The sequence below is a fragment of the Acomys russatus genome, chromosome 24 (genome assembly GCF_903995435.1).
Source record: "Acomys russatus chromosome 24, mAcoRus1.1, whole genome shotgun sequence".
Lineage (NCBI taxonomy): Eukaryota > Metazoa > Chordata > Mammalia > Rodentia > Muridae > Acomys > Acomys russatus.
In genome coordinates, this window is record NC_067160.1 from 24,154,415 (window position 1) to 24,298,593 (window position 144,179).

A 144,179-nucleotide genomic window follows, 5' to 3' on the forward strand; every position below is an offset into this window, starting at 1 on the left:
GAACCATGTGAATTTTCATTATAAATCACCCAAATTTTAAAAATACTTATTTATTTTCCAAATATACCAATTGTAAAGAAAAAGTTATATTACTCATTATTCACACTTATAGGAAGGAATATAGCAAAGGTAATTTCAAACTAATTCATATGCTTGTAATTGAAAAATGGTTACATTATAGTGTCCCTGTGTCTCTGTCTCTGCCTCTCTCTCTGTCTCTCTCTCTCCCTCTCTGTCTCTCTCTCTCTCTCTCTCTCTCTCTCTCTCTCTCTCTCTCTCTCTCTCTCTCTCTCTCTCTCTCTCTGTCACACACACACACACACACACACACACACTCCATTAATCAGGGTGTAGGTCTAATTTGTGAAGGCTTCAATACACTCAAAGTTTATAACAGTATCAACTACTTACAACTTTCAATAACAGAAAATGAAAATAACACTAACTAAACTGAATCTCTTTTTGCAACCGAGGCTAGCTTCCAACTTACACTACAAATTTCTCATCCACTCAAGAACTCAAATTACAGTTGTACACTAGCCACACACTTGGCTTTAATGTGGGTTTTCTATCACTTTCCAGTAGAGAATAATTTTTTGGTTCCTCTAAGTGAGGCTAGGAGCCAAAGCTACAGCATTTAGAGCAAACAAGCTTTTCTTTTGTTATAACCTCATCTCTTCTCCAACAATATACTTAGAATGTATTTGATAACAAAGAGCTATAGCTGTAAAACAGAAGGAAAGATTTCAGAAAGTTGAAATCAGTCCAATTGATATTTGTCATAGAGATTATCAATAATGCAATAAAATAAAGAGATAGGTAAGAGCATTTGAAGTTTCTTAATAAAATAACATCACCTCACTGGACCTCAGGATAATAGCCTGTTTTCAGAACATCAAATGTTAATCCTAATTGATTTTGGAAGTACAACTGATGTAAAGCATATCCCAATGATTTGCCTGCTACTGCCATTTCCAGTACATTGCAGGCATAAACATTAGCAAACTTTTCCCTTATAAAACTGGACTTTCTTTTTGTACAAAATGGAAATGAACTATGGAAAATGGACTTGGGTCACTCTACACCATTATAGCTGTTTGACCTTGCAAAGGTAAATAAGCCCAGTATTATTACTTGAAGCATGGAAGTAGCTATTATTGTATCATATTTTCAGCCAGAATAATAATCTAAGGCCTTTAAGTCACTGATTCCCAAATTGAGGTCAACCATAATTTCTCAGTAGTGGATTTTCTTTTCAATTTACACTAAGTAGGATATATGTATCTGTTTGAAACTTGTGAAGGCTTCAATACATTCATAGCTTATAATAGTATCAACTAGATACAAAGTTGAGTTTTTCAATAACAGGAAGTGAAAATCATCTTAATTAAACTGACTCATCTGATTCGCTTGTAGAAGAGAAAATCAAAATAAGCTGGCTCTAGTTCCATTTCTCTGTAATGCTGTATGTTTTCTCTTGTAAGTGTGCACTTTAGTTACACTCTTATTTGCTTTATGAGTATAAGGTGGCTGCCAGCAGCAAGAAGAAAATATCCTTGTTATTATCCAGTAAGAAATAGATTAGCTTTTGTCACTTCCTTTTATAAATGGTTCTTACCACCTGGCATAGAAAATTCTACATCCAACTGACATGAATCAATCCCTGTCAGTAGAGATGGAATTCCTATAGCTTTTTGGACAAAAGAAGAAGTGAGTTAGTTAGCCAAGTTTTTTCTACCATGAGCCAGATAAGAACCAGTGTCTGCCACAACTATCCAACTTTGTCTTGAACTACATTAAAACCATCTAATGTTTACTGAAGTTTGAGTTTCACACAACTTTTACATTGTAAAAGCCTTTGTTTCCATTTTCAGTCATGTGAAATGTCCCAAATCACAGAACAAAAGGCCTACAAGACTGGGCAATATGCCACACTTAAAACAAGGAGTGTAGTTTGCTCTGACACTTTCTGTTCACAATGGAAAGAAAAGAAATAAAAATTTGAGAGTTGCCAAAATATATGTGCAGAGTATTTGGAAGTTATCCACTGTGATTAAAAGTCCCATTCAATTCTGAAAGTGCATGACATTACAAGATTAAATGTAAATTTATGTTTTAGTTCTTTGGAGATCAGTAATTACAACATGTCTGAATTAAAACAAAATAAAGAAACTGAATATTACATTACTTTAAAAACTTGCTGTGACAGAAACTTGTATATAAATTATAAATTTGCATACAATGGTAGATGTCATAAGGAAGTTATTAAGGCATTAATATAACACAGTTTTAAGGTAGATCCAGAAATAAGATATGATGACCCTGTGTTCAGTATGGTAAGCAGAACCAAAATTGATCATATAAAAATCCTGCATGTTATAAAATTAGTGCTAAAATTATATTGAACCACAGCCACTTGAGCACTACAAGATCCTCTCATTTCCACCTTTATATTTACAGAGAGACAAGACATTTTTTCAAGTAGATACATAGGAGAAAGTAAAAAAAAAAAGTTAAAAAAATACTTGTTTGTTCATTAGCCACATTAGTGAACTAAGATGTCTAATGTTCTTGCTTGAGAACATGGCATACTAGAATGAGACTTCAGCACCAAAGGCAGAATATGGTTTTGTCATAACCTCCACTGTTCTCTTCACCACACCAGTACTTATCAGCACTAACTAAAGAGGCAGGAAGGAATAATGAACCATAATGGCTTTGGGCCCAAAATCAAGTCCTCACATCTCAGCAGGAAATGGTGCCTAATATAGTGAGCCTGGCAAGATCTTGTTAAGAAAAGAAGCAAGAAGGAAAAAGATAGATAAAGCACATTGGTCTAACTTAAAGCACTCCACAAAACCTACCACTGCTCATGTAAAAAGACTTGAAAACTGAAGAATCACTTTTTTTCATCCTAATTCGGTAATTGCTTTAGTATAATCAACTCATCAGATTACCAAGAGTCCTAAGAAACCATGACTTTTTACAAACCATATATAAAATCAGCTTTCTTCAAATTTATACAAATAGTCTGAAAACTCATTACCTCAACTTTCAAAGAGAAAGAGGAAGGAGTGGGGAAAGACGAAGTGATAAATTCTACTTGGCTGCCAGCACTATCAGCATTGGAGATATTCACTTCAATAATGAAATTTGTAGAGTCATAATATTAACCTGGTTTTATGGCTTTGTTTTGTTTTGACAGGGCTGCAATATATATACCTGGCTGGCCTGGAATTTACTATGTAGGCCAGGGTGGCCTCAAACTCACAGAGCCCTGACTGCCTGTGCTAGGATTAAAGATATGTGCCTTCACACTTGGCATGAACCTGATTTTCAGTTTGCATTTGGTGGAGCCAACTATTACTTTATACTCCAGTGGAAAAGGTTAAGTAACAAAAATTGTTTAAGTGAGCTCTGAGCTATGATTGATCATTTGTCCATAATACTAACTTTAGCTTGGTTTTAATTTCTTTCTAACTTTCATTGACAGAATCAGGGTAAAGTATTCACACTTCAAAGAGAATATTTCCATTTTTAATCTTTATAATGCCAAGTTTTAAAGAGATTAGCACAGACCATAAATTGTCTACAATGTATATGAGTATAGTAGAAAACCTTTTCAACATAATTAATCTCTATATCAGAATAAATCATGGTAAGAAATTATATCTAGAGATTTTTGGATTTGAAAAGGTTAAGTGATATTTTGAAGGATAGAGTTTGGATTTATTGAGTTCCCTGAAACACAGGGAAATGGATATGTTTTAAATTAACTTCATCCAAAAGAAAATCCCACTTTAATTATACCAGAAATTCTTGACAGATCTGCCAGATACAAATGGGATTTTCTGCTACTAAATCTAACAAAATCTCTTTAAGGAATTATGTGAGTCTGTTAAGAACATATCAAAAATCTAATGTGAAAAAAAAAAAACCCAAAACACTGATGTAAAATATTTCACCACTCAAAAACAATATCTAAGTCTTGTTCCCCTACAAAGAAATGTCTAGAAAGCACTAATTCTACAGACTTTATACATTCCTGGAGTAACAGGATCTGGAGTCCTTAAGAACAAACAAATACAGCTTTTGGAAAATAGATACTAGCTATCGTTACATATACCTAGATTGTAACTTCCCAAAATAGAGAAATAATTAATGATAAGAAAAAAGTACTAGTTTTTAAATCATTATGATTATCAACAAAACCAACTTTATGATTACAGGTTAATTCAAAGAAACTATTTCTATATCTGCAAATATCACCTTAAAGACATTACTTCTATTCATCATTTTTTAAAAGGGGAAAAATAACTTCCATCCCACATTTAAAGATTGCTATACAATAAAATGTAATGATGGATAAGAACAAACTGCAAAGTTTAAAATACCTAAATATGTAAAGCATATCCACTTATTAAATACAATAAAGATAAATTATCATAACATTAATAAATATAAAAAGAAAATTAGATATAGGAAGAAAATATTTTACTGAAGGTTGACATAAATATCTTTTATTTTTAAGTCAAGTTGTCATTATGATTATTTGTTGTTGTTGTTTGTGACAGGGTTTCTCTGTGTAGCCTTGACTATACTGAACTTGCTCTGTAGACCAGGCTAGCCTCGAACTCACAGTGATGTGTTTGCCTCCGCCTCCCAAGTGCTGAGATTATAAAGGTGTGCGCCACCACCACCAGGCTGTCATTATGATTCTTTTATTCATGATTGAAAAGGAAATGAGCCAAAAGTAGTCAACACAATTATGTATAAAACCTGTATTTTTCTGTATGCTGTTACCTTTAGACTACTGTCATGTCCTAAATGGTACTTTACAAAGTGCTCTACACCGAAAGTCAAACATTTAAGTTGGGCTACTTCAGAATCAGACAGAAAAGCATAAAGGAGACTAAAAAAGCTATTTGGGGTATCGGGGTCTACTGAACTACTTTCATCGCAAGAATAGACTTAGAGAATGCAATTGTAGAAAACTTAATTGAACACAGCTCATCTTAACTTAGTCTTCTTTGCTGAACAAAAGAAAAGCAGCAAGGACAGAAAAATAGGCAATTAAGTCTATGAAATGAAAGTTAAATTACTGGAGATTTTCTGGTCACAGTAATTTCTTAAGAAAAAGATTAAAAATCACATACTTTAAGAAAATGAAGTGAAATTCTGAATGGTAAGTTCTGTGGTCATTGTTGCAAGCCTGGGGAACTTGACAAATACATTACACATATCAAGTAAAAACACTTATTCTGATTATTCAACATTAAAGGTAATTCAGAGAAACAGACTCCTTAGGGAAACATCTTTAATGTCCGTTTCTTTGTGTGTGGATCTAAACATGCTAACGAAAATAATAAATATTCAAGGAGGTTTGGCTATTTTCTTGCTACCTATCATTATTTAAAGTGAGATGAGGTTTATCTCATATTCAATTAATTTTATTTCTAATCAAGGTATAGAGGAAAATTATTTTATCATCCCCTACACAGATCATGAAGACTTATTTTTCATTGTTCACACATATATGACATGGTCAGGAAACAAACAATAAAAATCAGCTGAACTCATCAGAATTAAGTAGACTAAGGTAACAAAAGACTCACCTGCAATTTCTTCTAAAGTATTGGCGTGCATGTCCAGTAGCACAGTCCCATTCAGAACACAGCTTCTCAACTCAAACAAGCTGTGTAATGAAAGTGTAGCCACATAGGGCTTACTCCACCTTTCTCCTCCATCTTCCACATCTTCTTCAAACTTCAACCACCTGTACAAATAAAGATCCTTGTGACCATATTAAATACTGTGATGCTGCAGAATCAATCCTTATCATAAAAATAAAAGCCATAAAAAGAAAGGTCTCCAAATTGATGGTTGTTTCCATAGGTTTGTGGAGATCAGAAAAGGTAGTACAATTTACTGTTGCTTGCTCTTTAATTCTATTACACGAACATTTTCATTGCAATAAATTATTAAAAACAAAGAGAGATTCAGTTTTGTTACTTTAAATAGCTCTGCAAAATGTGTTTTATAAAAATGTCAGTGGTCAATATTGTAGGACTAACAAAAAGGCATTATCTTTATGGAAAAATATTCATAATTTAAAAATAAAGTGAAAGAATACTCGTTATTTTTTGTAGTTGGAACTCTTATAAATTTCAGTATTTTAGAATGATAATTTCTCCAATAAATTTATAGGAGGCTTATGCAATTTGGCACTTATTATGTAGAAAAAATTTTGCTATGATTGCCTGGAAGGAAGCTCCTCAGGACAGTCAGTGGTAAGACTTGGGCACACAAAATTTGGGCTTAGATGTTGTATCATGGGCATTTCTGCCAAGAATGGAACAAGAACTTTGACTCTAAGTGGAAAACCACTGCCACCTTAGTGTGATGAAATATTCAGAAACATTTGGGATTGCTTGTAATTAAAACAAATAGCAAAGATAAGGGAAGTCAATGTTTTTCCCACTACGGCATCAACTACTCAGTGCTTCAGGGACTTGCTCTCTAATCTTAACAGATGACCTGTTTAATTCCACGCCCTCTGATGAACTCTAACCTAAACTACCTTTCCTCATCCATTTCCCTTGTTCGTGCCTGCATCCTTATCACTTTTGGCCATACTTCCTCTTTCTAACTGAAAACACACAAAAATTCCATCTGAAATTATATTGCTGTTTTTGTAATAAGATGACTCAACTATGATGGGCGAAAACAGAAACTAGACCGAGAACCAAATGTGTCAGTAGATAGTAACCAAGGGTTTGTTAGAATGTGCAGACCAGAAAGAAGTGTCAAGACAGCCACGGATCTGCCCTGATGCTCTAGGAACAAAGTACTATTCAGGGTATCAAAAGTAAACGACTAGCAAAGAGCTGCACCTTCCAAACTTTTACACACAGCTGGAAAAGCTATGCTTATAGAGAACCCACAAAGGATGAAAGGCCTCATGTTGACAATGTCTCTTCAAAGAACACTTGTCAACATATTTTTCTATTTCCTTGTTTGATTGTTTGTTTATTCTATAATGTTGTTCTTTCATTTGAGAATGTGGAACAATGCAACTGGAATGTTTTTAGAATTGGCTGCTTTTCACTTGAGATTCATCAAAGTTGTTGCATGTTCAATAGTTTATTCCATTTTTTCTGTTGAGTAATAGTTTTTTTGTGCGTGGACAAAATAAATATAACAGAGTTTGTTTAGAGAAATTTTTTCCATAATGTTTTCTTTTTATAAAAAACTGCTATGAACATTCATGTAGAAATTAATATGTAAACATAAGTTTTCATTTCTGTGTAACAAATGCCTAAGAATGCAATTGCTGTGTCTAATAGTAAATATGTGCTTAATTGTATAGGAAATTGCCACAGTGTTTTCCAGGGTGTTTCTCTAGCATTTTACACTCACAGGTGCAAAGTAAGAGAAGTCTAGTTGCTCTGTATATTAGCATTTTGCCAGTGTTTTATCTTAACTGTTTTAGTAGTTATATAGTGACATGTCATAGAAATTTTAATTTTTCTTTCCCTAAATGTTAATAGTGTTGAATAATTTATAATCCACTTGCCACATGTGTATGTGTACATATGTGTGGGTGTCTTTTATCTTCTCCCATAACACTCTCAGATATCATGATTGTATCAAACCGTCCATGTATGAAACAGAATCTGGTGTGTTCTGAGACCTCTTAATTTCTATATTTTAATTTAATCACTAAATATTACACACATATATATATTTGCACATATATGCCACACACATTCTTTGTAAAAATCTGTTGTGACTTCTATACATGTTCCAAATTAATTTATTTTCATGATATTGAGCATTAATAGTTCCTTTTTTCATGTAAGGAACTGTAAAAATACAGTTAGCCACACATGTTGGTCTATTTCCTGGATCTTGATTATGATCCATGGATCAGCGTATGTGTATGAAATGAAATTTTGAATACAATGCACATGCTATATTGTTTCATTTATAATAAATACTTCAAATTGAGGTCTTTCTTTTAGAAGAGAATGGAATCTTGGAAGTTCTAAGCAGCTTAGCAGCTAAAAATGACCAAATATGTTACATGCATGGATGGTTTGATGTAACCATAGGTTTTATGAACATTATGGGAGAAGACAGAAGGTACTTTCCATAAAAGAAGACTACAAGTTACAAATATCAAGTTACTAAAAATACCACACATTTCCAGATCCAGTGCTTTATGCCAACTGTAGGATGATGCCAAAGGCATTAAGAAACATTTAAGTGAATGTTTTAAGGAGACTATACTAAAAATAATATATATCGTAAGTATATTTCTATTTTCAGTGTTTTTGTCCAATACCATCATTTAAATATACAGATAAAGAGGTCTTAGGACATCCTAGATCATATTTCAGAACTTGTAGCCATTATGTATACAGTAAGTTACAAAATGTCTCGTTATACAAAAATGACCTAATGGCCTGTAATTTGCTTCAGTTTTCCAATAAACTCTGTTGACATTTGTGTGCATAGTAAACCTGAGCAAATAAGAGTCTCAGATCATGAAGCCATTTTGATAAATGATACAACAAATAAAATATATAATTTGTAGGCCACGTACATGGCATTTTCTATATGTGGTGGGGGAGTTACACCCTGAGCATCTTGTCTTCATTTCATCAGTGTGAATCTGCTCTGATCCATGATTAGCACACTGAATTCTCTCTCTGCTAAACAGCATTAAATAGCTGTTTCATGGGGTCTTTGAAGATTAAGTTGATGAAAATGTGCGCTACTTGCATTAAAAGATACAAAGCAGATTCTTTTGGTATTTAACAAGTGGTATTTCATCAAGAAATTAACTTTGTATGTATTACTTACCACTAACTCAGCTTAACCTAAAAACTCAGTCTTGAGGAAGTTTTATTCTTTGATTTTATCAAATAGAAAGGAGCTCTACAGCTCCAAAATTATGGCTTTGGAGGGAGCAAGATGTCTCCAGATAATGCTTTCACTTTTAAGAGAGTTGAGGTGGGGTTAGTATATATCATCTGTAAAGCAATTTCTATTGAGGAAGGAAGAAACTATGAAAACCCAGTGTTTAATGACACCAACTATTCTTTTAATACTTTCTTTGGTTTTTGAGATTATAATATAATGTTTTATTTCTCCATTTCCCTTTCTTCCTTCAAACATTTCCATATATGAACCCTTTGCTTTCTTTAAAATTCATGGCCTCTTTTTTCTTCAGTAGCTGTTGTTGCATACACTTGTGTATGTGATGTATATACATATATATTCCAGAATACTGGAATACAATCTGCTCAGTCTGTATAATGGTAGTTGCATGTATGTTTTCAGGGCTGTCCCAATCCATAGGATGTTTGCACTTCACATTCCACTGAAAAATCTACGTGATGTGACTATTTACTAATCTTAAATATCAAATGACAGTGCCTCCGTGTCACCAGGAAAATTGTTTTCATGTACTAGCCCTTTTCTGTGGTACCTTTAAATACCAAAGCCTTACCTAGCAGTAGTCCTTACTCAGCCCCTCCTGAGGTCTTTGGTAGAAATCATTTTTAAATGGCGAGCACAATGAATGAAGCATGCTGCCTCCTTAATTACATAGCTGTGGTAGCTTTGCTAACTTTCTAGTAATGTTACTACATGTTATTTTTAAGTGGGGCATTGTCATTTTCATTAACCTCTTCATATTTGTTTTTAGGGTTTTAACAAAGTGGCTATTTTCCACAAACATTTATTAAGTAGTTAAGATTCAAAGCTAACTTCTAAATTTAAAACTTGGCGTAACTTTTGCTTGTCAAAAATAATAGTCATAATTTATTTGAGTGTGGTAATGTGGCAAGTGAATTGTGAAGATAAAATATCATTTTTATTTTTCCTATTAAAGTATAAAGCAACTAATTTCACATAAATACTAACCAAAAGAAAAAAGGGTTTCAAGGCATATGCCAAATATTTAATAGAATTAAATTGCATTTGAAAAATCAGGTGGATTCATAAATTAACTCAAATTATTTTTAGACGATCAAAGGTAGCAAAACAGTCACTTCTGTCACTCTAAAACTTACTAAATTTTATATCTCCAATAAATAAATTCTGTTTTCTTTGAAGTATTGCATCTCAGCCAAATTCACCTTTCTCTTAAGTGTCTATTTTGATTGTTCATCAGATGTCTCCATGGACATCAAACAGCTGTGCTATGCTTAAGACTCTAAAAGTACAGCTATAAACCTGGGTCCTATCTAGCATTGGTAGAGGATGTTAATAATTAACTAGATCATCTTCTTTAATCTTTATAAATGAACAGCAACATACTCTGGTCCTTTGGGATGAGCACATTATTTAAGTCACTTTACTAGAGTGTGATGAAATGTTACTTGCTGTACTCTGGAAGGATAAAAGATGCTCCTAATATACTTTTCTATGGTTTTTCTGTTATTTCTCGGCTTTCTAAGACACAGAAAATTATATGCAGATTTCTGAATCAATGAAATGGATCACTTAATGATCTAGAAAGTGGAAAAAAAATTCCCAACAATTCTAGAACAAGGAGGCACTCAGGAGAAAAAAAAATAAATTAAAATTTCAATTGTCATATCTATTATGAAGATTGAAAGTAAATAAAAGTTAAAGGACAATAACCCTATGAGTAGGGTAAGGGCATGCATATATTGGCAGTAACCAACAGCTTTCTAATTGGTTTAAAAATCATGCTCGACAAGGGAAAAAACATGGCAAGTACTGGAAACTTAGCCAAATACTCAGTACTAGTGAAGCCATAGACCTTGGAGGAGAACCTACAACCACTATTTACTAACTAGCACAGTCCCTAAAAACAATCTAAACATTTGTCCTTATAACCATAGATCAATGTAGTCTTCACACCTCATCAAGGAAACTTCTCTTTGAAACAGATGGAAGTCATTACAGAAAACCACAACCACTCAAAATGCAGAGTGGTGGAGTTCAGTCCCAATGAATCTATCAACAAAACTCTGGTACACCTTAGGCTCAGGGAACATTGAGGAAGAGGAGGGAGAAAGATCATAAGAGACAGAGAATCAGGGAGTTTTCTGTGACACTATATACCTAGTGACATCAGAAGCTAAACCCATACAGCCTCATTAACATGACTAGCCAAATGTGAACTGAACACTGACACCATCAATAGGCATGCCAAAGTAGAAGGGGAAGTCCACGAAGCCTCAACCCTACACAAAGAACTTCAGGCAACGAAGGGATTTTGAGAGAGGGAGAAATAACAGCCTTTTCCAAGTAAAATATAGCAAGTGGTTATCCACTAACACATGGCATCCCTAAAAACATACATGCATAAAGCATATGTAACATTATATAGACTAAGCACGTTGTATTTGTGAATATAGGTGTATTATACACACATATAATAACTTAATGAAAAAAAAATAAGACCCTGAATTTGAATGAGAGTAAGGAGTGGTATATGGAGGGGTTTAGAGCAGTGGTCTTAACTGTTGCATCTGACCCCTTTGGAGTCGCACATTAGATATTTACATTAAAATTAATAACAGTATCAAAGTTATAGTTACAAAGTAGCAACAAGTAATTTCATGGTCCAAGTCACCACAACATGAGGAACTGTGGAAGGTTGAGAATCACTGGTGTAGAAGGTGGAAAGGGAAGGAAGAAATGTTATATTATAATCTCAATAATTACAAAACAAATGTCAAAAGGAGTACTTCTTGGCAACAAATTAAAGGAATTTACTTTAGCTAATTCCCTGTCCAGTTATCTCATCTACCATTCTTTTTTGCTGTCAATCAGGAATATCTGTTTCCTGTAACCAGTAGAGAACTGATGTTTCTACCGTTAAACGTGGATGTGTCCACTTTTATTCTATTGTCAACATTTTAAATATTAAAAAGAAAGAGTTACACCACAGTCTAATGGAGATGATCTTCTATTGCTTTTCTGATGCCAAATAAAGATGAGCACAGGCATCATGTATTTTGAAACTTTGTTTTTGGGGTTCTGTTTCTGTTTTCAGGGGTGGGGGTATTTTTGATTTTGTATCAACTTGTTTTATTTTTAAATATTGTTTGGCTTTGTTTTAGGACTATTTTCATTACGCAGTGCTAGTTTGCCTGAAACTCACTGTGTACACCTAGCTGGCCTCAAGCTCACAGAGATCAATCTATTTCTGGCTGGAACTAAGGGTGTATGCCACCAAGCCCAGCTCACCTTATTGTTTTTGATGCAGGTGGAAAATAGTGAAGTTTGTTCATTTATGAGTAAGTTTTCATTAAAGGCAGCAACAACAGAATAGCACACTATCACTTTAAATTACTCAAAGAAAAAATAGTAAAATAAAGTTAACATAATGAATAAAAAGAATAATAGTTCATAGGAAAAAATAAAATTTATACAATCTAACTAATAAAAATTAAAATAATACTATATTTTGTATATGAAATAGAGAAAAATGGCATGAGTATGGATCAGTGATGTGGGATAAGTAAGCATACATGTACCCTTGATTGCTTACATTTCTCAGGCTTACAATAGTAATTTTGTAATGGATAATGCAGGAAAAAAAAATGCCCTCTTTCTTTGGTTCATAAAATTCTGTTAAAAATTTACCCTACATAAATAACTACAATGTAATGCTAAAATATTTGTATCAATAATTGTTATAACAATTTTATTGGGGAAAGAGATAGTTATGAACATCTATCCAGTCTGGGTAATTAATTTCATGCATTTAATTTAATGCCATAATTTTAAAGATGGTATAAAATTAAATGGCTAATGTATGGCTAACACAGGAAAATTATCAGTATATTAAATGAAAAGCAATGTAAGCAAATAATATAAATTGTAAAGGGGAAATCATGTATATTAAATTTTGTCTGGAAGACTCATAAGGAACTCTTAATAGTGATACCCCTTGAAGAAAATTATATATTAAGATAGAAAATGATATTGTCTAGTATTTCATATGTTTTAATTTTCAAATATTAGAAGGTTTTGGGTTTTGGTTGCTTGTTTATTTGCTTGTAATATTAATGGGAATTGCCTAGAAAATAATTTAATCCTTGTAATTACTTCAGTGTAGCCAGGTATGGTGGCACACGTCTTTAATCTCAGCACTTAGGAAGCAGAGCAGGTCAATCTCTGAGTTTGAGGCCAGGCTGGTCTACAAAGGGGTTCCAGGACAGCCAGACCTACTCAGAGAAACATTGTCTCAAAAAAATAAATTACTTCAATGTTTTTAAATAAAATTATATACAAAGACTACTCAAAAATATGCAGTAAGCATTAACTGGGCTAGGATTGCTCATTCTGTTCATGATCAATCATTCACCAATAGCATGCTTGAGCAAAACATAAGCTCTACTGAGTCCTGCAGCACATCCTCTCCCTCTTCAGGCATACCAACTCCTCTGCTTTTATGCTTGGCCAGCTCCCAACTCAACCATCAAGAGTCAGCTCAGGAAGGATGCAGCTCAACTATATGGAAAAATCTATTTTTAACTTGAAAATAAATCATTATTTTTCTCCTTGAGATTATAATATAATTATATCACCTCCCTTCCCTTCTGTCTTAATTACTGTTCTTTTGGTGTTGGGGTTGCCTAGATGCTGAGCCCATCCATGATCATCACAGTACACCGCCTGCAACAAGGCCACACCTTTTAATCCTTCTCACACATTTCCACTAACTGGGAACTGAACATTCACTTCCAGGAGCCTATGGAGGCATGATTCTCATTCAAACTACCAGGCTTCTCCTCCCTTCAGAGCTTCCCAAATTTCCCTCCTGGTTCTCTTTCAAAACCGTGGCATCTTTTTTCATTCATTCTTTTTAAATTATAAGTAACATACAAGCTGACCAGTGTTTATTTTATTGTATTTATGTATATAGGAATATAATGCGGTGTGTGTGTGTGTGTGTGTGTGTGTGTGTGTGTGTGTGTGTGTGTGTGTGTGTTCGTGTCTTTGAGACTCATCCACACTTATTGACATAGTGACTAAACTAGCTTACACTAACCCTGAGTGGGGATTTCCCTTTTACTCCCCATTCATTGTCATCAGCATTTTTGCCACTTGTTTCCTTAATCTCAGCCATTTTGACTAGGATAAGATGAGATCTTAAAATGGTTTTAATTTATAGGCGTATATAAGCAAGACGAAACGGTTTCAGTAGTGTGTGTGTGTGTGTGTGTGTGTGTGTGTGTGTGTGTAGAGGGTATGATGCTGAGAGGGCAGGACACAGGAGGAGTTGGAATGGAAATGGAGAGGGGTGAAAATTATGTAAATACAATACTCATGAATGAAAACCTCAAAATATATCAAATTAAAAGTTAAAAAAAAATATGAGTCAGCTTAGGAATCATCTGTCCCATGTAGTTACTCTGACCCATTCTCTCTTATCGCTGTGGTAAAATGTTCTTGCTATCAAGATGTGGTCCTCTCTTGGGGGTTGGTGGTGGTGGGGGGGGCTGCACAAACCATTTTACCAACCAAGGACAATGCATGCAGAGAGCCTAGACACCTTGTTCAGAGATAGCCGATGGACAGCTCATTCTCCAAGGCTGTGAGCAAGGGTGGGCACCGCCTCTGATGTGAAGGCTGGTGCCCCTGATTTGATTGCTTCCCACTGGTAAGGAGGCCAGGCAGGCGGGCACACGGAGAAAGGGGATGAAGGCTATCCAGATGAGAACTGATAGGCTGCAGTCAGATGGTGGGGAGGAGCCCCGCCTCACCCCACTAAAATCCGGATATAATATAAATAAATTATGATAAATTTTTTTAAAAGAATGTGGTCCTCAAATAATAAGTTTTTGACATGGTATCAAATGGAAGCTTAATAAAGAAATAATCATAGCATATTTTGTGGAAAAAAAAAAAAAAACCAACCCTAAGTCTCTACTCAGTCAAGATTGGCTAAATAAAGTTCAGTTATACAGCAATTAGGTAACTTAAAAGATGCATACATTTATGTTGCTGATACAAAAATGCAGAACTTAACACTCTATGCCTAATGTATACAAACTACATTTTTAGATAGTCCTCAGGCAAGTCATATTCATATAAAAATATGAAAAGCGGTAGACTAAGGACGAGTTTTCCCTTTTACCATGTACACCTTAGTCACAGCATTCATTAAACAGCATTAACAATTATGTGGTTTTGTCTCAACTAGACATTTTCAAAAGCAAGATCTAGTGCTTTTACTGCTGCTGTCCTAGATACAATTAATTGATGCTTCATAAATGACTACTAAATAAATGAATAAACGTAAGTGAGCAAAAATTAGTGAAAGATATAAAATTTAATTCACTGAGTTTATAGTAATTCATAAATTTATGGCATAACCAAAATATTAATTATGAATGATAGAAAAAGTATTTTAAGAAAGCATTTTTAAAAATATTCAATTTAATGAATTCTTATCCTAGAAAAACAACCTAAAATATGTTTTATTCCTTATCAAATACTACATGAAATTGAGAACTATAACTAAATCCTCTTTTCATGTTTATTCTTATTTTTAAAAAAGCTCACAGTGAAATTATCACATGACAACACCAATTTGGGTATAAGTCAGCAGCTGAAAAGATAGAAACCAATGACTTCTGATTTCCATTGTTTAGTTAATGGTACACAGATCATGCTACTGTTTATCTTTGAGACTGCAGCTGGAGCCAGCTCTGCATCACTGCTTAATTGCTGCCTTCAGATTTCATTCTGACCCATATCCCATTATAGGATCGGCCCAGGCCAGATGAGCAAATTCAGAAAGCTGTAAAGACCCTGATGTTTGCAGAATTGTTGCCCTGGGACTTTATTCTTCTAATGACCTAAATAAAAAATAAAAAAATAAAAAAAACAACAACAACAAAAACAAAACAAAACAAAACAAAACAAAAAGCCTTTCACTCCTCAACCCGAATCTTTACCTAGCTGTTTCTCGCCACTCGGCATCTTCCCCTTCGCGCCAGCAGATTTCATCCAGTTCTGTGAAAAGGTCATGAGGAATGTGCTCCTCGTCGTCATCCTCAGTTCCAAGAATAAACTGTACCCGCTGTGATGGGGTATCTATGAAAAAAAAATCATACAGAAGGATATTTGTTTTTCAAAGCTACACACTTTAAATACCCCAGTCAATACCTTCGACACAATGCCAGTCTCACACTCCTTGTTTTCCTCACATGAACATTCAACTAATTCTAACATAATACTGTCAAATATAATTTATAAACACAAATATACAAGGGCATATACATAAAATTGCCTATATATCACAGATGACATGATTCCTCTACAAAGATAATGAAACCAAAAAAAAAAGAGAAGAACTAGAGACACATATAGCAAGGTCACAGAGTGTAAGTTTATACTCAGATCATTCTTATACAGGAGTGTATATCATTTCACAATAAAAAATGCAATGAACTCAAAGTATGGAATATTTAGGCATAATTTTATGCAAACAAATAGAAGGCCTGTATTCTGTAGACTATAAAAACTTAACAAAATGAATGATACAAACTAAATATGTGCTAAAGGTACTTTTCCAAAGTCTTGGAACCTATGGGAAAAATTAGAATGTAAGGAGGAAGAAAGCAAGGTAGAATTGATAGACATGCATATAGAAGTCTTCATATGGGATTAATGGATCATTACAGGAAACTACATCAACACACATAGCCAGTTCTTGAATTGCTTGAATTAGGAAAGACTATTAAAGAAGAAATGAAAGAGCAATCACAGTATAGCACATGAAGCTGTAGGATATGGTAGATGGGATTAGTACAGAGGAAGCAAAGAAACTGAGTAAAATATCTAACTTTATCCATCCCTCCTAGAAAAACAGGCTGCATTACTTGCAGCAAACCAAGAGGCACCATTCTTTGATAGACTGGCTCATACAAGCCATTAAGGACATTTGGTTATCTCCTGAAATCCCCAAGAACAGGCACCATAGGATAAAGACAAGCATTACTGCAGACTAGGCATTGGGGAGACAGTGTTGCTATCCAGTTCGAGAGGAAAGGCACATATTATTGAAGATAACAGGTATGCAAGAGGCAATGTTTGATGTCCAGTTCAAAGGCAAAGACAGGCATTACTGAGAAAACTGGGTATGCAGAGGCTGTGTTTGAATCACTGGGCCACATAAGACTGAATTCACAGGAGAGTTAAGAAAAAGGTTAATTCATTAGAGACCTTGGAACTAATATGGGACTTCAGTGGTTTTGCTGAGACCTGTAGAGAGACATGATCTTTATGCAGTAGGAGAGGCTTTGGCAGACCAGCATTACAAAAGAAAACAAAAACAAAAACAAAACAAAAAACAACAACAACAACAAAACCTGGCACAGAGAGCGGATTTATAAGGTGATAAAGCACACAGCTTATGTTAACAAAAGAAAAGAACAGACAAAAGAGACTATCCAGCCTATTAGGAAGAAAATGTGACAAGATCCTTGCCCAGTAGGAGTTCTCAGGCAAAAAACTAAAAGAGAGCCAAAACATCCCATTAGTGAATTTCTGGAAGGCTTTAAATTCTGGGTAAAAGTTCATGGAAGAAAAGATTGAGAGGTGAAGAACTATCCCCTAGCTTATGCAGTGTGAGCTGTACTGAGGATGAAATGTTCATTGATAGTTCAGACCCTGTCATAGCCATGAGGCAGATTCCAGCAGCAGCCCTGGTAGGCTAAAGCCAGTTCTTGGCCCCAGCAAGGTAAGAAGGACAAACCAGCCCTCCCAAAACTGCATGGGAAAATGCACAGTGCCTAAGGAGAATGACCCACCCCATAATGAGGCTATATGGCTCACGGGAAATGTCAGTGCATGTACCTGTTGTAATGCTCTTTTGCCTAACTATATAACAATATAGGACCTCTCAAACATTCTTTAATTAGACCTGTCTTACTTGTATTAGATGACAGTGGTATTCAGAGATCTTGCCCACCCTTGTTGAAAAGTTGCCACTCTATAATACTAACCCTTAAGGGTCTTACATAATTGTAAAAGCATCTGGAAGAGCAGTAAAAACTATAGTGAAAGAATTTATACAAAGACATCTTGAATGATTGAAAAAGGCATTAACTACTTTTGGATGGAATCCCTATACCTCCTTAACAGGGGCAGAAAAGGGACTGGAGGCATTTAATTAGTGAAGTTATAATGGATGTGTAGTGGTTTAAATGAGAAATGCCTCCCATAGGCTCCTGTATTTGAGAACTTGGTCCCTTGTTAGCAGCAGTATTTAGGGAGGTTATAGAACCTTTAGGAGGTGGAGTTTTAATGGAAGACGGACTTCACTGTTGGTGGGCTTTGACTCTTTTCAGTCCTGCCCACTTGTAGATTGCACTCTGAGCTTTTTTTTTTTTTCATTTTTAAATTATAATTTATTCGTATTACATCCCAGTTGATATCTACTTGCTGCTATCTTCCTGTTCCCACTCTCCTGCCCTCCTCTGCACTGTTCCTCCTCCCTCAGCTTCTGACCACAGCCTATCAGGTCTCATTTGTATAGCCTGCATCCCCTTCCTCTGTATTCTCGAAGGGCCTCAGATCACAGGTACCAGAGTTGGTGTCAGGCTCTCTGAGCCTTTTATTTGCTCTCAAAGATGTGAATGCTCAGCCTCCTGGTCTGACCATCTGCTACCATTCTGCTCATACCATTATGAACTCACCCGTGAACCTTTAAGTCAAAATACAATTTTCTCTCACAAGTCACCCTTGGCCATGTGCTCTGCCACAGCAAAAAATAACTCCAGGATGATAATTCAAAATTGAAGAATGCAGACAAAAGACATTTCAACACTAGGGGAGTGATCAGGGGAAAGGAAGCTTTTAAGAGCAGAAATGGAAATTTTAAAAAAATTAGATGGGCAATAAATAGAAGATGTTGAACAAATGCATTATGAGTGCCTTCCTCTTTCTAGGTGCCACTCTAAATCGTAAATTGGGTAAACATAAGAGAGAAAATCTCTGCCCTCATATACTTTACATCTAATAGGAAGAGTACTATAATGGAGTAAAGCAGAAGGGAATTTAAGAACAAGAAGTCAGAAATGCCAGATGCTTGAATGATCAATGGTTAGAGAAAGAATATATATCGCTTCCAGCTGTAAGACTGGAGCCCAAAGGAGTGGATATGATAATAACTGATCAAATAAGCTCTCTCTACTTGGAATATAACTTGAATTTCAAAAGGTGGCTACCTATAAAAAGCCAATCTAGATAGTTATACTATTTGAATTGAAACTAGAAAATTATTAGTAAACTTGTAACTGGATTATTACTGATGCTACTCATTTCCTCATTATTTAATGTGTTAATTAGACAAGTTCTTACAAAGATTGGTTCTAGCTCTCAATGAAAATATTCTTGTTTGTATACCTGATGGTCATCCTCTATTTTGGGCCCTTTCTGAAGAGTTGTCAAAAATATATTGATGTATCTCAGTATTATAGACACTCACTTCGTCTTTATCTTTGCTATACATAATAGAAATCATGCAGATAATCCATCCTATAATATAATGAAATGATAATAAGATTGGTAATTATACATCAAATTCATGTCTTCAGGCTTCTTCAGTCTCAACAATATTTTTATTTTGGTTGAACTTTAACATTTTTTCATATCATTGGAGTGTAACACAACTGAACTAGAATAATTACTTACTATTAATGTTAAGTCCTAATTATGGGTGAATTTTCAACTAAACCACCAAAGACTGATATTTTACTCCAGAGAGAGTGTAAGACAATATGAAGAATTTACAAACTATGTCTCTGAAAACTCAGTTAAATGCTTAACACTTTACCTTCATACATACCAAAACAAAGGTGATACCAAAAGGAGGCAGAACACATGTATTCCACCATATTTCTCCAGGTAGACCTATAATATGAGTCTCAAACTCCATGTCCCTAGACAAAGAAGAGCAAGGATGGCTGTCTCTTCCTAACAGCCAGTTGACTGGAGCTTCAAGAGCACCAGGGAACCTCAAACTCTCCCTAAGAAGCCTGAAAAATCATAAGGTCTACCAGGCAGCTGATGGCTGAGACCACTGCTTTGAATCGTTGAACTCCCAGAGTTTATCAAGGCAAAGTACACGTGTAGGTGTTTCACAGATTGGCAAAATAAGGCAGAGGCAGGAGAGTTGGACAAGAAGCACATGAAATGTGTGTCTTTCTTAAATCTCATATAACAGACTGATGAAAAGAGTAAGGAAAGCATCGAGAGAAAATCTGCTCCTGGAACTGAGTGACTTGAAAATAAAGAAGAATGCATGAATCAGTGGGAAAAATTCTGGTTGACAGATTCTCTGGAAAGAATGTATTTTGTTTTTGTTTTTGTTTTTTTTTTGCCTTTTGCTAAACCTAGAAAATGTAACAACAGCAGTTCAGAAAGAACCTTCCTGTGTCTTCATTCCAATGGGCTGGACCCATTTCCGATGCTACAGATCTGCAGGAATCAAAAACTGGCTGGAAGCTGATAGGGTATTTGACATAAGGGAAAGAGTGTTCAAGGGAGGGAAATTATAAAGCAACTTCCCTTTATTCAACTTCAACAGGCTCCAAGCTACTCCAGGTCTAACTATAGAAAGGGGACAACTTCATAGGTAACCCAAGTTCAGTATTTTCTGATTCTGTTACATGAGACGAGACTTTCGGGTGCCTACTTCAGTCGCCTAAGCATTAGAAGTATAGATGTTACCATCACATTTGGCTCAAGGTTCCCTTGTATTCATGAAATATTAGCCTTTAAACTCTTTATAGTTCAATGAATATAGTAGTTGGTGATATTAATTCTATAAAAAGAAAAAACCGACACAATTTATTTTAATGGATTATTTTCTGTGGGTCACATATTTTCATTTCCTATCACTTATATGTATCACAATACAGTCAATAAAGGACTGATGTTAACTAGTATTGAACAAGGTAGATCACAAGAAAACTACCAAAAGATTCACCTCTGTTTATAAGTGTTCATTATTCTCTACAAGATTTAGCAATATGTCTGTATAATTTTACATATCCACATGTAATAAAATAGAAAAGGAAACTACATTTATACTATATATTAATTTTGGACATTGGACATGTATTTTCTTTGTAGATGCTAATGATAATGCTTAGTATTACTAGCAAATATTTTAAGCTATCTGTCAACTATATTACATGTAAAGATGAGTAATAATTGAGTCAATAGCTAAATCTCACGATTTACTACTTCTTCAAAGGAACATGCTAACTTAGTGAATAAAACATGGTTTCTGAAAATCAGACTCATAAATTCCTTTTTAAAAAATATACTTAAAGGTGTGCCATATGTATTTCTTAACTACTTCATGTGAGGTGAGAATCTTCTGCTCTTTCCTGAAAAGAATACCATCTCAGAGATAGTCACCTTTATGTCTTCCAACCTGATCTTATCAAATAATTTCCAGTTGGATTGCTACCTCTTCCTGTTTTAGAACAAACAATATATTCAGTACCTATAAATATAACATAAATTGTAATTCTGTGGTTATGCTAAGAAATTAGTTCAATAATTTATTTGTATATGTGCAGGGCAGGCAGCACAGCTTTTTTTTTTTTTTTTTTTTTTTTTTTTTTTTTTTTGGTCATATAAAGAAGCCAATTCAATCTTCCAGTTGCTTGTCAAGCACCATACCTTGCAACAGGCATGCCTTAACACTGCCATGTTCCTAATAGTTTTAAAACATTTTTCTTTCAGTATTTCTAATTATTTCAGCTTACTGTTTATCTACAATTTGAGTAGATGAATACTATGCATGTATGTGCCCCCTGAAAATTCAGTTGCTATCTACATGAGACTTGACCTTGAGGATTTAGTGTTTCCTTTATAAACCATCAAGATGGTTCACTATACACCTCCAAAGTACAAGTCACAAGGTAAGCAAGAAATAAAAGCCTCACACTTATGAATGCAGAGGACTTGAGAATGTGAAATAAAATATCAGTTGTGCAAACAACTTCCTTAATATATAATAATAACCAACACATAGAAAATAACTATTTACTAAATGAGTATAATTTATTTAATGAAAGAGACCATTTACTTGGGTTCGAAATAACATGACTTCTTGTCTCTGCTTTTAATTTTGAAAACAAAAATTATTTTCTGGGTATTGTGCTCTATCCATCAAGGTCTTTTTGTGACCATCCAGCAATATTTTAACATCTTTAAAAAGGATTGTGATTATGCTCCATCAGAAAAGTACCAGTTCAAAATGTGCTGTCTAATGCCTGTTGTTATCTGCTAAAACTAGATATTTTAAAGTAGTGTGACTATAAAAATTGTTTTAGTTAATATAAATATTTGTCTTAAGATGTTTGGTATTTTATTGACTTTTGGTAGCTTCTGAAATCCCAGGCTACTGTAATATAAACTGCAGCCAAGAATATAGCATAAACAAGATATAAAATATAGCATAAACAAGATTAATAATCTGTGTTTATATTTACTAAAACATGCAGTGGAAGTAAAAATGAGAGCACAGAGAAATTTTCCTAAAGAGTAACATTTTATCCTCTGAGTAGTCTTTCACTGAATCAGGAAACACACCATAGATCTAAGGTCTACCCATTAGCCCCTTCATTCCTGTCTCTCCAAAGTCTAGCCTTGCTAGTCAGAGGGTAAATATGTACCCCACTTTGGGGAATGTATTTAGTATTATCTGTTAAGGTTAAAAATATACATACTCTATAGTGCATCAATAACCAATCTGATTCATGGGCACAAAAGGTCCAAATGTGCACTGCGAGGCATCAATAAAAGTATTCATAGGAACTTCACTCATAGTTGCTCCTACACTCTAAATTTCTATCAATAGTAAATCACATAATATATAGAAGTACATTTGTATATATTACATAATAATGAAAATTAATACAACAAAGCTATATCCAAACACATCAGTGATTTCAACAAAATGAATATTGAACGCAGGTCTACTAAAGGATCTCCTTTATGTGAATTCAAAAACAGGAAAAATACTGCATTTAAGAAGACAGGCTATCAGACCTTCCTAGAGAATCAAGAATAGTGAACTGGAAAAAGAAGAAGGGATTTTTGAAGTCAGTTGGTCATTACTTCACCTTCCCATCTACACCTAGAAAAGTCTCCTATCTAATTCCAAGATTGTCCTAATATATATGGTATCTTTCTGTATCAGATTTCAAATAACTGGTTAATGGAATATATATTTTCATATTTATTTCTACTGCTTATACACTAACCTGCTGCTTATAGATTAACCCGTAGTAACTGGCATAATTCTCTTAACCTTTCTTGTAATGTTCTTTGAGAGCTGAACGGGAAAAATATTTTTTTCTGAATTTCTCTCAATGTCATCCATATTTTCACTAACTATAAGTTCATGCCTCAAACTAGTCATTCTAAAATACCCATTAATATTCCCACTTAAAAATAAAGTTTTAAATGATACAAAGTGATAAGGAATGGTACTAAAAATAAGATATAAAACTTAACAGTTTCCACTTGTTACAGCAAAGAAGATTAAATATTTATGATCACATTTTTTATGAAAACTACTGTATTTATTGATTACAGTATCAAAAGTAAGGAAAAAGAGAAATTGGCAGTCAGTAAACTGCCTGTTGAGCAAGCATGGAAATCTGAATCAAGATCCCTAACAGCTACATAAAAGCCAGGCCTGGCAGCACATGTCTGTAAACCCAGCTCTATAGAAAAGGGGAGTATCCCTGGTGGTTGCTAGCCAGCCAGTCTACTAAGTAAACGAATTCCAAGTTCTCTAAGAGGTCCTGTTTAAATAAACAAATAAATAAATGTGACAGCAACTGAGGAAGATATCTGATGTCGAGTTCTGATTCCTACATGGACACACACACACACACGTACCCATATGCACACAAACACCATCATACACACATCTAAAAATAAAAAAATTAAAGTGATGTAACATCATTTGTTGTTATGAAAGATCTTATATACCCAAATGCCTTTGCTGCCACCACTACACAACCAAAACCTCGGAACTCACCGAGAAATCACATTCCAACTAACTATTCACTCTGGTGAACTGAAACCAGTCATCATTTGTCTGTGACATAGTGTAATAAATTTAGCTATATAAGGAGGCCTTTCCTTTTAAAAAACAGTCAGGTCTGTAAAACCCCAAGTCAGATAACAAGTAGCATCATGTCTGGTGGAATGGAGCACATAGTGAAGTGAGAGAATTCTCAGGAGTACCGAACTTGATAACTTCTCAAAGGCGTTGTTAAACTGACAGCTGACCTAGAAATTTTAGCTCAAATTACTCCATGTTCCACTGACCCATATACCACCACAACATACAATGTGAAACATCATGTTTCCAGCATATGGACTTCACGCCCTCTTGGAATTCTTCTCTATTTATTACACTCATCTTTGGAAAGTAAACTCTGAACAAATTTGAGGCACTTGCAGTAATGTCTTATATTCTTTGTACTCCTTCCAAGTAAGAAAAAAACATTTAAGTCATCAGAATATTTCTTTGAAGCTTTCCTTCCACACTGAAGTAACTACATATCCTAACTATACAGAATATCAAATCTCTGATGACTGTGATGCTGTTTAGAAAATAGTATCAGTCCCAACATGTGACTGAGTGTTTGATTTCACCATTTGTGGAATAAGACTAAAAGCAAACAATTGATTCTACTAAAGAAACAAAAGAAAGTGACGGTGCAAGAGGTTCCATTGCTTAGAGACTGCCCATGAACTGGTGTTGTCCCCAGTGAGGCATTTCTTAAATTTAAGTGTTAGTAAAGATACACAAAGAATTTGAGAGGAAGGAAGTATGTGGCATCAAAAACAGTGGCTGGTGCATTGAGGGAATAACTTGTTAAAAAACACAGCGAACGATGCTTACCAAAAGAAGGTGACTCTCGTCCATCCTCCAGTCCCGAATCTCTCTCTCTGTCTCTTTTTCTATGCTTATGACCACGATGCCTGTGACGACGATGGCTTTTTCTTCCACCCAGGGGCACATGAACTCCAATAAATAATGTTCGATGACCTTCATTACAGAACAAATACACAAAAGCTCTCAATTATTCTAGAACACACACATAAAAATGATGATTTACATGTTAATGAAATCTCAGTTTAATTGAGCCCAGTAAATTGTTTTTGAGTGTTTATGATGCATAAAGATTAAGGCGTGGCATGGTATTTTAGCATAGTTGTTTTAAAAAGATACTTACCTAAATGTAGCACAGATATAAACCCAAACATTAATAAGATTAGTTATTTTGCTTTATTTTGGCAACTATCCTTATTATTAACTCTCTTAATAATTTCCCTGTTATCATACAAAATATTATAATTACAATTATACTCTACATTAGAAATATTATCTGCTTTCTCACCACACTTAATTGTTTCATTTTGCCAACTCTCTACTGTTTATAATAAAAAGATTACAACGAAGTCTCTACTAATGACAAGGTTGTGTGTGTGTGTGTGTGTGTGTTTTAGTCATTTTCTTCATGATTTGCTTCATTTATATTATTTCATTTGTTGATTCCTCTTTTATTTACTCATGAAAGGTTGGGAATTCATTGTTTATCTTTGCACGCACGCACACACACACACACACACACACACACACACACACACGCACGCAGTCTATAGGCTTTAAGACGTACACTTTGGTGTCAGAATTCTCTCTTCATCTGCCAACCTACATATTGTCTTACCTACCAGACATATTCACCTAAAGGACCATCTTAGAGGCATCCCATCTTCAGCAAGTTTGTAAAACTCGTACTATTGTTTTGCTTCAAGTATGAATTATATGTCATGTATATTAGTGAATATACCATCTATTCATTCATCTCATGCTGTCTTTGGTATCCCATCTGGTACTGTCTTCATTTGGACTCTCATCATTTTTCATCAAGATTATCAGTGCATCTATTCCACCCTCTGTATTTTACATTTAGGTGTAGGGTCCATGTTGAGGTAATTTTTATAGGAAGTTTAAGGTCTTGTTCTAAATTGCAGTCTAAATAAACATTGTGTCTCTATTCTAACATAAATATCCTATATATCTAGAATTTACTTTACATATCAAATTAATCCATTGGATTTTTACGTATATGTTTATGTACAAAGAAAAACTTGCACATAAATATCTATAGTAACTTCATCTACAGCTATACGTGTCACTTATTAGGAATAAAGATATTTATTCTCTAAGGAAATAAAATATAAGCAATCAAGAGGATGTTTGTATAAGCAAGTTAAGTAAAGCCTTTTAAAAGGAGATTGTGTGACTTCATTAAGAAAATATTAATATTTTAGCCCTAAAAACGTTCACAAATGCCAAAGAGTCTATATACCATAATACAAATATGTGGGGTGATTTGTCTACTACCAAACTTTATATATTAAATATTCAACATTGATTGTGAATTTAGGAATCTAGAGCATTCATGGAGGCAACTAAAAGTTAAATAATATTATAGAGTAACCAGATCTAATTAGTATTCTGAAAAGAAGGGTCATTAAGGACTCTCTCAATTGATTTCTAAACACAGAGTCACAAAGAAGTTATGTGAGAATATAGCAAGAAACCACTGTCTTTAAGCCAAAGCAAGAGGCCTCAGAACCAACCTACCCCTGCCATAGACTCCCTTACCTCTAGAACTGTAAGAACTTAAATTCTGTTGTTTGAGCCAGCCTATCTCATCTTGTAATGGCACTGCTAGCTCACTAACACAGAGCGGAAACCCTAACTAAAACTCTTATGGAGACATTTCATTAAATTGTGAGTTTTTTTAGATAACCAATGCCAGCCTTATTTAGGCTGACAGTGTTTCCCTTAAGGGAATAAATGAATTATAAAATCTTAGTGGCTATGATTATACTAAAATTGTTTTTAATTAAAAAAACAAAATATTTTTGAGGCAGAATAAAAATTTCCTCCAAGTATTAGAAGGATTAGAACCAAGACTGGCATTCTTCTACCCTTGAAAGAAAATCTGATATAATGTTTATACATTAGTAAGGAAGATTAACAGCATAAATCTGAAGTAATTATCGAGAAATCCTCTTAAAAATGTCAAGCTAAAAATAGTTCCTATATTTGTGTGTGTGTGCGCATGTGTGTGTGTGTGCGCACGCGCGTGTGTGTGTGTGTGTGTGTGTGTGTGTGTGTGTGTGTGTGCGTACGTGTGCTGAATGAATCCATGTGGACAAGTGGAAAACAGTAACTGTTCCAAGTAATTTATTTCAAAATGCTAACATACACAGCTTATACTAGTCATGAAGCCTATAGACAAGAATTAAAACGAATTCTCCTGTGTCTGCATCTCATCTTGTTTATCACTTTACTCATGACACATTACAGAGCAGTAATTGAAGGCCTGCTCTCTGAGATGAGCCAAGTGTTTCCTGATATTCAGACCTTGCCAGTGCCATACGTTCACATAAGTTTGTTTGTTCGGTTGCTGCTCTGACGGGCAAGCATAGAGCAAGTGTAACTACGTGGACATCTCTGTAATAATTGCTTTTGATTCAAAAATCTAATGTTGTATTCTTGAACTAAGTAAAGAGTATAAATATTTAAAATTAACTGATATATCCAGATTTTCTACAAGGGCACATCTCACCTTGGCTGGCCAAGATGGCATATTTGTAGTATTTACAAACATACAGTGTCTGCTGCAGAGTAGACACGAATACGTGTTAGTTTGAGTTGCTCCTCACACTGCTAACCTTCAAGGGCTTAATGGAAAAAGGGTGACTTCTGTATTAACCATGGCTTAAAAAACAAAGGAATCACCTTATATCCCAATGTGCTCTATGGTACTATATCCAGCAGCGCATTTTTCATCTGCTGTTTCATTTAAGAAGAAAAAGAGTTCAAGGAACTAATGATGGTCTTATTCTGTGATAAACTGGAAATTATTGATCCTGATCTAAATTACCTTTCAAGTTTATATAGAAACTTCTATTTTTATTAATAAAAGCCATTTTTGTTACTGAAAATAATACTTTAAGACAGACACAAGTCAGAGAGACAAGATGGCGTTGCACAGGATGAACCATGTCTAGAGAGCAGAGGAGCAGAGGAGGGAACCAGACTGAGGGGAACAAACCAGGAGCACCTAGCTCCCGGCTCAATTCAGCTGGACAACTCCAGGTTTGGAAGGCACAAACTTTGAACACCCTGTGCGCCTCCAAATACAGGAGAGAGCACGGACCCCCTGGGGTACAGAGGGTCTGTGGTGGCAGTGGTGGCAGCCATGGCACAACAAAACAAGTGAGCGAATGGGCTACTATCCAAAACACAGTCTTGGAGACTTCTCAGCCTGAACAATTGGGAAGGTTCAGAAGAAGCCTCTCCCCTCCTCCAAGGCGGCAGCACTTCCCCTGGGTTTGGGAGTAAAAAACCCTGAACACCTTGCACCCCTTCCAAATATTGGAGGAAATGCAGACTCTCTGGGGAACAGAGGTTCAGAGGCTCAACAATACCCTGAGTAAACCAGCTACTGATCAAAACCACATTCTTGGGGACTTCTCAGACTAAACAAGTCAGGAGCATAAGAAGAAGCCTCCACCCCCACCCAATCCCTAATGTGGCTGGACTTCCCCTGGAGTTGGGAACCACAAGCTCCAAGCACACTGCATTCTTTTGAGTACTGGAGCTGTATAGGCCCCCTGCAGAACAAAGGATCAACACAGTGGATACAACAACACAGCATCTGGCATCCAAGCCACTGTTCTACTCTGTGGCTGATTCCTCTGAGGAGAACAAGAAGGCAAAGGAACCCTATAAAATCACAGATCTTAGGTGGCAGAGCTCAGGTGAATCTAGATCCAGGAGCACAGTGTCTTCCAATCCAGTATGTGAAGCAGCTACCTTCCCAGAGTACTCACTCCCATGACTGCCAGCTTAGAAATCCCATGGCCTCTCAGCAGATGCCTAAAGGAAAAGGATAGGTTCACTTGAGCCATAATGTCTGTTACTTCTGTTATTTCTCTGCTCTGTTTCTGTCTGGATGTCCTGTCCATTGGTGAGAGTTGGTCTCTCCCTATTAATGTGTGGGGTTCAATGTGTGATTTAAGCTTTAGGAATAGTGGATACCCTTGCATTTGGGCATAGATGTTCAGAATTGAGATATAATTTGAATTTTTGCTTGGATGAGTATGAAGTATCCTTGATCATCTCTTTTGATTAATTTTGTTGAGAGTCTATTTTATTAGATATTAAAATGGCTTACCCCATTTTTTAATTGGATTAATTGGTTTGGTGGTGTTTAATTTCTTAAATTCTTTATATATTTTAGGTTCTAGCCCTTTGTTGGATGTAGGGTTGGTAAAGATCTTTTCACAATCGGTAGGCTATTGCTTTGTTTTGTTGAGAGTGTCTTTTGCCTCACAGAAGATGTTCTGTTTCATGAGGTCCCACTTATAAATTGTTGATCTTAGAGCTTGTGCTATTGGTGTTCTGTTCAGGAAGTTGTCTCCCAGGCCAATGAGTTCTAGGCTCTTTTCCACTTTTTCTTCTAACAGATTTAGTGTGTCTTATTTTATTTTGAGGTCTTTAATCCACCTGGACTTTAGTTTTGTACAAGGTGAGAAATATGGATCTATTTGTATTTTTCACAAGTTGACAACCAGTTAGACCAGCACCATTTGTTGAAAATGCTGCCTTTTTCCCAATGTATGGTTTAGGCTTCTTTGTCAAAAATCAAATGACCATAGATTTGTGGATTTATTTCTGGGTCTTCAGTTCAATTCTATTGGTCAACTGCCCTATTTCTATGCCAGCACCATGCTGTTATTATTACTGTTGCTCTACAGTACAACCTGAGATCAGGAATGAAGATTTCTTTGGAAGATCTTTTATTGTACAGGATTGTTTTATACTGTTTTTTTCCACATGAAGTTGAGAATTGATCTTTTTAGGTCTGTAAAATATTGTGTTGGTATTTTATAGGGATCACATTGGTAGGATGGCCATTTTTACTATGTTGATTCTACCAATCCATGAGCATGGGAGGTCTTTTCATTTTCTGATATCTGCTTCAATTCCTTCTGCAGAGACTTGAAGTTTTTTTCCATATAAATCTTTTACTTGCTTGGTTGGAGTTACATCAAGATACTTTATATTATTTGTGGCTATTATGAAGGGTGTGGTTTCCTAATTTCTCTAATTTCTTTCTCAGACTGTTTGCCATTACTATACAGGAGGGGGCTACTTACTTTTTCAAGTTAATTTTGTGTCCTGTCACTTTGCTGAAGTTGTTTATCAGCTATAGGAGTTCTTGGTAGAATTTTGCAGGTCATTGATGTATACTATCATATCATCTGCAAATAATGAAACTTTAATTTCTTCCTTTTTTATGGTATTCCCTTGATCTCCTTTAACTGTCTTATTGCTCTAGCTAGGACTTCAAGTACTATATTGAAGAGCATTGTCATGCCACTAATTTCAGAACATTTCACCCAAAACAAAAGAATTTACCTTCTTCACAGCACCTCATAGTCACAAAGCAAGTCATAACATATAGAAGAAAATGGAAATAGGACTTCCTTAAGACCCAGCTATTCCACTCCTTGGAATATACCCAGAAGATGCTCCAGCATACAACAAGAACATTTGCTCAACCATGTTCATAGCCGCCTTATTCATAATAGCCAGAACATGGAAACAGCCTAAGTGTCCCTCAGTAGAAGAATGGATAAAGAACCGTGGTACATTTGCACTATGGAATACTACTCAGCCATTAAAAAAAAGAAATTTCCAAAATTTGTGGACAAATGGATTGAACTAGAAATGATCACAATGAGTGAATTAACCCAGAAGCAGAACGACTCAAATGGTATATACTCACTTATAACTGGACACTAGCCCAAGGGGCGTGTACTACAAAAGTCTTCACCTACCAGAAAAGTGGGATAGGTTTGAGGACATCCTATTCAGACTCTAGGTGAGAGAAGTATGGGAGAATGGGGAAATAGAAGGATCCACAGGGTCCTAGAAACCTATAAGAAGAACATTATGACAGGTGGATCTGGGCCCAGTGGTTCTACTCAAACTATGGCACCAACCAAGGATAATACGTGCAGTAACTTCAAACCCCTACTCACATCTAGCCAATGGACAGGACATTCTCCACAATGGAGTGGAGAGTAGGGACTGACTTTCACATGAACTCTGCTGCCCCATATTTGACCATGTCCCCTTGATTGGGAGGCCCAGTGGCACTCAGAGGAAGGATAGCAGGCTACCAAGAAGAGACTTGATACCCTATGATCATACACAGGGGGAAGAGGTCCCCCTCAGTCACAGTCATAGGGTAGGGGATTGGGGTGAAAGTGGGAGGGAGAGAGGAATGGGAGGGTAGAAGGTATGGGATCACAACTGAGATGTAATCTGAATGAATTAATAAAAAATTTATCTAAAAAAAAGATCTCATCAGACCACCATTGACTAAAGCTGGACTTTAACAACAGGAAGAAGAGAAAGCCTAACAACTCATGGAAACTGAACAACTTTCTACTGAATGATCATTGGGTCAAGGAGGAAATAAAGAAATTATATAAAAATGAATTCACAAAATGCCCAAATTTATGGAACACAGGAAAAGCAGTGTTAAGAGGAAACTTTAAAGCACTAAGTGCTGTCATAAAGAACTTAGTAAGATCTCATGCTAGTGAGTTAACAGCACATCTGAATGCTCTAAAACAAAAAGGAGCAAACACATCCAAGAGGATTAGACACAGGAAATATTCAAATTTAGGACTGAAATCAATAAAATAGAAACAAAGAGAACCATACAAAGAATTAACAAAACCAAGAATTAGTTCTTTGAGAAAATCAACAAGATAGACAAACCCTTAGCCAAACTAATTAAAAGGAAGAGATAAAATATCCAAATTAGCAAAAATAAGAAATGAAAAGGGGGACATAACAATAGACATTGAGGAAATCCAAAGAATCATTAGGTCTTACTTTAAAAGCCTGGACTTCACAAAATCGGGAAATCTAAAAGAAATGGACAATTTTCTCAATACATACTACTTAGCAAAGTTAATTCAAGCCAGATAAAAAGTTTTTAATAAATCTACAAGCCCTAAGGAAATAAAAGTAGTCATTAAAAGTCTCCCCTCCCCCTCCCCAAAAAAGCCAAGGGCCAGATGGTTTAGTACAGAATTCTACTAAAATGTCAAAGAAAGCTAATAGGAATCAAATTATTCCACAAAATAGACATAGAAGGAGCAATGCCAAATTCACTTCATGAAGCCACCATCACCCTGATATCTTAAACACACAATTACTCAACCAAGAAAAAGAACTTCAGACTAATTTTCCTCATGAGCATTGATGCAAAAATACTAAAAAACAAACTGTATCTAAGAACATATCAAACACATCATCTACCATGAGGCTTTATCCCAGAGATGAAGAGACGGTTCAACATACAAAGACTTGTCAAAGTAAATTACCACATGAACTGAAAGAAAAAAATGCATGATCATCTCATTAGATGCTGGAAAATTTTTTGGCAAAATGCAACACCCCTTCATAATAAAAGCGTTGTAGAGATTAGGGATAAAAGGCACATACCTAAACATAATAAAGGCAATATACAGTAGGAATAACATAGTAAAAAATGGGTATCTTACCAAAAGCAATCTACAGATTCAATGTAATTCCCATCAAAATACCAACACAAATCTTTTCAGACCTGGAAACAGCAATATTCAACTTCATATGGAAAATTAAAAAAAAAAAACAGAATAGCTAAATAATCATGTATGATAAAAGAACTCCTGATCTCAACAGTATTACAGAGCAATAGTAATAAAAACTGTATGGTATTGGTTTAAGAAATGGACTGAAGACCCAAAAGTAAATCTACACACCTATGGACACCTAATTTTTGATAAAGAACCCAGAAATACACAATGGAAAAGAGAAAGCATCTTCAACTAATGGTGCTGTTCTGATTGTTGGCATACAAAAGAATGAAAATTGATTCTTATCTATCACCCTGAGCAAAACTCAAATCCAAGTGAATCAAAGGTCACAATACAAACCACATACTCTGAACTTGATAAAAGAGAAAGCTTTGAGCACCTTTGTACAGGAGACAACTTCCTAAAAAGAACACTAACAGCTTAGGCACTCAGTTTCATGGAGCCTCATGAAACTGAAAAGGTTTTGTAATTCAAAAGACATTGTCAAAAGGACGAAACAACAGCCTACAGAATGAGGAAACATACTCACCAATCCCATATCTGACAGAGGGATGATATCCAAAATATATAGAGAACTCAAGTAAGTAGACATCAACAAACTAAATAATCAAGCTTAAAATTGGTATACAGATCTAAACAGTGAATTCTCAACAAAGAAATCTCTAATGGCCAACAAGCACTTAAAGAAATGCTCAGCATCCTTAGTCATCAGGGAAATACAAACCAAAATGATTCCGATATGTCATATTACACCTGTCAGAATGGCTAAGATCAAAGACATAAATGATAACTCATGCTACCAAGGAGGTAAAGCAAGGGGAATACTCCTCCATTGCAGGTAGGAGTACAAACTTGTACAACCACTTGAAAATCAATTTGGCAGCTTCCCAGAAAGTTGCGAATAGTTCTACCTCAAGACCCAACTAAACCCCTCCTGGACATATAACCAAAAGATGCTCTACCATACCCCAAGGACATTCTCTCAACTATGCTCATAGTAGTTTTATTCATAATACCCAGAAAGTGGAAACAACCTACATGTCCTTCTGCCATAGAATGGATAAAGAAAATGCGATACATTTACACAATGGAGTATTACTCAGCTATTAAAAACAGTGACATCATGAAATTTGCAGGCAAATGGATGAAACTATAAAAAAAATCACCCTGAGTGAGGTTACCCAGACCCAGAAAGAAAAGCATGGTATTTGCTTACTTCTAAGTGGATATTAACTATAAAGTAAATTATAACCATGCTACAAAACATAGACCCAAAGAAACTAAGTAATGAGGAGGGCTCAAGGGGGATGAGTAAATCTCACTGAGAAGGGGAAACAGAACGGAAATCTCAGGGGATGGTAAGAGAGAACTGGATGGGGGTGGGAGTGGAAACAGGAGAGATCAGGAATGGGGAGGATGGAGGAAGAGAGTACTGAGAGAGACACAACTGAAATCAGGGAGTCATCACTGGGGTGAGCTAGAATCCTAGAGAATAGAAAATCCTAGGATTCAATGAGGGTGACCCAACTAAGACTCCTAGCAATGGGGAATACGGAACCCGAACTGGCCATTTACTCTAACCAGGCAAGACTTCCAGTAGAGAGTTTGGGACACCAACCCAGTCACAAAACCTTCGACCTACAATTTGTCCTGCCTGCAAGATATGCTGGGGTAAAGGTGGTACAGAAATTGTGGGAGTGGTCAACAAATGACCAGTCCTGAGACCCCTGCCATGGGAGGGAACCTACCCCTGATACTGCCTGGAGGGCCAGGGGCCAGAGGGTGGACAGCCCAGAGATCCAAGATAAAACCAAACATGACTGGAAAAAAATTCAATGAAATGATTCCTAATGATATTCTGCTATCTTCATAGTCTGGATTCTAGCCCAATGGTCATCAGAAGGGCTTCAGCCAGCAATTCATAGAAACAGATGTTGAGACCTACAGCCAGATGTTAGGTGGAGCCTGGGGAATCCTATGTAAAAGAAGGAACGAGAAAGTATTGCAGAAGCCAGAGGGATTACAGACACCACACGAAAACCCACAAAACCAACTAACCTGGTCTTCTTGTTAGAGACCTATCAGTGGAAGCAGGAGCTGTCTCCGACTCTGTTGTCTGCCTTTGACACCCTTTCCTCCTACTGGGTTGCCTAGTCTTACTGTAACTTGCTACGCCATGGTTGGTTGATATCTACTGAGGCTGGCCCTTTTCTAAAGAGAAATGGAGGAAGAGCAGATGGCATCAAAGGAAAGGGAAGGCAAAGAGAGAGGAGGCAGTGGGAGGGAGAAGGGAGAGGAAACAGGAGTCAGGATGTAAAATAAATAAAATTTAAAATAACAAGAAAAAAGGAAATGCCCCAACACAACATTATGAGACAAGGAACCTTCAAAGATGCAGCTGAGTTTACTTTTCGTTGGCCATTTACTGCTGGGCACGCAGCCTACCCTTGAGAGTAGTTTGTTTCTTCAGTGGGACTCCTTTGGAGGAAACTAAATTTCCATTTGCAAGTAGTTATCATTGGTGTTAGGTGTCTCTCCCTATATCCATTGCTCCTTTCTTCCCTCTCCTCCTTAGTCTGCTGACTCCAGTCCCCTTACCTATTTTTCTTTCCAAGGAAGATCTGTCTCCCAGCCCCACCCCAAGTACCTTAATCTAAACTTAACCTCTACGGTTCTACAGATGGTAGCTTGTTATTATTGACTTAACAGCAAATATTTGATGTTCTGGGTATGGGTTACCTCACTCAGGAAGATGTTTTTCTAGTTCCATCAATTAACCTGAAATTTTCATGATTTTATGTGTTTTAATGGCTGAGTAATACTCAATGAATAAATGTACCATATTTTCTTTATCCATTCTTCTGTTGAGGGGCATCTAGGTTGTTTCAAATTTGTTGCTATTGTGAAAAGAGGAACAGTGAACATGCCTGAGCAAGTGTCTTTATGGTAAAATAAAGCATTCTTTGTATATGCAGCTATTGTTTGTTTTTTTGTTTATCTTAGCCACTCTGATAAGTGTAAGATGAAATCTCAAAGTAGTTTTGATTTGCATTTTCTTAATCACTAAAGATGTTTTCAACCATTTCCTCTCTTTACCTCTATACCCATTTTTTAAGATGGGTTATTGGTTTTCTTGATATCTAGCTTTGAATTCTTTTTATATTTCAGATATATACACCTGTTTGATGCGTAGTTGGTAAAATTCTTTTCACTTTTTGTAGGCAGTGGCTTTGTCTGATTGGTGTGTTCTTTGCCAAACAGAAGCTTTTCAGTTTGATAAGGTCTTATTAATATTTTTAATTAATTTTGTGTCCAGCTACTTCGCTGAATGTATTTTTCATAAGATACTTTGAATTCCTCCTTTCCAATTTATAACCCTTTGATTTCTTTCAGTTGTGTTATTGCTCTATGTCAGACTTCAAGAATTATATTGAATAGGTATGGACAGAGTGGACAAGCTTGTCTTGTCCCTGGTTTTAGCGAAAATACTTTGCATTCCTTTCCAGTCAAGTTGATGTTGGCTTTGAATTTTCTGTAAATTGTCTTTATTATTGCTAAGTGTGTTCCCTTTTCTTGACTTTTAAAAAATTAATTTATTCATATTACATCTCAATTGTTATCCCATCACTTGTATCCTCCCATTCCTCCATCCCTCCCACTTTCCCCCTATTCCCCTCCCCTATGTCTGTAACTGAGGGGGACCTCCTACCCTTCTATATGATCATAGGGTATCAAGTCATTTCTTTTTTTTTTCTCTTTTTTAAATATATTTTATTAATTTATTCATATTACATCTCAATTGTTATCCCATCCCTTGTATCCTCCCATTCCTCCCTCCCTCCCATTTTCCCCTTACTCCCTTCCCCTATGACTGTGACTGAGAAGGAATTCCTCTTGATAGCCTGTTATCCGTCCTCTGAGTGCCACCGGGCCTCCCCATCAAGGGGACATGGTCAAATATATCCCTGATCTTCTCAGGACTTTTATCATGAAGGGTATTTTCTGTATCTAATAAAATAATCATGTGGGTGTTGTCTTTCAAATTGTTTATATGGTGGATTATCAATTTACATATATTAATCCATCCCAGTATCTCTGGGATGAAACCTACTTGATCATGGTGGATGATGTTTTTGATGTTCAATAAGAATCTTTATGTCACATTTAAGTGTGGAATCATTTAGACATAATCATATCTTAAAATCATAAGCAGAAAACAGTAGTAAATAAATAAAAATGTTTGAGACAAGCACAGAACATAAAGCCAAACAACATCCCAGCACAATAATTGAGAAACGAAAACAAAGTCTGACCCCTAAGCAGGAAGCTATTTGCAGTTGAAACTTGCTATGAAATGGAAAACCAGTTTTGTCCCATGGACTGTCATTAGGTATATCAGCCACATTCCAGGGCAGGTTCCATGCCCAGGAGCAGTTGACCAACAGAAAGCAGACTTTGTGTATGCATGTGTGTGCTGCTGTTGTTATTTTGCTATTTTTTCTTTGTTTTGTTGGTTTTCTGTTTTGCTTTGTTTTGACCTTTTTTTGATTTGCTTTGAGAAAGAAAGAGAGAATGAAATTGGGTGGGTAGGAAAGATTTTGGAGGAGTTGAGGAGGGGAGAATATAATAAATATATTGTATGTAAAACAGCTTTAAACAAAAATTATTTCATAATTAAAAACACATTATTTTCACAGCAAAATCAGTCACCCCTAGAATTTAGCCTGAATGCAAAAAATGTGATTATTCTACCCATATCTTACATAAATGTGTGCCTCAGAGTGTTTTCTTCAAGAAGTCTTTGAAAATTTAGAAAATCCTCCCCTATTTGAGTCTGTGTTAGATGAGACATTAAAAGGGGAGAGGTTTACATACATTTCATAAAGAGTTCTGAGAATAATAGACACAAAAATCAAAAAACAAACCATCTGTGGCCTGGGAAAAATGTCCCCATACCCCCAAAATAGAATTTTTAATGCATATGTCAGTAAAGAGAAAACATGGTTTTTACTGTAAAGAAAAGCAAGGGACTCAATAAAAACAATGTTATTTCTGTGAACAAAGCTTGTTAAATTATGTTACTATTGTTATGTTTGAGAGAATCAAATTTGTAAACATTTTAATTATTAAAAAGAAGCCAGTGGTGAGGCAGTTCTTGATATAGAGATGACCTCAGGATATATAGAGTTTACATTTCACAATGAAGAAAGACATTCATTTGATGATTAATGTTAATAATGATATTTAAAAACTAAATATTTTTTAAAATTATCTGGCTTGAAGGAGGTCAAACCATCTACTCAAGAGGAGAACTGTGAAATGACTATAACAGGCAGCTGGTACATAATTACTGGGCTCTTTAAACTATTTAGGTATGTCAATCACAGCAAACTGTCAAGTACATACATTAAGCTGAATAAGCATGTGATCTCGAGCACAATGGAGACTCTAAAAGAGTCTGAAAACACAAGACATATTATAATGTATCAAATAATTCTCATCCAACAGAAAGCCTTTGCTGATAGAAAGCAATAGGGGGAATAATAGAAGATGCAATATGAATTCATGTGCGCATACAACAAAAAAGATATAATTAGGCCTCTGCATGGTTGATTCTTGTGTTGTTTTTTGTACTGACAAAGGAGGCATTAAATGAGTACTGGCTACATTTATCTGCCTTGGTCCACGTTTATATTCATTACCAAATAAAACCTTAATTACTTACTATACTAGGGAGAAGGTAGAAATAGTGAAAGCCTCTCAGTTGCTATCAAAAAAGGCATAGAGAATACCTCCAACTAGTTTAAAAGGTAATAAGGCATGATATAGCTATACAACCTTCAGACATATACTCAGAGAACTCAACATCCTACTAAAGAAATAGTTGCTCATCCATATTCATTACTGTTCTGTTAATAGTAAGTAGAGATTGGAAATAGCATGGATGTCCACCAACTGATGAATAGACAATGAAAGTGTTATATATTTATACAATAAACTATTATTCAACTAGAAAATTAAATTATAAATTTTGCAGGTAAATGGATGAATCTAGAAACAATCATCCTGAGTGATATAACCCAGATCCAAAAAAAAAAAAAAAAAAAAAAAAAAAAAAAAAAAAAGACAAATACTCCATGTTTTCTCTTATATATAATGTTAGCTTTTAAGCCATCAATATATGTGGTATAATCCAAATAACCACAGAGGTTAAATGCCTAATAAGAGACCAGGGAGGAGGAGAGGATCTCCCAACAAAGGAGAAATAGAATGTAATGTTACGGAAAGGTAAAATGGAAACTAGAAGAGGAAGGTAAAATAGGGAAGAGACTAGAAAAGCAGGGTAAAAGAAGGAATATGGCAAAGGACTACTAACATTGAAGGCCTTTGAAAAATCATTAGAAACCTCTACTGAGGAAGATTTCTAAATTATACATATAAGAAAATAGCCTAAATGGAGTCACCACATAATGAAGGAGATAATGCCCTAATTTATTATCAAGTAAAACCTCTAGTGCCAGGAATGGGTTACATTTTGCTGAATCATTAGCCAAAAGGGTCTCATGGACTACTCCACATACCACAGGGTATTGCCAAGACTATTGATTACTCTCCAAAACCTGATGGTAGGCCCTACTGCTAAGAACAGCACTTATTTATGTCATCAAACACAGAGAAGTCATTGGTGCCTAACTAGAAGTTTCACATCTACTGACTAGAGTTCATGGTGCTGGAAGTAACTCTTCATGCTTCAGTCTCACCTAGCTGCTAATCCTGTTACCTACAACAGTGACCTTCTTGCAAGATGCACAAATGCAATAGTGCACTGCACAAGTGTTATGGAGTAATCAACCACATTTTTTATTGAGCTTGAGGCCAATTCTATGAAATAAAACCCATAACATTGTTAAAGTCACAAAGATCTTGAAACTAGATAACCTACTACTATTATTCTGCTAAAGGAACATAGGGGTAAAATCACTCCTAATGACATAGTGCTATATGCATAGATAAGTGTATTGCTCAACTCTCAATAAAATATTTCTTCTTCTTCTTCTTCTTCTTCTTCTTCTTCTTCTTCTTCTTCTTCTTCTTCTTCTAATTCTTATTCTTATTCTTATTCTTATTCTTATTCTTATTCTTATTCTTATTCTTGCAGTAAACATGAATTAACACACAGGCCCACTATGGGACATCTTCATCAAACCCTCCCCTCAGTGCTCAGGGATCTATTTGGAAGAGGATGTAAGAGCAAGAGGTGATAGATGACTCTAAGAAAAACACACACATAACAGAAAACATGCACACATGAACTCACAAGGAATGTGGTAGCACACAGAGGACCTGCATGGGTTCAAGCCAGATAAAACGTCAGCATTGAAAAGGCAAAGATTCCATGTCTCACCTCTAACCACAAAGCTATTTCCAATTGATACCTGCTGGGGAAAGGAAAAAGAATTTTCTTCAGTGGAGTGTCATTGGGTCTGTCACTGGACAGGTCCCATTTCCAGAAGTAAGTTGGCCAACACAAAATGAACTTGAATGTGTATTGGGGTAGGGAATTGTTTTGTTTGGTCACTACTCATCACATTGATTTTTCTGAATTTCATTGTTTTGTGCATTTTTTGAAAGGGAAACATGAAGTTGAGTAGAGAAGGAAGTGGGGGAGAATGAGAGAATCTGGGAGGAGTTGGAGAAGGAAAATAATCAAATGACATCATATAAAAATTTAAATGAAAAAAAATTGCCCAATGCCATCACATTAAAAAGAAGAAAGGAGGAAAAAGAGAGGAAGGAATCTACTTAATCAATTATTGAGTCTGTATTTGATTACATGACTTATGTTGACCAATGGACATTAGCAAACAAGGCACAGAGACTTGAAGAGTTTGCGCACTGGGTTTTACTCTCTGTTGCCTTTAGCGACTCAAGCCACCATGTAAACATGTTCAGATCAGGAGACTAGATGATGAGAGATCATGACTAGTATTGTTGACAGCTCTCCTGTTAGGCTAAAGACTAACCAGTCAGCTCTAGCTGCCCACAGATGCAGGTGTCAGCTAATTTAGGACAGAAAGAATAACTGGTACATTTCCATTCAAATTGATGGCCTATAAATAATATGCTAGTTTGCTTTTTGTTGTTGTGGACTAACCAAAAACAATGTGGGGGAGAAAAGGGTTTATTTCATTTTACATCCTATAGTCCTACCATCCAGAGAAGCTGGGGCAGGAGCTCAGAGCTAGACCATGAAGGCCAGAACTGGCAGCATAGACCATGGAGAACGTCTTACTGCCATGCTCCTTGACTTATGCTAAGCTAGTCTTTGTATACAGCTCAGTCCCATCTAGGGATGGTTCCCACAATGGTCTTGGACTTCCCATATAAATAATCAATAAAGAAAACGACTCACAGACATTCCAAAAGGACCATCTGACCCAGGCAATTCTTCAATTGAGGTTTTTTTTCTCCCAGGTATGTAAAGATGACAATAAAACTAGGCAGTACCCATGCCAAAATAGAACAAATGCTGTTTGATACCACTAAGTTAGGAAATGGTTTGTTGTGCTACCAAGACTAGTGGACAATAATTATTTGGAACAAAAGTTTTAAAATTTAAAGGATTGATAAATATAAGATACAGTTTTTAAAGAAATGGGGCATAAATCATTATTATTGGAGAATATTAACTGTGACAGATATCTCAAAGAAAAGTAAATGATGAAGAAATCAAAAAGTATTGATTCTACTTATGACCAGCATTGATAGAGATAAAAGTCTATGTAAAGAATATAGGCTCAGTGGCTCACACCCGTAATCCCAGAGAGTCAGAGGCAGGGGGAATTCTGTGAGTCCAAGGACAACCTGATCTACAAGTGAGTCCAAGACAGCCAAGACTACACAGAAAAATCCTGTCTTGAAAAAACCAAAATAAACAAACAAAAAAACCAAAACACAGCAACAAAACAAAACAACAACAACAACAACAACAAAAAACTGGCACTCAGAGGAAGGATAGCAGGCTACCAAGAAGAGACTTGATACCCTATGTGCATATACAGGGGGAGGAGGTCCCCCTCAGTCACAGTCATATAGGAAAAGAGTAAGGGGAAAATGGGAGGGAGGGAGAAAAAGGAGAATACAAGGGATGGGATAAGAATTTAGATGTAATATGAACAAATTAATAAAATATATTTTAAAAAAATAAAAAAGAAACACTTAAAGAAAACCCTGTGTAATGATAAATCCACAGATACTAGAAAAAGAACAATGTAAATTGCCAACATAATGCCTTCATTGGTTCAAAGTAGTAGCTTTTTGCTGAGTTATGCGATAAAATAGCAGAAAAGTCTTCATGCCACTGATGTTTAGGATTGCCAATGACCTTAAGAATGGAAGAGTTGAGATCTCTGCACAAATAAAAACTTGCCACCCTGTAAGTGCTGTAAGATAAGTGAGACACTGATGGCCAATGATAAAAATGTTAGGAACTCTCAGACACTTTCAACAGTTTTCTGTTAAAATTATTTGGAAAGTCAATCATATCTATATGAACACATTGCCTATAATTTGAAGATATGGCATTTTCCTGGTGTCCCATACCTAGTCCTTGTATGTTCCTTTCCTGTGGTTTTTAATTTTTTCATTTTCTTTGTCTTGTAGCTAATTCCTCTTTTTTATCACTGAGTCCTGATGATCTATCTTCTGGTTTCATTGTATGTACTCCCATTGAGTTCTCAATTTGGGTTGTTGAGTTTTTCAATTCCATTTTCATTTCATGTTGAATTCTCTTCAATATTTTATTTCTCTTTTGAGTTCAGTTTTCATTTCCTGTACTGTCTTCATTATTTCATTCAGCTTTATGTTTATGTTTTCTTGAGCACCACACAGGCATTAATTTATTTAAGATCATTCATCTGTTTCCTCTCTAAACTCCTGGAATTCTTAGATGAAGTTGTTTCTTGAATTTTTGTGCCCTGCTGTTCATCTAGATAATTCTCATGGTACAATATTGCTATAGGACTGGTGGATTAGGGATTTTAATTTCCATATCCGTTGTGTTTTTGTGAAAAGACATGTAGATTTGTTTGTATTTCTGATATACTCACAGGAGGTATGGCTGGTACAATATAAGTGCTACACATCTCAAGTCTGCAGGTTACACAAGGTACAGGAAGGGCTCAACAGTCTGGGCTGGGTTTCTAGCTGTGAAAGTCAGTGTAGGCATGGGTACTGGTGAAAGTACAGTGACCACAGGGTCAGCCAAACTCACCAGGCTGGGCTAGAGCATGGGATTTGTGGACCAGTCTATGTCAGGAGGTAGGCTATGACACAGACAGGATAAGTTCAGGTGATTAGTGAAGGCTCAGTTGGCACAGAATGTAAAACTTGGCTCATGTCTGAACATTGGGGAAGATGTACTAGGGCTCCACACATTTGACTATGGTATTGGATATATGACCTGGTCTTTATCTGGGAACTGTGGAGAGTGCACGGTAGAGTCATGCAGATGGACTCAACAGGGTGAGCAGGGTCACAGGATGTGCAGGCCAGGCTATCCTAGCCTGAAGTTTGTATATGGAGCTTGTTAGATAAGGGCAGACCAGCACCTATTTCCTAGAGTATGTCTTAACAACATAGATTAAAAATACAAATTTAAGGACCTGCCAAAGATATGTTTTAAATATAGTTGGGTTTCAGACCCCCAAAAAAACAAACATGGTATATACTCAATTCCAGGTGGATAGTAGCGGTAAAGCAAAGGATAACTATGCTACCATCCTCAGACACAGCTAAGTAACAATCAGAGCTCAAAGTGCGGTGAGTGAGTCTCATTGAGAAGGGGAAACAGAATAGATATCACTGGAGGATGGTGAGAAGGGACTGGATGGGGAGGGTATGGAAACAGGTGGGATCAGGTGTAGGAAGGATGGAAGAAGAGAATACTTGGAGAGACAACTGGAATCAGGGAGCATCACTGGTTCCAGATAGAAATAAAAACGCTCAGGAATCAATGAGGGCGAGACCCTAGTTAAGACTCTTAGCAATGGGAGCTATGGAGCCTGAACTGACAATCTCCTGTAACCAGGTAAGCCCTCCAGCAGAGGGACTGGGACACCAACCCAGTCACAAAACCTTCGACCTACAATTTGTCCTGCCTACAAGATGTGCTGGGACAAAGGTGGTGCAGAAATTGTGGTAGTGGTCAACCAACAAATGACTGGTCTATCTTGAGATCCATGCCATGGGAGGGAGCCCACCTTCACATTGCCTGGGGGGCCAGGGGACAGAGGGTGAACAGGCCAGAGACCCAAAATAGAACCAAACACGACTGGAAAATAAATTCAAAGAAATGATTCCTAATGATATTCTCCTATACTCATAGATTGGATTCTTGCTCAATTGCCATCAGAGGGCTTTCATCCAACAACTCACAGAAACAGATGCTGAGACCCACAGCCAGATGTTAGGTGGAGCTTGGGGAATTCTGTGGAAGAGAAGGATTGTAGGATCCAGAGGGATCAAGGACACCATAAGAAAACCCATAGAACCAACTAACCTAAGCCTATGTGAGCTCACAGAGACTGATCCACCAAGGAAGCCTGCATGGAACTGACCTAGGCCCTCAGCACATATGTTACAATTGTGTAACTTGTTCTTCTTGTTGGACTCCTAACAATGACAGCACGGGTGGTCTTTGACTCTGTTGCCTCCTTTTTGCTGAAAACAATGACTATAGGGTACTCAGATGTGAACCAGTAAAAGGCAAAGTCACTGACAAGTAAGGAGATATATTGATTCAGTTCTTTTTTTTAATTATTACATATAAGATTACATTTATTTATTTATCGTGTGTGTGCTTGAGTGTGTGTGTGGTATGTATGTGTTACACTTGTGGAGATCAGAGGACAGCATGTGGATACTATTTCTCTCCTTCTAACAGCTGGGTCCTGTGACTCCAACTCATCAGTCTTGGCAGCAAGCCCTTTTACCCACTGAATTCATCTCACTAGCCTATCCCTCAGTTTTTAAAGGGACATATTCGTGGGTCATCCTAACATCCACTATTAGAGATCTACAGATTTAAATATGAAATAATAAATAAAGACATTACATGGACATACATATTACCAATTTTTATTATCAAAACATACAGCAGTTATATAAAATTCTATTTTAACTGGGTGTCCCATATATGTTTTTGGAGGTAATTAAAATAAAATTTAAAGTATTAATGTATTTTCCCTTTGTTGTCTTACACTTTAGATTGTACTAAATCCCAAACTTACATGAACACCAAAAGTAAAAATTGGTTAACCACAATTGTACCAAGGCTTGCTTTGATCGCAATCCTGAGGTTTTCTAACTATAGAGATCTGATATCCTTCACTATATAGTGCAACATGAAACACAAGAATGCCTAGAAAGAGCATGCTGGTGGTATTAAGGAGACTGGATGAGTAAGACACAGGAGGCAGTACACAGAGCAGATGACCAAGTGGAGTAAATCAGTGGGAATGGAAAAGAGGAAAAGATGCCACTAACATCAATTTAAAGAATTTAGTGATAATATAATATATAAAAATAAATACGTAAAACTTCTAAATTGTATACTGTTGGCTTTAGATAATAGAAGAGACAGAAACAGTACAAAACATGTGTGAAACAAACAAACAAGAAAGAGATTTGGTAACTAAAAATTTATACAGTTGTTGTCACTCATCAGAATGTATAATACACATGAATAAAGTAACTAATATTTTACTCCAAGCTGTTGTTTTTGAGAAGATGATTATTTTCCACTAAATATATCATACCTGAGATTTCAAAGATATTTTAAACACCTGCCATTTCTATTAGCTGCACCCAGAATGCTAAATTATTCTAGTAGTTCTAGTAGCTAAGATATACATAGACCCTAAGACAAAACAATTTTCAAATAGAAACATTTTACTTGATAAAACTTTGTATTCATAAAATGTGTTTGTCTCCACTGTCAGTCCTAAATCTCTATCACATAAAATATTTATTATGTGTTATCTGTATCACTAACAATGCTCCTTAAAGTCATATTATTTTCCATTACAAAGGGAGTGGCTACCATCTCCATGACTGCAGTACTGCCGCTTTCATCACTGGTACTCTCCCATTTGCTCCTAAACTTCTTCATCTTGTACATCACTCTTACATTTCCTAATTCCAAGTACATCCAGATCTTGTAGAACTGTGTGTAAATTTTAGCACAGGTGCCTGTCTAGTTGCTGTGTTATGGCAATAGGAAAAATAACAGTCAATATAAATGAGATTTGTTTCTATTTTTAAAATTAAAAAAAAATTTCAAAAGTATAACATAATGCCATTTTTGTTTCTATGACAAATTTTTATCATAAATGACTCAACTATAGACAGTACCTTCTAGGACAGTGGTGCTCAACCTGTGGATCACCACCCCTTTGTGGGTCACATATAACATATTTACATTATGATTAATAACAGTAGCAATACTGGAGTTATGAAGTAACAATGAAAATAATTTTGTGATTGGGGGGGGTCAACACAACATGAGAAACTGTAAAAAAGTGTTGTAGCATTGGGAAGTTTGAGAACCACTGTTATAGGATGAAAATGCCTACTCATAAAAATCAGTGAAGAACAATCCAATTATGTTCTTCCAATCAGACATCTCTTACTAACCATCCTGTATTACCTAATAATGCTTGGCACAGAAAATATAATCTCTTACTAATCATTCTGTATTATATAATAATGTTTAGGACAGACAATATGTGTAATAATGTAGCCATACCACATACGTTATTTTCAAATATGTATTGCATCTAAAATGACAATTCAGCATTTGCTGTAATTACCTGTGAATTATTGTGTTAACTTTCATTTATCTGTGTGTGGCTTATCTGTGTCAATATTTAACTAGATGATGGCTTTTTTATGAAATTGAACATATTTCTATATTAACTTCTTTTTGTGTCAGATTTCTTGGTACACTTTTAGGGGAGACTAGCATAGCTTGCCAAGTGTGATCCATGGACTTTATGGAACCAAAGACCAACTTAGTGTTACTGTAAAATGCATCAACCAAAGGCAGATAGATAGACATATTTAACCATCACAAGCAAAGTCCCAACTCATAATATTAATGCAGGGACTATATCCTCTAAGTTTAAAATCAGCATGTACTTTTGGGATTATATATAAAATCAAATGCTTCTTGTTCCTGAATTCATAATGATTATTTGTAAGTATGAAATTTTGTCAGTTTGCTTCTACCTGAATAGAATCAGTTCCTTAAAATTTAGCTGGTCAGAGAGTTCCAAAGTAAGGGAGATGGGCTGAGAAGAGAAGATTGTCTAAGGCAGAGGACTGGAAGGACCACAACAAAATAGGAAGGGGTGGAGCACAGTGGCCTATTGTGATCCTCAGTGTGGCTGGTGGTTGGCTATACTTAAGTCTGAGGGAACCTCAGAGAAGAGGGGCAGAAAGACTGTAAGAGACAGAGGACCAGGACATTTGCTGAAAGACTGTGTCTTCAGCATAAGACAGAAAATCTGTGCCCATGAAATTACAGTGATATGGTACCCTAATACAGACCTGAATAATAATATAACCAGTTAATATGCAATGAACATCATGGTTCTACCCCTAGATGAAGAGCTACAGGAAGTAAAAGAAGAGAATCCATCTTCTCAGGAATGAACCCCTTATTTATAATCTAATAGCAAGAGGTTATCCCTAAACAACACTAAATGGATCTAGTAGGTTTATATGTGTATATGTATGTATGTATGTAACACTAATAATTAATGAAAATTAAATTTCTAACTGGGCTCTGCTGTCATGTTCACTTGGAATAGATACCTCTACCTCCCTCTTCAACCGCTACCTATTAGTGTATTTTACAGGAAACACAGAGAAATCAGAGATCTAACGTCCTGCTGATGCAAACTCTTTATTTCCTAATTTTATAAACTCAACCACTCTCACTCATTAACAGAAAGCTCAGGGAACAACAATTCAAGAATCTGAACTGATGGTTTCATTTCGTTTCAATCTTGAGATAGTAAACAAAAAATTTTTCAATGGAAAAGATAAAATAGCCCATCATCATACACTTTAACTTTCTCATTTTATTTTTTAAAAACCATTTGAGAAGATGCAGTTTCCCTAGACATCAACACAGGATGTCCAGGGAGTCTTCTCTTGGTGCAATTTGATTCCTGTTTCTTTTAAGTGATGGGTTGTGTAACACAGGACACAGAAAGACAGGTTTGTAGGATCTTTAGTGAAGGATAATTTCTAACAATCCTCAGCTCAATTCCTTGTCTTTTGGCCTAGGGATCCTAAAATAATTTCCTTTCTGGAGGTAGGACTGTTTCATTACTTCTTCTATAGCCAAGACACTATTTTCAGTAATTTATTGTTTTTTAGGAACTGAAAATGTACATTGTCTCATTCAAATAACAATTATTACATATCTTATATCTAAAATATGAAAAGAATCTGGTAAAGCCCATTTTTCATCTTCATAAACTTTTCCTATTCTGCCTGGATCAGGCTATACATAGAATCAAAGTGATTATTGAAATTATGCCCAAAGCAACATAGGTTGTGAAAGATACACCTTATTTCTAGGACTAACAGTGTCTCTATACATGGTTGAAGTTGAATAAATGAAGAATTCTAATGGAAAAACCATAACAATTTGGCATCAAACCTAAAGAAAATTATTGTATATGAAACATTTCAACATCAATTTTCAAAGTTTTTATCTATAATTTTTACAATAAAAATGGCTGGTATAGCAAATCACTAAGCTCATAAAACAAGTGTGGCCTTCTTGGACCTAGATATTATTTTATGTGTACCATACAGAATGTCTTTCATGGATAATTTATATTATGAACAATGTTTGTGTTCATAAAAGTTGTTTCCAAATATTGCATAAACTATGCTGCTATAGATTTATTGCAACTAAAAACTGAGATTCAAAAATTATTAAACTAATTGCAGTTTAAAAGCTTATATTGCAATGGTTAAACTGAAAAACGTTCTCCTTCTCCACTCAATGGATAGTGAGTTCTGACTACCTGTGTTTAAGACCACCTAGGCTTCACCTCTCATTCAAATAACAATTATTACATATCTTATATCTAAAATATGAAAAGAATCTGGTTAAAAACATAAAGGCTCATTCTGTATGAGCATTACATTGTGGTGTGATAATTACTGATACTATAGTACTCTATCTAAATATTATTTGAAATATTGTACCTTGATTTTTCTAAAAACCTATAAGATATATGCATGGCTTTCAGTGTGCTAGCAACAGAAAGAATTAAGATGTGGAAAGTTAGCTAAAGGCCCTGTGCTAATGAGGGGACAGGCCCGACATTCAAACCTACAGCCATCAGCTGAGAGAGTGTGTATGATTAAACATTAGAATTACTAGCTTGTCGACTTGAAACAAACCTATAGAAATGGAGTTTCTTTCTCATTCTCATACTTGAATAGAAGACTAATTGTCCTTAATTCTCTTCCAGAGATAGGCTACTCTGATAACAGACTCTTTTTGGTGTCAGGAGCCATAAGACCTTGCCTGACCTGCCCCAGTGGCTGAGAGGCCCTGCTGGCTGAAAGCCACAGCTGTCTGCATACTTGAGATAATTATTCTGCCTGGCAACCACAAAAGACCCAGCCTGACCTTGAGAAAGAGAACATTCGGTGTGTCGCGACTTCTGAATAATCGCCCCACTCCACACCTGCTGTCCTTGGGCCTGGCCCAGAAGATTTTGTAACTTTCCACTGCATTCCTTCCTACCCCTCGCCCTCCCAGAAGCTCACTTTAAATTTGAATACCCCCTTACAATAAACGGCCCTTGACAAGCAATGTTTCCTTGGGCCCCTGTCTCTCTCTCGTCCATTCTTTATTCACAGGTCGCGACCCTCCTCGCCGCTCCAGGAATAACTGAACCCGCGGGTCGGGGAAATTTTTGTCCTATCATATCATATATGCTATATCTATTTTTTGTTTTCAGCCTCTAACTAATCATAATTAATTGAAGCAGGAATTATTGAAAAGCTGTCACCAAACAGTCTCTAGAATGTTCTAGAATATTGGCTGGATTTAACAGATTATCTGTGTATGAACAAATGCTTGTCACCACTTGCAGTTCTACCTGTTGCCATTGTACACTGAACCAGAACAATCACATCGATGACACACCAGCACATCATCATTACTTTCCTGTCAATATTTTTCAGTTCTCAACAATTAAAATTTTTACATGTCTTTTTTAAATGCCCATAGAAAGTTACCAACTGTTCCATCAAAACAGTGTCTCACCTTCTAAGTCTTCTTTCTCAAAGTGTGTTTTGAGAATAGAACGTGTTCCACCTCTATCCACAACTGCTTCTTCGTCATTTCTCTATAGAGTGAGGAAAAATAAGATCAACATATTTATACATATTCTCTTAATTTCAATAAGTAGGCCTTAATATGATCTACTATTTAGAGACGTAGTCTGCTAGACTATCTATTGTTGGTTTAAAAGAGAAGCTAAAATAAATTTAGTCATATATCCAGAGTAGTAAGTTCTTTGATTTAACATTGACAATACTAACACATTCCTGTAGGCATCATTCTTTAATGAGATGAAAAGTGAAAAACAAGTCTTGTGAACTTACTTAACAGTCATTTTTACCCGTGATAAAGAACTCCTATTAATAAGATCACATTTTAACTATACTAGGGAAATATAAAAATCATTAGTATTGACACCATAAATGTTATGGCAGGATGAAATAATTCCACTTCCATTAAAAATTGATCTAGTCCCATGAAAGCAATTAGTAGGCAATTATTAGATAAATGAAAATGCTAATTACTTTCCTTTAGTGTGAGGGACCTTATTGAACAAGATTATAAATTATGTGCACTACATCTTCATTTATTTTCCATATGTATTTTCCATTTTAGAATGGCTGGACAGATATTACATATATGAATATTATACACAGATTCAAAACATTCTAAATAACTTGGTATTCAGCAAAATAATGGATGAAATATTTAATATAATCAATTTGACCATACAGTATGAAAAAGAATAAAAACACTCAATAAAGTGGAACTATTTCCAATTTTTATCTGCTAAAGAATATGTAAAAATTTATTTTAAAATAAACACTGAACATAATAAGACAAATGCTTGAAAGAATGAAGCTTTTAAGATATATTTCTAGGTCAATTCTAATACATGACAACTTAAAATAAAAAAAATTCTTTAAAAACCAAAAAAAAATAACCTTTCCCTTCTATCAACCCAACAACTTTGAACCATCAGGTACTGGTGACAACTTTTTCTCTAGAAAAGCAATCTTTCACTAAGTCCAATAGCATGTTGTTATCCCTGAGCTGGAACCCATAGAGGCAATGAGGACATCTGGATGTGGGACACACATGAAAGACTTAATTACCAAGTCAAGATGAGCATGTTTAGCTCTTCAAATTCAAAGTAGTAATATGCAGGCTAGTAGATCAGGGTGTTCTAGAAGGGAAGCAAATAGACAGTCTACTAAATTCTTATTTGATATATATATGAATGAAGAAGTTGCATGCTGGATAAACCAAATGTCTAACTAGAATCATCAATACAGTGACTCCAATTTTGTGAGATATAGAGGGAAAATCAGGAGAGCTGATGTATGGTTAGATATTCTGAAAAATCCAAACAGAAAATGGCCGGTTATTTCCATTGTGTGCATGCCCCATCACACCAGCAGGCATGTCTTATCATGCCAATCATTACTGTAGCTTGTAGGGCTCACAGCTGAGTAAGATTAATGACTGCTTTTCTCCTACAGTAATATTCAGAGCACCTTCTAGCACTGTGAAAGCTAGTCAGTAGCAGTAAAGTTTCCAGGTGAGTATCAGCTTATCACTGTACTATGTCTTATGTGTATGACATCTTTAGGAGTCCCTTCTTACCATCAATATCTGGAGGGTAACCAATATCCCTGACAAGAGTCTGTAATGTTTAGAACTCTATGGGACCTCACATGACAAAAACTCTAAAAGAAACACCCATTCCTAGCACTGGGCTCCTATGGTAGTGTGGTTCATAGGACTTTTCCACTGCCATCCTCTCCTAACCCCAATTTAACCCTTCCTGTTCCCATCACAAAATAAATCGTTTTTGAATATCATTTAACTCTCTATGAATATGAAGAGCACATTATTCCTATATCTCTTAATATTAATATCTCAAGTTTATAAAACAAAAATTTAAAGCATTATTATAAGTACTAAATTTCAAAGTTTTCAAGTCTATCTTTTCAGTGATTCTTTACGTATTATAGAATACATTACTAAGGTGTGTGTGTGTGTGTGTGTGTGTGTGTGTGTGTGAAAATGTCACTTCAGAGTTTGTCAGGTTTGTTAAGCACTATCTTAACTGGAATCAAGGCACATTTTTCAAGAAATTGGAAGAATAGTCATATTTTAGCATTCAGCCTAAATTTTAGGGATGACTGAGTTTTCCTATGCAAATAATATTTTTAATTTTTATGAAACAATTTTTTATTTAAAACTGTTTTTCATACAATATTTTTTATTAGTTTCTCCCCTCCTCAACTTCTTCAAAATCTTTCCTACTCACCCAAATTCATTCCCCCCCCCCTTTCTCTCTCAAAACAAAAACAAAGGTCAAAACAAAACAAAAAACCCCAACAAAACAAAACACAGCAAAACAAGAACACACACACACACATACAAGTTTTCTGTTGGCCAACTGCTCCTGGGCATGGAACCTGCCGTGGAATGTGGCTGGTATACCTAAGGACAGTCCATTAGACAAAACTGGATCCCCATTTCATAACAAGCTTCAACTGCAAATAGCGTCCTGCTCAGGGGCCATGCTCCTGCATAAGAACATTCTCTTTTAGTTTAATAACACAATATCTTATTTTAGTATTTATTGGTATCATTGGGGCTTTTTTTTGTACTTTTGTACTTTTTATTTTGCTATCATTGTTTTAATAAAGCTTTCATCCCTCAATCTACTTTCTGTTCCAACTAGGCTTCTTTGACTATTTTCTTTGGCTTTTATAGTTTTTAGAATTTTTCTTCAGAGAATTATAATATTGAGTTGCCAGTTCATATTTAAGAATTTGACCACTTCTTGGAATATACCCAGAAGATGTTCCAGCACACAAGAACATTTGCTCAACCATGCTCATAGCAATCTTATTCATAATAGCCAGAACATGAAAACAGCCTACGTGTCCCTCAGTAGAAGAATGGATAAAGAAACTGGTACATTTACACTATGGAATACTACTCAGGTAATAAAAACAAGGAATTCCAGAAATTTGTGGACAATTGGATTGAACTAGAAATGATCATAATGAATGAGTTAACCCAGAAGCAGAAAGAGTCAAATGGTATATACTCACTTTTATTTGGACACTAGTCCCATGAAAGTCTTTACTTATCAGGAAAGTGGGACAGAGGGGAAGACTTCCTACTGGGACTCTAGGTGAGAGAAGCAAGGGAGAATGGGGAAATAGAAGGATCCAGAGGGTCCTAGAAACCTACAAGTAGAACATTATGATGGGTGGATCTGGGCCCAAGGGTCCTACTCAAACTATGGCACCAGCCAAGGACAATATGTGCAGTGAACTTTGAACCCTTGCCCAGATCTAGCCAATGGATAGGACACTCTCCACAGTTGAGTGGAGAGTGGGGTATCACTTTCACACGAACTCTGATGCCCCATATTTGATTACATCCCCTGTATGCGGAGGCCTGGAAGAACTCAGAGGAAGGACAGCAGGGAACCAAGAAGACACTTGATACCCTTTGGGTATATACAGGGGGAGGAAGTCCCCCTCAGTCACAGTCATAAGGGAGGGGAGTAAGGGGAAAATGGAAGGGAGGGAGGACTGGGAGGATGCAAGGGATGGGGTAACAGTTGAGATGTAATATGAATAAATTAATAAAATATATTTAAAAAAGGAATTTGAGAGAAAAAAATTTCAAAAAAAAAAAGAAATTAGTTATAGAAAGGTAAGCAAAGAAGAATGAAATAGGGGGAAATATCGGCATCATAAATACATAAATAAATATTTTTATAAAGAGTTTGAATTTTTATAAAGAATGAAATTGGCGATTTTCATGGGAATTGTGTTAAATCTGTAAATTGCTTTTGATAGGACAGCCATTTTTATAAAATTAGCCCCATCAATCTATGAGCATGAGAGGTCTTTCCATCTTTTGGTGTCCTCTTCAATTTCTTTCTTCAATGTCTTATAGGTTATTTTTTACTTCATAAGTCTATTACTTCCTTAGTTAGATTTGCTCCAAGATATTTTGTGAGAATATTGTGAATGGAAATACTTCCCATGGTCAGTAATTGGTAGGATTAATTTTGTAAAACTGGCCATCTTACAAAAGTGATCTACACACACACACACACACACACACACACACACAAGCAAAAGAAGAACCGAAACAACTCTGAACAATAAAAAACAAAACCTCAGGAAGTAGTGCCACCTCCATGTTTAAGTTATATTGCAGATATATAGTAATAAAAACAGCCTTGTACTAACATAAAGGCAGATACAATGATCAATGGAAGATATCTTTAAAAAATCCCTGATAGATATAAGTCCATGCACCTCTGGCCATCTGATATTTTGAAGGAAAAAAAAAGGACACTGGAGAAAAGATAGCATCTTTACGAATGGTGCTGGTCAAACTGGGTAGATCTATGTAAAATAATGGAAATAAATACTTACCTCTCACCCTGCACTAAGTTCTAATGTAATCACAATATAAGAACTGATAAAAAAAATCTGCCTATCATAATTTTCTTCTTGTAGGTTTCTAGGATCCTCTGGATCCTTCAACTTTGCCATTTCCCATGCTTCTCTCACCTAGAGTCCCAATAGGATGTCCTCCCCTCTGTCCCAGTTTCCTGGTTAGTGAAGACATTCATGGGACATGCCCGTTGGGCTAGTATGCAGATATAAGTGAGTATATACCATTTAACTCTTTCTGCTTCTGGGTTAACTTGGGCCATTCAAACTATGGCACCAGCCGAACATAATACAGGCCGTAAACTTCAAACCCCTACCTGGATCTAGCCAATGGACAGGACATTCTCCACATTTGAGTGGATAGTGGGGTCTGACTTTCACATGTACTCTGGTGCCTCATATTTGACCATGTCCCCTGAATGGGGAGACCTGGTGGCACTCAGAGGAAGGATAGCAGCCTACCAAGAAGAGACTTGATACCCTATGAGCATATAAAGGGGGAGGAGGTCCCCCTCAGTCACAGTCATAGGGGAGGGGAGTAAGGGGAAAACGGGAGGGAGGGAAGAATGGGAGGATACAAGGGAGGGGATAACCATTGAGATGTAATGTGAATAAATTAATAAAATAAAATTTTTTAAAAAGTAAAAAAAAAAATCTGATAGTGGAGAAAATTGAAAATAAACTTCAACCTATAGGCACAGCAAAGTACATTCTAAACAGGACCCCAAAACACAATAATTAAGACCAACAATTGACAAATGGGACTTCATGAAACTAAAAAACTTCTTTTTATACAAAAGGACACCCTCATTTAAGTGGAGACTCAATCTACAGAATGGGGGAAAATCTACACATTTGACAGAAGTTTACTATCTAGAAATTAAGAACACAAAAAGCTAACAGACAGATTTTTAAATATGGCATAGAAATAAACAAAAAATTCCAAAAGGATAAAATAAAATTGGATGAAAAACAGTTCCAAATGTTCAGCATGTTTACCCATCAGAAGAATGTAAATTAAAATTCCTTTGAAATTTCATCTTCTTCAGTTAGAATGGCCAAGACTGAAGAAGAAAGAGACAGTGTAAGCTGGCATGGATGCAGGAAAAGGCAAAACTTGCTCGCTGCTGGTGGAAGTATAAGCTGGTACAACCACTGTGGAGATCAGTTTAGAAGTTCCTCAAAACACTGGAAATAGATTTACTACATGACCCAGCTATATCACTCTTGGTCATTTACCTAAAATATCCTATACCCTACTACAGAAATAATTGCTCATTGCTGCTGTATTCCTAATGGCCAGGGTATGTATGGTGTCAGGGACTGACAACAGTAGTGGTAGACCTCTGCTAAACTATTTAATTTCTTTTATATCATACTATACCTAAAGTAGAATTTATATGCTCATTTAAATTCACCTTAAATAAATACATAACTATAGATCAAAACTTTATCTACTTGAATAGGAATAATGATTATAATGAATATTAATTAATCTAGGCACATTATTGAGCACTTTACTCAGTGTTTACAGTGTTTCAATGAGTAAGTCATTTGATCGCAACAACATGTGTAGAGGTCCCCATAGCAGTAGCCCGATTTAACAGATGGTATTACTGAAGAGAAGGGCATTAAATAATTTCTAAGATAAAACAAAAAGTAAGTAAAGTGAAAGTAAGCAAGTTCAAGTGTAGGACCTCAGCAGTTAACTATTGTGCCTACACTGCCTTCCTCTTAAAAATTATATATAAAATATATTTATATTTAAAAATAATATATAATAAAGCTATAGTAAAACTATTAGTGTTAATGAATTTTCATCTATTAATTGGAATCACTTGTGATATGTGGGAGGGAAAAGTCTGGATAGCAACTCAAAGCACAAGCTTTCTCCTAGAAATAAGTCTACGCTCCTACAAGAAGTACTGAAATGTGCTAGAACTCTATCATGTCTAGTCCTTACCTGATCTCTTTCTCAAGCAATATTAAATTACAAGGAATAAGATCAACTCAGAAGGACTTTCAAAAAACAGGATTTTTTTTTTTTAAAAGAAAAAAGGTCTTTGGTTATGTTTGCTATTCTTCTACAAATAAAGGTCAAGGTTCACCTGTTTCTGGTTTCGTTTTCACAGTAAGATTGTAAGCATACTTGACCTTTTACTGTGGGTTCTGGAGATAAAATTTGGATTATCATTCTATAAGGCAAGCATTTTACACTGAGCCATCTCCCCAAACCCACAAAAATTTTACTTTTTGGCATAGAAGCTATATTTTAAAAGAATATTGGTTTAACTTTTCAATACAGATGACACTTTCTTAGGCTTAATACCAAGTTACCTCCCAGCAGCCATGCACAAAGGAATCTGATAAGGGATTTTATTTATCTTTTTTGTTATTCTTGGGCACTCTGAAAGCCTCTGAGGTGTGAGATTAGATAACGGTTAATATTAAAATATTAGATGGATTACTTTATCATGTCTAAGTGTACAAAAAAAAACAAGCTAAAATAAACAGTGGATTCCATGATTGGAACAGAAATTACTATATCAAATGTCCCTAAAACAAAGCTCTTTTTATCTAAATATTTACCACAGTGACATTAGTCTTCAGTGTATTAAATGATCCCACTAGATTGTCCTTGGTTACAAAATGTCAAAAACAAAGCCCAGGCTAAAGAAGATTACATACCAATAAAACAGAGTTACACTGGGGACAGGCAGGAGGTCTCTCGGGATATGAAATCCAGAACTTCTGAGTGCTTGTCGGGAGACTGAGTAATGCTTCCGTATGCAATTTTGATAAAGAATTTTATTAAAATCTTTCATTTTGCTTCTACCTCCTACTGTGTCAACTAACTACTAAATCTATTCAGGAATTTAATTTTCATTCCCAAAGTCTCAAAAGAGCTAGAGTTCTTAAGACGACTTCAAAATACAGGGGCAGTTCTTTTGTACTTCATTTCATTTTTCCTCAGAAATTTGGAGATCAGGAGAAAATAATGTTCTTAGATTGAAAATCATAATGTAACACTCAATAGTCTGTGCTCTATGGTCCTAAGAAACCTGTCCTGTGATGGTTTAACTTACTCCAGTAGGCTGAAGCTGAACTGGGATATCATGCATTGCTCAAGTGTGTCACAGTCTTTCTGCCTCCTACCTTTTATTATGCGTCTCTCTGTAGGTCACTCTACCTCCTCCATGTCTACATATACAAATATTTATTCAACTAGAGATTCATGAGAAAAAGCATTTAACATTTATCCTTCAGTCTGGCTTATTTAACATAACATGATTATCTCTATCTCCATCCATTTTATTTCAAATGGCCCAGTTTTGTTCTTTATGTCTGTTTATCTATACTGTATTTTGCTCATGAATTTATCTGTTATTAAACATCTAAAATAATTCTATCCATGATACACATGCTTAAAATGCCATTCTGAATTCTATTATAATAAACAATGGATATATGTTAGTAATATAAATAAACAAAATAAATACCAAACAGTATTAATAATTTGCATACTACATGCCACAAGCTATTACACATGCTTTATGTATATTAACTAATTTAATATTCACAATACTTTTAAGGAACCGCCATTCCTTGGTTACAATGAAAGAAAGACTGAAGATCATACAGCTAGCTTACAGTACAGCTAAGTCTGAACCAAGAGCCTGGCCATCAAGATTCTTAACTACAGTTTTTACAACCTCTTACATTAGCCCAGAATCAATTTGTAACTCAGCCCTGTATTGCTTTAGTTGAAGGTTTTAATGTAAGATATCAAGCATGTTGGAGGCACTACTGGGCAAAATGCCCAGTTTGGGAATGGAATATAGGGAATTTGCATCTGTTCTACCCACCTCTCCGCTATTTTCAGCCAGCACTTTGATATAAAGCAGAACAGAGTAACACCTACTGTCCATCAGCCAGCAGCTAACACCTGCTTCCGTTATAGTTTCTCCCAGACCCATTCCTCAGAGCCTGAGAGGACCAATTCTCTAGCACTTTTTATCAGATGTCAGTATTTTCAGGCAGGTGAGGCAGTAGATACTTGTGATCCCAAAAATTGGGAGACCAAATCAAAAGAGTGACTTTTTAAAAAGCTAATCTGATATATAGGAAGTCTGGGGTCAGAACTATACAAAGAGACCCTGTCTCAAAATTTTTAAACTGTTAGAATTTTCAATCTGATGTGTACACCCAGATAATTTTTCGTCTAAGTACAGCTCAGATTGTCCAGTTACAGTCAGATTCTCCCATATTTGCGGCTCTTTATTTCAAATATTTAACTTTAAGATTTAAAACTCTCCTCAATAACACACATACCTACATTATTCATACCTCACCTGGAATTACACCTACATTTCTAGTTTTTAGAAGAGTCTCTAGGCTTCTACCTCAGCTGTCTTCCCAGGACTGGGCTGAGCTCACTCTTGGAACAAGTTTATGTTGGCTTATAAGTATAGAACTGTTTTTTTTTTTTTAACAGAGTCTTTCTGTATAGCTCAAACTAGCCTTGAATTATCAATCTTCTTGTATATCAATAAAATTTTAGCCTGCAATTATTAGTCTAATGGAGGCAAGCCTTTGATTTCTCTACTATTATGAAGTGCACATAGGAGAAAAGAACAGTAATATGTAATTTATACTAGACATCATCAGTTTACAGATTAATTTAAAGTTAATTGTAACAAACCACTTTTGAAGGGTCAACCATTTCATATGTTCCTTGAAAGCAATAAAGATTTTTTTATTTTCTGTTAAATACAATATCCTACAGATGATCAGCTTTCTCATAATATTCTCTGAATTAAACAATTACCCAAGCAATTATTTATGAACAGCTTATCTTTAGAAATACTTATGATGTAATACATACACTATAAAATAGTGCAGGTTAGATAACCTTTGTAGAAAGATGACCTCCTGCTCCAAAGAAGATTCACAATGAACTTTGCTGTTCAAAGTTCAAAACCATCTTCCTAAACAGGAAGAGCAGTGGGCATTCCACTGAAATGTCTGCAGCATTCTCACTAATTTTTATTTCGCAGTACAATGTATTTTGACACAGGAACAGTGACTTTTTCTGATTTGTAAAAGGAATGACAACTCTAAGACATCTTTTATATAATAAAATTAATGATACATAAGTGTCACTAAAGAACATAACCAAATACTTTATGATTTAGTTCTTCTGAAAGGTCTTAACCACACTGAAAATTTACAAAATGCTGTGAAACCAAGGCCTAAAGGAATCCTGAAGCCATGCCAAGAAACAGAATGTACTCCTAGTGACTAATACATGCAAATACTGGAAATAAATTCTAACAGATTAAACAAGTTTTGTAGCAACTAAAAGGTATATTCAAGTCTTTCAAAATTAATCAAGCTTAAGAATATGGCAATCTTCCCAACTAATAAGATTGTAAGCTGCTAAGGAGCCAGAATAACATATAAATTATATCCAATATCAGTAGGAAGAATGTTTTCAATGTGTTTTAATTAAAAAAGAGAAACAGCCCCTAACTGAATTTATTCACTGTTTCAGGCTTTGTCCAATGTATTCACTTTTTTTAATACTATGTATTTTCACCCTGATGAGAAGTTAACTAAATAATAGTCAAGCTACAGAACTGTAAAGTCAATACTGTCATCTTGAAAAAGGTTTTAACATTCTTCCTCTTTTGAAAACAAATTTAACATGTTTGATAGTTTTCTACAACTGACTCAGGAGTATGTAATATTAAAAAATTAATAAAATATAGTTCTTTAAAAATCTGAATGTTAGCCACATAATCTTGTTGTGTTAAGAATACAATCCTGAGGATAGCCCACACTAAATGAAAGTTTAATGGTTTTGTTAACTTGAGGGGTTAAATATGTATAGTTTAGAACAAATAGAATTTCAGTAAGAAGAAAATATATAAATCTTATGTTTTTAGGATTTTCTACAATTTATAGTTAGCAATTTTAATGGAGTAAAATGATTCAGCTTGAAAATGAAAGTAAGTAAATGTTGAATCAATTTGGGTCAAAAAATCTTCAAGATACTTAGAAGCCAAAAACCTCCTTATGTAAAACAAATTTGCATTCAGCTTTCAGATGTGGCTAATGCCTTAGCAGAGATTATGTTTCTCACAAGATCTGAGAAATCATTTTAAAATGGCTTTAAAAGATGTCCCAAAGTGAAATATAAACATCATGATTTATGTTACAGTCTGGACAAACATGCTTCTCACCACTAAACTTCCATTGCTTTGTGACTTATTACAGTGCTAACAACACTGATTACTGTGATTAAATCTTAGATAACAACTATTTCACAATACATATCTATATGTAGGCAGATGATTATCACATATTATTAGTTCAATTCATTTTTGTTATTTTTATCATTTCAAGTAAAACACAGTCTGATTCTAATCAGGATTAATCTCGAAACAATTCTAAAGGAGACATAAACATTGTTTCTAATCACATAAAGTATATCTTCTTCTATCCCCCAAAAGATTAAAGTAACAACAAACTCATACACACATGGAAGCACTTCTTAATTCATATTTTACCCATTATTATAATCAGCACATGTTCAAATATCCAAATGAAAATGAGTTAATAAGCAATTATGTCGATTAACATATCCCAAATGACTAAGATCTAGACAAAGTAACAACCTTACATGCTAATAGTATCATCACAATTCACAAGGGCATACCTCATGACTTAGAGATTGAAAATGCTCACAGGTTCCAGGCTGCATGACCTTTCTATTTCCAGAAACCCCTAAAAGATAACATTCCCTGTCTTACAATAAAATAATAATAAGCTCAGCCATCTCTCTCTCAGCATCTACAGGGCTAGTGAAGAAAACATCAAATAGCAGATCTGTCCATCAGGATCTATCTAAACCATCATCAAAATATCGGCTCTCATGCACTGCTCATCGTCCCCTCTGTGCAGTTACCAACACTGCATACTAAGAGATGCTGACACAGTGGTGTCTGCTGATGCTGTTAATGCTGTCTGAAACATTCAGCTTACTGCTTGGAGCGGTTCTGCATCATCCAGAGTCACACACAGCCTTCAGGTTCCCACTGCAGCTACTACATAGACTTGCATCCTGTGAGAGTTTCATTTCTTATCAGTACTTTTAAAACAAGAAATGTTCTGTTTAAGTATCCAATATGCTTGCTGAAAATATCATGTTAAAATGTCAAGTCTTAACTATCAGGCAGGTTTCTCCATATATGACTAAGTTGTTGTATAATGATTTAATAGGTAAATCTGTACTCTCCTTTCAAGAAAACTTCTTTCCAAAGTATCAGATTTAGAAGGACCTAAATGTGAAGAAATGCTATACATGAAATATTAGATAATTGTGAACACTATAAACACGTACATGTTATTTACATTTCTTTCCAGGAATCAATTATTTATTCTTCAGAACAACATAGTCTAATTATTTAATTCTTCTCATAAAGTGCTAAATATGCATAGGTTAATAAATTATCATCAAGTCCTAAGACTGGATGATTGTTTAGGAAAGAAGCCTTTGTAAAAGGTTCTGCATTAACAGGGGAAATGTCACTGGTCCCCACTCCTCAAGGAACCAGAAGGGCCTTTGTTCACTGCTGCACAGCAGCTTAGGAAACCTTGTGACTGGTGTAGTAGTCTTGAAATACTGGCCTCTGGATTACAGTTGGAGCTTTTTTGTATTTATCATTAGATAAAACAGCATGTGGTGGTAAAGGAAAAAAACCCCAATGACTAAGATCAAAATCAAATTAAGTAAGTTAAAAATTAGGACAAAAAGTATAGTATCTTACCTTAAAAGAAGCCCCCCACCTTCAGTGCATGCAGAAATAATGATGCTACACACTTTATTTCTATACCTGTGACTAAACTACTAAAGTCTCATAATAGCTAACATAAGGTGCAAAAGTGCTTCAGGCAAATGTAGACTGACATTATCATGCAAACCAGTCACAATGAGTTTTAATAAAGCTACCTATTTCAGAAGTAAGGGAACAAGGGTCATGGGGTGTGATCTAAAGTAGAGATTGATGTGGTCGAGAAATATTGCACACATCTGTGAATTGTTTTTAAAAATACACTTAAAAACCCTCTTTAAGAAAAAGAAATCTGGGGCAGTGAGACAGTTCAGTTGGTGAAGACATTTGCTGCCATGCCTACAGACCTGAATCCAATCCTCAGGTTCCATAAGATGGAAAGAAAGACCCTCCAGCAACCTGTCCACTGACCTTCACATCCATGTCATGGCATATGGCCCTTCCCAACACACAAAAATAAATAAACTGGGAACAAATGCAGAGACTCACAACCACACATTATGTAGGCAGTGAGAGACTTTTGTGTGTGTCCGTCAGATCCCTTTCCTCAGGGATCAGGCTGCTGAAGAAGAGGCAGAAAAATGTGTAAGAGGGAACAGAGGACACAAAGAAAACAGGGAGCTCCAAGCCCATCATGATCAAAGCTCATATAAACTCACAAACATCAATCAAGCAAACAAAACAAAAACAAAAACAAAAAACAAAACTGAGATAGCATACACAGGGTCTGCATCAGTCTGCACCAGGTTCTTTGAACATATATTATAGTTTATTGTTTTTATAAAATTCCTGATTGCTGGGTGAGTCTATGATTCTTGTGCCTTTTCTTGGGATCTTTTCTTTCTATTTGTTGTTTTGACAACATTCTGTTTTCAAATGAGAGAAAAGGACTGGATCTGGATGGGAGGCAAGGTGGGGAGAAACTGGAAAAAGTAGAGGCAGGGAAAACATAATCAGAATATATTACGTGAGAGAAAAAAATCTATTTTCAATTAAAGGAAATAAATAATATTTTTAAAATTTTAAATTAAAAAGCGATATGTAGTAGACTTTAGATGTTGTTGCTATTGTTATTATGAGCTGATTAAAGATTTTTAACTCCCCTTCCCTCCTACCCCCAACAGAAGCAATTAGGCTCCTTAGTGGTCTGTTCCTCACTCTTCTGTTAGGAAATTCCTGTTTGCAGCTGCACAAATTTAGACATAGACTTGATATTGTGCCTGCACCTAAGGGGGGAAAATCACAGGTAGACAAGGATGGCACACTCAGGCAGCACTAATACTGTATTCATCTTTTGAGGCTTATCATCAATAATGCCTTCCTATATCATACCATCTCCCTCTTCATTCATACATTGAAAAATACTGAGCATATATATGGAGCAGATTCTAAATATGTGCCAGGACCTTGAATATCACAAAGAACTGGCGCTACAGACATGTTATGACGGCAGAATTAAAGAAAGGTTTGCAGCAATGGCTGGCGTCTTCCCTAACCTGGAGATCAGAAAGAGTCACCACAGTGAAGTATGACAAGGCTAGATAATTCTGAGAAGTTAAAATTGATAAGCAATAAACAGATTATGTTTCATATTTTAAAGTGCCGAATGTTCTGCCCATTGGCTAGATCTGGGTAGGGGTTTGAAGTTTACCGCCTGTATTGTCCTTGCCTGGTGCCTTAGTTTGAGCAGGACCTGGGCCCAAATCTGCCTATCATAATGTTCTACTTGTAGGTTTCTAGGACCCTCTGGATTCTTCTACTTTGCTATTCTCCCATGCTTCTCTCATCTAGAGTCCCAATAGGATGTCCTCCCCGCTGTCCCAGTTTCCTGGTAAGTGAAGGCTTTCATTGGGGGAGGGCTGGTGGCACTCAGAGGAAGGATAGCAGGCTACCAAGAAGAGACTTGATACCCTATGAGCATATACAGGGGGAGGAAATATCCCTCAGGAACAGTCATAGGGGAGGGGAATAAGGGGAAAATGGGATGGAGGGAAGAATGGGAGGATACAAGGGATGGGATAACCATTGAGATGTAACAAGAACAAATTAATTAAAAAATAAAATAAAATAAAATAAAAAATAAAGTGCAAAGCTAAGGACCTAGTATGAGAAGCCTTGGTTGCCCTAAAAAGAGTTTGAACTTCAGCCTTAGGGGAATGAAATCCATCAATATAATTTGTCTTGTAGTTTTAGAGTATCCCAGTTGTTTAAAATGATATCTATCTTTAGGCCTCTGTAGCCTTGCTAAAAATTATTTATTCATACAATATACTAGTCATAGCATTATTATTGCTGTATGACTCTCACAGAAAAGCAAGATGTCTATACACTTTCTCTGACAAATATGTCATAAAAAGGATGAAGAATAGACAAAACACTGCAAAATAAAAAAAATTTAAAAAAAAAAAAACAGAGTTGATTTGGTTCCTTAGTTCTGACACTAAAAATTAGACTGAGTGATATGTAAACAGAAGAAATGTACATCCCACCGCTCTGGAGGCTAAGAAATCCAAGATCAAGTATCAGAAGGTTCAATGTCTAGCACTGGCTTTCTTCCCACTAAACCTTTACACAGCAGGCATGGTAACTTCCCCTATCCCCCACTTTTTTTTTAACAAGGGAACAAATGCAATCCTAAAAGGCATAGCCATCATGTTGGTAAGGTACCATCATACTGGTAGCTGGGTTTTCAACAGATGATCTTGAGTAAGGTGATAAACATCCACACTCTTAACAAGGGAAAATTGACTTATTGGTCTGTCAGACATCAAGACATCCCAAATACTAAAAGTTGAACATCCTTAAAAAAGCAACTATTTTCATAACTACCACATTTTAGTGATTTTTCCATCATTTACCAGGGGATCTCTCATTTGACATATTTAGAGAAATTGAGTCAGGTTCAGAAATCAGTATCCTTAGCTTCAAAGTTTCTCCAAATATTAAGTCATTACCTTAATAATTTCTTTTTGTAAAAATTTTATATATATATAATAATTAAAAATCCTAAGAGGGGAGATCCAAGATGGCGACGCTGACCATGCACTGTGTCTGATCTGCAGGACAGTGCCTAGGGACAAGGCTGGGAGCTACAACCACAAGACCTGGAGAGGCCTAGGTGATAGGGGTCCACACATTAAAGAGCACAGGTGGGTCTGGCCTCAGGCCATCTAACTGGTCCACAGAGGATGGGTGCCCAGTTCCCAGCATCTGGATGTATACCTGCCTGCAAGATGCATCTGTGCCTCTATATCTTGGACTCTGTATCTAGGGCTGAACTGTGGGCCGTGAATTACCAGTATCTGGATCTGCTGGTCCAGGGGAGAACCCAGTAGAATGGATGGATCTGACTTCAGAACACTCTACCGGTCCATAGAAAGCCCCAGGTCCCAGTGGTCATGGGCAAGGTCTCCAAAGTCCAGCCAAAGGCAGGCTTTCAGTCTGTACCTGCTCTCTCTCTCTCTCTCTCTCTCTCTCTCTCTCTCTCTCTCTCTCTCTCTCTCTCTCTCTCTCTCTCTCTCTGTCACTAAACTGTGGGCTACAGAGTACCAGCATCACTGTCTGTTGGCCCAGGGTGAGCCCAGAGTATGGACCTGAGATAGATCTGACTTCTGATCACCCCGCCAGTCCAAAGAGGGACCCAGAGCCCAATCCAGGGGATGGAGTGATGGCCAGGCAGCTGTGTACACATTCTCTAAAGCCCAGCCAAACAAGCTAGGGCATGTTACCCACACTCTCTGGTGGACTAAACCAAGGTCCCAGGTCCTGAAAGGGCATGGGCCCATACACCAAAGCCCAGCCAAATGCTGCAGGCTAGTGCTCTGTACTGCATTGTCTGGCCAACTGAACCAAATCCCCAGGGTCCTGGTAGCCATGGGCAGGGTCTCCAAAGCCCAGCAAAATGCAGGAGAGTGGGTTGTACCTACACTAACTCAAACTGAACCTTGGACTGCAAAACACCAGCATCAGCATCTGCTGGCACAGTGGGGGAACCCAGGGTGTAGATCAAAGTCCCCCAAAGTTGAAACTAGGTCACCTACCTGATACAGGGAAAGGCTTCCTAATTCCCGCAGGTAAGAGATCTTGACCTACAGACACTCACCAATGAACTGCTCTCAACAGCCAGTAAAGGACACTAGAAACTGCCACCCAATGTCAGAAACAGCAGGATGACTAAAGGCCAGCATAAAAAACACAAACAACAAAAACAAATATAGCATCTCCAGAACCCAGTTATCCCAAAGATATCAACCCTGGAAACTAAAACACAACTGAAGCACAAGAAAATTACTTCAAATTCTTCATAATGAAAATGTTAATGGAAGAAATGAATAAAATCAGTAAACAAATACAGGAGACGCAGCCAAACAGATTAAGGACCTTAGAGTGGCCATGACAGAAGCATGTAGAGAAGAAATGAAGAAATCACTGGAAGAAATTCAGGAAAATGAAAACGATCAGGTGAAGGGAATCAGTAAAATGGTTCAGGATCTGAAGATGAAAATGGAAACAACGATAAAAGCACAAACAGGAAAGCTGGGATAGACAGAACTTAAAGAAGAAAACAGGAACTACAGAGGTAAGCATCACAACAGAATATAAGAGATAGAGGAAAGAATCTCAAGTGTAGAAGATGTGATAGAAGAATTTGATGCAACCATCAAAGAAAATGTTAAATCTAAAAAACTCCTGTCACAGGACCCCTGGGCCCAGATCTGCCCATCATTATGTTCTTCTTGTAGGTTTCTAGGACCCTCTGGATCCTTCTATTTCCCCATTCTCCCATCTGGGTCCAGGGTCCTGCTCAAAGTATGGCACCAGCCAAGGACAGTACATGTAGTAAACTTCGGATCCCTACCCAGATCTAGCCAATGGAAAAAACATTATCCACAATTGAGTGGAAAGTGGGGTCTGACTTTCACACAAACTCTGGTGCCCCATATTTGACTAGGTGGAGAGGCCTGGTGACACTCAGAGGAAAGATAGCAGCCTACCAAGAAGAGACTTGATACCCTATGAGCATATACAGGAGGAGGAGGTCCCCCTCAGTCACAGTCATATGGGAAGGGAGGAAGGGGAAAATGGGAGGGAGCGAGGGAGGAATGGGAGGAATACAAGGGATGGGATAACAATTGAGATGTAATATGAATAAATTAATAAAATATATTTTTAAAATTCCTGTCACAAAACATCAATAAATTCAAGGACACCATGAAAAGACAAAACTGAAGCATAATAGGAATTGAGGAAAGAGAAGATGCCTAGTTCCAAGGCCCAGAAAATATTTTCAACAAAATCATAGAAGAAAATTTTCCCTATTTAAAGAAAGAGATGCATATAAACATACAAAAGGTCTACAGAACACCAAATAGAATAGACCAGAAAAGAAAATCCTCCAGCCATATAATAATCAAAACAGAAAATTTACAGAACAAAGAAAAATATAAAAAGCAGCAAGGGAAAAAGGCAAAGTAACATGATGACAAACCAATTAGGATCACACCCGACTTCTCAGCAGAGACCATAAAAGCCAGAAGGACCTGGGAAGAGGTCTTGCAAAGCCTCAGAGACCACAGATACCAGTCCAGACTACTATACCCAGTGAAATTTTCAATAACTATAGATGGATAAAACAAGATATTCCATTACAAAAACAAATTTAAACAGTATCTATCTACAAATACAACCATACAGAAGTTACTAGAAGGAAAACACCAACCTGAAGTGGCTAACTAAAACAAGGATAACACAGGAAATAGATAACTTCACTGAAGAAAAACAAAAAACTGACAAAAACACTACCACAACCAACATCAAAATCAAGGGATGTAATAGTCAATGGTAATTAATGTCTCTCAACATCAACGGTCTCAACTCTCCAATAAAAAGACACAGACTAACAGAATGGATGCATAAACAAGACCCACCATTCTGCTGCATTCAGGAAACACATTACCTCAGCCTGAGCGTAAGAGGATGGAAAAAGGTCTTCCAAGCAAATGGACACAGGAATCAATCCAGTATAGCCATTCTAATACCTAATTAAACAGACCTTCAACCAAAATTAACAAAAAAGATGAGGAAAGATACTTCATACTCATCAAAGGAAAAGTCAACCAAGATGACATCACAATTCTGAACATCTATGCCCCCAATACAAGGGCACCCACATTTGTAAAAGAAACATTATTAAAGCTTAAACCACACATTGAGCCCCACATTTTGATAGTGAGGGACTTTAACACCCCATCTTCACCAAAGGATAGGTCAACAAAACAGAAGCTAAACCAAGAAATAATGACACTAACTGATGTCATGAACCAAAAGGATCTAACAGATATCTACAAAACTTTTCACTCAAACTCAAAAGATTATACCTTCTTCTCAGTACCTTACAGAACCTTCTCCAAAATTGATTATATACTAGGTCACAAAGCAAGCCCCAACAGAGACAAGAAGATTGAAATAACACCTTGTATCTTATCAGACCAACATTGACTAAAGCTGGACTTCAACAACAACAAAAATAACATACATGGAAACTGAACAAGTCTCTACTCAATGACAACTGAGTCAGGCAAGAAATAAAGAAATTAGGTACTTCCTAAAATTCAATGAAAATAAAGATACAACATACCCAAATTTATGAGACACATTGAAATCAGTACTAAGAGAAAAGTTCATAGCACTGGGTGCCTTCATAAAGAGATTGGAAACATCTCATATAGGCAACTTAATGACACATCTGAAAGCCCTAGGAAAAAAAAGAAACAGAAATACCCAAGAAGAGTAGACGGTTGGAAATAATCAAACTCGGGGCTGAAATCAATAAATTAGGAACAAAGAGAACAATTAAAAGAATCAACAAAGCCAAGAGCTGGTTACTGAAAAAAATCAACAAGATAGACAAACCATTAGCCAAACTAACAAAAAAGGCAGAGACACACTATCCAAATCAACAAAATCAGCAATGAAAAGGGAGACATAACAAGACACTGAAGAAATACAAAGAATCATAAGGTCCTACTTCAAAAGCATAAATACCACAAAATTTGAAAATCTAAAGGAAATGGACAACTTTCCTGACTGATTCCATTTGTCAAAGTTGAATCAAGATCAGATAAACAAATTAAATAGTCTTATTTCTCCTACAGAAATAAAAGCAGTCATCAAAAGTCCCCCCCCCCCAAAAAAAAAGAAAAGCCCTGGACCAGATAGTTTCAGTACAGAATTCTACCAGAATTTCAAAAAAGAGCTAATACCAATACTCTTCAAACTACTCCACAAAATAGAAATGGATGGAACATTACCAAACATTTTATGAGGCCACAGTCACCATGATACCTAAACCTCACAAAAACTCAACAAAGAAAGACAATGTCAGACCAATATTTTTTATGAACATTGATGCTAAAATACTCATTGAAATACTACCAAACCAAATCCAAAAAAACATCAAAGTTATCATTCACCATAACCAAGTAAGCTTCATTCCAGGCATGCAGGGATGGTTCAATATATGGAAATCCATCAATGTAATCCACCATATAAACAAACTAAAACAAAAAAAATGACATAATCATCCATCTCCTTATATGCTGAAAAAGCATTTGACAAAATGCAATATCCATTCATGTTTAAAGTATTGGAGAGATCAGGGATATAGGCACATATCTAAACAGAATACAGCAAGCCAACAACCAACATCAAATTAAATGGAGAGAAACTCAAGAATATTCCACTGAAATCAAGGACTAGACAAGGCAGCCCACTCTCTCTGTATCACGTCAATATTGTACTTGAAGTTCTAGCTAGACCGATAAGACAACAAAAGGAGATCAAAAAGAATCACATCAGAAAGGAGGAAGTCAAATCATCCCTATTTGCAGATGATATGATAGTGTACACAAGTGACCCTCAAATTCTATCAGAGAATTCCCACAGCTTAAAAACACCTTCAGCAAACTGGCTGGATACAAAATTAACTGAAAAAAGTCAGTAGCCTGGCTATATACAAATGACAATCATGCTGAGAAAGAAATTAGGGAAACTATACCCTTCATAATAGCCACAAGTAATATAAAGTATCTAGGAGTAACTCTCACTGAGCAAATGAAAGACTTATTTGAAAAAGACTTCAAATCTCTGAAGAAGGAGACGGAAGATGACATCGGAAGATGGAAAGATATCCCTTATTCATGGACTAGGAGAATAACAGTAAATATGGCCATCTTACTAAAAGCAATTTACAGATTCAATATAATCCCTAACAAAATACCTACACAATTTTTTAAAGACACTGAAAGATCATTTCTCAACTTTATATGGAAAAACAAAAACCCGAATAGCTAAAACAATCAGGAATCTCCATCCCTGATCTCAAGCTGTACTATAGAACAACAGTAATAAAATCATCATGGTACTGGCATAGCAATAGGCTTGTTGATCAATGGAATAAAATCAAAGACCCAGAAATAAACCCACACACCTATAGACACTTGATTTTTGACAAAGAAGGCAAATCTATTTAATGGAAAAAGGATAGCATCTTCAACAAATGGTACTGGTCTAACTGGATATCTACATGTAGAAAAATGTAAATAGACCCATATTTATCACCATGCACAAAACTCAAGTCCAAGTAGATTAAAGACCTCAACATAAAATCAGAAACACAATATCTGTTAGAAGAAAAAGTGGGGAAGAGCCTGGAACTAATTAGCACAAGAGACAATTTATTGAACAGAACACCAACAGCCCAGGCTCTAAGGTCAACAATTAATAAATGGGACCTCAAGAAGCGGAGAGGCTTCTGTAAGCCAGAAGGCACTGTCAACAGAAGAAAGGGACAGTCTAGAGACTGGGAAAAGATCTTCACCAACCCTACATCTGACAAAGGACCAATATCCAAAATATATAAGAAACTCAAGAAATTAAACATCACCAAAGCAAATAACCCAATTAAGAAATGGGACTCAGAATTAGAGAATTCTCAACAGAGGAATATTGAATGGCTGAGAAACACTTAAAGAAATGCTCAACGTCCTTAGTCATCATAGAAATGCAAATAAAAATGACTCTGAGATTCCATCTTACACCCATTTGAATGGCTAAGATAAAAACTCAAGTGACAGCACATACTGGCGAGGATGTGGAGAAAGGGGCACACTCCTCCATTGCTTGTGGAAATACAAACTTGTACAACCATTTTGGAAATCATTCTGGAGCTTTCTCAGAAAATTTGACTAGGGCTACCTCAAGATCCAGCTATTCCACTCCTTGGAATATTCTCAAAAGATGTTCTACCATACAACAAGGACATTTGCTCAACTATGTTCATAGCAGCCTTATTCATAATAGCCAGAATCTGAAAACAACCTAGATGTCCCTCAGTTGAAGAATGGATAAAGACACGGTGGTACATTTATACAATGGAATACTACTCAGCTATTAAAAACAAGGAAATCTTGAAATTTGCAGGCAAATGGATGAACTAGAAATGATCATCCTGAGTGAGTTAACCCAGACCCAGAAAGACATGCATGGTATATACTCACTTATAATTGGATACTAGCCTAACACGGACGTCCTCTGAGAGTCTTCATTTAGTGGGGGATAGGGACAGATGCTGGGACTGGCTACTGGGCTCCAGGTGAGAGTGGTATGGAAGAATGGGGAGATAGAAAGACCCAAGGGTCCAGGAACCCTAGAAGAAGACCATCAAGGCTTGTGGATCTGAACCCAGGGGGATTTGCACAAACTTCTGTGCCAACCAAGGACAATGCATGCAGTAAACCTAGACCCCCATTCAGATCTAGCTAATGAATAGCACATACTCCATCGTTCTTCAGAGACTGGGGACTGCCTCTGACATGAGCTCTAGTGCCCCCCCCCCATTTGACCACTTCTCCCTTGGTGGAAGGCCCGGTTGCACTCAGAGGAAGAGGAAGGAGGCTATCCAGATGTGACCTGATAGGCTGTGATCATATGGTGGGGGAGGAGGTCCCCTTCTATCACAGATCTAGGACACCCCTGTCCTAGGGTGAAAGAGGGAGGGGGAACAGGAAAATAAAAGTGAGTGGATACAACCAGGATGTAATCTGAATAAATTATTCAAAATAGAAAAGGAAACTAAAGAACTACAATTTTCTCTGTAAGAGTTTATTTTTATTATTAACTATTTATTTTTTACTTTTATTTAAAAGTGATAGTTTGCCCACACTCCAGTGCATGAACCCACATTCATGTATATACATGTGAAATAAGAAAAAAATGAATATTATATAAAGGACATTAAATCAGATGATGTTTCAGTGGGAAATGGAATCTGGGAGGAGTTGGGGGAGAAGAAGGTTGAATATGATTAAAATATTTTATATACATGTATAAAATTTTCAAAGACTAAAGGAAAACGATTTTAAAGTAATTTATTTCTGGGGATATCTCTGAAAATAATTCATTGTAATTTATTTCACTTTTTTTTACATTTCATAGTATAGGTGTTATTTATTTGTGTTTGTGTGTGTGTATATGTGTGTGTGCACATATTTGCAAGTGCATATGCACATACATACTATGGCCCATATAGAGGTCAGAATACAGCTTGCAAGAGTTTCTTATCTTCTTCCATCATGTGGACTCCAAGGGTAGAACTGAAGTCACTAGGCTTGTGCCATCAGGCACATATACTCTTGCAAACATCTAGCTGGCCCAGTACACTAATGTTTCTAAAGTACAAATCCATCCTACCTGCCACAGTAATATGACAAAAAATACAAAGGATTCCTTAAAATATTCAGTCTTCCCTAAGTTCTGATGTGAGATTCTGTCTGAATGTACTGCAGTTTGAAGTGTTGTCCTCTGCCCAAAGATTGTGCATGGATGGCTTGGTAGCCAACTGGTGACCTAATTTAGATGTGGCTGTGATTAGAGGGTGAAGGTACTGAATCCATCAAAGGACTATTAGGAAGTGGAGACTGGTTAGAGGAGGTAGTTCACTAGAGGCTTCTTTAAAGGATATCACCTGTGCTAATCCCTTCCCATCTGTCCTTTTGCTTCTTGACATCATGATATTAGCAGCACTGAAACATGTTTCTGCTGCATTAATTCACATCTAAAACCATGGAGTTAGCCAACAGTGGGCTGACTCCTCTGACATTATGAGTCGGAACTAGTCCTTTCTTCCCACATGTGGCATGAAAGGAAGACTACTTGGGTGGGTAAGGAGAATGAATCAGCAAGCAGAATGCAGGGAGAAATAGAAGAAGGCATTGGGAAAGGCCACAAAAATACACTAATTCTATTGATACATGTGTATCTAGATGTCACAATGAAAACCATTATTTTATGCTAATTTAAAAATGAATAAATAAAATAATCAGACCTTAACTTATTTTCTCAAGTATCTGTCACAGCAAAAGGAAAATGTGACCAATAGAGAAAAGTAATGATGCAGATTAGGATTTATGCAAGTTTGGTGCTACATTATTTAGGGAGAAGAAATGGTAAAAGTTTGAAAACTCATAACTAAATAAAAGTATGCCCAAAGTGTAAGGCCATGTGACTGCTGAATATTATAAATAAAAGACCTTCAGGTTCAAAGATATGATCAGTAGGTAAAAGTACATGCTGCAGAAGCTTGGAGACCTCAGAACCCATGTAGCATAAGAAGGAGAAATTTTATTCCAAAAAGTTGTCCTCTGAACCACCACCCCCACCCTGCAACCATACTATAGTATCTTCTGTCTCTGCCTCTGTCTCTAACACACACACACACTAATAAATTTAAATTAATAAAACAGGTAAGATAGAATAATATTATATAAGAGATAATAAAATATGTCATTATGGTTTAAACATGAAATGTTTAAGCTCAAGTACTGAAGGCCTGGTCTCCAAACTGCACTGTCAGAGGTAGAACTTGAGAAAGTCATTGGACCATAAAAGCCCTGAACTCATCAATAACTGGTTTTATAATTTTATAGGCTAATGTGAGGGAGGTTTAGGGGGTTTACCTCTAGGGCCTATTCAGTGTTCCCTACACAATCCTTTCTCTCTAGGCTTCCTGGCGACCTGGTGGTAAACAGCTCTCCGTTTCATGTCCTTGTACTCTGGTGTTCTCTCTCACCACACGCCAGAGACCCAATGGAGCCATGTGAGCAGAGACTAAAAGCGTGTACAAAACAAAACTTCCCCTCTCTTAAGTTGTTTGCCTCATGTATTTTGTCACAGCATTAAAAAGTTGATTAATGTAATCATAAAGTATTCAGGGAAAAACAATATCTCTATGAAGTAAAATCTCTACTCTGTAAAATGTACACTGAAAAAACAAAAAACATATTGTAAAATATGGTCCAATATTATTCACTTTATAAATATAAAACTTATAGAATTCATTATTTCTTACAAAAGAAGAAACTAATTTCTGATAACAGTTGAACAAATAGTCTTTTTTACCACATACTTCTCTTTCCATTGAAGAGTATTTCTTAAATTTCAGGCTTTCTAATACTTCAGTTATATTTCTGCTCTAGTTTCATGAAAAATACACAAACTTATTTTTAGTTTATCTTAACTTTTACAAATTAATCTTATGTCTTCTATATCATTTACCATGTACATGAATAAGGTTTACACTTTTCATTCTTACTGGGTTAATGCTAATACAGACTGTTTTCTGACATTGGTCTCAAGCCAGCTTTGGTGGCAGATAAAAGCCATGATACAAAATGGAGTTTTGTTTACTCTTTGTCTTAATCATCATGGTTTTGCCCAAAGTGATTTTACAAGCTAACCAAGATGAGGAACTGTTTTACTTTTCTATTATATGTGGAATATAGTTGGTTTTAAAAGCATAGGTCACTAAACATATATGGTATACAATAAAACTATCTAGAAAAAAAGACCTAATATGAATAAATGGACTATTCTTATTAAACTGCTAATTATTATAAAAAATGACTGCTCCTGATGAGATGGTGGACTACAGCACAAATATCAGTTCACATAAAGTATCTATGCCTAAAAAATATTTTCCTGTCTCTTACACAAAATGGTAATTTTTCAATATACTTATAACAATGAATTACAAAAATACCTCATGCCTTTTTGATGCTAGATTTTGATAGAGTCTAATTTTTCTAATTTCATCATCATTCTACTAGTTCCCTTGTGTGGTAAGTCAAGCAATAAAGAAAATAAAAGAAGTTATAAGTATGTAGGTGATATTTTCATTACATTTTACTGACTTTTTATACCCATTTCAAAAGTACTTCACAGCTATTCAGACAAAAAAACCAAAAGGCAAAAAGATAAGAAATTAATCAAATTTCTATATGTAAATAATAGCTAATATTTGTTTATAATGTTTAACTAATATTTACATAAAACTACATTAAAATATTTGTTACTAAATGATATTATAAATATTTCATCAATATATTATAAATATTTTCTACTCTATAACATTTAATGGCTAATGGTATGGAATCAATAAGAGATGCTGTTAGTTTACCAAATAACAATCCAATCAACATCTCTTGTACACTGTTTCATTTATCTTCTTCCTAAAGCATACTTACCTTGTCAAGGGATAAAACTTGTTTTTAACAGTACTGGAAGAAACATGAACCTTTTGGAGGCTTTTAGACAAAATAATCAAATTTCTCTCCAAAACTGTGTCCTCCAACAGAAATATCATTTGCTTTATTGTTTTGTCAAACTAGGCTATCATGTAATATTTATATAAAATAATAGCTGCCACAAGTTAATATAAATGTTTTTCAAAGAAAAAGTTACTTACTTTAAGACAAGCTTAAATTAGTAACTAAGCAAAAGAGAGTTATCTTTTTTAGTGTTCAATGAACAATGAAATTTTAAGATAAATAAACCTACAAATAAATTATGATGATTGTTCCTCCGTAGTGGATGGATTGTCAAGGAAAACAATTTCCTGTTCAATCAAAGTTACCAAGCAATAACAGAGTAGGCTGATTATAACCCAGTGAATTCGAAGGTGCATACTTAGTCTTTATTTTTCCTCTGTGACATTTATAGAATGAAATGACCCAGAAAGAGTGAGTCATTCACCCATAGCAATTTTACTTTACTCATCAAAACAGCAGGAAAACGGCCTTAGGAAACCTTTCTTTCAGACAAACCTTCAGATACAGGACAGCGCAATAAGGTTCCAAAATGTCATACACATTACAATGTCTTTATGTGTAAATTTATTTCACAAAGCACCATAACAGTGCTAAGGATAGATGAAGAAAATGGTTAAATTTCAATTTTTCTACTATTAAAAATGATTCTTGGACTAAATTTTTCTGAGAGTGTATCACTGAAGCACAATCTTGTTAATTGGATGCCTGAAACTACAACTAGTACTAAGGAATATGTTCTGGTTTTCCTTTCTTTAATACATACATACCTCTGAAAAAGTTTAACATAAATTAAGGATATTAAGGGGTTAGTAATGAGAAGCAACAATATAATTACAGCAAATACTATAATAAATGCTATATAAATATGGTCTCTATTTCTGAATATTTTATTTAATATTTTTGGACCACTCATAGCTAAAACATGAAAAATGAAACGATAGATAAGAAAAAACTATTATAATTTAAATTCCACTGGCAAAAGGCAGGCTGATCTCTGTGAGTTCTAGGCCAGCCTAGTCTACACAGTGAGTCCAGGACAGCTAAGGCAACACAGAGAAACCCTGTCTCAAACAAACAAACAAACAAACAAACAAAAAGAGGCACGGAGATGTTTTTGGAAAAGGGAGAATCTGGATGAACATACAAATTTATAAACTGTGATTATACATACAATGACAATCATGAATTTTATATAAGGAGGGAGAGGACGAGGTTGATAAAAAAGAAGTCTGAAAGCATCAGGTGATTGAGCACCGGAAAGAAGAGTAATTATATCTTAGAAAGATGGGGTTAAGTATTTTCATTGACACTAGGTGTACCAAGTAATTAGATGGATGAAAAGTCATATCAGGGAATTTTCACTCTCTAACTACAATTCTCTTGGGAATTATGAAGGGTAGTATGGAATGATGGATTTTGGCTTGAGAACAACGTAAAAGATAGAGTTAGACATACAATGACACTACAGGCATAAGTGTTTTAGAGGACTATTTAGTTAAAATTATAAAATATATAATTAATTTCTAGGAGGACTAAAAATCAAACAGTAGCAACATTACTTATCCTGTTAAGGTTTTCAGGTAAATTTAGCATGAATTTGCTTTGTGCTAATAAATACCTTATAATATGTTTTTACTTAAAATACTAATAATCCTAGTAGTGTTGCTGAAAAAAGTAAATGTAATTAATGCAAGTAAAATAAGTAAATCAATGCCTGTCACAGAGTAACTGCTGGTCAGGGTGTGCTGCCATCATTCAAGGAGAGTTGGCTGGTTAGAGTATCGAAAGGAAAAGGGGCAAAGGTCAACTATATTAAATAAACCTATAAAAGAATCAGAGACAATATATAATTCAGGTGTCTCTGAGGTCTGAGAATGGTCACATCAGCATTCCAATATGTTTAGGAAAAAATTCAGATGTAGGGTTGGTAAAGATCTTTTCCCAGTCTGTAGGCCGTCGCTTTGTTCTCTGGACAGTGTCTCCTGCCTTACAGAGCTTCTCAGCCTCATGAGGTCCCATTTATTAATGGTTGACATTAAGGCCTGGGCCGTTGGTGTTCTGTTCAGGAAGTTGTCTCCTGAGCCAATATGTTCCAGGCTCTTCCCCACTTTTTCTTCTAAGTGACTTAGTGTCTCTGGTTTTATGTTGAGGTCTTCAATCCACTTGGATTTGAGTTTTGTGCAAGGTGACAAATATGGGTCCAGTGCATTTTTTTACACATAGACCTCCAGTTAGACCAGCACCATTTGTTGAAGATGCTATCCTCTTTCCATTGAATGGATTTGGCTTCTTTGTCAAAGATCAAGTGACCATATGTGTGTGGATTCATATCTGAGTCTTTGATTAGATTCCACTGATCAACCAGCCTGTTGCTGTGCCAGTACCATGCTGTTTTAATTACTATTGCTTTATAGTACAGTTTGAGATCAGGTATGGAGATTCCTCCAGAGCACCTTTTATTGTACAAGACTGTTTTAGCTATTCTGGGTTTTTATTTTTCCATATGAAGTTCGGAATTGAACTTTCAATGTCTTTAAAAAATTGTGTAGATATTTTGATAGGGATTGCATTGAATCTGTAGATTGCTTTTGGTAGGATGGCCATTTTTACTACATTAATTCTCCCGATCCATGAGCAAGGAAGATCATTCCATCTTCTCAGGTCATCTTCAATCTCTTTCTTCAGAGTTTTGAAAATTTTTTCAAACAAGTCCTTCACTTGCTTAGTTAGAGTAACTCCTAAATATTTTATATTGCTTGTGGCTAATGTGAAGGGTGTGGTTTTCCTAATTTCTTCCTCTGCAAGCTTGTCATTTGTGCATAGGAAGGCTACAGACTTTTTTGAGTTAATTTTGGATCCAGCCAATTTGCTGAAGGTGTTTATCAGCTGTAGGAGTTCTCTGGTGGAATTTTGGGGGTCACTTATGTACACTATCAGAAAATTCAGGTCCGTTTCAAAACTTTTATATCATAATGGGCTTCAAAGTCAGACAAACATTAAGTAAATCTTCAGTTCCCCAAATAACCCTGAACAAGAGGCTTAATCCCCTCATATTAGCTTATTTCTAAACTACAGATACTACTGGCATCTATCTACCCCAGGTGGCTATTTTGTGAGTCAGTCACACATACACAACAAGCAGCTCACAACCTCACATGTAAGTGGAAAACTGACACTATTCTTAGCTCAAATACTTAGGAAAAACAGCACTTCACTTAAACTGCTAAAGTCAGGCTAGGGGAGAAATGGCACAGGAAGGAGGGCAGGTTCTTTCCTTTATCACAGCGAGAGCTGTCCTTTTGTTCTTACTCATGTCCACATTGGCAGCATTTATCTCACAATCCCGGCAAAGCAATGATAGAATAAATATGGTTGTTGTCTTAGTATCCACTACCTAGTTACCAAGCCAAGTAATGATATTTAAAAGAACTTTATTTTCACCTATCTGAAACCACTGTCTCATGCCTGGTCAAAACCTCCTTGTGAATGGCCTGCCCTATTGATGGCCCACAAGGCTGGTTCTCATTAAGCGGCATTCCTGTTTACTGCTGCACTTACCTATGCTGAACACACTACTTTAAGGTCACTATCTTTGTTCCCGTTGTTACATCTAGATTTTGGTTCCCACCATGGTACTGCCTTTATTAACATTTCACGCACTCTAAAATTTTGTGAACTGCAGTTTCTACCAGTAAAATGGAGACCAGAGCAAGACCTATATAATGTCCTGAGAATTAGATGAATTAAGCCTATAAAATATTTAACTTACATAATGGAATACTAGAAATATTTCCAAAATTCTATTTGTTATTGTTACTGATGCAGCAAATGCCTTTCTTTCTCCACTGTCATCACCATGTGTCAAATCCGATCTATCTATCAAAGTTCAATAAATCACATCTTCCATGGATGGCCCATGATCCAATGTTTATGGTCTTACTCCCCCTTTCATGACCTTTTAGCCCTCGATTTTACACTTTTTCTAAATTTAATCTCACACATCATTTTAATTAAGCTCTAAAGACAAAGACTTATGTGTGATTTATTTCATATCCCCTCACTGTACTTAATAGTTCACTAGACTTTATGTCTACTTGAAGACATATGGAATCAGTGATAAACTAAACATGAGGGCTGGAGAAATGACTCAGTGGGTACTTATGTAAAAAGTCAGGCTTGGAAGTGCACATTGGTAATCCCAGCACCTGAAAGAAGATACAGGAGTGTCCCTGGTGCTTACTGGTTGGGCAGTTTAGACAACTGGTAATAGGTTCAGTACTGACTCTGCCTGAGAAAATAAAGTAGAGAATGATAAAGGGAGCCATCTGATATGAACTTCTGGCTTTTGCACCTGCACAAAACATACAGAGACACACACCCGCTCAGAGGCACACACACACACACACACACACACACACACACACACACACACACACACACACATACAGACACACACGCACGCACACACAAACAAATGCACACGTTGTCTTTTTTCTTCATTTTTTTATTAATTTATTCATATTACATCTCAATGGTTATCCCACCCCTTCTATTCTCCCATTCTTATTATCTTTTTACAAGCCACTAAGACATATCTTTCTATGATTAGATTGTTCTCTCAACTGTCATTTTTGTTGCACATTGAACACAAGCAGGGAAACAAGGTAAACGTCATGTGGCCAGTTAATTAGTACCACAAAGTAGCAAAACATTGAACTCTTGTTCTCCTTAACATCTCTAGGTGGAGAACGAAGGGATGCAATTATAAACAAGGTGATGAGCTTAATAATGCCTCCTAAGCCTATCTACTAATACTGCTGTGATGATTACAAATGTTTTAGTTACTGGAAAGGCACTTTTATAGAAGTGCCCTAAACATTGAAGCAAAATAAAATAAGAGTAAGTATATAGATGTCAATAGTGTTCATGATAGTAAAACATGGGAACAATCTTTAAATGCTAGAAATAAAAAGGTAGAAATGTGCAGGTAGGACACTTTCAGGAACATCAAGTAACAATTATGAGATTTTTGGATTGGAGACAAAGCCAGGAGGTTTTGTTTTAAAATCATCTCTTGAAAAGCAAAATGAAATGAAGCACACAGAATAAAGAATATGAAATTAAAAGTGACCAAAACTACTTTTCTCTCTCTTTCCAAACAACCATATTGGGTATACAAAGACAAATTAAGCAATATACATGAAATATCAGCAATACATCAGCAATATTGTAAATAATATTGAAAACAAATGCTTAATGTTGTCACTAAAAGTTCATTTTTCTCTGGAGTACAGGACAGAAACTTCAGAATCATGAAAGTGAAAAAAGAAAAACAATCTTTCTTTATTGAACTGACCTTAAGAGTGTCAATTTCTCTGTATTTTAAAGTTATAATATTTATTCAGTCTCCACTTTACTGATATCCAAATATCACAGTGCTATTATTGGAGGACAAATTACAATTACTATATCTATTTGTATAGACAAATATTTTTACTTAGTTACAATTTCACATTTAATCTTTTTGTGTATAGACAGGATAGCCTAAGATAATAATGACTTTGACTAAAAGATAAAGACAAAAAAGTAACTTTAAACTAAAATAATGATAGGCAGAAATAAGTTAATATTTCTTCAAAAGACTTCCGTAGCCTTTGTTAACTAATGGTTGCCTCCTACTAGTAAACATGGGTTAAGGTTTTTAAACCTTATTTTTAACTTAATTTGGTAAACAAATAAACATAGTGAATATGCTTTTTTTAAAAGACAAAAAAATTAAAAATCTATATTCTGGGGCCTAGAGATATGGCTCAGTTGTTAAGAAAACTGGCTTCTCTTCCAGTTAACTCAGGTTCAATTCCAATCACCCACAGGGCAGCTCACAACTGTCTGTTACCCCTCTTCCATGGGATATGACACAGTTAAACAGACATATATTCAGGCAAAACACCAATGTACACAAAATAAGATAAGTAAATAATTTTTAAATTTATATTCTGTCCATTAACCACTAATAGATTATATTCTTAAGTGCCCACATTTTTCTAGTAAAGCTTTACTGAAATGTTTTCTGTTATTTCTAATAGGTTTCTTTTTTAAAAAGGAGTATGCGCAACAAAAAAAAAAATAGATTAAAAATAAAGTATGCATGGAAACAAAAGTATACTAGACATTTTAAAAACCTAATACAGTTTCAAAACTTCATATGTTTGATAATTTTATAGTGCTTCTGCATTAACATTATGGTGTCTGACCTTAGAAAATTTAAGTACAATTGGGGAAGGGATCTTATGCATGAATAATACAACAAACATGAGTTGTACACTAAGATTTATGGGACCTTATGTGACCCAAATCCTAGTGGTAATATTTCATGATCAGTATCTGAATAAAAATGTTTTATTAAGATACAAAAATATTTATTTATTGGTCCTAAGTGGCTATAATATCATGTCATAGGTAAAAAATGATATGCCTTTCAAAAAAGGTTCTCAAACAATTACTGGAGAATGCAGGTACAGAGAGTAATAAAGAAAAGGAGTCTGCTGCCTGAAAAAAATCAACTGTCTCTTATGAGCTCTGAAAGATGCATTAATTTCATAAAGGTTCTGAGATTCCTTGAATATACATGTTCATTGCTGTGTATTGACAGTAGCCAATATACAGAAATAACTAAATAACTAAAGTGTCCATGGTTGTAACAGAAAAATACAATGACACATACATATAATATGTATTAACATAGACATATAGATAAAATAGAATCATGTTTAGTCAGAAAAAAAAAAAAGAAGAAACTCCTGTCATTGGAAGCAACCAAGATTAAACTGAAATGAATTCTCCTAAATATATTAAGTTAGAAAAATATCTTTTGATACCAATATATATATGAAATAGTTAGAAGGTCAAAGGCTAGAGGCATAACTAAAGGGTAGGGTCTACAGTTTTCCAGGTCTGATTCCAAAACAGAAAGTATAAAAATGACTGAGGTGTAGAAGGAATGGTGAGGTATTCACCAAAGGATATGCACTTTCAGTTCCAGATGGTTCAGTTCTGTAGGTTTAACGTCCATTATACTGACCATAGGTAACACATACTATTGAGATTTGGTTAGAGGAAGAAAGTTTAAAAGACACTATGGACAGCAAAAGGTGTGCTAATGAACTTGACTGCACCAGTCTTTCATCATTCTATCAAACCATACGAGATTTTACTTCTCAGAAGTAAATCAGAAGACGAAAGGCAAACAAACTGCTTGCACGCACACACACACACACACACAGAAACACACATACACAATGAAGCAATTCTCTATGGATGTGTTTTCTTGTCAATTTTACAGATTTCTCGCAGGTAGGGGACAATCCAGATCACGCCTGACATTGCAGGCCTATGTCCCTCTAAATATTGTCCCTTGGGAAGTGATGAGGATAGAATTTACTTTAAGTTATTATCTAAATAGATTGTCATTTAAAATGGAACAAAGTACTGGTTCATATAATTGCTCCAGGTTACCAAAGTCATTAAGAGCAACACAGCTAACTACCCACCAAGAGTATCTTTTCCTTTCTAATTGGTTCAGTGTATCTGGTTTTTGTTGAAGTTTTTGATCCATTTGAAATTGAGTTTTGTACAGGGTGATAAGTATAGATATTTCTGCATTTGTATACATGTGGACATTCAGTTTGACCAACAACATTTGCTGAAGATGCTGTCATTTTTCTAGTGTGGATTTCTGGCTTTATGAAAAAATCAGATGTCCATAGGTATGTGGGTGTGTGCTTGTGTGTGTGTATATATGTGTGTGTGCTTGTGTGTGTGTGCGTGTGTGTATGTATGTGTGTTTGTGTGTGTGCATGTGTGTGTGTGAGTGTGTGTGTGTGTGTGTGTGTGTGTGTGAGAGAGAGAGAGAGACAGAGAGAGAGAGACAGAGAGAGAGACAGAGAGAGAGACAGAGGGAGAGAGTGGATTAGAAGACAATGTGTAGAAGTTAATTATTTCCTTCCAATATGTGGATTCTGGGATCTGAACTCAGTTGGCAGGCTTGGTAGCATATGCTCGTCCGTCCTTCCTTCCTTCCATTATTAATGATTTATTATATTTTTAATCATGTGCATGTAGGGGTTGTGCAGGTGTCCACATATGTCAAAGGATGTCACACATCCCTTGGAGCTTGAATTATAAACATATCTGTGTGGATGCTGTGATCCAAACTCCAGAAACACTGCAAGAGCAGTAAGCCTTAACAGCTAGGTCAAGTCTCCAGCCCTCATCTTTCCTTTCTAAAGGTGAATATTTTTGTCTCCTAAATGAAAATTTCACATACCAACTTCTTGAACCCAAATTCCTAATCCTTCCCTTAAAACTTATTTATTGGCATCTATTCTGTGACAATATTGGTTTTATGAAGGTGACCTTGAAACACAAAACTTTGTCACTCAAAAACTTGTTTAATAATACTCATGTCTTATATCTTGCTTAGGTCATAACTTTCTCCTATGAAAGAATATTTAATTTACATATTTAAGTTTCAATGTTTGCTGAAAAAAAAATGGAAGGTATATCTACTCACATTATAAATTTTCTGGGGATAAAAACCATATTTCTTTAATCTTTAAAATAATTGAATTCAGTGTCTAAATGCTCAAAGATACTTATTTTTCTTAATAATAATGTTAATTTCATATCTAGAATAATAAAATCCCAAATTTTATAGTTAAATTCAAAGCATTCTCTTTTTTAAGGGATTAAATGACTAGATTCACTATCTGAATGCATTGTTTGTTCTCTCAATATGGAGTAAAAAGTGCACTCACGTGTGTTACATATCTATAGTAACAAAAGTATGTATGCATAGTTGCTATATTCGCATAAAAATAAAATTAATAGTCAAATGATATCATTTTATCATCATATCTTTTCAAATTTGAGTTTAATAAAATTTATTCTGTGGAGTTAATCTTAGATCTTTCAGTACCCAAATGGCACCTGCTACAGGACAAACGGAGATTTCATAAACAAGGTGTTATAAGTGGACTTAGAAACAAAGCAGATGAAATGGGCATATTTACACACTGGTCTGAGAAAAACTGAGAGAAATGTAAATTCAGATGAAAATTTTTGTTTGTTTGTTTTTTGAGACAGGGTTTCTCTGTGTAGCCTTGGCCATCCTGGACTCACTTTGTAGACCAGGCTGGCCTCGAACTCACAGCGATCCTCCTGCCTCTGCCTCCCGAGTGCTGGGATTAATGAAGTTTTAAGCATCAGCTGTCACTATTTTTTTTTTCACTCACACAGGAAATACTATCTGCTCTTAAATCCTAAGAACCATATGTCCCTTGTCTGCTGTCTGGCCGTTCCTTTCCACCACTCCATATAAGGGTCATAGATTTACGTGGCCTACTCCAGCCATCACTTTTCCCTACCCAGTAAGCTATGTCCTTTGCTCCTACTCACCGCCAGGCAGGACCACCAGAATTTTGATACCATTCTACCTATTCTTTCTGTCTAAGAAGTCCTGAGAAACTCCCCAGGTCAGAAGATTGCTTGTAAAAATCTTGTACTTTTACAGAAGGTTTGTTTCTTAGGTCAGAAAGTTCGTGTTGATCAGGCTAATCCAGGACTACACCTGATATACATCCAAGCATCAACTCTGTAGCTTCACCAAGACTGCCTCATTCATCTGGTCTATCATATGACAAGTTTGGGTAATAGGAAACAGAGATCCAAACACTCACTCAACAAAGAAAAGATAAGATTCTCCTAGCATATAACACCACAAGATACTAACACCAGGTGGCTAGGTCCCATCTCCAAAATATAAATTTCATAAGTACCAAGACAATAGGTTTCTGCCAAAATTAGTGGTGCCATAGTAATGGTCCTTGAGAAAAGCAACTTTATAAATTTTTATTTATTATAATTTATTCAGATTATATCACAGTTATTATCCCCTCGCTTATATTTTCCTGTTCCCACCCTCCCTCCCTCTTCTGCCCTATTCTCCTCCCCTAGACCTGACAGAAGAGTACCTCCTCCTCTACCAATTGACCACAACCTATCCTGTCTCAACTTAATAGCTTGTTTCCCCTTCCTCTGTGGGCATGCCAGGCCTCCACTCCACAGGGAAGTGATCAAATTGGGGGCACCAGAGTTCACATTAGAGGCAGTCCCTACTCTCCCAACAAGCATGGAAAATAAAATTTCCATTGACTAGATCTGAACAGGGGTGTCTAGCTTTATTGCATGCATTGTCCTTGGTTGGTGCTACAGTTTGTGTAGGCTCCCTGGGTCCAGATCCACCAGCCTTGCTGGTCTCCTTGGGACTTCTGAACCCTCTGGATCCTTCCATACCCCTCTCCCCCATTCTTCTATATCACTCTTAGGGCTCTACCCAGCGTCCAGCAGGGAGACCCAGAATTTTTCCCTATCCCCTGCTGAGTGGAGTCTCTCAGAGGACATCTATGTTGGGCTAATATCCACTTATAAATGAGTACATATCATGAGTGTCTTTCTTGGTTTTCATTACCTCACTCAAGATGATCACTTCTAGTTCCATCCATTTGCCTGCAATTTTCCAGATTTCTTGTTTTTAATAGCTGAGTGGTATTCCATTGTGTAAATATGCCACAGATTCTTTGTCCATTCTTTGGTTGAGGCACATCTAGGCTGTTTCCAGATTCTGGCTATTACAAACAAAGCTACTATGACCATAGTTGAGCACATGTCCTTGTTGTACAGTGGAGCATCTTAGAGATGAAAATGAAAACATTAGAATAGACACTATGGAAATTCAGCAAATCATAAGAAAAAATTTTAAATATCTTTATTCTACCAAACTCAAAAATCTAAGAGAAATGGATGGATTTTTGGATATATATGATTGACTTAAATTATGTCAAAATAAATTAAATAATTTAAAATAAACATAACATCCAGTGATTTGGGAGCAGTAACTTAAGAAAAAAAGTCAAGGACTAGAATAATTTACCAGAGATTTCTACCAGACCCAACACCAATACTCCTGAAAATATTCCATAAAAGATAAAAGGAAGGATATCTTCAACTTCTTTTTACAAGGACATTAGCATCCTAATGCCAAAACCAAAGAGCCAACAAAAAAACGAGAGCATCGGCAATATCTCTGATGAAAATGTATAGAAAAACTCTCAATGAAGTGTTTACTAATTGAATTAAAGAATATATCAAAAAAGATTATCCTCCATGATCAAGTAGGTAGGCTCTGTCCAAGAGATACAGAAATGATTCAACATACATAAGTAAAAAATGTAATTCATGATAGAAATACATTCAAGGACCCGAATCAAATTACCATTAAATTGAATAAAATAAAGACCTTTGGCAAAATCTAGTATTCTATTATGATAAAAGTCCTGAGGGTCTAGGGATACAGAAGTCATATATCAACACTACAGAGGCAATACACAAGAAGCCCACAGCCAACATCCTAAACAGAGAGAATTCCACAGCACTTCCACTAAAATCAGGAACAAAACAAAGATGTCCACTCTGCCTCTTCATATTCAACATAGTACTTGAAATCTTATCTACAGCAATAAAACAAGTGAAGGAGGTAAAGGGATACAAGTAAGAAAGGAAGACATCAAAGTACTTACATGAAGATGACTCCCTAAAGACTCCATCAGAAATCTTCTACAGCTGATAAACACAGTCAGTGTTTTAATATTTTGGTTACCATGGTTGAAGAGAAAGCTCAGTGAACAAACTGTTTCATACACAAGCATGAGGACCTCATTTTGACCCATAGGAACCCATAAAACAAACAACTCCAGTATGGTAGAACATGCTAACAATCCCAGGGGCTCACTGGCCAGACAACCCAACCTACTTGTCAAGCTCCAGAATAAAACATGTCAACACCTTCCCCACAAAAGCATTTATAGTCTGTGTTTTGGTTACCCTGTAATCTGTCATTTATTAATTTTTTGTGTGGTTCTAATGTTTTATTAAGTAAGTATCATATTTTCAGTAGATAGTTTTCTGAAATTGGAAAAAGTATGTTTAAGATGTTCACTAACACTTTACTGATTTTTCCAGTTAGCTTCTTATATAGTATTTCCAGAGAAACAAGCTGAAATGTTTATTATTGAGCCTTTCATAGTAATAAAATATTCACCTTCAAGCATGAATCCAAAACCAATATTTATGATATGCAGACTCAATTTTGTATGAATGATATTTTCTCTAATGCATATTTAAATTAAAAATTACTTTATGAATATCCTTTTTATGTCTACATAGTTTAGTACATAACATAGAAAATATTCCATAACACGTTTTGTATTCTTAGTTGATCAGTAGTTGTGATCATTTGTGATATGGTTATTCACTATAAAATTTAAAGTCTTGATAGCTTTCTTGGTATTTCAGATAACTGACAAATACACAAGGCACTTTAGCTTTTCAAGAAGCTGACTGTAACTCGTGGGCGTATTTGATACTTAAGCACCCAGGTGTCCTGTCTTACTTTTACATAGAATAGCTGTGCTTAAAAGTGTCATAAAAACATTTTAGCTCCCTTGTCACTGGCTCCTATATACCTAGGTGTTCTTAATTACAAGGGAGTTCTGAATGATTGCAGGCAGTTGTTCCATTTCAACTTTGTTAATATTTAAGAAGTTTTATGTCTATGAATGAAAGAATGCTTTTGGTTTCTGGCAGTATGCTTCATGTTTTCTTAATTATGACCACAAATATTTTAAAATGTATTAATCTTTTTTAAGCTTATCATTACTTAAGTTTTTTTAATTTTTTATTAATTTATTCTTTTTACATCTCAATGTTTATCCCATCCCTTATATCCTCCCATTCTCCCCCCCCCCATTTTCCCATTATTCCCCTCCCCTATGACTGTTCTTGAGGGGGATTACCTCCCCCTGTGGTCATTACTTAAGTTTTAAAACTCAGTGTATTTTCTTTTTTTCTTTACTCCATCTATTTCTCTGTGAGCAATTTTTTAATCTATTTGCTTTTGCTGGTTTTAAATTGCCATGTTTTCCCCATTAGAAATGATCTCCACTAGGTTAATTTTTATATTGATTTTATTTCTGCTGATTTACCAAAAGCTAGTAAAGGCAGCATTCTCTTGAAAGATCTTATTTTCAGGTCCAGAGACAGTGGTTAACATTTGTGGCCCTAATACCTGAGAGGCTGAGGCAAGATCACAAGATCAAGGCCATCCTGGCATACACAGCAAGACACTGTCACACATACACACACACACACACACACACACACACACACACACACACACACACACAAATGTCCTTTTCTTGCCTTGCATTCAGCTTTGAATACTGATGACTTTCTAAATTGAAATTACAACATTTGAGGAGTCAGGAGATTCACAAAATCTTGACCTTCTGCACCATTCATTCTAGCACATTTAGTCTTATATGGAAACTACTCTAAAAGTTCACTTTTCTTTTTAATAAAAATCATGTTGTCTTTATTGTGACTAAATCAAAAGTGCTTGATTTTAAGGGCTGAGAAGGAATGCCAATGATGGAGCGCTTGCCTATCACGGGTGAGATTCTGCGTTCCATCATATATGCCATCAGGGATTGTAGATTATGTGAACCAGTGGGTATTATTAAATCTATATGTAAAGTATATATAGACGTGAGCCTGCAGGTTCAGTTGATCTGTTGTGTTCTCTCCATGATCTTTAACTATGACTGTAACTATATTCTTAATTGTTGTGCAAAAGCAGATGGTTATTCAAGTAAAATTTAGTTTCTTTTTATAGGATGCTATGAAATTAATCTTCACATACAAATGTAATTTCTAAGGTTTCAAAAAACAAAGGTGTAATCAATATAATTCAACAAATATTTATAAATCGAAATAGAGAAAGAAACTCACATTTTTCTAGGAAATGAGGCATTTATAGATTGGCCATTGTTTAAGGGTTTGTACCTAATGGAAGTGTCTTTGAAGGTCTTAAATTATTGTTTGCATTACCAATAATCTACATTTATTGCATGTTACATGATCTAGAACATATTCAATTGAGTACCTTTTCTTTGATTGCCTCTATAATAAAAAAAGTATTTTAATTTAAAAATAGAAATGAAAACATGAAGGTGGACAGTGCCTAAGAACTGACTTTTAGGAATGACCTGGCCTCAGCACACATGCATATACACGTACATCCATTCTTGCAAACACACACACACACACACACACACACACACACACACACACACACACACACACACACACTTTATTTTGTATTAATTTGGAATTTCGTCTATGGTTGATGCTATCAGTAGTTTGGGGGGGGGTTGTTTATTTCTTCATTCATGTCTACTAACCATGTGCTTTAAACTTCTCTTAAACTTCAGTCTAAAGGACTTGAGTTTAAATATTATGTGCTCAAAAAATGCTTTATATAGTGAAAACAGACCATTTGAGCATCATATTGTTCAAAGCTTTATCAAAGTTTCTTATTTGGTTTTTACTTTTTATTTGTTATGTTTTTAATCATCTCCACTTGAGCCACAGACAACTGAGTTTTAACCTGATTCTCCTTACACTAGTTTGCCTTTCTCTACCTTTGTATTGGGGACCAAATGCTCTGGCTCTGGGCTCTATGCTCTATTAGAGTGCTTGACCATTAATTCTCATCACGGAACTATAACCTCTCAAAATCTGGGGACTGTGAGCCTCTTCAACAGCAAACCTTCATACTCTCCCACAGACACTCACCAAAGTATCTGTACAAGAAACACTAAAGCCTTGATCATGAAGAACCTTAAAATTATTAATGTAAAAACATAGTAATAAGCGACAGCATGTCATTCTTTCTAGGTTTAATTCTAATGGCTTTGACCTCAAATCATGTGATGAAATACAGTGCCTCTCTCTGCAAACATGGGACTTGTTCTTCCGTTTTGCTCTGCTTAGAGAAAACCAACACTAACTCAGTGGTCTTTGTCACTGCAAACTTTCCAGTTATTCTTTTATAACTTAGTCATTGAGAAACATCAAAATATATTTTGTGTACATGTATTTAATATTAACTCATGCAATCTTGAATGACAGTTATCAAAACATAAAAAAAAGAAAAATGAGAACAAGGAGGAAGAAAGATAAAAGAAAAGAGAATGGGTGAGGCAAAGAGCTCAAATAAAGAAGTTATGATATTAATAGAGGAAGTATATAAAAATGTAGATGTCCTTCAGATCAAACAAGAACTCAAGTAGTTATGTAAGTGTTTAATGAATCGAAGTTGTTCTTAGAGGAAGCAGCTCTCAAAGATAAGACAGCTATTCAGACAGCATTAGAATGCAAGGAGCACAGATACTAAGCATTACCTACAGAAATTTTAATCATATTCTGGAAAATAGAAATTTAAGATTAGGGACTACTACATAATTAATAAAAAGCCTACAGGAATAAAATTTAGAAAACTTTAAAACTAACAAGCTGTTATATAATCTAAGTCCTTTAACATTACAAGCTCAGCTCTTTATCTCTATAATGAATATAAACCATATATTCTGCTTTCAGAATTCTGTGAACATCTGATGCTAGGTGGATTAATGCCACATGATGATTAAGTCTTTAACAGTACATGGCTGATGTAAAGTGGCAACAATGAGGAATTATATGAGTCATGAGCACGAATGTTGGCAGCCAACTGCAGGGAAAGGAAGACTGTGAGTCTGTTTTCTATGAGAGTTATAAATGGATTAAGGTGGATGGTAAGTGATAATGAGAAATTGAAATAAATGTCATTCATTTCAAACAATATGAATAAAGAGAAAGCTAATTTGATATTCTTTGAGAACACAGCATTTTTTAAGAGGCAGAGTACTTCTAAAAGACACAAAGTCAATACTTCTGGATTTTTATTGAACTGAAAAAAGTTGAAAACATTAAGTTTTGCTATCTTGTTATTTATCCTTTAAATATTAATTGCGCATATCTCTTCATATGTATCTGTCTTGCTATTACCATTGTCTGAACTCTCATCTTCTCATTTGTTATCATGAAGAGCCTCAGGTTGATTTCATTGATTCAGATCTTTTATTAAAAATGCATACCATACAGCACAGTAGAGCTGACCATGGTGGCAGGGGCATGGTGCACTGGCACCGGGGCTGTGAGCATGGGAAGCTGGCCCCACCACTTATCTGCTGTGCAGTGAGATGGGCCTTTTGAGATAACACTCAGGCCCAGATCCAGAGTTTTGAATTGGCCCACAATCACCCCTTCAGTAAGTGCTGGAGTAAGTGAAGGTGCCAGTTCTGCAGATCCAAAACTATAGGATCCCCATGACACAGGGCAACCAAGACCAAGTGCCAGTGAGGTTCCAGTATTGATAAGGCCTTGTACCAGACCAGTGATTCAACTGTAATACACATTTGCAAGCAAAGAAGTATGGACAAAGGTGTATATTGTGGTACATGTTGTAACACTTTACACCTTCCACAACAAGATTTTTTTTTTCAAGTTGGAAAGGAGGTTGCAAGGGTGGAGGGAATGTGCCAGGGGAGGAGAAGTTGAGTGGGATTGGGGTGTGTTATGTGACATTTACAAAGAACCAATAAAAAGTTTAAAAAGAGTTAAAATGTATGCCATAGACTGTTATTAAAAATACCCCTTCGTTATTCTACAATGAATAAATATATTCAAATATCATATCATACATGTACACAAAAGTATTTGTTGACTACATTGTGATAAAGTAGAGTTCATAAACATTTCATGAAGATTATTTTTTATTTCACCCATTTAAAGACCTACAATGGCTCTCTTGCCATTCATATCAAACTCCATCAAACTCTCAAAATCCTCCATCCAGACCCCCTTGCAGCTTTTACCTTTGCATTCTTCAGCATAAACTATCTATCAGCTCTCACCAAGTACTTCTAAGCAGGCCGCCCTTCCCATACAACCTTCCCTTAGCTCATTTCTCCCTTATTTTCTACACATACAATGTAATTTTAATTCTTATGCCTTTGCTGTATTTTCTGTCTCTTATAAATATATTATCATGTCCTGTTCATTTATTACAGTCATATATTATATCCTGTCCATCTATTAAAATGCTATCTGCATAGCAAAAATATAGCAAAGTCCAAGCTTCTCCACGTATTCACTTTTAACTAAATATTGATGACAGCAATTAAACCCTTATGAAGACTACTTCCCATGAGAGAAAAATGCATAGATAAACCAAAAAAATCACAAATTCTCTGAAACGAAAGCTTAGCATTTCGTGAGTACACAGAGAAGAGCCGTTTAAACCTGGTGAATCAGAAATGGCTACTCAGTGAAAATTAGCCTTTGTCATAGTCTTTAATGCGGAGAAACCTCATATCAAAGGCATGAAATATCATAATGGAGTCCAAAAATGTAGTCAAAGGAGGATTTGTGGTACCTCTACGTACACTTTAAGAAATGCAAGATATGAGTCAGAAATAAAAGCTAGAGAGAATGGTAAAGTCTCTGCTGGCCTGCTAAAGTTTGATTTTGCTCCAAAAATAAGAAACTGAAACTTTTCAGTAGGAAAGTAAGTTCGAGTGATGAGACTCAGTAAGCGCACCCTAATTCAATATTGAAGAAAAGATGATGATTCAAATGGAGGCAGAAACTGCTTTTGGGGAACATTCACCACACTAAACATACAAACCCACACATATAAGGACCTACACTTATTATGAGAAAGGCAAAGACACTGCAGAGATGTACAAAGTAGGAATAGCGATGGATCCATAGGAATGAAAAGAAGACAGTTTCTAAGGATTCCTGGGTAAGCATGACACTGCCACACCCAGAGGTGCCATTCACACAGCACTACAGACCCATGGAACATAGACACCTGTGTTTTCAGACTGTAACTAAATGTTCTCTAAAGCAATGTAAGACACACATAGCCTGAGAAATTTTTAATTAAATCAGGTCTACTTCTAATATCAGTATTTCCAACACCTATATTGTAATCTCCAAAGTAGAGGAACAGAGTGTTCCATTTTTGTGATGATTAACATAAAATTTAAACCACTATACTTTAGAAATTAAATATCTTAACTCCAATGATAAATAATGTCATTAATTTGTAACAGTTTTAAAGACCTGCATTGGCTACAGTGTGAGTTTCATAGATTACAAAGAGAAGCAAATGTTACAGTATCTCAATACATCATAAGACATAAAAAGAAAATAAAAAATGGAAGAAGATTGGCATACATGCAAATGCCACTAAAGGACAGCCAGCAAGCCAGTTATGAAGGGGCCAAATCACTGCAAATGGTGTTGCAGCATCTGCATCTGTAAGCCACCACCCATACTCTTCTCAAAAGGGACATTAGCTTGACCACTATGCCCACTATAATCCCTAATTATATTATAATGGCTACAAGGCTTTCCCCAAGAAAGATGTTTTCTAATCTACTGGATGTAGAAAGTTCTTTGATAATCTGACAACAGTTCTCTACCAAAATAAGCATACAAGGGACACCCACAAAGTACTATTTCTATAATTTCAAGTGACTCATAAATGTCTTTAAACCTGAACATGGTGTTAGGTCCTCAAATTGTAGCCTAAATGTTTAGCATAAAAGGAGGTTCATCAGCTTCTTAAATAAAAGATATATAATTCTAATTTTAAATAAAAATGTAAAAAATATAATTTCAATGAGGTAACAATACAATAAAATGCATAGAGAGCAGAATCAAGACACACTGGGCTAATCTTAAGACTTCTTCTAATAAACAGTATGTGTTCAACATGGTTTTCATAATTATCCAGTAATATATTTTTAAAAATTTAAAAATTAAACATAGTGTTAACTATTTTTTATATTTAAGTAATATGTAGAAATCATCCTCTACATAAAAGAGGAAAAGGCCTATATAGAAGTCCATTATAAAAATATAGTTCCTTGAGTTATAAGGAATTTATAAAAGATCATATCTTTTTGCAAAAGTTATGTCCTTTTACTTAAAAAGAAAGTTAAGATCCTTGATTAAAGCTGAGTAGCTAAGAACTATAGTATATACTGTTCTGCTTTACATCTTAGCTTAAAATACGAATATCTCCTAAAATAAAAAAATAAACAACAAAGCTGATATTTTTATTCTTGAAATTTTTATTTGAAAAAAAAAAGCCACCAGGCAAGACACAAATTCTGCAAATCATGTTTTCACTCTTATTTCATCTGTCACTAGGATCCCTCTCATCCGGGCAGACTGTGAATGAACAAGCTTAAGGACAGCCCTTCCTATATCAGAGGACAGGACCATAATACAGGTCATTTGTGCTTTCTTTAGAAAAAAAATTTTAAAAATACAATCAGAAAGAAAATCATGAGGTTTCCAAGCCTCACAAACATGTTTAAGTCAGTGGCCAAGGAAGAGTTGCCCTTATCACATAATGTAAATAAAGTGACCTTAAAGGGCACTATCACTGGGATTAATTACGCTGAGCTGCTTGATAATAAATTCACACTCTCATTCTGAAGTCAATTTTATTATCTGAAAATCATTGAAATGGAGGAGGTCTGCTGTTAAGAAGGTTCTGTTAAAATCTCATGAAGTTGCTATAACTTGGAAAGAGAGATATACTAAAGTTTAATCATTAATCATCCTGTTTAAAGGTGTTGGATTTCGTTGAGTGAGGAGGGTTTTATATTTTATATCAAAGAGAACTTAACAAAATCACTTCGTTCAGTTCTTTACAGTCTCTCTTCCTAAATAAACTGTTAGACATTTGATAGAAAGATTTCTGTTTTATAGACATGCACTTTTTGCATCAAGTAGGCAACCAGTCATAACTGCACACTGTGGAAGAGTGAGATTATTATCTTTCTGAATTAGCGTAAATATAACTGGGTTACGTGTGTAGCCATTTCTCCACCTGAATGACATTTGTCATCACTGTAAAAATCAAGCACTGTAACCAAATTCCAAGTGACCAATTGGGAAAGCTCCTGTCTCATTAGGATGTTTTCTGCAGTGTCCTACCAGACACCATATCAAGAGCTCTTGTGATAAACTTCAGGAAGCTGATAGGGAGGCTTTTTATCCCCCTAAGTTTCAAATGAATAAAGGAGTTTTCCCAAAGTTACACATTCATAAGTCATAGTGCTGGTTTCAAATCTGGCCACATTCTGTATTACGCTACTCTTTGACATTCCTTAGGTCAATGGCGCTTGCTTCCATACAGGTTTTTAACTTGTTTAGCTGAAAAAGATCAATGAGATCATTGTGTTGAAACCTCTATTTTTAAATACTGATTTCATCCTTTTAAATCTATTAAAATAAATTTATAATCTCCCATCTTAAAACAGTGCTACAACTTAAATGTTTTATGATAAAATATTTTAGTCTTTTAAACTAAATGTGACACTTTAATAAAACAGAGAATTGTGTTGTTTATTTATCTTGTTTGTTAAAGTAGATTCCACTCATCATTGCTAACTTTATACAACTACACTGAAGACTTTTGTACCTTTTATAGAAGTTGGCGGGGGCAGGGAAGTAAAATGTTTATTCTGATCTACCCACACACACACTTTCAGACACGGATTGGAAATTAATGCAAGTTTCTCTCTTTAAAATGGCTGCTCGTGGGGTATGGGGACAGCTCAGTAGGTAAGCTGGGACCCTTCCATCAGGACCTGAGATGAGCCCACAGAGTCCAAATAATAAACAAACAAACAAATCTGGACAATAATGACAACCCTAGTAGCAGATGGCCACTGGTGTCACACGTGTTATAGAATTCACCAATTTTCTCATAGGATTTAGGGCCCATGCCACAAGAACTGACCCAAAAAGTATTATGGTGTTGATCATTTTCCTTTGTCTCCTGTGACCTCTGATATATCATATATATATATATATATATATATATATATATATATTTGTATGTATGAACATATACATATACATGATATATATACACCCATAAGAACAAACAGCTGAATACCCAAGAGCTGAGTCTCTGATAGCTATTAAATACTTCTACATATTAAGGCCTCTTTGGTATATATTTACCATCTACAAAACAATATCTGTCCTACCCTATTTCAAAGTTTATTGAAAAATTACTAACACATATAAAATGACACAAGGATCTAATAAACGAAAGGAAATCTATTTTTTTTTAATTTTCTGGTTCTTTTTGAAAAGCATATATGCCCTGGTACTTATATTTTTGACTAAGAAATGTTTAAATTTTATTTCACAAAACTGATACATTGCATCCTGAAGTATGACATCCTCAGAAATTGTTCACTGTCATGGAATTTTAGTTTTCTCATCATATTTAATGTATATTCGTGTGTATATAATTTGCAAATATATATTTGAAAGTTGGATGAACACATTTCTCACAATGAGTCTGAAACTGCAGAGATGCCACATGTGCTCACCCATAGGGAGAACAGCCTGAGCCCGTCCCTTGTGACACTGAAGGCCAATGACAAATGCTATGTGACCAGTGTGGCAAAAGGCCAGAGCTGGCTATCAGATTCTTTCCTCTTTTGTTACATCCTTGTCCTCTCCAAATCCTTCCCAATTTCTCTAAGAATATGGACTGCAGGCTGAGTTCCAAATGCCCAGAAAACAAGAGACCATACGCAGCCTTTTTTGGTTCCTAATTTTAAAATTGAAAATAGATTATTGTTCATGGAATATATTGTTTCCCCTCCCCTAACTCCTTTCAGATGCTTCCTACACATGGAAAATTCATACCCTTTCCTTCTCTCTTTTGTTAGAAAACAAACAGTAATATGGTATAACTCATTTACAAGTAGATATTGCCCCAACATAAATATCCTCTGAGAGACTACACCCACTGGGGATCCGGACAGATGCTGGGATTCCCACCTATACTCTGGGCGAAGCTCTGCGAATTGTATGGAAGAGTTGGGGGATGTCAGGACTTCCACCACGAGACAATCAAGGCTGGCCGATCTGGATCCAGGGAGCCTGCACAAACTTGATGAACCAACCAAGACATTGCAAGCAGAGAACCTAGACCCCCTGTTCAGATATAGCCTATAGCCAATAGACGGCTCATTCTCCATATGGGGAAGGGGGAGGAGAGCAGGGGACTGCCTCTGACAGAAACTCTGGTGCCAGCAATTTGATCACTGCTCCTTGACAGAGAGGGCCTATGGGAACATAGAGGAAGGGCATGCAGGCTCTCCAGATGAGAGCTGATAGGCTGAGGTCAGATAGGTTAGGAGGGCCCCACCTATGAAATGTGCAGGGGAGGGAAACAGGGAGGAAGAGGGAGGGAGGGTGGGAACAGGAAGATAAGAGCGAGGTGATTACAATCCAGATATAATGTGAATAAATTATAATTTTAAAAAATTGAAAAAAGAAAACAAACAGGCATATAATTAATAATAATAATAAACAGCAAACATAAAAAAGTTAAAAACAAAACAAAACCTAAGAAGCTCATATGGATTCAGAGACCCATACTTTCGCACACGCAGAAATCCCATTAAAAAACAAACAAAACAAACAAACAAACAAAAAACCAAGATGTGAAGTCATAAGATATAAACAAAAAGTCTGTGTAGATCCCAGACCACCGAGCTTCAGCAAGTACTATCACCTAACCTATAGGACATACCTGCCAGAAAACCAGGTAGGCTGACCTCAGACCTTCTCTCTGTTCCACCAGATGCAATACCCCAGGGTCATTCCCACCCATAGCAGCCTTCACTGCCACCCCACACCCCTGCTGCCTGCTCCTCTGGATCCCACAGATTTTCCCATCTAACCATCCACCCTCAGCTCATTACTTGTCCCAGGCCCCAATCCCAGCAGGCTCCCTATTCTAATCTAAAAGGCTCTCCTCCTAGTAAGCTGAAGGCAGACCCATAGCTCTCCTACCGCTCCTGACATCCAGTCCTCCAAGTCTCATCTCCAGCTCTGTAGCAAGAAACCCTCTGTAATCTCACTTTTTTTTTTTTTTACCTCATCACCAACAGATCACGAAGACCTTCTTCCCTAACTTTTCTCCAGCTAATTTATCCCAGGTTCCCAACCTCTAACATCAGCAGGCATGCCTGTGAACACACCAGCTGAGTAAACCAGTAAAACAGGCAACACACAAGCATCACGGCTCCCCAAAATTACAGAAAGGAAACAGAAAACAAGGAACAAAACACTCACCCCAATAAAGGCCAACCCAGAAATGGGCACTTAGACCTATAATCATCCCAAATCCGAATACCTAGATGCAGGTGTAAAAATGCAAGCATTAAGAGCCCAGCTATCCTAACACGGCAGCCCCTGAATATTCCAACATAAAAAGAGAGCTTAATACCAACTGTATGACGATGGTAGAGGCTCTTAAAGAGGAAATGAATAAATCCTTTAAAGAAATCCAGAGTTTTAGATGCACCAAGATAAGAAAGATGTTTTTTTTCAAGGCTATCTAATACAAATAGCCAAAACTAAGAATGTAACATTTATATAATTCCTGATTGTGTCATGGTTCTTCTTGCTATAGGTAGTTTATTGTATATATGTGTAGTAATATAAATGTATATGTAAAAATAAAAAAAATGTTTAAAAAAAGAAAGAAATTGAGGGAAACACAAACAATGTAGGAATTTTTAAAAAATCCTTTAAAAAATAAAAAATAAAAATTCACAAATAAATAGTTGAGGAAATGATTAAAACTGTTAAAGTCCTGAAAACAGAGACAGAATCAATAAAGAAAACTTAAACTAAGGAAGTACTGAAAATTAAAAATTTAGTATTTTGAAAAGGAACAACAGAGGCAAATTTCACTAACAAAATACAAGAGATGCAAAAAGAAGATATTCCATGAAAAGCCAAATTTAAACATCATTCCAAACCTACCTTCAAATCCAGTCCTAAAGAAGGTGATAGAAGAAAATTTTCAATGTAGGGAGGTTAACAACACCCATGAAACACAGAAAATAAATATTTTCATACCAGCAAAATCAAAAGAAAAATAACAACAGCAACAAAGTAACAGTAATAAAAACATTGATCATTGCTATCTCTCAACATCAAAGGCCTCAATTCCCCAATAAAAAAGGCAAACAGAATGGGTGTAAAAACAGGAGCCATCCTTCTGTTGCATCCAAGAAACATCAACATCAAGGATAGACTTTACTTCAGAGTAAAGGATTAGGAAAAGATATTTCAAGCAAATAGATCTAAAACTTAAACTAGCACAGCCATTTTAATATCAAACAAAATAGACTTTAAACCAAAACTAATAAGAAGAAATAGAGGACATTACATACTCTTCAAAGAAAAACAAATCTACCAGATGACATTTTAATTCTTTTTTTTTCATTTTATTATTAATTTTTTTAATTAATTTATTCTTGTTACATCTCAATGGTTATCCCATCCCTTGTATCCTCCCATTCTTCCTTCCCCACCCCCCATTTTCCCCTTATTTCCCTCCCCTATGACTGTTCCTGAGGGGGATTACCTCCCCCTGTATATGCTCATAGGGTATCAAGTCTCTTCTTGGCAACCTGCTGTCCTTCCTCTGAGTGCCACCAGGTCTCCCCCTCCAGGGGACATGGTCAAATGTGAGGCACCAGAGTACGTGAGAAAGTCATATCCCACTCTCCACTCAAGTGTGGAGACTGTTCTGACCATTGGCTAGATCTGGGTAGGGGTTTAAAGTTTACTGCCTGTATTGTCCTTGGCTGGTGCCTTAGTTTGAGCGGGACCCCTGGGCCCAAATCTGCCTATCATAATGTTCTACTTGTAGGTTTCTAGGACCCTCTGGATCCTTTTATTTTGCTATTCTCCCATGAGTCTCTCATTTAGAGTCCCAATAGGATGTCCTCCCCTCTGTCCCAGTTTCCTGGTAAGTGTACACTATGGAATACTACTCAGCTATTAAAAACAAGGAATTCCCGAAATTTGTGGATAAATGGATTGAGCTAGAGATGATCATAATGAGTGAGTTAACCCAGAAGCAGAAAGAATCAAATGGTATATACTCACTTATATCTGCATACCAGCCCAAGGGGCATGTCCCACGAAAGCCTTCACTTACCATGACATTTTAATTCTTAACATCTATACCCCAAGCAAAGGACATATGAGTTTTTAATAAAAAAACAACCCCCCCCAAAAAATACTACACAATAGAATACTACTCAGCTATTAAAAACAAGGAAATCTTGAAATTTTCAGGCATATGGATGGAACTAGAAATGATCATCCAAGTAACTCAGACCAAGAAAGACACGAATGGTATATACTCACTTAAAGTGGATACTAGCCCAACACACGTGTCCTCTGAGAGTCTCAACTCAGCAGGAGGTTGGACAGATGCTGGGACTTACTGCTGGACTGCAGATGGAGTCCTGAGAGAGGTATGGAAGAATGGGGGGATGGAAGGACACAGAAGGCTGGCAGATCTGGACCCAAGGGAGCCTCCACAAATTGTTGCACCAACCAAGGACAAGGCATGCAGTAAACCTAGACCTCTGTTAAGATCTAGTCAATGGACAGCTCATTCAACATGCATGTGGGGAGAGTTGGGACATGAACTCTGGTGCCCCAATTTGATCACTTGCTGTTGGTGGGGAGGCTCCCCAGGCACACAGAGGAAGGGAAAGCAGGCTATCAGGATGAGACCTGATAGGCTGTGGTCATATGGTAGAGGAGGAGATCCCCTTCTGTCAGAGGTCTAGAAAAGGGGAATAGGGTGGGAATGCGAAGATACAAGTGAGGGGATAACAACTGGTTTGTAATCTGAATAAATTATTTTTAAAAAGAAAGAAACACTAAACAGCTTAAATCAAATACTGACCCTCTCAGAATGATAGTGAGCCACTTCAATACCCAACCCTCTGGAGTAGATAGGTCATCCAGACAAAAACTAATCAGAGAAGTGCTAGAACTAACAAACGTTTGTAAACCAAATAGACCTAGTAGATATTTAAGAATATTTCACCCAAACACAAAAGAATATATCTTCTTCTCTCTGCACCTCATGGAATCTTCTCCAAAACTGACCACATACTCTGTCCCAAAGCAAGTATCAACAGATACAAGAAAACTGAAATAACTCCCAGCATCCTATCAGAACACTGTGGATTAGAGCTAGATATCATCAACAACAGAAATAATATAAAAGCTTAGATACTCGTGAAAACTCAATAACTCTCTACTAAATGAAAAATTAAACAATGCAGAAATAAAGGAATAAAAGATTTTGTAAAATTCAATGAAAATTAATACACAGCATACCCAAACTTATGGGAAAAATAAAAACTGTACTAAAAGTAAAGTGCAATCTTTATTAAAAAACATTTTGAAGAGATCTCATATTAGCAATTTAACAGCATATTTTGAAAGCTCTAGAACAAAAAGAAGTAAGCACACCCAAAGTGAGGAGACAGCAAGAAATAATTAAACTTAGGGTTGAAACCAATAATATAGAAACCAGAAGAACAAAATAAAGAACAAATTAAAGAAGAAGTTGATTCTTTGACAAAATCAACAAAATAGATAAACTTACTAAAAGCAACAAGTTATCCAAACTAACTGAAAGACATAGAAAGAATATCCAAATTAACAAAATATGGGGAAAGGACTGGATGGTGGAGGTGGAGGAGATATAACAACAAACACTGAGCAAATCCAGAGAATCATAAGGACATACTTTAAAAACCTGTACCTCACCAAATTGGAAGATTTAAAAGAAATAGATAATTTTCTCAATAGCTACTACTTAACAAAGTTAAATCAAGTTCAGACAAACAGTTTTAAATAAACCTATAATCCCTAGCGAAATAGAAGCACTCATTAAGTCTCCCAACCAAAAACTCATAGAATCAGATTACTTTAGTGAAGAATTCTACGAGACTTTCAAAGAAGAGTTAACTCCAATATTCCTCAAATTATTCCACAAAATATAAACAGAAGAAATGTGCTCAATCCATGTTATGAGGCCACAGTTACCCTGATACCCAAACCAAATACTCAACAAAGAAAAAGAACTACAGGCTAATTTCCTTTATTAAGATAGATGCAAAATACTTAATAAAATATTTGCAACCTGAATCTCAAAACACATCAAAAACATCATCCACTATGATCAAGTAGGCTTCATCCCCGAAATTCATGAATAGTTTAATATACAAAATTAAAAAATGTATCCAACATATAAACAAACAGAGAAAAATTCTGCATCATCTCTTTAGATGCAGAAAAGGCCTTTGACAAAATCCAACACCCTTTCATGATAAAAGTCTTGGGAGATTAGGAATACAAAGGACATACCTAAACAAGGCACTTTACAGCAAGTTTTTAGCCTGTGGGCAAAACTTGAATAGAGAGAAACTCAAAGCAATTCCAATGAAGTCAGGACAAGATAGATAAGGTTTGTCCACTCTATTCATATCTATTCAATATAGTAGCTACAGCAATAACAAACTGAGAAAGAAATCAGAAAAATACTTTTCACAATAGCCTTAGGTAATATAAAATATGCTGGGGTAACTATAAGCAAACAAGTGAAAGACTTGTAAGGCAAAAACTTAAAGTCTTTGAAGAAAGTAATTGAGGAAGCTATCAGAAGATGAAAAGATCTCCCATGCTCGTGGATTGGTAGAATTAACATACTAAAAGCAATCTACAGATTCAATGCAATCTCCATCAAAATCAAAATTCCAATACAATTCCTTACAGACCTTGATAGGACAATTCTCAATTTTATATTAAAAAACAAAAAACCCAGGATAGTTAAAACAATCCCGAATAATAAAAGAACCGCTGGAGATCCCACCATTCCTGATTTTAAGTTGTACTAAGCTACAATAATAAATACCAAATGGTATTAGCATAAAAACAGACATGTTGATCCGTGGAATAGAGCTGAAGATCTAGATATAAAAATACACACATACTGACACCTAGTTTTTTGACAAAAAAGCCAGAAATACACACTAGAAAAAAAAGATAGCTTCTTCAACAAATGGTGCTAGTCAAGCTGGATGTGTTCATGTAGAAGAATGCAGATAGATCCACACTTATCACCCTACACAAAATTCCACTGCAAATAGATCAAAGACCTCAACATAAAACCAGATACACTGAACCCGACAGAAGAAGAAGTGGGGAATAACCCTGAATGCATTGGTACAGGAGACAACTTCCTGAACAGAACACCAGTAGCACAGACACTAATATCATCAGTTGATAAATGGAACTTCATGAAACTGAAAAGCTTCTGTAAGGCAAAGGACAGTAGCCTAGAGAATGGGAAAAGATTTTTTTAAACCTGCTCTACATCCAACAGAGGACAAATATCCAAAACATATAAAGAACTCAAAAAAGTTGACATCAAAAACAAATAATCCAATCTTAAATGTGGTACAGATATTAGACCTTTGTCAGATGTAGGGTTGGTGAAGATCTTTTCCCAGTCTGTAGGTTGTCACTTTGTTCTATTAAGAGTGTCTCCTGCCTTACAGAAGCTTCTCAGCCTCATGAGGTCCCATTTGTTAATTGTTGACCTTAAGGCCTGGGCTGTTGGTGTTCTCTGTTCAGGAAGTTGTCTCCTATACCGATGTGTTCCAGGCTCTTCACCACTTTTTTCTCTAACTGATTTAATGTCTTTGGTTTTATGTTGAGGTCTTTAATCCACTTGGACTTGAGTTTTGCACATGGTGAAAAATATGGGTCTAATTGCATTTTTCTACATGTAGACAACCAGTTAGACTTGCACCATTTGTTGAAGATGCTATCCTTTTTCCATTGAATAGATTTGGCTTCTTTGTCAAAAATCAAGTGACCAAATGTGTGTGGATTCATATCTGGATCTTGAATTCAATTCCATTGATCCACCAACCTATTGCTGTGCCAGTACCATGCTGTTTTAATTACTGTTGCTCTATAGTACAGCTTGAGATCGGGTATGGAGTTTCCTATAGAGGGTCTTTTATTGTATAGGATTGTTTTTGCTATTCTGCACTTTTTGTTTCTCCATATGAAATTGAGAATTGAACTTTCAGTGTCTTCAAAATATTTTGTAGGTATTTTGATAGGGATTGCATTGAATCTATAAATTGCTTTTGGTATGATGGCCATTTTTACTATGTTAATTCTCCCGATCCATGAACAAGGGAGATCCCTCCACCTTCTGATGTCATCTTCAATCTCTTTCTTGAGAGATTTAAAGTTTTTTTTCAAACAAGTCCTTCACTTGCTTGCTTAGAGTTACTCCTAGATATTTTATATTGCCTGTGGCTATTGTGAAGGGTATAGTGTTCCTAATTTCTTCCTCTGCATGTTTGTCATTTGTATATAGGAAAGCTACTGACTTTTTTGAATTAATTTTGTATCCAGCCAATTTGCTGAAGTTGTTTATCAGCTGTAGTAGTTCTCTGGTGGAATTTTTGGGGTCACTTATATACACTATCATATCATCTGCAAATAGGGATAATTTGACTTCTTCCTTTCCCATTTGGATCCTCTTGATCTCCTTTTGATGTCTTATTGCTCTGGCTAGAACTTCAAGAACTATATTGAAGAGATATGGAGAAAGTGGGCAGCCTTGTCTGGTCCCAGATTTTAGAGGAGTTTTCTTGAGTTGAGTGTGGGGACTGACTTTCACACAAACTCTGCTGTCCCATATTTGACCACGGCCCCTTAATGGGGAGGCCTGGTGGCACTCAGAGGAAGGATGCCAGGCTACCAAGAAGAGACTTGATACCCTATGAGCAAAACAGGAGAAGGAGGTCCCCCTCAGTCACAGACATAGGGGAGGGGAGTAGGGGGAAAGTGGGAGGGAGGGAGGAATGGGAAGATACAAGGGATGGTATAACAATTGAGATGTAATATGAATAAATTAATAAAATATTTTTAAATGTGGTACAGATCTAAACAGAGAATTCTCAATAGAAGAAATTCAAATGTCTGATAAACACTTTTAAAAATGTTCAACATCCTTAGCTACCAGGGAAATGCAAATCAAAACTACTTTGGGATTCCTTCTTATACCTGTCAGGATGGCCAAGCTCAATACCACAAGTGACAGCTCATGTTGGCCAAGATATGGAATAAAGGGAACACTCATCTATTGCTGGTGGCTGTGAACCACTATAAAAATCACTATGGTGTTTCATCAAAAGTTTGAAATCAACCTACTTCAAGATCCAGCTCTACCATATTTGAGTGTATACCCAAAGGATGCTTCATCCAACCACGAGGACACTCGCTCAACCATGTTCATTGTGGTTATTCATAATAGCCAGAAAATGGAAACAGTCTTCAATGGATTCTTTAAAATGTAGTACATTTACACAAAAGAGTATTACTCAACTGTTAAAAAAATAACATCATAATATTTGCAGGCAATTGGATGGAAGTAGGAAAAAACACCTTGAGTGAGGTAATCTAGACCCAGAAAAATAAATATGGTATATATTGCTTATATGTGGATATTAGTTAAACAAATGATAAACAATCCACAGACCCAGAGAGGTTAGATAAAGAGGAGGGGGTTGAGGGTAGTGCATGGATCTTCCTGGGAGGGGAAAATAGATTTTATGGGGAGCCTCAGGGAAGATGGGGACAGGAGCCGAGGGAATCAGTAGAATGTGATGGAATAGAGGGAGAAATTGAGGGAAATGATGGCTTAAATTGTGGGACCCTTGGATGGGGTGTGGAAACCAAGTGCAGTGAAAACTATCTGAAGCTTATGAAGGTACTCCTAATGAGACTTCCTAGTAGTGGGAGATGCCGAGTCTCAGCTGCTACTGCTTGTCCCTAGGAGAGTCTTCGAATGATGAGACTAGGTTTCATCCCATTAATTTGTTGGCCAAGGGGGGGTCCATGGAAATTTTAAAAACAAAACAAAAACAAAAAACCCAGGCTGTGGTTAAAACAAAGGGTTATTCTCTGCAAACTGACAGTGGGGCTGCATTGTCAAGGCCAACACCCACAAAGATCTTTAAGCACAGAGAAACCAGGCTGAAGCCAAGATGGAGCCTTGACCCCTATGTTCCAGTCTCTTTGGTGTGGAAAGATACTCTACAGGCTATCAAAAGAGAAACATAGACACCAATCCAGCCACAAAACCTTTGACCTACAATCTGTCCTGCCTCAAAATATGCTAGGGCAACGATGGCACAGAACTTGTGGAAGAAGCCAACCAATGTCAGATTTGACTTAAGACCCACTCCACAAGAAGAAACTCATGCACAACATTGCTTGAATAACCAAGAACCAGAGACTAAATAGCCCACAGAACTAGGACAACACCAAATACTCCTAGTCTAAACAGCAAAAAAAATTCATTATAAAATTACTCCTTATGATATTCTGTTATTCTTATAGATCAGTGCCTTGTCCAGTCATCATAATCAGAGGTAGATGGGAATAGACACAGAGACTCAGAGTCAGACATTATTCAGGGAGAGATCTAAATGGGAACGCTCCATTAAATCCCTCCCCCTCCAAGCTCAGGGAACCTCGTGAAAGTGGAACCACAAAGATTATAGGAGCCAGAGGGGATGGAGGACACCTGGAGAACAAGGCCCTCTGAATCAGCTAAGCAAGGCCCACAGAGACTGAAGCCGCAGGCACAATGCTTACATGGGTTTGCACCAGGTCCTCTGCATATATATATATATATATTATAGCTATTAGTTTAGTATTTGCGCGCACACACACACACACACACACACACACACACACACACACACACGAGTCTCAAGAGCAAGCAAAAGAATCAGAGACCCACTTGTTCTCATGTAAATATATATTGGCTTGCTATGTTCAATTTTGATGTGATAGTTTTTGCTTCATCTTATTACATTTCATTTTGCTATGTTTGATTGTTATCTCTTAGAAGTCTATTCTTTTCTAATGAGAGACAGAAATGGAGTAGAACTGGTAGGGAGAAGAGAAGATGGAAGAAGTGGGGATGGGATGGGAGGAGAAACTGTGAAGAGTAGAGGGAGGGCAAACTATAATCTGAATATATTGTATGAGAAAATAATAATTGGTTAAAAATAATCTGTGAGGTGTGAAGACAAAGGAGGAAGAGAAAAGAAAAGAAGGAGAAATGGAGAGCCCAGACAAAGTATTATAAGACAGAAAACCTCCAAAAATACCTTTTTTTTTTTCTGGACATTGACTGTTGGCCATGGGGCCTGCCCTTAAGAGTGGTTTGTATATACAGTGCGACTTCGTTGGAGAAAAACATTTTCTCCTTAACAAGATGCTATCATTTGGAGATAGCTTCTGAGTGAGGGATGAAGGCTATGTCTGATTCTCTCAGTGCTGGGACTCCATCTGGCTTAGATTTGTGGAGGCCCTGTGCATGCTGCCACAGTCTCAGTGAGTTCAAATATATGACAATCCTGTTGTGTCTAGAATGCCTGGTTTCTTTGGTGTCTTCCCTCCTCTCCTGGATCTTACTACCATTCCAACACTTCTTCCACAGTTTCCTAAGCCCTGGTTGTAGAGATTTGATGGAGACACTACATTTAGGGCTGAATGTCCAAAGGTGTCTGTCTCTCACTCTCTGCATATTGTCTAATTGTGAGACTCTATGTTTGTTCCCATATACTGCAAGAGGAAGCTTCTCTGATGATGGTTGAGTAAGGCACTGATCTACAAGTATAGCCGAATGTCCTTAGGAGTCACTTTATTGCTATATTCCTTTAGCAGAACAATAGTATTTGGCTTTCCTCTAGGTCCATGGCCTATCTAGTCTCAAGTTCTTGGCCACCCTAGCAGTGTCAGAAATGGAGTGAGCATTAAGTCTAATCAGATAGTGGTTGGTCACTTCCATAGTTTTGTGCCACTATTGCACATGTCTTGTAGGCAGGTCACCATTGTACATGGAAAGGATTGTAGCTGGGTTGGTGTTTACCTTTTTCCTCTTGCAGCCTGAAGGGTACCTTCCAGTACTATAAACATTGATCAATAGTAGTGAAAGCTCTATGTAGGCATCAGCTTGACTTCTTGTGTTCATGATGTTATCTTCAGCAATTAGGCCTTAACATCAGTTTGTCTAGAGCAACCAATAGCCTTGGCAATAACCTGTATTTGGGGATGGATGGGGGTTTCCATGGGGCTCCTAAGACCAACAACTCAATTAGATATATCTCATTCCCAACACTGAAAGTTTTATTTAGTAGAAAGAGTTTGATTGGAGCTTTGTCTCCCCCAATATTTGGTAATTACACTTAGATTTGTTTCATATGTGTATTTATTATGGATCTGCTCCTGTAGTACTTTCTATATGATCCATATATACACATTTTTAAGAGAATATCTCTTCAATAGAAAGACAAAAATTCCTGCATATTTCTTCTTTTGGCTGCTGCATAGGTGAAGGATGATTTCATGCAAGGAAATTCAGCAGGCAACTAGTATGCTCATATTATTTCCTCATTTTTCTCTATTTTTTTTATTAAAAGTAAAAATGGACCAAAGATAGGTAGAGAACTGTAGGAAGGAAGCATTCTCTGTCTTGACATAACTTTTCATGACATGCTAGCCGGCCAGCACAATATGCTATTAATGGAGGCTACCTCCTCTCAAAACTAAGGCTCCAAAGGTAGCTTATGCCCAATGAATAGGCACTCTGTATTTTCTTAAGTTGTGCTCTAGATGTTCATAAATGGTATCTAAATGATAAGCCATCTTAAGATCATAAGTGTGTTAGGGTTTAACCTGGCTGAGCATGAAAGCTTTCTGTCAAAGCTAGAAATATGTCTGCAATTAAAAGATAGCATACTTTACCAATAAAATATTGTGTGTTCTTCACTGAAGGGAAAAAAAAAAAAAAGCTTGACATGGTGAAACTGGCTTGTAATCTCAACAATGAGAAGTCAGAGACAGTTGGATATTTAGAGCATGCCAGCCATGGAGACTACCCTATTTGTTGAACTTCAGGCAAGAAAGAGACCCAATTTCAAGGGAAAAATTAAAGACACCTGAGGAACGCCATCCAAGGTTGTCCTCTTACCTCCATAAACTAGAGGCACCTGTGCATACATGTGCACCTGCACTAGCATATAAGCATACACAAATGAATAAGTAAACAAACAAATACTACCATTGGAAGTCACTATTACAAATTAGCTTGGGTATCTAATCAGATACAGTGAACTTTGACCTAATGATACTGGTTTGCATAGTATTCATAATCAGCTGAAAGAAAGCAATGCTCTATGTGACTATTTTATAGATACATAAAATCTCAGAGTTACAGTAATCCAGGAACAGTTTGAGTAAATTGCCAAATTCTTTCAACATGTATTCAAGAATGATACTGCTAATTCCATTTTAGAGTGTTAATTATAAGGATAGTCTATAGATACAATTTCTTCAGCATCTCCCTAGCCAAACCACTTTTCCAGTCTAATAACGCTGCTTTCATATGGCATAAGCATTGGCCTGAGACTTTGAAAGTACCAGAATGGTTTGACCCTTATTTGATAACCTAAAATAACTGTCCTCATTTCCAGAATTGCACCATCTTAAAATGTTTTCTTTTACCGTCTACATCTGTACACACATTTTTAAAATAGTGAAAGTAGATACAATTAAATGAAAAAATAACAAGATAGATTCAAAGCATTCTTACACTTAAGGAAGTATAAAATTAGATACTTGGTAGAATTTAGCATTGAGATTTAACACTAACAGAATTAGAGCAATCATTTGGAATATGAGGTTAATGTCTGTGGCACATTTTTCCAAATTATGAATCGCTTTTTATATATAATCTTTCAGGGGAATCTACATACAAAAAGATAAATACTGATGCATAAAACACTTGTTTCCAACATTCCAAAATCAAAACCAAAAACAAACAGAACAAAAAACAGATGCTCAAAATCAGTAACTCTAGAAAAAAGCCAGTCTAAGAAGGACTCTATTCTCTGTACTTGCAAAATTGGGACAAGGATAATCTGTTGTTTTGTTAGCTATTAGAGATTTTGCTTTTTAAAAAGCATCACATTTGAAAGTTACTCTTTAGCTATTTCTCAGGTTTTTAAAAATAGATGAGGCCAGAGATCTAGTCATTTTAAAATTAAAGTTTCCTTTATAAATCATTAAATCCTATATCACTAAAGATATTAATGCGACCAGAAATGGTGGCTTACAGCTGTAATCCCAGTACCTGAGAGACTGTGTTGGGAGCACTGCATGAGTCTGAGGCCAGCCTCTCCTACATAGTGAGTTCCAGGTCAGCCTGACTACACTGTGAGAACTTGACTCAACAGAAAGGTAGCCATTCTTAAGTAGTTTAGACTATATAATTTTACTTCTCCATAGGCATCAAGTCTTTAATGAACTATTCTCAGTGTCCTATATTTCCACTGTGACAGCTTGCCTACATTCATTCCTCTTTACCTAAATTATTTTCAGTCATCAATGCTTAATTTTAAATGTCACTAGTTTTAATAACTGTTTCCTAATACATCCCATAAAAGGTAATTTTTTCCTACAACATACCAAAATATGTTACTGGCCCATTTGTTTTAGTTACTGTTCTATTGCTATTGAAAGACACATGGCCCAGGCAACTCTTATAAAGGAAAACATATAGTTCAGAGGTTTTTTTTTTTTTTTACAGTTTCAGATGTTTAATGGATATCACCACAGTAGGGAGCATGGTGCTGGAGAAGTAGTTGAAGGCTAAACGCTGATCCACAGTCAGAGAGGAGGGAGGGAGGGAGAGAGAGAGGGAGAGAGAGAGAGAGAGAGAGAGAGAGAGAGAGAGAGAGAGAGAGAGAGAGAGAGAGAGAGAGAGAGAGAGAGAGAGAGAGCGCACATGTCTAGGCCTGTCATGGGCTTTTGAAATCTCATGGCCCACTCCCAGGCCTACACTTGCCCCAGCAAGGCCACTCATCCTAATCCTTCTAATCTTTCAAATAGTGCCAATCCCTGGTGACTAAGCATTCAAATACATGAGCCTATAGGGGCCATTCTTTTTTTTTTTTTAATTTTTAAAATTAATTTATTCTTGTTATATCTCAATGGTTATCCCATTCCTTGTGTCCTCCCATTCCTCCCTCCCTCCCATTTTCCCATTATTCCCCTCACTATGACTGTTCCTGAGGGGGATTACCTCCCCCTGTATATGCTCATAGGGTATCAAGCCTCTTCTTGGTAACCTGCTGTCCTTCCTCTGAGTGCCACCAGGTCTCCCCCTCCAGAGATGGCTCAGCCGTTAATGGCTAGGCTCACAACCAAAAATATAAAAGTAGGGGCCATTCTTATTCAAACCACCACACCATTCCTTAGCAACTTAATTTCTTTCTTTCTTGATGCAGAAGGGTTTTATCTTCCTCTTTTCCAATTGAAAATAGTTTAAAATCAGAAAAATTTTATAAACTCTGTGTCCTCCTAGTACCTAGCAGTATGACTATAATTTAAATTTTAAAAATTCCATGTACTCTAGAACACTATGAAAAGATTTAATATAGTTGATTTACTTTCATAAAAATTTAATATGCAATACATTTAATGCTGAAATATAAAATAGAACAGTTGTTTACATCAGCAATTCAAATAAACAGATTGTCTTGGTATACTAATGTTGCTACAACAAAATACCTGAGGCTCGGCACTCACAAACAAACACAATTCATTTCTAATATTTCTGGAAGCTAGGAGATCCAGATGAAGGCATTAGTAGCATCAGTGATTAGTCAGGGTCCGGTCTCTCTGCTTTCACTACAGCACCTTGCTGCCCTGTCCTCCAGAAAGAATGAATCCTCACACAGTGAAAGGGTTAGAAAACATGAACCTGCTCCAGAAAAGCCTTTTATTAGGGCCCTCATGCCAACCGTGAGGGATCTACTCCTATTACCTAGTTGACTCTTGAAAGCACCTTCTTGTACTGCTATTGCATTACTGATTAGTTTTGTGGAGACATTTGGAGGGCATCATTTGTATTTGTCAAAGTCATGTTATCGTTATACCTTTAAGTGCCAGTTCTGGAGAGAAGAAAACAAAGGAGTGTCCAAAAGGAAAGTTATGAAAAGAAAAGAAAAGAAAAAAACCTTCTTGTAGTCAAAGGGTGCCTTTCAAGGATTATGTGTGCAAGTCATATTAATGCAATATTCTCTCAAAGCAGGAATGACCATTTTACAGAGATAAAAATGGAAGCTTTGCAAAATAGTAAAGATTCATATAGGCCCTGGAAATTTTGATTTTTGGGTAGTCCAGAGAAAACAAAACAAAACCAAAAACTATGTGAACAAGGATATAGAAGTAGACGTGTTCACAAGAAATGAACTAATTTATATAATCCTGAAGAAAAGAAATGCGGTTATACCAAACTATAACATACTTACAGAGAGAGATAACCATGTGTCCTTGGTTATTGTCTGAAAATAAAGCTAGTATGGGAGTGAATCGTGTGAGCATAAGAACAAGCCAAGTTGTGACTGAAGGGGCAAGCCTGTAATCCCAACTACTTGGAAGTGGGGAAGGAAGATGGCACACTTAAGGCTTGCTTTGGCTACAGAGTGAGTTCAAAGCCAGCCTGGACAACTTAGTGAAAACTTGTCTCAACATAAGAAGTAGAAAAGTGCTAAGGAAATAAGTCAATGATAAGATGCGTGCCTAACAGGCCTGAGGCCCTTGTATCAATATTTACTACTGCAAAGAAAAGACTGCAAGAACTAAGCGATCAAGGGGTTCAGTAGCCTTGCCACATTGCATTGTCACATTCGTTCTACAAAGGCTGAACCAAGCAAATCAAGCTGCCTTTAATACTAGAAGATAATTCACATGCAATAAGCTAGGAAAATGAACAATTTTCTCCCTCATATTCAATTCCTAGGGTACAGGCAATACTTACTAAATATTCAGAAGGAAGAAAGAGAAGAAAGGAGAGAGAAAAAAGGGTGGTGTTACCACATGGTCTATACTCAGATGTTAATTGCTTGCCCCTTGAGATTCTTTACTGCTGTAGGAGCAGACTATCACGAACCCAAAGAGATGTTTGTGAACTTTGTTTCCTAAACTGTTCCTGATTCCCTCGATAAAGTTGCCTACATTCCTGAGTAGAGCAGAAATGAGGTAGGTGGAACTAAGGTTCTTGGGCAAGGAGGAGAGAAGGATCACGGGAAAAGAGAGAAAGATAGGAGGGAGGAGAAGGAAGAGGCAAAGCCGCCATGGGTTAGCACTAACAAATAGCACATGGCCGAGAGGAGCCTACTCTAAGGATCAGTGATGGAGAGAAACGGTCAGATGAGAAACATGCGCAAATAGTTATAGGATATTGCATGGGAAGTAGCCCAGCTAGGAATTATTAGAGCGATTGGCGTGGGATGTGGGGCTGGGAGGTAAAAGATTGCTTGGTGGGCGGGTAGGGGTGGGAGGGGAAGGGCGTAGGCCCAGCCCCAGAGCTTAAGGCATATTAAAAACCTAACATGTGTCTGTGTCTTTTATTGATATGATAGTGGGTTAAATAATTAACCACTATAACAATGATATGTGATTAACAGTAAATATTAATAACCCATTTTCTACAACTGTGTAAGAAAGTTTAATGGTAGTATCTCAAGAGCATCTTTCTCAGACATATTGGGCCGGAAAGCTGATTATAGAGTTTTTGGTGACTGCTCAGGTAGCAAACAGTCTCTGTCATCTTCTCTGGATAGCTACTAACCTGCGCTCCTGGCATACTCAGGTAATCAAGTTATTTGTTCTCAAGTCTCTGATGGAGCTAAAAACCAGGTAGATTAGTTTTACAACGTAGCTTAGTTGTTTAGGGGTTAAGATGTTTTTATGTTTAAATAGATGTTTTAAGTTGATAATGATGAGATATGATAGATATTGATTTGCATTCAGAATTTTAGATGCACCAAGATAGGAAAGATGTTTTCTTCAAGGCTGCCAAATACAAATAGCCAAAACACTAAGGATGTAACATTTATATAATTCCTGATTGTGTCATGGTTCTTCTTGTTATAGGGGGTTTATTGTATATACGTGGAATAATATAAATGTATATGTAAAAAATAATAAAGTGTTTAAAAAATAAAATAAAATTTTAAAAAAGCATTTTTTTCCTCAGGAAATCAAATGAACAGATACAAAAACTGAAAATCATAGTGATAGCAAGACCATACTTTAGACCTTGCACTTATAATCCTGAAAAGGCTATGCTTTCCCCTAAGCACTTGTAGAATATATTAAACTATGGCTTCATGGTGAGTGTCATTATTTCCACTGAGTCACACAGTTGGAGAGCAGAACTCTTATCTAAATTATGTCTTGCTTCACCACACTGGTTATAAAGTAGCAGTGACAATAAGCATCTTTTTTAAGGTAAAAATGCATTTTTTTCTGCCTATACCATATGAATAATGAAGGTTAATCACATTTCAAAGTACCAGCTATGTTCGTTATCACATATAATTATCAATTTAATATTTCAAAACATTGTCCATTGGTATAAAACTAAATCTAAATGCTACTTATATGAATTTGAAAGACAGTAATGAGAGTTATATGAGAGGATTTGAAAGGAATTAAGGGATAACTGTTGTAATTATATCATAATCTCAAATGGTGAAGAGGTGTGTGACAGTATATATATATGGCAAATTAATTGCAAGAAAAGCAACAATGACATATTTAATTATCAAATTAATCCACAAACTCAAAATTAAAACTCTGATTTGGTTTGTTCTCTCTCTCTCTCTCTCTCTCTGTCTCTCTCTCTCTCTCTCTCTCTCTCTCTCTCTCTCTCTTCTCGCTCCCTCTCCCTCCTCTCTCTCTCTCACCTCAGCTCTCTCCTCGTCCTCGCCCCTCCCCACCTCTCTCTCTCTCTCTCTCTCTCTCTCTCTCTCTCTCTCTCTCTTTGTGTGTGTGTGTGTGTGTGTGTGTGTGCGCGCGCGCGCGCGTGCATGCATGTAAAAAAATGAAACAGATCATATGACTTCTCAAATTTCTTGTAATTTTTTGGTTGTGAGCCTAACTTTTAATGGCTGAGCCATCTCTCCACTCCATCTTCTCAATATTATTGAATAAAAAAGTTTACCCACAAAGGCCACAAATCTTATGAGATTATATAATCCCAACTTGGTCATAAAGCATTGAATTTAGCTTCCTTCTTCACAAAAGTCAAAGACAGTAAGCTCAAAAGACTAAAAATCAACTGTTTCATCTGATTTGTTTCAAACTTTTATATCATATAACTTGTGTCCAGTATTTCAAAAGTTCCCCAGAAGCTAAGTTTTTCATGAATACTGACAGAAGGCATGCTTCAAACATGAACCAGGTATAAATTATTTTTTTTCTAAAAGAGGGAAGAGACCATCCATACAAATTTCTAGCATGAAACATTAAAAAGCTAGAACTTAATGAATCCTGATCACTTAATTATGAACTAAGGCATCTTTTGGAACACTTAAGGTGAAAGAAACCCAAAGATTAAAACATAGACTTAGCATCCTCTGCACAAAATAAACCAGAGAACAGGGATGAGCATAAATCAATCCACTTAGAAATGTATAAACAACGCGCCTAAAAAGGAAATTGTATACCTGTATTCTTTGGCAATATTCAGAAGGCATAACTCATACTATCTTTGCTTCTTACAAGTATAATATATTTTGGTTATGCTTATAAAAGATTAACTTAAAGTCACTTTACAAGTATAAAAGAAAGCCACTCCTGGTAGCACAGGGCCATAATATTATCTAATTAGGAGGTGAGACTGAAGGATCTTAGACTGCCCATCCTAAGTCCCAGAAGAAACACAAGACCAGCCTAGGCATCTTAGTGAGACCATCTCTTAGAAAAATTAAAAAAAATAAAATAAACAAAATAAGCGAAGTGGGGCTGTACTTCAGTGGCCGAGTTTATGGACCATATGCAAAGCTCTATGTTCAATCTTCAATACCAGAAGGGAAAATAAGTATTAAACAAATTAAGATGCATTAACACCTAAGTAACCTCTTGTTTGATCATTGTATCTACTATTCTCTTACCTTTTAAGCAATAAGAACTATTTTTACTTCATTTATCTTCTTTATTTGACCCTATTTGTCCTAGAGAATTCCAAGCTTTAAAACAAAACAAAACAAAAAACTAAATCTACCCTAACCAAGTAAAAATCTACTACCATAGTCCAAAGACAAGGCCTGAAATGCAGCAAAACTAGTTTGACTAAGGAAGAATCACTTAAATATAAATTCCTGTACATATTCTCAAAGTCACTGTACAGCTTGGTCTTCAAGTACATTTTGATAGGTTAAAGCACCCAGGACAAGTGCTTACGGCTAAATATCACACGGGACATTTGACCGAAACAGTAAGCAAGGCATCAGTGTCTCTCTCATCCCACTTGCCAATACTAAAGTTTTCCCCTTGTCAATGAACTATAAAGGAGTGTTCTATCTGATAAATTTCTTTAGTGGTTGGCTGTGCTTCACTGCAAGTATCAATTAGTTTATCATCCCCAGTGGACGGTAAGACCCTAAGGCAGAGATCTCAGTTGTGACCTGTTTTACCAGCACTACAACAACCTGGAGCACAATGATCTCTGCTGATCTTTTGTGTTGGCTAAAATAACATTTACCAGTAGGTTTCTCTTTTCCAGTGTGCTGGAGTGGGAGGAATAGATATAAACACCCAGGCAGTGGCTACAATTCTCATGTCTGTTTCATTAGCAAATGCGGTAGTAAATCAAATGCTTCACATGGATCTGAGTATACAAATTGCATTGCTTATGTTCACCAATATAAGATCATTACTAATGTTATCGCCTTTGACAGTTTAATACTTTCTGTGACTTCAACAGTTTAATAAATTAGTTTTCATGTGAGGAATGTTTATTCTTCATATCTTAAAACTAAAAAGACTTTGCAGAGCAACTCCTTAGTGTCAAAGTAAGAAAGTCTATTTATAGAAGATAACTTATAAGCAGTGTGTTTTACAATTAAATGGTTCATTGCATATTAAAATGATTAGCATGAACAGAAATATATTTACATAAATTACATTGTTTCTTTCAAGCTATTATTAGCTAGACCATGCATTTCAAAAGCTTACTGGGAAGTATAATGTATATTCAAATAAATAAATAGCAAATCTTTAACTCCTTCCATAGTAAATGTTTCATATTCTTTATTTGTTATCTGAGAAATACTAGCTCATAAATTATTCATAATATCAAGCCAGATCTGTTACATCAGGTGTCAGATTAAATGAGGAGGTAGAAAACGCTGAGTTTATATGAAGTATTCATTAAACTTGGTGAACTCATTAAAGTATGTTAATTAGGTAATAGACAAAGGAACTTGGTATTCGGTAGAGACTGGGGACTGTTAATACCTTGCTTTGTGCTAATACCTTGGCTGCAGTTTTCCCCCTTAATGAGCACAAGGAAAAGCTGATTATTCCAAATGCAGGGGGAAAAAAATCACATGTGTTACGTATTGGAAAAATTGCCCTAGGTGACAAAAGGAATGGCATACCAAGGAACCAGCACTCGAACAAAGGGGATATCACTTCAAAGCTTCAAACTTTTTCTTAGATATCATTTTATGTCATGAAAATCTACAGGTTAGTTTAGATAATGTAAAAATGATTGTATAGTTAGTAATGTTTGACTAATACAGCCTTTTATCTCAATTCACATTATTTGTCATCACTAATATATGATACCTTTCCCTGTTTTGTTTATTTTGGAAAATAGTTAATGTTAAACTTTTTTAAACCTGAGAACATTTGTGCTAACTTATAGGTAAAATAAAACAACAAAAACAGTTTATTTCAATAAAATATTTTTCTATTAAAGAACACTTTTCAAAATACTATGCTAAGTGGGAGGGAGGGAGAGAGAGAGAGAGAGAGAGAGAGAATTGTGAGCACATAAGAACAGACACAGCTGTTCAATACACACTAAGGCAAACTGTACAGAAGAGCTAGCCTCTAGGCTCTGTCTAGTTTACATAGCAGTCTGGTAGACAAGAGGTGAATCTGTAGCTCAGAGTTAATTTGCAAGCTTCCTCATACAAAATGTTGCTTATTCTTGAAAACATAAGTAAATGCTTTTTTCTAACCATCAAATATCTTAATATTTTGCCTTTTGGGAAAATCTTTTTTTATTTAATTATTTTATTCAGACTACAACTAAATTTTTATCCCTTCACCTGTATCCTGCTGTTCCTCCCTCCCTCCCGCTCTCACCCTATTCCCCTCCCTTAGGTCTATGACAGACGGGGACCTCCACCCCCACTATATGGTCATAGGCTGTCAAGTCTGATCTTGGTACCTGCTTATTCTTTCTTTGAGTGCCACTAGGCCTGGTGGTCAAATGTGGGGCACCAGAGTTCATGTCAGAGTCAGTCCATGCTCTCCACATAACTGTGGAGAATGTCTTGTCCATTGGCTAGATCAGAGTAGGGGTTCAATGTTTACTACCTGTATTGTCCTTGGTTAGTGCAATAGTTTGAGCTGAGTCTCCTGGGCCCCGATCCACCCATCACGATGTTCTTGTAGGTGTCTAGGACGCTCTGGATCCTTCTATTTCCCCATCTCCTATATTTCTCTTACCTAGAGTCTCAGTAGGATATCCTCACATCTATCTCAACCTCCTGATAAGTAAAGACTTTCATGGGACATGCCTTTTGGGCTAGTGCTCAATTATAAGTGAGTATATACCATGTGAGTCTTTCTGCTTCTGGGTTAACTCATTCAGTATGATCATTTCTAAACAGAGACTTCTCAACCTAGGCATATCGAATGGCTGAGAAATACTTAAAGAAATGCTCAACATCTTTAGTCATCAGAGAAATGCAAAACAAAATGACTTTGAGATTCCATCTTATACCCATCAGAATGGCTAAGATCAAAAATTCAAGTGACACCACATGCCGGCGAGGATGTAAAGAGGAATACTCCTTCATTGCTGGTAGGAATGCAAACTTGTACAACCACTTTGGAAATCTATCTGGCGCTTTCTCAGAAAACTGGGAATAAGGATTCCTCAAGACACAGCTATTCCACTCCTTGGAATATACCCAACTGTGTTCATAGCTGCCTTATTCATAAAAGTCAGCACCTGGACACAGCCTAAATGTCTCTCAGTTGAAAAATGGATAAAGAGGCTGTGGAATATTTACACTATGGAATACTACTCAGCTATGAAAATCATATATTCTAATCCTATAGATTCAGCTCTTAACTGAAGTCCTAAGAGTGCCAATCGTGAAACCCATATTGAAATATTCTTTTATTCTATATGACTTCACCTCTTTTGTAAAAAAAATGCCACTCAAAATATAATTATGCAAACAAAATGCTAAGATTAAAATATAAATGTCATGTTGAGATGGCAACCAGAATACCAAAGCTAGCTCCACTCAAAACGTGACTATTGATGCCCATGGCCAAGCTAAGCTTATCATCCACTTCTGTTGTTATCATTCCACTGTGCAGCCTCTCTGGTACATAATTTTAAAAACAAATAGAGTTGCTAAAATAAAGTAATATTTATGAAAAGTTAAAGTTCATGATTATTTCATTTATCATAAATTGCACGGGAGAAGTATACTCCTTCTAAGGCCTTGTCACAGAGCACTACTGTTTTAAGAATGATCCTATCTTTCACAAAATTACTCTGATTACACTCCCACAATTCTGCTTACAGAAGTATATCCTTTAGAATTTAAAAGGTTTACCTGTTAAGTGTTATATAAGATTTTTTTCTAGGGATATATTTCAAATTGTAATAACACATTCATTAACATAAAAGAAAACCAATATTATTTAATAGAATGAGGAGTTCCTAGACTTCTTAGATTGTCTCTTAAAGATTCAAAACTATTGAAAATAATTATGCATTCCTAAGAAAAATAATGTCCACATATAAATAAAGAATATGAAATTCTGATCAACTCTTCAAGGATGTGCTAATACCGATAATCTTCAAGCTACTCCAAAAAATAGAAATGGATAGAACATTATCAAATTCATTCTATGAGGCCATGGTCACATTGATACCTAAACCTCACAAAGACCCAAAAAAGAAAAAGTCTCAGACCAATTTCTTGTATGAACATTGATGCAAAAATACTCAGTAAAATACTTGCAAAACAAATACAAGACCACATCAAAGCTATCATTCACCATGACCAGATAGGCTTCATTCCAGGCATGCAGGGATGGTTTAATATATGGAAATCAATCAATTTAATCAACCATATAAACAAACCGAAAAAAAAAAACAAAAAACAAATGTTCATCTCCTTAGATGCAGAGAAAGCATTTGATAAAATCCAACATCCACTCATGTTTAAAGTTTTGGAGAGATTAGTGATACAAGGCACATACCTCAACATAATATATACAGCAGGCCAATAGCCAAAATCAAATTAAATGGTAAAATATTCAATGAAATTCCTCTAAAATCGGGAACAAGGCAAGAGTGTCGAGTCTCCCCATATCTCTTCAATATAGTACTTGAAGTTCTAGTGAGAGCAATAAGACAACAAAAGGAGATCAAGGGTATCCAAATGGGAAAGGAGGAAGTCAAATTATTCCTATTTGCAGATGATATGATAGTGTACATACGTGACCCCCAAAATTCGACCAGAGAACTATTACAGCTGATAAACAGCTTCAGCAAATTGGCAGGATACAAAGTTCACTCAAAAGAGTCAGTAGTCTTCCTATATACAAATGACAATCATGCAGAGGAAGAAATTAGGAAAACTACACCCTTCATGTTAGCCACAAGCAATATAAAATATTTAGTAGTTACTCTAAGCAAGCAAGTGAAGGACTTGTTTGAAAAAAATTTCAAAACCCTGAAGAAAGAGGTTGAAGATGACATGAGAAGATGGAATGATCTTCCTTGCTCATGGATCGGGAGAATTAACATAGTACAAATGGCATCTTAACAAAAGCAATATACAGATTCAGTGCAATCACTATCAAAATACCTACACAATTTTTTAAAGACATTGAAAGTTCAATTCTCAACTTCATATGGAAAAACAAAAAACCCAGAATAGCTAAAACAATCTTGTACAATAAAAGATCCTCTGGAGGAATTCTCCATACCTGATCTCAAGCTGTACTATAAAGCAACAGTAATTAAAACAGCATGGTACTGAGACAGCAATAGGCTATTGATCAGTGGACTTGAATCGAAGACCCAGATATGAATCCACACACATTTGGTCACTTGAGTTTTGACAAAGAAGCCAAATCTATTCAATGGAAAAACAAAAGCATCTTCAACAAATGGTGCTGGTCTAATTGGATGTCCACATGCAAAAAAAATGCAATTGGACCCATATTTGTGACCATGTACAAAACTCAAGTCCAAGCGGATCAAAGACCTTAACATAAAGGCAGAGACACTAAATCAGTTAGAAGAAAAAGTGGGGAAGAACCTGGAACACATTGGCACAGGAGACAACTTCCTGAACAGAACACCAACAGTCCAGGCCTTAAGGTCAACAATTAATAGATGGGACTTCATGAGGCTGAGAAGCTTCTGTAAGGCAGGAGACACTGTCAAGAGAACAAAGCGACAGCCTACAGACTGGGAAAAGATCTTCCCCAACCCTACATCTGACAAAGATCTAATATCCAAAATATATAAAGAACTCAAGAAATTAAACACCACTAAACCAAATAACCTAATTGAGAAATGGGGCTCAGAACTAAACAGAGAATTCTCAACAGAGGAATATCAAATGGCTGAGAAACACTTAAAGAAATACTCAATCTCCTTAGTCATCAGAGAAATGCAAATCAAAACAACTCTGAGATTCCATCTTATACCCATCAGAATGATTAAGATCAAAAATTCAAGTGACACCACATGCTTGTGAGGTTGTGGAGAGAGAGGAACACTCCTTCATTGCTGGTGGGAATGCAAACTAGTACAGTCACTTTGGAAATTTATCTGGCGCTATCTCAGAAAACTGGGAATAAGGCTTCCTCAAGACCCAGCTATTCCACTCCTTGGAATATACCCAGAGGATACTCCAGCACACAACAAGAACATTTGCTCAACCATGTTCATAGCAACCTTATTCATAACAGCCAGAACATGGAAACAGCCTAAGTAAAAGAATGGATAAAGAAACTGTGGAACATTTACACTGTGGAATACTACTCAGCTATTAAAAACAAGGAATTCCAGAAATTTGTGGACAAATGGATTGAACTAGAAATGATCATACTGAGTGAGTTAACCCAGAAGCAGAAAAACTCAAATGGTATATATTCACTTATATCTGGACACAAGCCTAAGGGATATGTCCCATGAAAGTCTTCACTTACCAGGAAAGTGAGACAGAGGGGAGGACATCCTAATAGGACTCTTGGTGAGAGAAGCCTGTGAGAATGGGGAAATAGAAGGATCCAGAGGGTCCTAGAAACCTACAAGAACAACATTATAACAGGCGGATCTGGGCCCAGGGGTCCTGCTCAAACTAAGGCACCAGCCAAGGACAATGTGTGCAATGAACTTTGAACCCCTACCCAGATCTACCCAATGGACAGGACATTCTTCACAGTTGAGTGGAGAGTGGGGACTGACTTTCACATGAACTCTGGTGCCCCATATTTGACCACATCCCCTGAATGGGGAGGCCTGGTGGCACTCAGAGGAAGGATAGCAGGCTACCAAGAAGAGACTTGATACCCTATGATCATATACAGGGGGATGAGGTCCCCCTCAGTCACAGTCATAGGGGAGGGGAATAGGGGGAAAAAGGGAGGGAGGGAGGAACAGGAGGATACAAGGGATGGGATAACAATTGAGATGTCATATGAATAAATTAATAAAATATGTAAAAAAAGAAATTTGATTAACTAAAGAACTTTGCCAACAAAAGGAAAGTGATAGTATATCATTCTTTAATGCTATATAAACTGAGAAATGGCTCCGCAATGCTGATTTCTTTTGCAGAGGACTGGAGCTCAGTTCCGTGCACACAAATTGGGCAGTTCATAACTGTCTATAACTCTAGCTTGGGGAGATCTAAAGTTCTCTTCTGACCTCCATGAACACAAACCAACACAAACACACAATTAATTTTTATATAAAAATTAGAAAAACAAAAATGAGATAAAGACATACACATTAAATTTGGATGATAAAAAGTAAATGTTTCCTAATATAAATATTATTGTTCTATTTCAAAAATTAACATTCTATTCATTGAACTTTTAACAGTGTGAAAGCTTTAATTACTTACAGATGAAAGAACAGAGGGTTATAGATTCCATTCATGAAGAAAAAATAATGCTGGACAAATACACAATATTGTAAATATTCAAAGAAATGTTAATGCAACAGAAATATTTATTTTTGTTTTTAAAGCAACATATATCTTTTAAAACAACAATTTATGGTTCTTACAAAGGAAAGCTTTGGGTTTTTTTTTTCATAAATGAGCTGCAAGGAAATAATAGTCGCTCACAATAATCTCTATATGTATATGTATATATAGAGAGACTCTTTCCAAAAGATAGTAAAAATATTTTTTCAAATTTTAGCAGATTATCTAGGCTGATTTGGTGATGCTATCTTTTTTTTATAATACACCCATCCTAATTTATTCATGCACTTTTTAGAAGAGAAACAGGTCCTGGCACTGGCACTGGAGGACCTGCTTGTTTTCCTGGGCTTAGGTGCTCTCATGGTACTCTGGGCTCCTTCTCAGGTGAGAGAGGATTTAAAATAAAGAGGAGGGCCTTGCAAGTAAGTCACAGGGTTTGGCAGGGTCTGGTGGCAACAGAAAACCTTACATGTGAAGGAGAGAACCACAGAGGTAAGAGTCCTCCCAGACCCACTGATTTTTTGGTGAACCAGGGGGCTTGGAGACACTCTCAATGGAACTTGCCGCCCCCCCCCGCCACACACACACACACTCTTGCTTTTAACATCTTAAAATAAGTCCTACCCACATCTAGGTGATAAAATTTGGCATGGCAATAGATATCATAGTCTCTATACATGCGAGGGTGGTGGGAGTACAACAAATCACTGAACAAGAATCGATAATAGCCCTAGGTGGCCATTATCTCTGGTAACACACTCAAAATAAAAATTAAAAAAAAATTGCTTCCCATTAGTTTAGACCTTAGACATAAAATACTCAATTTTACTTTTTAATCAACACTGTACTTTTACCAAGGCTGAAATATCAATGTTATTGACCTAGTGACTTTTAGGTTTTCTTAGGTACAGAGCAAAATACTCAACTATTCTACATATTCCTTCACATTAAAATGATCACTTTATTAGGAAAGTAGTACTGCATAAAAAAATCAAATGAAGAATTAGAATGATGTGGCTTTTATTTCTTGCTTTTCTATGTTTTTAGTTTTAGTAATACAACCACTATTAAAAGTGTTTCCTTAATGAAGCCTAAATTTTCACAACTGTAATAAAAGACCTCAGAACAGAATGCTCCTCAGGATTATGTTCCTTTGTTTCAGAAAAATGCCAAGTAGAAAAGAAATTTTATAAATAATCTGTTTCTAAAACCTCATGCAAGCACAAAATATATTGACTCTACCACATATATGAACATATATATGAACATAAAGGTCTGATAAAAATAGCTTAGTAAATATTTGACAAGATACATTGTCAGCACCTCTGGGAAAAATGAAAGAGACAAGTAAAAAATGCACAGAAAAAAGCACATTTTTATTTGTACTTCAACTTAGTAATAGCAGAGGGAAGATCATGTAATTTTATATTCTAAAAGAATATCCTTCTTTCCCCTACGTATCATTTACTCAAGAGCAGTACTACTAACTTTTAGCATAATACTATCATTTTTCATCTAATCTGCAAAAGCCATGTATTGTGTTATCTAATGCGACATTCACAAGGACACACAGCTGAGCAGGTAAGACAATACGCTCTGCCTAAACTGTTAGGTTCATGAGTATCTTTTTCCTCGCATGGAAGCAAAAGAGAAACAGGTGACAGTGACTATCTTCAGCAGCCATTTCTCTTTTATCAATATGTGATTGAAAACAAAACAGATCTTCCCACAGATTCATTATTTAGGACACATAGAAACAACAGAGTCATCAACTTGGAGACCAATAGGTAACTGCTAATGATTATTTATTTGCTGGTTCAATTCCTGGATAAAACAGAAAAGGTTTAAAAAATTCTCTAGAATATTGTTTTTTAAAGCCTTCATGTAAACCACTGAATATTTTTGAACATTTGATTTACTATTTATTATTTTTATGTGTATAGTTTTTTTTTTTTGCCAGTATGTGTATCTGTACAAGACATGTATTCAGTGCCCACTGAGGCCAGAAAAGAATATCAGATCCCCTGGGACTTGAATTACAAACAGTTGTGAGCCTCATATGGTTGCTGGGAATGAAACCATGGTCCTGTGGAAGAGCAGCCAGTGCTCTTAACTTCTGAGCTATCTCTCCAGCTCCCACACAGACTTTTAAATATGTATATGAAAGGTTGGAAGAACACATTATGGTCAAAACTAAAATGCACTGGTTTCAAATATACATATTTATTTTTGAATATGTGTGTGTGTGTGTGTGTGTGTGTGTGTGTGTGTTCATTTGAGTAGCAGACCACACAGAAATCTAAAATGATCAAAATAATTCTGGAAAACTACCAGTAGCTTGAGAACAAGTAGAAAGTACTTTAGTTGGTTTTTAATGTCACTATCATCATGATATTGTTTCATAAACAGGAAACCTATTCTAAAATAGAGTAATAATTTCCAGTTACGGGATTAGAGGAAGGGGTCTTTAAAAACTCATTAGAGGCAAAATGTTTAAACAGAAATTAATTATTATAACAAATCATATTTTAAAGAAATTGTAGACTCTTCTGTGTTTCTTGCTCAGAACAGTGAATAGAAAAGATACTGTTTCTCAGACCATTTACAAAACATAAATTCCTAAGCAATTTCTTCTCACTGGTTATAAAAAATTCTGTGAATCAATTTAAAAAATTCTATCCAAGTGCTTATAACAAAAGCCTTGGTGATTTGTTTGTTTGTTTGTTTTAGAGTTTCAAGCAATTATGATTTAAAGACTAGACACATCACTTATTACAATAATACTTAGGTGATAGTAGTATATAGAAACTTAGAAGTCCATAGATCTATGACAGTAGTCACTCTAAAATAATAATTAATGAATAGAATGTCTCTGTAAAGCACATTTTCATGTAAGGCTACAATTTTTACTCTTAAAAAATAAGGGTCCATCACGATGGGTTAGTGGATTATGGTGCTACACCTGGCTGCTATGCCTGGTGACCTGGGTTTGTTTTTTGAGACCCACATGATGGGAGGAAAAAGATAACTCCAAGTTATCCTCTGACCCACACTCACAAGCATACACATGTATGCATGAGTATGTGCACACACATAATAAATAAATGCTATTTAAACATTTTTAAGTATCAGATATGATGGGCCCATGTTTGCTTTATACATATTACAAATTTAACAAAAATTCCATTGCCTAAAATATGTTATTATAATGTTATGAAATATTATCTTATACTTAAAAATATTCCTTGTTCTTGAAAAGTTAAGTTCCACTACTTTTACTGTCTACCCAGTTTGAATAATTCAATTTATAACATAGGAATGGAACCAGTAAATGTCTAGAAGTATTAATGAATTCCTCGGATATTTAGGAGCAAGCATTACCAAAAAGCAAAGTTGTATATTTTCAGAGGAAAATACTAGAAGAAAATGTCATATGGTAAGATTCCATGAAGTATGTTCAAAAGCAAAGCAAGTCTCAGACTGTACTGAAGATTTCTACATGTCATCAGTCAAAAGAGAGACTTCCATTCACTGTTTCATCAGCATTGTTTTGTATATTATTCTTATTGTGCCTTTCTGTGAGATTAACATTTCATTAGAAGAGCAAAACAATTCTACTGAAAAATCCCTAATGAGGAGCAATGGAAAAATTCTTTTTTTTTTCAATTTTTTATTAAATATTTTTACATATACATTTATATTATTACATACATATACTATAAATTTCCTACAGCAAGAAGAACCACAAAACAGTCAGGAATTACACACACACACACACACACACACACACACACACACACACATATGTTACATTCATAGTGTTTTGTCTATCTGTATTTAACAGTCTTGAAGAAAACATCTTTCCTGTCTTGGTGAGTCTACAAATAAGCTTAGTTGTTTTGGGGTTAAGACGTTTTTAAGTCTAGATAGATGTTTTAAGTTGATAATGATGAGATATTATAGATACTGATTTACATTCAGAAAAGAAATTCTATGGCACACACATAAAATTGTTAAGGCTAGTCGGACAGTGGAGTTGCACACCTTTAGTCCCCAGCACTCAGCAAGGCAGAGGAAGGCGCATCTCTGTGAGTTCAAGGCCATCCTGATTAACAGAGAAAAAAAGCAGGCCCAGAACAAAATCAACAGAAATAAGGAGAGTAGACAACAGTTTAGTTCTGTCAAAATGCTAGAGTTCTATGTAGTTCCCTTTGCTAACAGTTTTGCTACAACAAAGGTCACAGACCAAACAATCCACCCATTTAAAATGTGTGTTCATTCACATGCTCACAGGGCTGTGCAGCTATCACTACAACTGATTTTAAAGTGCTTCATCCCCCGTGTAAGAAGGCTTATGAAGGTGAGGCTGTAGGGAGAACAGACCGACGTGATTGCTTCATATTCTGAGACCCATCAAGTTCTGGCAAGCAACCAAGAGCAGTGGCAACAGCCAGTATTGTTCGAGGAGGGGGACTTATTTGACACCACCACCAACCAACTGACAGATTATAGGAAGGTACTACACACCCAGAACTGATTTTTTTTTTTTTTTTGGCAACCTATGAAATTTAGGAAAGATATTATTCCTTGTAGGGGGGAAAGCAATTTAAATTTGTATATACATTATATATTTTGTTAATTTACATATTCAATAAATATATAGATGCTTCTAAAATAATACGTTCCTATATGGCTTTTTAAAGTTTCTCAGTGTTAGTATTATCCTTCCACATAGTCCTTCCTCTGCTCTCTCCTCCCACTCCCCTCCCTCTTAAATCTCACTCTCTTCTTCCTTTAATCCTTTCACACCACCTGTACTCTACAGTCTCCCTTCCCTTCAACCCTCCCTCCACCAATGGCTTCTTTCTAATTTCCAAGTTTGATGACTTTTATAGGTACTCCAATTTTTGTTTGTTTGTTTGTTTTTTGACAGAGTTTCTCTGTGTAGCCTTGGCTGTCCAGGACTGGCTTTTTAGATGAGGCTGGCCTCAAACTCACAGCAATCTGACTGCCTCTGCCTCCTGAGTGCTGGGATTAAAGGGTGTGCCACCACGCCTGATTCAGGTCCTCAAATTTAAAAACATAAATCTAGAGATCTGAAGCTAGTACCCATACATGAAAGAAAACATGTGGCATTTTCTTTTGGGCCTGGCTTGACATTTCTCACTGTAACTATTTCCAACCTCATATGTTTACTTGAATTTTTCATAAGTCCATATTTCTTTATAGAAGAATAGAATTCTGTTATGCTTACATACTACATTTTAATTACTCATCGATCGCTTGATGGACATTTGGGCTGATTTAATTTTCTAGCTGTTATAAATAGACTAGCAATTAGCATGGATAAGCAAATATCTCTGTACTAGGATATAGAAATCTTTGGGTAAATGCTCAGAAGTGGTATAGCTCAGTCATATTGACAACCTTCTTGTTACTTACACATGATAGAGAATATAAAATGAGTGTGATGGGTTTCCATTCGTCAGCAGCTGGCATTTATTGACTAAAACAGAAATATACAAATAACTGTAATATAAGCATACATGCTATAAGAACATAAAATGATAACAGTATATATAGTTCAGTCAGGTAGATAATATAAGTAAAAAGCAATGGAACCTCACAAATTGATCAGTGACCATGGAGTACTTTTATTGTTGCTGCTGCTGCTGCTGCTGCTGCTGCTGCTGCTGCTGCTGCTGCTGCTGTTGTTTGGTTTGGTTTCTTGACATAGTGTAACCTCTGTGTAAGCTTGATTGTCCTTGACTCACTTTGTAGGACAGGCTGGCCACAAACTCAAAGAGATCCACATGGATCTGCCTTCCCAAGTGCTGAGATCACAGGCATGCATGCCACTCCTGGCTCATGGAGTAGATTTTAAATGTCACCATGTGTAAAAACAGGACTAGCACTTATCGCAAACCTTCCACATACTATGTACAACAGACTCCTCACATATCGTATCATATTTAATTCCAATTACTCTTTAGATGGAGTTGTTAGAAACTTATTTTATGAATAAGAAGCTTGTGATTAGGGGCTGGAGTGATGGCTCAGAGGTTAAGAGCCCTGGCTGCTCTTCCAAAGGTCCTAAGTTCAACTCCCAGCACCCACATGGTGCCCCACAACCATCTATGAGATCTGATAGTCTCTTCTGGAATACATGCAGGCATAACACTATATACATAACAAATGAAATGTTTTTTAAAAAAGAAACTTGTTATTAGATAGACTAAGTAAAGAGATCAAAGGAAAAATTAAGAACCAAGACTGAAACTCACATGCACTGAGATTCTATAACAGCTCACAATAGGGATACATGCCTATAATCCCAGCACCCAGGAGGCTGAGGCAAGAGAATTGAACATCGAAAGTCTTAAATTACAGTGTATGGCTTTATCTCAAAATATCAAATATGGAGTAGGACCTCAGTGCCAGAGCACTTGACTAGAACGTTCAGAACACTAGGAGGAGGGTGGGGAGGCTAGATCCTTGGTATTCTGACCCCTGATCTTTTGTTTCCATAGTACAATGCTTCAGACATAAACCAAGAATAGAACTTTTTTCAAAGAAAGAACCAAATAGGTAGCTCTTAGTATAGCTGTCTTCTAATAGTGCTGAAGTAAAGTTTTCCACAATAAACCATTTAGTTACTTCTTTCAGTTAATCCATACTCTTTATTCGTAGTCCATATGTCCATAAGCAACTTGTTTGGTTGTCTGTAATCCTGAACAAAGTGAAATCCAAAGGTACACTGTCATCTGGAAAACTCTATTGAAACAATTCTTGGCTTTTGTTATTCTGTTCCTCTTTAGCATCCTACAAAAATGACATGCAAATGAACCTACCCCAATTTTCTACTATACTTGAGCTCTCCTGTACTTTTGCTAATTCTTGTTCAACCCATAGGTTTTACAAACATTTCTGTCTCCTATTTGCTACCGTTTTCCTTTCAACTTTTCTTTGAGACATCTTACACCATTACCTTATTTATCCTTATAAAGATTAAGTTTGTTCTGCTCTGATACTTGGGCCTAGAAACCCCATAGATATCTAGGATATATGTTAATATAACATAAGATTAAAATATCTTCAATATTTTTCCTGCACCATTCCTGCCAAAAAAAAGAGAGAAAAGAATAGGACAAATGGGATGTTTTAAAAAGATAAATGGATGGAAAAATATTTAAAATACTATGTATTTCCCTGATGACTAAATGCCTCGCTATTAAACCTTTATCAAATGAACATCACTTGCTAATCATTTATGTGTATGTTCTATTTAGTGTCCGACTTATTCACCCCATCATTACTACACAAGGTACAGAAGTGCCATGACGAATGGGATTTGAATGATACAGAAAACCCCTTTCTCCTAAACTATCTCCCACTACCTTTCTCTCAATATGATCATTTGTAAAATCGCTACTTCTGCTGAAGACAGGTGTTATGATCATATCAAACCTTGTTAAGTCTAAATGAGAATATTGAACTAAGAGAAAGAACAAAAGAGTAGAATCATTTGACAATAGCCAAGATAATTATATGTAATGAATTTTCCTTTTAGAAGCCAATAAGCAGGATCTCCAAAATGCTAACAGATTTATTTCCCTCATTTTGCTTATTGCACTTATGCCTATAACAATTATAAAATACCATAAAAAGTAAAGCCTCATTTCAGTAACTAAATACTACTTTTTATAGTGTTTACCATGAAACTGACATTCTAGTTCCAAAGCACATGGATGAAATGTCAAGTTGAACATCTTAGACAAGGGCTAGCATTTTAAATCTTATTAGGAAAAACATGATTACTATAATATTTTATGACACTTAATATATCATATTTAAAGGAATATTAGTATCTGAATCATAGTCAGGGGAGTCCAGGTTCCCATCTACTACAGGCTATTACCCTTGCTCTTGGTTGTCCTCCAGAATTTGATAATAAGACCTATGCTAAAGATACACAACATTGAGTCACAGGGAAATCAATCTGGTAACCACCTGGAAGCATTATCCCTACTTGCTCTCATTCATGGTTTTGGAAGGCAATATACTGGATAATAGGAGAAGGGCCATATTATCAGCACTATGGTAGCAACTGGCCTGACAAAACACAACCACCAGTATGAATGCTATAGGACTGACCAGCCATTTACTGATAGGGTTAAAGGTCACTCTAAAAGACAGACAGCACTGGAGTGAAAAGCAAAGAGTAACCTAGTACAGTTATTCTGCTATGTAAACACCATATTAAGCCTTGTGAGTTCTTATCTTTATACCCCTAGATTATTGTATCTCTCAACCCTTATCAGAGTGCTTCTTCAGGCAGTAAACAGAAAATAAACAGATGACCACAATTAAGACAGGTGCAGAGAATAAGATACTATCAAGTACTCAGTCATATATATATATATATATATATATATATATATATATATATATATATATATATATATATATATATATATATATCACTCCCTTGTCCTCATGGAAGAGAGCATAGAAAGACTTTAATATCCAGAGATTAATAGATGACTATAGCAAAACAGTGTTTTGGGGTCAGGCCAGGTCAGGTCGGTTACACACAGGGCTGTGACTGCATGCATTAAAGCCTGATTGATATCAAGCTCAATAGAATTCCACCATAGAAGAGGCATTGGATCAACAAACCCTATAGCAGAGAGGCCATTGGTAAATGGTATCTGCTAGGAGGAGACGCAATGTTCTTCAGGGATGCAAGCCATTCATATGTCAATAGATGCCTCTACACCCATACACATACCATTAACACTAAATAGACTCAGTGGGATTTTTTTTTACTGACCATAAAATTGAGAGAAAATGTGATACAAAAAAAAGCAGGGAAATTCAAAGGTTTAAACAGAAAGGAAACAGGGAGAAACAGTTTTCTTTTATTTTAAAAATGTTATTCATATAGAATATATTTATGAACTTGAAAGAAAAGTATTAACTGTCTTAAAATATTACCCAAAACAGGTCTAGTTAAAGTTTTATAATGCTTCTAAATTTAAATTACTATCTATGTAGAAGAATATCTTTATGAATTAGAATAAAAAGTTAATAACTGAAAATGACAAATTTGATTAAATCACTCTGAAAAGCTTCATTTTTAAAATTAGTAAAATAAGCTTGAAAATGTAACATATAATGCAAAGATAAAGTGTGTCTATAAAAAAGTCTATTTTTAAAGTTATACAAAATGATTAGCAAGAAATCCACAGGAAATATAAATTCATAAAAATAGCCACATGCTGTTTTTTTAATCTATTAAGTTGGGAAAAGCAATTTTTAATGCTATCATTCTTGTGAAAGGTATACGGTAGCAAAACAACTAATAGACTATATAAAATTGAACCAGACACTCTGAGGTCAATTTTCTGAACACCTAGTAAAGATTTTAATTCAATCAGGCATCTCAGTAGCCACTCTAGAAAACAGAGACACTTTTTTCATGAAAACACTATTTAGAAAAATTTTTAAAGTAACTTACCCAAATGCTCATTCAAGAAATAAATATGCCGCAGATAGATAAGGTACGTCAAACATAAACAGGAATAAATCTCTAACATGTATTACCTAAGTTAAAAAAAATAATAGTAGTATAGTGTCATTTGGGGAACATTTGCATTATTTGTTATCTATGAGTGCTTGTGAGATATGGAAGCTTACTTAACAAATCTATAACATTGATTTTACTTTTAAAGATATTTTAGTATGTGAAAAGGATGAAGCAGGGACCAAGAACTTTGGAAGAGGATGGTCTTGAACACCCCACGAAACCAGACACTATCTTAAATGCCGATCACCCCTTTAATGTTACTACACTCGAGACCCAGGTTCTAACACATAAGCTTTGGGAGACATCCGCAACCACATCCCAACCATAGCACAGCATGTACATAAATTTGAAAACTTAATTTTTTTGATATAGTAATTTTCTATACTAATCTTGTACTGTCAGGACAAGGGATTCATGTTTTGGTTTAGTGACAGGATAGATGATTTAGCCAAGTCTGGTTCCCCTACAGTCTGAACCTCTGTCATCCCTATATGGTACAGCACCAGGGCATGGGTGTTTTGTGATAATAGCACTTTTGTTTGTTTGTTTGTTTGTTTTTAGATAGCTTCATTAAAAATAGTCTTTGAAATTTCATAGATGTGTGTAATGCATTTTGATTACTCTTGTAGGCACCCTCCTTTAACCCCTTTCCACTCCCGGCAATGCTACCCCACTCTCAACCATACACAAGTCCCTTTTCCATATCTATGTCTCTGCTCTCACACCTTTTCAGATCTCCTCGAACCTTTGTTCGTTCATGTTGCTAGAACACTTAGTTCCTATTTTGTTTTGTGCCCCAGAGTATCAATTGCCCTGCGGCACACTTCAGTTGAGTCTGTTACTAAAGAGACGACTTTGTAAATTCTTAACCTGGCTTTGAATTTAACTTCAAACTGGGGTAGTCATTCCTACCACTTAAAACATGAATTATTTTGTACTAAATGTTCTAATAAATCATAACATAAAAAGTTACTTTTGCTGTTACATTTACATGTACACAATGTGACTTGGACAAGGACTTAGGCATGTCACCTGGATTATCACTTAATACTTCAAGTTCTTTGTGCTTAACCTCTTACAACTTGGATGTAAGAATACATATATTTCATCATAATTGCATTGGTAGACTGAAACACCTGAAATTAGTATGTTCAGGTGTGTACCAAATTGTGACACTAAAACATAACATGTAAATATTGCTACCATGTAGTTAGAAGACTATCTGATTAATGACCTAGTTTCAACGTTAAATATAAGAAATGCTTATATTTGACTTCTCTACAATGAGAGGGTTTTCACAACAAATTCTGTTAACAGTTTGTTATTAAGAGCATCTTTTAAATAGTTTCAGAAGAAGAAAAGGTAGGTTTTCAAATGCCTTCTTTAAGATCTCTCAGAACAAAGGCTATGACATCCCACAAGAATAGTACCTATTATAGAGCTATGAATAAATGAAGAAACGTTTTTAAAAGTATGAGATCTTAGAACTCTTCCTACCAAAGATAATGAAAATTCAAGAAACAACACAGATAAAACTCCTTGTAAGGAAGGAAGAGTTTTAAGAAATATGAAATGTTTTTAAATCTCAGTAGTTAAGCTTTCCATGAGTACTTGTTATATATAAAAGATAAAATGTATGTTTTTTTGGATATGAAAAAATTCCTGAGTGACATATCCCATATGGAAAAAGGCAAATATGGTATATATTCTCTAATATGTAGCTGTTACCTTTTAAGCCTTTGACAAGCATGCTACAATATGTAGCGCCACAAAGGTTAGGTATAGACTAAGATACTTGGGGGTGGGGGTGGGGAGAAAATATCTTACAAAGAAAGGGAACTAAAATATATAGTTATGGGGTAGAGGGAAGACTGGAGCAGGAGGATTAAACAGAGAGAGTGTGGGAAGAGAGAGGTAAGGGAGGGAATAATAGGAAGGAACAGCTAACACTAAGGGTTGTCACAGCATTCATGAGGAAACCTACTACAGTAGAAGTTTCTTTTAAAAATTATACATACAAACATACATACACACATATATATGAATATAAATGGACTCACCAATAACATAACATGGAAAGCCCCAACAAGACATCTCTTGACACCAAATAAAGTCTCCATTGCCATAAATAGGTTACATCTAATTGAGTTGTTGGCCAAAGAGGCCCCATGAAAACACCCAGATGGCTCAACTATTCATTGCCCTCAAAGAAAAAAAAACTGGTGAGCCCTTATTGCTGAAGACAAAACTGAACACGGATGTCTTGCTGGTACCCAACTAGATTCTTCACCACTACTGACTGGAGATCTTGGTGCTAGAACATACTCTGCATACTACTGGAAGATAAGTGTAAACAAAAACATAGCTACAAACCCTCTGATCTACAGTGCTAACTTACCTGCCTGATACGTTAGAGAAACGGTGGTACAAAAGTTGTGAGAGTAACCAACTATTTCTTCATCAGATTTAAGATCTATTCCATGAAACTGACCTCATGTCCCATACTACCCAGCTGGCCAAGAACCTGAGATTAGATAGGCCATGGACCTAGGGGAAAGCCAGATACTATTCTCCTGTTAAAGAAATCTAGCAATAACATGAATCTTTATTGGGTGGTGGTGGAGCACACCAGAAGAAGGCTAGCTTGGCCTACAGAGTGAGTTCCAGTACAACTGGGCTACACTAAGAAAGCATGTCTCAAACAAAAACAAAAACACAGAATACCTAATGACTCTGCTATACCCCCAGATGAGTGTTTCAGCCATCATCAGAGAAGCTTCATCTCATAGGACATGAGAACTAATATGGAGCCTGAGAACTGGACAGTGTGCTGAGAATGAGAAGCCTTGGGACACATAGTCCTAAGTGGGATGTCTTCATCAACTCCTTCAAGGAGCTACGTAGAAGTGGAGGTGGAAAGATTGTAAGAGCTAGAAGGAGTGGGGGACACCAAGGAAACAGAGTCTTCCAGATACAGCAAGACTAACACACACATGAACTAACAGAGACCTGCACAGGGCCAAGACAGATGGGACCCCACCACTGCGATGGGATGTGGACATAAGCCGTGCTATCTAATCTGGAAGCTGTCTCGAGATTTTAGCTGTTTGCAAAGGAAAAAGTAGTTTTGTCCAATGGAGTCTCACTGGGTATACAAACCACACTTAAGGGCAGGCCCCGTGCCCAGCAGCAGATGGCCACTGTGAAATGAGCCCCCTGGTAGTTTTAGAGATAATTTTGTTTCATAATGTTTTGTTTGAGCATTTTTTTAACCTTAGTGGTCTTTTGCTTAATCACAGTTTCAATTTATATGGGGATGAATATGTGTTTCTATTACTTTTTTCCTTTGTTTTTGTTTCTTTTACAGTTTGTCTTGTTGTATTTAGGTTGGCTTGCTTTATTTTCCTGTTTGTTTTCTAAAGAGAAAGAAATAATACATAGAGTTGGGTGTATAGAGAGCTGGAGAGAATCTGGGAGGAAATGTGAGAAAGGGGGAAAACCATGAACTGAATATATCATATAAACTTATTTTTAATTTTAAAAGTATTTAAAATTTGAAAGTATGCGTGGTATTGGTTATGTGAAATTTTAAAGCAGTTGATTTAATTTATAAGCAGTAAATAAATCATTTATCAATTAAAGCTTTAAAATATTTTCAGTAGTACCAACTACAAAATATAAATTTATTAACATTTTAAAGCAAATCCTTAAATATCTTTAGATTCACACATAGTCCTTTCTAATCAAACAATAGGGTATAAAGGAAACAATTTTATTTCTAATGTGTAACTGTTAAGATGTTCACACTGTTGAGAATAATAATGTGAAAATTACTAATTTAGCATGATGTTTTCTGCTTCCTAACATTAAAATGTCTTCCACTTATCTGTGATGCATAAGTCAAACTAATAAAAATAAGGTACAAAGAAAAATTTGTGTTGTTTTATTTTTAGAGTCCTGAGTCAATTGGTTAAAGGCCTTATTAAGCAAATTTGAGCACTTGGCATGAAGAAAATCACAATAAAATCTAGCCAGTCTTAAGTGGATTCAGTCTTTAGGGTCTAAATGACGTACACTAAATTATCACTATGCGTCACAGCCTTACTTGGCTTTTATGTATCTTGAATCTTATTCTGGATCTCATGCTTATGGAAACATAATAATATTATCTACTTAGCTGCATAATGTAAATAAACCAAAATATAGCACCAACTTGAGCAAAAAATAATAACTCACACTAGAAGGTACATGTCTTTGGTGCAATAGCTAAATTTCACACACATTTCCTATTATTTGTAGAACTTTAATTTTTTCAAGGACTTGCAAGCATAGTTTATTTTATGCTGAAGTATCATATGCATGCTGAAGCATATTGCCACCTTTTTCCTGGTCTATTTCCTTTCCTTTAGCCTTAGTTATATGCTTAGTAACATTCATACGGTATCATAGATAATATAGATCCTTAAAGGAGAAGATGAATTATGATGAAACTTCTAAACACACACCAGCATGGGAAAAATGCTCACTGCTTATTACTTTGACTGGCTCTTGGACTTAAGTTACTTTACTTAGTTTACAATGGTGTTCAGACAACATAAAATTCTTTGACAATATTACTTTTTGAAAAATCATACTTTTTTAAAAATATGACAGTCCAAGCAATGTAGAGTATTTTCTTGTGCAGACCTTATCCAATATAACCAGACATGAACTTTTGGGTCTTTATTCACATAATTCAAACCATTATAATAACTTTGAGAACAAAAAAGTTAGAAAATAATATTAACATGAAGTAATCAGTAACACATATTTTAAATGAAGTAAAAACAAGGTGAGACTAATAAAAATCACATTTCCTTTTTATAAGTTTTTCTTCAAGTTTTTGTTATGATCTATACATACTGATATAGATATAGCCCTCACTATATTATAAGAAAATATAATTGCAAGAAGTTTATAATACGAAAAATAATACTGTTATATGTAGTGGACATAAACATGTTTTTGTTTTGATCCCAAGTGTGGGCTAGGTATTGGATGTAAACATGTTTTTGTTTGGATCCTAAGTATGGGATGGAGAACAGACTTGTGAGAGAGCATATGATGTTTATCCACTTAGAGGTCGAACCATTTCGTGGGGAGGCTTGTTTGTCGCCAGCTGAAACACATCCTAGCACAGACTCTGAGAGGAGATACATACATATGAGCCCAAAACAGGTCAAAGCAGGTGGTTTTGGGGTCTTGGTATTGTTTGGCTCTTCATAGCTCCATTTCGAGATGCTCCTAGGGAGACTGCTCCAGCGAAGGATTCATGGCTTCTGTCTCCAACTGCTGTTCCAGGTTCCAGCAGCAACTTTGGTGGAATTGCTGGTCTGCTGAAATCCTGCTGACTATACCAGGGGAATCACTTCCAGGAACTGAATTCAACAAGGTTCTACCAGCTTTGCACACACTCACCAATATCCTCCTGCCTCTGCCTCCCAAGTGCTTGCTTAAATAAATGCACCACCATAGCTGATTTATAATTGTAAATCTTGATAAAATTCCTATTAAGACACTTCATTTTGAGAGCATGGAAAAGCATATAAAATTAAGAGTCGAAAATATTAGAAATTCCCAAAATTCTTCCCATTCTTTAATGCTAATAAATAAGATATTCATACCTGGTCTGACAGGTCCTCCTTAATAAAAGAATCAACCTCTAGGAATGAAAGATGGTCACTTCCAATACACAATTGCTTCTGATTGCTTAATATTACTTCTGAATTGTTCTTTGTCCTCGCTTGTTTTTGGAGGCATCAGGTAAGTGAAGAGCCACACTTCTCATTTCACTGTGATTTACTAAAATTTCAATTATACTCTGAATGTTCTCCAGAATGTCTTCAAAAATAAATTCAACGTTGTTTCATTTGTTATTTTTATTTGATGAATAATGGGTATTGAAGCCTCTTTTTCAACCAGATTCTTGTTCAATAAAATATTACCGTGAAAGTAACTAATGAGTTGATTAATTAAATTTCAAACTCATTAAATCACATGAGCCATTCACATGCTGATGATTATTCAAATTTTCATTCTGCCAGGCATTTTTGCATAGTTTGACACATGCAGAAATTCTTTTTAAGAGAAATGTATATAATGGTATATATGTTTCCAAATTTTCAAAAAAATCCTTAGTGTTAGTAAAAAAAGCCCAGTGCCAGTTGTGAGAACTCTCACCTCAAGTTATTGGTAAGAGATATTCCAAAGATCCCTCAAAACAATATAAGCTCTGCTTACTGCTCTTGGTTGCCTACGAGACCTTGATGGTAAGAACCCTTGCTGAGGACAGCACACACTTTTGGCAGAAGACAAGGAGAAAGCAGGAGAGCACTAACCAGGAAGGTTTCTCCCTGTTCGCTAGTTCTCAAGGTAGGAGAAGATGATTATGTAGGCAGCTAGGGCAAGAAGTTAACCAGGCGTGAATGCTCTCTCAAGCCACAGTAGTGCCTGGCATAACAAGGCATGCCCATAGACTCAGTAATGGCATGAATATCACAGAAGTAACCAACCACTTTCTAGTTGGGTTTAAGGCCTGTTCCACAAGAAGAAGCACATTCCTGCTACTTTACATAAATCACTTTACATCAACATCCTAACCTAGAACAAAATGTACTTAGGGAATACTGCATAAAAGAATTTTTACTACAGAATGTACAGAGGCTCACCATTTCCTTTTCCTCAAGATTTAGGAAATATGTTAACCTGTTATTACATAAATGGGTTTTACTAGTTACTCCAGGTCTTTACTGATTAGCATAGTTACTGTTACAGCAACATCTGATGTTAGGTTAGAAGCTAATGCGACCTATTTCTCTGACATCATTTATAATGGATATTTTTAGTAAAGGCTAGTATATTCACCATACCATAATAAATGTGAAACAATTATTATTATATACCTGTTAATAAAGGGCATGATTTCACATAGATTACTCCTAATCTCAGCTCTTTGACCACGTCCCCTGGATGGGGAGACCTGCTGGCACTCAGAGGAAGGATAGCAGGCTACCAAGAAGAGACTTGACACCCTATGAGTATATACAGGGGGAGGAGGTCCCCCTCAGTCACAGTCATAGGGGAGGGGAGTAAGGGGAAAATGGGAGGGAGGGAGGAATGGGAGGATACAAGGGATGGGATAACCATTGAGATGTAATATGAATAAATTAATAAAATTAAATTTAAAAAAATAATAATTAAGCATCAAAAAAGGAACTGTTTAATATTCAAACTACAAAATAGCCAGAAGAATTACATCAGAGCACAATCTCAAGCCATGATGTTTCATTGGGGTGACAACATCTAGGGAGATTTAACAACTTCAGTTTTTCCAGGTTTGTCACCTTTCAGGATCTTCAGGATGTGAAAATGTACATCATTTGCTTGGTTAGGTGGTTTTGTTTTGTTTTTTGTTTTCCTTTTTATTTATTCTTCTCTCATATATTACATCCCGGCTGCAGTTTTCCCCTCTCTTCCCTCCTCCCTGTCTCTCCCCCACCTCCTCTATTTCATACATATAGAAATTAAAAAAAAAATCATTACACAAAATTCTCAAAAAAAAAAAAAAAACGACAAAACTAATAGTAATATCTTCAAGTGACTTGTCTATGTCAAAAGTGTCAAGGTTTCAAATTGGAGAAGATCAAAGAAGTGTGATATGAAATAAGGTTTTCTGAATTGTGTATTAAACACATTTAATAGGATATTTGTAGGAAATTGGTGATACTTGTTCAAAAACTTTTTGTGGGAGTGTGTGTGTGTGTGTGTGTGCGCGCGCGTGTGTGTGTGTAAGCCAGGGTCAATATCTTTTTCAATTGTTCTCTACCTTTTTTGAGACAAGGTCCCTCACTAAACCTGAAGCTTATCAATTCTGCTAGAGTAGCTAGCCAGTGAACACCTTGGATCCTGTCTCTAACTCTCCAGCCCTAGGATCAGGCATAAATCACCACCGTTAACTTTTCCATAGGGACTAGAGATCCAAACTCAGGTCCTCACATGTGTGCAGCAAGCACATTACTAACTGAGCCATCTTCCACAGTCCCAGGCCTATATTAAGTAAGATAACAAAGTTAATTGCATCAATATCAGTGTTCTGCTTTTGTAAATTACCTATAGTTATTTAAAATGTTAACATTAGGATAAGAGGCATAAAATACATATAGAAGCTATATGACTATGTTTATAGTTACTGTGTGAAAGTAAGATTATCTAAAATAAAGAGTTAAAAAATAATAAGCCTACTTTCATATTTGCATTCAATGTTTTCTAAGCTATCCTAAAATTTAAATATTAATTTTATAATTAGAAAAATATATCTGTATACTTAACAGACTAGGATCTTACATATTTCTCTATTACTATCAAATAAATAGAGCAAGTTATTGAATCAATGGTTGAATAACTTATACATATCAAGTTTTAAAATCTTTGATATAATGATTATCATTTAAAGGTTAAAAATATAAAGCCAATAATAATAGCAGTAATCATAGTTACTTGTCATTAGTCCAAAGAATATTGAATATATATGTATCTCACTTACTCTGGTGAATCTACAAGGCAGAAACTCTCAGTGTTACCATTTATATTTTACAGATAAGAAGAGTAACAAGATGAACATGTAGCTAACTTATCAGAGCTGGCATAAATCCTAATCAGAACAGCTAGAAATATCCAACCCCAAAGATGTAGCTCCTTATTAATGTCACTAGAACGGGTGTCTAACAGATTATTCATGAAACATTTAAGAAATTCACTGCTCTTGGCTGTCTGACAGTAGCACGAAATCACCTAAAATAGGCAGTTTTGAAGAGAGTAAAACCCACTGAAGGACAAGATATAGACGTATGTGTGAATATACAAATTGAATACTAATATATTACTAATGTAGATATGACATAGCTAAACAATATGCGATAAATGCTAAGTAAGGAAACAGGAGAAGGAGGACTTGATTTACTACCTTCTTAGTGGGATTTACATTTTAAAACTCTGTGTTTTGACTCTGGTCCTTGCTTTTGGGTATCCACCAGAAGCAAATAGTAAGACTTTATTGCTGAAGAAGCCACATACTTGGAACATAGGATATGAAAAAGTCAAGCTGGTCTTGACCTAGAAAATTCCCCTCTGTACAGCATTCATCGTGCTGGAAGGAGTTATGCCACAAGTCATCAATGCGCTTACCCAGTTGTAAACCCTGCTACCTACAAAACATCAGACCTGGCAAGACATGCCAATTGGCACAGGAATATGTAAATGTTATGGAGTAACCAGTTTCTTTCTGATTCCATTTGAGGCCAACTACATAGGACAAAACTCCTGCCTGGCACTCTCATCTTGATAAGGACCCATGGACAGGGAGATTATCAGCCATAGGGAAGAATTACTATGATTATTTTACTAAATGGATGGAGTATCAAACTACTTCCTAAATAGTTGTCTTTTGTCCATAGATTAGTGCAGTTCCCAATATCATCAGAGAAGCTTCATTTTGCAGCAGGTCAAAATTAATATAGAGACATGAATTAGGTCAAAGTATAGAAGAAGTTTATGTGGAGTGCTATATGAGATATCTATACCACTCCCCTTACCTGTGTGACTCAGAGACTACTGTGGAAGTGGATCAAAAAGTGTCTAAGAGCCAGAAGTTAGAAAGTACATTGCAGAAGTCCTCTCTTAGTTGTCCATCTACTTCTGGTGTGGGGATGTCCTTAGTTCCTTTTCTATGAGTTGGAATTTGAAATTACTTCTCCCCTTCATGCTGGGATTTTATCTGACTTGAAAGAAATTCCTGGGGTGAGCAATAAGTGTTTTAAACAAGATTATAATGGCAGTTTCATTACTCTATAAATTTTCTGAAACTCTTCAAATTGCATACTTAAAATAGGAAAATTAGGTGATATGCATTACATATCAACAAAATTCTTTTAAAATAAATGAATTTAAAACAAGGTGTCTGAACTGGGGAACACTCTTCCATTGCTGGTGGGAGTGCAAACTTGTACAACCACTTTGGAAATTAATCTGGCACTTTCTCAGAAAATTGCAAATAGTGCTACCTTAAGACCCGGCTATACAA

The 144,179-nt window shown here is 36.0% G+C and overlaps 1 protein-coding gene across 1 annotated transcript; it reads right to left on the bottom strand.

Annotated features, from left to right (window-relative positions):
* Nucleotides 1-5,526: 5,526 nt before the first annotated feature.
* On the bottom strand, nt 5,527-57,755 carry LOC127207683 (sodium-driven chloride bicarbonate exchanger-like). Its single transcript, XM_051167101.1, has 5 exons — nt 57,720-57,755; nt 50,156-50,237; nt 24,947-25,093; nt 15,957-16,095; nt 5,527-5,776 (listed from the first exon to the last, which is right to left on the bottom strand). The coding sequence occupies exons 1-5, from the start codon at nt 57,753-57,755 to the stop codon at nt 5,527-5,529; spliced, it is 654 nt and encodes a 217-aa protein (XP_051023058.1).
* Nucleotides 57,756-144,179: the final 86,424 nt, after the last annotated feature.

Bases quoted from the DNA above. Each gene is read 5' to 3' on its own strand.
- LOC127207683 (XM_051167101.1), bottom strand. From the start codon at position 57,755: ATGCATGATATCCCAGTTCAGCTTCAGCCTACTGGA. The intron at 16,096-24,946 runs GTAAGCATCGTT...TTTTTTTCATAG, and splicing joins ACGAGAGTCACCTTCTTTTG to ATACCCCATCACAGCGGGTA. The intron at 5,777-15,956 runs GTAAAGATTCGG...TTATTTGTACAG, and splicing joins GAGTGGCGAGAAACAGCTAG to GTGGTTGAAGTTTGAAGAAG.